This window comes from Diospyros lotus, chromosome 15, assembly GCF_014633365.1.
Source record: "Diospyros lotus cultivar Yz01 chromosome 15, ASM1463336v1, whole genome shotgun sequence".
NCBI lineage: Eukaryota > Viridiplantae > Streptophyta > Magnoliopsida > Ericales > Ebenaceae > Diospyros > Diospyros lotus.
The window spans coordinates 20306564-20450742 of record NC_068352.1 but is presented as its reverse complement, the minus strand read 5'-3'; the positions used below and the strand labels follow the sequence as shown (position 1 = coordinate 20450742).

The 144179-nt window shown below is 37.0% G+C and overlaps 3 protein-coding genes across 3 annotated transcripts; 1 reads left to right on the top strand and 2 right to left on the bottom strand.

Moving 5' to 3' along the window:
• Nucleotides 1-52410: 52410 nt before the first annotated feature.
• LOC127792647 (uncharacterized) lies at nucleotides 52411-75449 on the top strand. Its single transcript, XM_052323246.1, has 4 exons — nucleotides 52411-52702; nucleotides 72336-72470; nucleotides 73783-73869; nucleotides 75094-75449. The coding sequence occupies exons 1-4, from the start codon at nucleotides 52574-52576 to the stop codon at nucleotides 75253-75255; spliced, it is 513 nt and encodes a 170-aa protein (XP_052179206.1). The 5' UTR covers nucleotides 52411-52573; the 3' UTR covers nucleotides 75256-75449.
• A 1076-nt stretch (nucleotides 75450-76525) lies between these two features.
• On the bottom strand, nucleotides 76526-78733 carry LOC127792689 (ras-related protein RABA1f-like). Its single transcript, XM_052323311.1, has 2 exons — nucleotides 78310-78733; nucleotides 76526-77302 (listed from the first exon to the last, which is right to left on the bottom strand). The coding sequence occupies exons 1-2, from the start codon at nucleotides 78531-78533 to the stop codon at nucleotides 76870-76872; spliced, it is 657 nt and encodes a 218-aa protein (XP_052179271.1). The 5' UTR covers nucleotides 78534-78733; the 3' UTR covers nucleotides 76526-76869.
• A 3699-nt stretch (nucleotides 78734-82432) lies between these two features.
• LOC127791930 (uncharacterized) lies at nucleotides 82433-129549 on the bottom strand. Its single transcript, XM_052322119.1, has 19 exons — nucleotides 129152-129549; nucleotides 127975-128049; nucleotides 109341-109491; nucleotides 106565-106633; nucleotides 106277-106449; nucleotides 105210-105347; nucleotides 102919-103044; nucleotides 101972-102070; nucleotides 98460-98580; nucleotides 98290-98353; nucleotides 95052-95106; nucleotides 94845-94969; nucleotides 87499-87572; nucleotides 86881-86930; nucleotides 84556-84642; nucleotides 83640-83690; nucleotides 83476-83559; nucleotides 82957-83007; nucleotides 82433-82817 (listed from the first exon to the last, which is right to left on the bottom strand). The coding sequence occupies exons 1-19, from the start codon at nucleotides 129479-129481 to the stop codon at nucleotides 82734-82736; spliced, it is 2007 nt and encodes a 668-aa protein (XP_052178079.1). The 5' UTR covers nucleotides 129482-129549; the 3' UTR covers nucleotides 82433-82733.
• Between the last annotated feature and the right edge of the window lie 14630 nt (nucleotides 129550-144179).

The following is a 144179-nucleotide window of genomic DNA, read 5'->3' as shown; positions in this document are numbered from 1 at the left end:
GTTCAAATAGTTATTTTAAACTTTTTTAATCTTTTAACGGGCCACAACAAAAAGAAAATCTCATCAAAATTGAATTCCCTTTCTCAAGTTATAAGATGTAGGGGTGTGCAAGGGTTTGGTTAGGCCAGTTCAGTTTGGTTAATTAGAGCTCAGTTATCGGTTTGATTAATTAATTGCATATCGGTTTGGTTAGAGGTTCAATTAGCAAATAGCGATTTGGTTATTTAAAATAAGCTTGGTTTTGTTGTTCGGTTAATTACTAGTTATTCCAAACCGACCAATGCTCAAACAATGTAGTTTTGTACATCATAAAATAACGTCATTTTATGATATAAATCTCGGCTAATTAAACACCGTGTGTGATATCGAGGAGAAGGGCAAAAAGAAGGCTTTGTCGAGACTTCATTTTAAATTTCCAATCGATGAGAGAGAGGGGCCGAAATCGAAACCCTAACCCTCTACTGAAACCCTACCACCATCGTCGGTTGCTTTCGATCGTCCTTTGTCACCATCACCATCCGTTGCCTTTCCCTTTACCTCCAGACATCAAAATAGGTCAGTTCTATCATCGACCCATTACGTCTCTCTCTCTCTTTCTTAGTTACTCTATGCCTCTATCTCTCTTAATTTATTTTGTTCTTTTGGTTATGTAGATATTAGTGGCTTTCATCCACCGTCCACTCCTAAATGTTAAAGGTAACTGTTCATGTTTAAAATTTTCGTATAAATGCTTTTATTTTGTTTTTTGTTGTTCCCTTTTGTTTGTCCACTAATTTGAAATTGTTCTGATGAGTCAATAGAACACTCGATTCTTTTTTAAGTATCTTTTTGGTTGGATGTCATTGTTGTGTTGATGTCCTTTATGCTGACACATCACTTAAGGTTAAGAAACTCTTAAAAATAATTACCAAGACCAATCCATTGCTCTTATGTTGTGATCTTGAAATTTTTGCAGTTAAACAACAATGAAATCTTATAATGTCATGTCACATGCATTAATAATTTTAAAAAAATATAAAAATATGAATAAAGCAATAATCTAACAAATCTAATAATAATTTTGTTATTTCTTTCTCCTTTTACTTTTTCATAAATACCATAAGTTTTCAAACTATTTATCTCTTATTGTGTGCATTTATAAAAATGATATAGTTGGCTGATACTTTTTGCATCAACTATGCAGTTTTTATTAACTTTTTTGACAGTCTGTGTTTAATAAAATAATGTATGTATATAAGGGCACAATACAATAAGATATGATTATTTTCTCATGTTTCCTGATGTTTAATATGAAGGCTTTACCAAAAGATAGCATAATAAACACCAATAATAGAATGAAATAAACACATATATTGGAACAATCAAAGCTTTCCTAATTAAATAAAATGCCTTCATATCGGGCTCAAATTAAACCACATACCTTTTTTCATGTAGAAAAGTTTCCTCATTATAGTGGATATATATAAGCCTACACTTACTAAGCTCAAATAAAGTCATTCAATTGACCAAATGCCATACTAATTATGCAAACCCATCATAGCAAACAAGACAAAATGAAGAACAAAGAAAGTATCTTACCAAGCTTTGTTCCAACAAGAATTATTGAAACACTAGGTGCATAATGCCTCAATTTAGGAATCTACTGAAACAGAAATCAAAAGAAAAGGGGGAAAAAAAAACATAAGTAAAAAACAATCTGTTAACAGATTATAAATACAAATTACTCAGTTGTATATCTCTCATGTTTCTATATAAACATCTCCTTCTTAATATTAGTATATTTACTCAATAGATATAGATAGTTTACTTAAGAGGTTTCAATTATAGAAAAGACATACTTCATGATCTACCAATTGTTTTACTTATAAATGATGTGAGATCTTTTCATTCTCTAAGACACAAATCAAATGATAAGAACAACTAAAAGATATTTAAACTCACTATTTAAATATAATACATATTAATTACAAATTTACAATTGTATTAATTTTAGATGGCAAGGGAAGAAGACACTAGTCACACAACAAACATCTCTAGTATGGATGATAGCTCAAGGCTTGCACCAATAGTACCAAGCCAAGATAGTCAATCTCAAGTTGATGGAGGTGCAACATCACTAGGAAAAGAAAAAAGAAAAACTATAAAAGGTAGGTCAGATATGTGGGATCATTTTACCAAGTTTATAAATTCAGATGGTCAGATTAAAGGGAGATGAAACTATTGTTCTAGGGAATTCTATTGTGATCCCAAAAAAATGGGACTACGGCTCTAAGGAATCATATGAGAACATGTAAAAAACACCCTCATGCTTTGGAAACCCACCAAATGTAATTAAACTTACAACCAACTTCAACGGGGGCTAAGAGATAGGGGGAGAGTATGGGATTGGTGAATTGGATATTTGATCAAGTGCTTGCTATAAAGGCTTTAGCTTTCATGATGATGGTATATGACATGCCTTTCAAACTCGTTGAGCGTGAGGGGTTTAGACACTTCATTAATGTGATTTGTCCAAAATTTCGGATTCCATCACGTTGGACAATTTCTCATGATTGTTTTGAATTATTCATTGAAGAGAGGTTGGAATTGATGAATGAGGTAAAAAATTTCATGTCAAAGAGTTTGTTTAACCACTGACACATGGACCTCCATTCAAAGGATTAATTATATGTGCTTGACGACACACTATATTGACAATAATTGGACATTGAAGAAAAAAATTTTAAAGTTTTGTCTAATATCTAGTTACAAGGGTGATGCCATTGCTTTGGAAATTAAGAAGTGTCTAATGTGATGGAGAACTTGATAGAGTTTTGACTTTGACAATAGATAATGTTAGTTTAAATGATGTTGTTATGGTCAACTTCAGGAAAAAAAATGACAAAATGGGATGCTAGCATTATGAGTGGCCATTATTTGCATATGAGATGTGTGGCTCATATAATAAATTTGGTTGTGCAATATGGGTTGAAAGAGCTAGATGAATCAATAACAAGATTAGGGATGCAGTCAAATCTATTAGACAATCTCTAACAAGACTAAGAAAATTCAAAGAATGTGTGAAAGTAGAAAAAATCGAACCTAATGGCCTATTGTCATTGGATGTTGTAACTAGGTGGAACTTCACATACTTGATGTTAGAGACTGCTCAAAATTTTGAGAAGGCTTTTGAAGAGACATGTTTTATCTTGATCTTGGTACAAATAGTTGAAATAATGACATGCAACAGGTTATTACTATTGATAGGAGACCCAAGCCAGAGGATTGGACGAGGGTCAGAATGTTTGTTAAAGTGTTGCAACAATTTTATGAGCATATTTTGTGAGTTTTGGGTTCTTCATATGTCACATCCAACATTTTTTCCCATGAGATTAGTACCGTTCACTATCTTTTACATGAGTGGCAGGAGGGTGATGATCTTGAATTGAGTGAGATAGTCGGAAAAATGAAAGAAAAGTTTGATAAATATTGGGGGATCTGAAAAAAATAAATCACTTGCTTTACATTGCTATGGTGCTTGATCCTAGGCACAAGTTAGAGTTTATGGAGTATACACTTCAGGAGATATATCCAAGTGAGAAAGGGGTTGTTGCAGTTTTGTCCTTAAAAAATATTGTATATACTTTGTATGAAGAATATAAAAAAAAAATGGCACCTTAAGGTGAAGCAGGAAAGTCGTCTCAAGTGTCTACTCCACCTATTGTGGAGAATGTTAAGAAGGGAAAATCTGACAAATCAAACTTGTTTAATTCTCGTTTTAAAAAGTATAAGTATGCCAGTGGTAGTGGGTCTACAACTGTGCCTTCAAAATGGGATAAGTATTTAAGTGAAGTGTGTGAGGAGGAACTGATGACTTTGACATTTTGAATTAGTGGAAAGCTAATTGTCATCAGTTTCCTATTTTATCTTCTATGGCTCGGGATGTGTTGACAATTTCAATTTCTATTGTTGCGTCCGAGTCTGCCTTCAGCACAAGGGGTCAACTACTTGATCCATTTAGGAATTCTCTATCTCCTAAAGTGGTTGAAAGTCTAATTTGTACGCAGGATTGGCTTCAGTCATCTACCACCCCAATGAGTGTTGAAGAAGATTTGGATCATATTGAAAAACTTGAAGAAAGGTAAAATCAATTTTACTCTTTTTTTAAAAAAAAAAATAGTTCAATACTTGTTACTTTGAAATTAATTAATTAATTTTGAGTATTATTTTTAGAACTAGCAAAGGTTATCATAGAGAGCCCTGCACCTATGGAAAGTTAGGATTGTTTTCTCTTTACTTTTCAATTTTAAGTTTTGAGTTTTGAATTCATTTTTAGTTTTCTGTTTTGCTAGTTTGTTTATAAAAAATTGAAAACGCATTCTCTTTCTCATTTTGAAAAACTATTTCTCAAAACATAAAATTAGAAAATGAGTTCTCTTTGAAATTTTGAAATTATTTTTTAAGGATATTTTATTCAATAAATTTGATTATTCAGTAAATTAGAAATATTTAATGTTAATATATTATTAAAGAATATATATACATTTTAAAGTTAATGAATTTTGTAATATTTTTTCCTATTATAATAATAAAATATGAATAAATAAATAATAAATGTGTTTTGAGTTTAAAATTTGTTTTGAATGAAAACACTCAAAATAACTTTTTGTTATTTTGAGTTTTTTTTACAATTTTTTTTTAAAAAAATACATTTTTAAAAACAACAAACAGAACGCGTTTTCATTATTTTAGAAAATTGAAAATTAAAAATGACTTGAAAACAACAAAGAAAACGCAATCTAGAATTTTGAAGATTTCATGCATTTGTAAGTATATGTTTTTCTGCTATATTGTTGTTGTTTATTTTTTAAATTTTGTTATTGAGTTAATGGTTGTTGTATTGTTTTATTGCTTTTCAATCATTTTCGGGTGTCGATTCATTTCAAATTGATATGAAGGAGCAGTTGTGTAGACGGCTTCCAATACCGGAAAGGAAAAAAATATTCCCGAAACTGTTTTTAGAACTCGAAACTGTTGAAATTTTTTAATTGCTGAAATTATGAACTTCTTGCTTATTTTATCATTTTTATGTAACTATGAACTTTGTTGTAAGCTGATTGTAAGCTTGATTGTACTGTAGTTCTTTAATAGGTATGAGTTCTTGATATCTTACCTAAGCTTTTGACCTTGTTGTTTGTTATAAAATACTTACCTCTTGATTTTTATGTTTTCGTAGACATAGAAGCAAAAGATGCTATTATTTTTACTGTTTTATAGGTATGTTCTTGTAAACTATTGACTTCTTACTTATTTTTGTTTGTTCCTTAGGTAGTTTGTAAACTACTGACTTACTGTTTCTCTGAATTTTGTCTGTTCTTATTTGTGATTCAGGTCATCAGACTCATCAGTCATCACCGTGTGATCCAAAGCCATCTCCATTTAGCTATGCACAGCATGAGCATGTATGTGGGAGTGGGAACTTGGGAGGCATTTGGGGCCTCGATTTGACAAAAAGTCAGGTGATTTTTACATTTATTATTGTTATTTTAGGCCCAAGTCTATTATTTGTTGAAACTTTAATCTTGTTTGGATATTGTTAATATTATTTCGATTCCTTCCTTAGTTAGAAGGCCTCTGTGAAATGCCAAATACAATGTATATGTTATAATGAAAAACTAATACGTAAGCTAATGTTGGCCCTTTTGTTTCAGATAAAAGAGATTAGAAAGTTGATGGGTCCTATTGTCATCATGTTTCCAGTGCTTTGTTCAGAGGCATCAATGTTAAGATACCTTAGAGCAAGGAACTGGAACACAGAGAAGGCAAGCAAGATGCTAAAGGAGACCTTGAAATGGAGGCTGCGATACAAGCCAGAGGAAATTCGATGGGTATGCACTTTATCCTCATTAATTTTTTGCTTTACTGATTAATAGGAAAATTTTTGAGAGCCAAACAGGTTTACAGAATGGGGATTAAAGAACTAAAATACTTTCGCCCACATTGCATTGCACTTTTTCCAATGCAATATGGGTAAAGATATTTTAGTCTTTTATCCCTCATTCTATAAGCCTGTCTATCAATTTGTTTGGCTCTATAGAAGAACTTCTGATTAAGATGTTTTAATACGTTACCGATCAAGGAACAAAATTATTATGTCAACATGTTGTGTACCATTTTAAATCTAGCTGGGATATGGGTTTCATAACTGATTGTCCATTCTAACAATACTGTTAATGCCTGTGAAATGTGAAATATAGTAACTGATCTCTTCTTCAATTCACTGTTGTGTTGGTCCTTGGACATCACGTAGTTATTGCTAATTTTTGCTGGTGTGTTGTGTTTGTTGGTTGCTTAGAGAAGATACCGCCACCGGACAGGGGCACGCGCGGCACGGGGGAGGTGCCCATCTGAATATAAGGAAGAAAAACAACGGCGAGAGAACATTGGACCCATTGCTGGCTGCTTCTTCCTCCACTGCTGTTGACACTCTCGCCACTTCTTCCCCTTCATTCCCTTTCTTTCAACGTCCCCACCTGCTCCTTAGGTACATAACATTGACCCACTACTCTATGCTACACTGCACTGGACTACACAGCTGATTAACTAAATAAAAGCCAATACCTTTTCTTATGAGTTTCGAGGACTGACCTTTTTGATTTCAATAGAGTTCTTTATTGTTTTTTCTTAAATACTGTTTTGATGTTTGAATTTATGTACTATATATATTCTCAAGTTGTTAAGAGTTGTATTGCAAAAACAATACAGCTCACATGTAAGATTGGATGTGTTCGAAGTGTTAAGAGCCTATGGCATTGAATTCAAGGAAGGTCCTGATGGTTTTGATATTCATTTAGCCTTGATGGTTAATTTGTTTACTTTGATTCTGCAACAAGGTCTTTATGTTCTTTTGGATCTGAATATTTGCTTATTAGTTATAATATTTTTCATTTTTCTCCATCTTTGACATTGTAGATGTGTGATTAGCTTTAGGTAGAAGCATATACTAGGTGCAGTTTGGTTAAAAAATTCGGGTAGTGGATTAAATCAGCTTTTTTTTTTCTAAATTCGGTTTTGTTCGGTTCGGTTTTCAATTCAATTAGCATCAATGTCAAAATCCGTTACTTCGATTCGATTTTTGGGTAGGATTCCAGTTCAGTTTTCGGTTCAGTTAGCTCAAAGTCAAAATTGGTCAGATCAGTTTCAATTATTTCAGTTAGTGTAGCGAATCGGTTTGGTTCGGTTCGATTATATATTTAAAGGCGGTTCAATTTAATTAGTTAAAATCGGACGATTCAATTCGGTTATAACTGAATGCACAACCCTAACAAAATATAGAGCACATTCTTGTGAATAGCTAATTAATGTACCTAAGAGATTCTCGGAAACAAATCAAAAAACCTCATCATAGGGTGAATGATACTCCTTGAGCTTTTTTTTTACCTTTTTACCAATAAGAAAAGATAAATTACACAAACATCCAACAAAAGGAAAAAGGTCAAATTACAAAAATTCTTAAACTGTGCCCCATTTATTAATTATATAATGAATTTTAACTTTTATCAAAAATTTACTTTAACATTCATAACTATTAACAATTACATAACATTGCTATTACTAACTTCATCATCAGTTAAACCCTAATTAACCTAATTAAGAAAATAAAATAAATTAAATTCAAGAAAAGGACCACCCATGGTTTCAACAATAGTTGGCCCGGACCCATCTGGTTCGGGTACCAAAACCAGATGGGTTTCAACCCACCGTTGTTAGAATCCCTCGCTGCATGGGTTCCAGCAATGGATTGATTATTTTAAATTTTGAAAAAATAGGATGCCATGTTTTTCATTTAAAAATTATTCTAGTTCCTAGAATATAATTCAATAATAAAATAAACAAAAAGTAGTTTTGCTCAAAATAAAAGTACATGAGTTTTTATATAATACATAAATTATCAAATGTTTAAAATTTCTTATTAAAAATTTTAAAATTTTCCCATGTTCAAAAATATTTTACTTGATTTTTAAATAATTCTAATATCTAATAAAAAAATTCTATAAATAAGAATTTTATTGAAAAAAAAACTTCAGAACACCTATAACTCTATGTTAGGGCATACTCCAAGTGTTACACCCAAAACAGGAAAAATGGATCTAAACTATCGTTATATATTTACATTTCTTGTAACATAGAGAATATATATACAAATATGAGAGGAAATCTTCAATCAGCTTTACTTTCTGAAATCATTAATGCATTCTCTTCCCTAAGCATTAATTATTTTGGTTTTTTACACTGATGTTAACATTTATGATGCTAACCCTTTGTTATTTACCAAAATAATTACATAGAGTGCAAAAGCATATTCATAATTCAAATTGTTATTTTACGTAAAAATTAACATTTGTGATGTCAACTTCTAATTACTAAGTAATTTTTAGGCTAGGATCTTGATCTAACCCTAGACTTAAGTCTATACATACCTCGTTATGCCTTCACTAAGGTTAGTGAAAAATCGATTCAACACTACATGATTTCCTAAGCTTTCAATCTCAAACGAAGAACTAACATTCTTCGAGATTAGAGATCTGATTTAAGATTGAATTCAAGCTTGAGATATGTTGCTAATTTTTGTGTGAATCATCATTAGAGGGTGTGTGTTTGTGCAACTCGATTTGACAAGATTTGAGAATAGTTAATTTTATTATTTGCGTTCTTAATTATTTTAATTACATAATGAATATAACCATCGAAGATTCGATGAATAAGAATAGTTATTTTAAATTTTTATTTTTTCACTGCCTCATATGTATGTGATACACGACTATTCTCAAACACCATTCCTCTAGCTCCACAATTAAGTTATGAGAAGAGAGCTGAAAGTGGGAGTGGATTGGGGATGCTTTCTTCAAGCAGCCTTTATGGCAATGGATTTTTATCGATGCACTACAACAAATTTTGGTTTTCTCTACGAAATTTTTCGTGGTTAAAAATTCAATTTTCGTAGCAAAAATCAATGAACTATGAAATTTTATTCGTAACGTGAATTGTAGCCAAAGCTTCGTAGCTAATAGTATTTAGCTACGATTTAAGGTTTCGTAGAGAATAATACACTTTTCACTATAGTCAGGTAAACGTAGAGAAGGCATTGGTTTTATACTACGACATATATCGTAGCTAATTATACTGATTTTCGTAGGTGATGATGTTGATTTTCATAAGAGTGGTCAGATCACTTATTAGGCTTTTTATCAAACATATGGTGTGCTTGTACAGTTAAAACATAACCAATGAATCCAAGCAATAAGGGCAAAATCAATTAAGGGAAAGAAACAGATTAACGTCTCTACAATGAGATTTTGGATTTGGCGGGGATAAAGGGTTGGTTCTTTGTTGAATAGATTAACGTACCAGAGGTCTTTGAACTACCAAATTGTCTTGTCATGGGTTTGTCTTCAAGAAGAAACAGATTCACTAGGATTGAAGGCTTTGGATTTGGCGGGGATGAAGGTTGTTCTTCGCTGGGATTGAAGCTCTAGGGATTCGGATTTGATGGGAAACTGGGTTGCTTTGCCTTACCTTTTGGGTTGCTTTTCCTTCTAGAGTCGGTTTTGCACGAAAGGGAACCCAGTTTTGCAAGATGGAGGGTTTGCACAAGAAAAAGGGTTGCCACCGAATGTTGAGTGAAAATTAAACTTTTTAGATTTCAGTGAAAACAAAATCAAACCTTCCCTCTCTCGTTTAAATTTCAGTAAACTTATGTTTTTTCAATGAAAATTAAACTTATGTTTTTATATTTTTTTCAGTAAAAACAAAATTTTAGTGAAAAGTTTTTCCCACCAAATGTTCCCTTATTTTCTTTTTATTTTTAATTTTCTTTTTTTTTTTGTAAATAAGAGATATATAGATCAAAACACACCATGAACAAAGGCTACAAACAGAAGTCAGGGCACACCCCAGACCACCAAAAAACCAAGGGGAACAACACATCACCGATCACCCTCTGGGGAAAAAAAAAAAAACTAAATATAAAAAAGGTAAAAATAAATAATTATAAAAAGAGAGGAAAAGGAAGAAAACTAAAGTATGTACAAAAGAAATAAGAGATCCCATGAAGATATGACAAGGCAACATGAAAGATCTCAAGAATACCAAAGCCTGGACCTCGAACAACCCAAGTAATCTGGGAATCAACAAAGCATAAGTGTCGGAGAAGCTGACACCAAAGATGAAACTCCATGGCCATGAAGATAGCCGCCAAAGCAAAGATATCTCAATACGGGAAAGAGGTCTGGTCTCTCGGAAGCCGCCAGACATGACAAAGAGCATAACTCTGAAGGGACGAATAGTCGCTAGCAGGGCCCACACTGCACACTGAATCAAGTGAGCTAGCTAGGATGCTAATCGCTCTTGATCACGAAAACACCTATTATTGCGCTCCCTCCAAATGAAATACACTAGGGCTTGAAGAACCAATATGTTCGCCACCTGTCAGGGACTCTTGCCGCTCCATCTAGCTGCTGCCCAAGAGACACCAATATCCCATCTGTGCCAGGGCCAACTGAATTCTTTTGATCTACGAAAGAAGGACATCACCTCTCTAGAATAGCTACACTAGAAGAATAGGTGATCATGTCTCTCAACATCCGCCCTGCAAAGAAAATATCTATTTAGAAAAGACAAGAACAAGTTAATACGGTCAAGGGTAAACAAATGTTCTCGAAGTGCTAACCACAGAATAAATGAGTAGGCGGGAATACTAGCAGACGACCATACTAAACGGTACCATAAAACTTGGGGGCACTCGGCTTGAATCGCCTGGAAGATGACCCTTATTGAGAAAAACCCATTCGAAGCTGGAAGCCAACAAGGCTCATCATAACGAACAAGACGAGGCAGGCTGGGTAGATGGTTCCAAGAAAGATCTAGGGATAGCAAAGGAAAAGTCTCCATCCGAGTCCAAGAACTCTCTTCAATCAAATCAGAAACCTTAGCCAAAATCGGAATGCCTGATTGTCGAGGTAACTGGCGAGAGAAACATTCAATACGAACACCTAACGGATGCCACTGATCATACCAAAAGAACATACTTCACCTGTCCCCAATCCTCCATCCAAAAAAAGGTTTCAGAATTCCCCGCAATAAGAGCAACTTCCTCCAATACCACAGGTAAGCATACGGAGTCTTGAGGAGCCAAAAGCATTCCCCTTTAATTCTATAGGTGTGCACCCACTGCACCCATAGAGATTCCTTATCCCCAACCAGTAAACGCCACATAAGCTTAGCTGCCAAGGCTTGATTCCAAACATAAAACGGCTTAAGGCCCAGGCCATCCTGCTTATTCAGGCAATAAATGTCACTCCAGGCAACTTTCGCTTTATGGGCGTCCGTCTCGTTGCCACTCCAAAAGAAGTTACGAATAAGATGCTCAATCTCATGAATCACCTTCTTCGGAAGAATGAAGATCGAGGACCAGTAAACATAAATAATGGAAAGAATTGACTGAGCTAATTGTAACTGGCCCCCAAAAGAGAGGGGCCTGTTGCGCCAAGTACAAATTCTATTCCTAACTCAATCAATAATGGTCTGACAATCCCCATAAGAGAGCTTAGAAGAGAGCAACAAAACTCCCAAATACCGTATAGGCAAGGTCTTTCTTCTAAACCCCGAGACATTGTAGATAGCCTCACAAAGAGAAGCATCCTTACATGAGACAAAGCAATCACTCTTTAAAGTGTTGGCCGTTAGGCTAAACAACAAAGAAAAGAGCTCCAAGCAAGACTTCAAGATGCTAACCGAATTAGGGTCGCCATGAGAGAACAAGAGTAAGTCATCAACGAACATGAGCATCAGTAACCGAGGCTGCTCGCATTTTCAATGGAATTGAAAGTCCAAGGGCTACGTGTGATGCCTAACAATGCCTTGAAGGATTTGCATCATGAGAACAAAGAGGCATGGGGATAAAGGATCGACCTGTCTCAATCCCCTACCCCTAGGAAAAAAAACCATTTAACTGGCCATTGACCTTAACCGAATAGCGAGGAGTCGTGATACACTCTTGGATCCAACCGCAAAATTGGGGAGGGAAGTTCATCAATTGAAGAACCATCATGAGAAAATCCCACTCCACCATATCATAAGCCTTAGCTATATCAACTTTCATAGCACAGCGAAGAGGTCCCTTATGAAGAAGGTATTGGAAAACCAACTCCTAGGCAAGTAGAACATTATCCTCAATCGAACGCTCAGGCACAAACAACGCTTAAGACACATCCACCAATCCTAAGCGCACCGGCATAATCCTGTTGGCCAATATCTTGGTAATGACTTTATACAAGACATTACAGCAAAAGATTAGCCTGAATTGGGACGGAGTTTCAGGATGAGGCACTTTAGGAATAAGGCTAATAATGGTAGCATTAACTTGGCCTAAAAGGCGACTGGAAGAGAAAAACCTTTGGACCGCCTTCAGCACATCTGGGCCCACGATCTCCCAGGATTTTTTGAAAAACTTAGTCATGAACCCATCAGGCCCAAGGGCTTTATCATCGCCCATACTGAAAAGGGTTAACTTAACCTCTTCAGCCGAAACCTCAGCAACAAGACCTGTCCATTGGTCCTGCTCCAGGCACTTATCAATAAAGGGGGCCACATCGAGAGGGTTAAGAGGCGCATGATGAGAACGTTGACCATAAAGGTTTTAGAAGTAAGCGACCATGACTTCTGTCACCTCCTCTTTAGACTTTGTAAAGGTGCCATCCTTCCTTAAGAGGTTCATAATGCAGTGGTTATTACGCCTAGCGAGCATAGATTGAAAAAAGAATTAGGAGCACCGGTCCCACTCAACCAACCACTTGATCCAAGCATAGAGGCGATAGTGGTATGACTCTTGCTCAAGAGCCACTAAGTAATCCCTATTCAACTTGTGCTCTTTTTGGTAAAGAATAGGCTCATGGGGGTTATCTTGTCTCATATCTTGGATGCAACTTAAATTATTTCTAAGGGACACAACCAGGTCAGAATCATGGCCTTTAAACCTATTAAGGATCTTCATAGCATCCTTAACTACTCTAAGCTTCTGGATAACCCAAAACATAGGAACGCTAGGAATCCACCTATCCCAACTAGTTGCCACCCTATCTAAGAAAAGGGGGTGATCAACAAGATAGTTAAGGAATTTGAAAAGGCTCCCATTATGCTGAAACTCTACAGATAGAGACACCACAACAGGGCTATGGTTAGAAATCCCGGGCTAAAGAAAGAAAGCCCTGCTATCCGGATAATGGCCAAGCCAACCATCATTTACCAAGGCTCTATCCAGCTTTTGAAAAATACAATCTTCACCAAATCTTTTATTGCTCCAAGTTAAATTGGGGCCACTATACGCTAAATCATGAAGCGAAGCAGAGGAAAGGAAATCATTGAACCTGCGCATGCCTAGGGAGAAAAAGGTGTTTCCACCCCTCATCTTAGAGCAGTTGCAACACACATTAAAATCCCCTAAGAGGAGCTAAGGATCAGACGCTGCTGACCTCACAACTCTGTTAAGGGAATCCCATAATCTGGCTTGACCCACCTCATCATTCCTAGCATAAATGCATGACAACGTTAAAGGATTTGGGATCTCAGGTCTCGTCACTTTGATATGGATAAATTGGTTTGACTTGGCCAACCTCTACACATTGAGGGCGGTCGGATCAAAACCAATCCAGATGCGACCCCCATTACACATATCATAATTGAACTCCCAATTCCAAGAAGGCATTATGTTGAGAGAAATGTCCATAGAATGCCTTTCCTTGACCCTAGTCTCTAGGAGAGCAACAAGCGACAACTTCTGTTGAAAAATAAAGGACTGAACCTCCCATTGCTTAGTGGCTTGGTTCAAACCCCTGACATTCCAACCGGCAATCTGCATCATATTCACTCTTGGTGGGGTGGATCCGTGCTCATAGGGTTCTACCTCTACTCACCATTATCACGCATCTTTTTCCTATCTCTTTTGGCCTGAGTTCTGGTCCTAGACTGATGCCCGTCAGAGCTGATGTTCTCTACCCGCTCAAACTCTAAGCCCTCATCTTTGTTTTCTTGTTGACCACTCAAGTCTTCTTGAGGATTCCTTTCAACTGCCTCTTCTTCTGACACCATTAGAGAAACATCGTCCCTGTCCTCTTCCGCAAGAGCGCATAATCTATTTTTAATTTGAGCATCAACCTCCTTAGGTTCATAAGGAACTGTAACAGTATGTAATTCAAGACAATCCACTATGGTCATCGAGGCATAATCAGGCTCAACGAGTATGGATGATAGCCCTGCTTCCTTACCCCTAACCTTCATTTTGTCATTTCCTTTTTTATTTTGCACTTGCACAAAGCCCTCTTCATCACATCTTTTCTCATTATTCTCTTGGTGGTCATGCTTCAACTTTTTTGGGCACCACGAGATCGAGAGATCAAATACCCTACAGTGGGAGCAAATAGATGGGATCCACTAATACTCAATAGGAAGCCTAGAGATACGACGTTCCAAACTAATACTCAATAGGAAGCCTAGAGATACGACGTTCCCCACAGGCTTCATCGACACCTTGATCAATATCAATGTGCTTTGGGAACTTAGACAAAACATTGACCTCAACACAAACCCTTGCATAACCTAATCTTGATCTATCCTCTGTCATTGGGTCTGCATACAGAGGTTTTCCAATTTAACTGGACATAATTGAAATCCCTTTCAGGGACCATCCTTCTAATGGGGGGTTCTGAATTTTAACCCATAGTGGGATGGATGAATGGGACTCCTTCTCCAAATTCATTCCTGGTTCCCAACACTTAATAATAAATGGCCTATCCGCAAAATGATACGGACCTGCATCGACAACCTTCATCATACTATCTTGAAAGAACCTCAAGAAGGCCATGGCGTTGCCACAATCGCTTTGCAATATTTTGAATAACCAGGAAAGGCAGATGTTTTTCAATAAAATATCCAACTAGAGTATTCATCCAATAATTAGTGCATTCATCAATAACATCACTTGGTAAATGAACTAATGGAATTTCAGACTGTGTACCTGAAGGCGAAAAATACTCAAGGCGGGCAGGAATTCTTTGGGGCAGGTCATCAGCAATTTCAACCCAGGATTTATTGGGCTGGCTTAGAGAAATTTTCTAATTGGGCTTAACAAAGGCTTGCTGCCCCAATGAAGGAGGCCCAAAATCCATACTTTGCCCTCCACGAGCAAGCCCATTCAGAGCTTAGCCTGCCCCATTCGAAGAAGGCATACGTTGATGGGCTGGAGGCATCCTTTTAATGAAGACTCTTGGGTCGCGTGGGCCATCTGAGCCATAACCTCGGCCCCCACCATTTTGAAATTTCCTGCCATCAACCTCATTCCCTAACGTCCTACCTGCAGCGGCATGGGAGTTCCTAAAAAAGCGTCACATGTGATCTGACCGAGTAACATCTTGAGGGTTGGGGCTTTGTTGGAAATGGGTGGAAGCTCAGTTGGAAACTTCGTCAGAGGCCTGAGCTTTGCAATCTCGAGCTTTTACAGCATCACCAGCAGATCGCAACCGAGGATGGTGGTCGTTTGCCACCACCAGGGTCACCGTCTTCCCCATCTTCAAGCTGGATATGGCATTTGCGACGGCACTTGAAGCTGCATTAAAATGCCCTCTACGCTTGTCATCCCTCTTGTTTGTGTCATTGCTTTTCTCCCCAACAATCATGGATGAGCGCACCTTCTTCAAAGCTTCCATTGCTGCTACACGCTGTGGGGAAGCTAGAAAGCGGCCTTCCTGTAACGGAGGAAATGACGAGGGATCACCCAAGTCAAGCCTTCCAGCCTCTTCGTCAAGCCTTCCAGTCTCTTCGTTGCCTTGCCCCAAATCTCCTCGGACTCCCCCTTGCCAAGAGAGGTCCACATATAGCATGGAAGCCTCCTCGACCATTGTCGCCTGACCACTCTCATTTTTTAATCGTTCCTCATTGTTAAGAGTACCACTGTTAGTCCTAATTTGCTCATTACCTTCCTCTTGTTCGGACATCATTCCAGCTGTTTCGTAGCCATTTAGCTCCTCTATCGAACTTGCTTCCGATCTGGCGGATTCACTTCCACCATTCCCAGCCATTGAAACATCTTCCCCACTTATCCCAATCACACCTGCTATAGCTGGGTTTCTCAATCATGACCTGTGAATTTGTTGGAGATACCTGTTGGTTCCTAATGATGGCTAATATATCCCAAGAGGGGGTGTGAATTGGGATTTGTATATTTTTTTGATAATTTAAAACTTTAATTGATGGCAGAAAACTAGGTTTCGAAATATAGGCTATATGTTTCAAAATGCACTTTTCTATTTTGCTTAATTCGAAATCTTTTGGCTTGTATTTCAAACTAATGGTCTTTGGTAAAGATGATATATATAAATAAGAGTATACCAAAGGTGTTTGTATATCAAAGATATGTTTGTATGTGTGTATACAATTAAGCTCAAGAAAACTTGTTTTAGACTTTGATAACAAAACTTAGGAAAGCATGTGCAATAGGCAATAATGATAAATGAAAGCTAAAGAACACCTGCACACAAGATATATAGTGGTTTGGCACCCCGCCTAGTCCACTACCTTCAAGCTTTCCCACTTAAAGGATTTTCAATTCCAATCACTTTTTACTAGTGATCACCACAATAGGGGTTTTATCACGGTTCATCCTAAAACCTTACAAAGTGAGTTTTTACGGGTTCAACTCAAACCTAGCACCAAGTGAGTTTTTACGGGCTTAACTTAAACCTTACACCAAGCGAGTTTTAAGGCTAAACTCGAACCTTTGACAGAATGAGTTTTAGGCTCAACTCAAACCTTTACACCACAATGAGTTTTAGGCTAAACTCAAACCTTATAACATTAACAAGATAAATAACTTATCTTTACAACCCAACAAATTTATAGCGACTAAATGTCTTACCACATGGCTGTACAAACCTCTTGGTTTGAGAGAGGATAGCCTGAAGGATGCTACTTTGAATTTTAGCTTGCTTCTCCTTTTTACACTACAATGCACATCTAGGAATGGATGAATGGATCTTCTTTGAAAGCTTTGTCAAGAAGGATTTAGATCACTTGTGCTTGTGTGTGTGTCTCTAGTGTGTGCTCTCTTGTTCTTGCTTGTTGTCTCTCAATCAATCTCTCCTTGTCTTCAAATACCTGCTATTTATACTAAAAGATAGAAATCTGGTTGTTTATAACAGTTAGAGACAAGATAGAAAAGTAGGTTTCGAAACATACACAACAGGTTTCGAAACATCATAATTTTACACTTAGGTTTTGAAACATACTCCACATGTTTTGAAACATATAGCATTTCCAGCTGTACTTGCACTTAGAGACAGCATTGAGTGGGAGACAAAATCTATTCCCCCACTAACATACAATAATGATCTCCACTTCAAATTTGAATTTGAATTTTGCAAATCATGGAGAATGCATTAAAAAATGTTTTGAGAAACTTTTAGATAAATATTAAAATGCAAAGCAAAAAGCATCTCGGATCTCTGCTGACAGAGACATAGGTTTCGAAACATACTAAGATAGGTTTCGAAACATACTGCTTAAACTGAAAAAGTTTCGAAATATGATATACATGTTTCGAAACATACATCTCTAGAAATGAGGTTTCGAAACATGACATATAGGTTTCGAAAGATAGTCCAAAACCTGGAAAAAAATGCTAATACATAGATGTTTTGAAATAGCATACACGCTTTAGAAAACATGAAAACCTTTTCAAAAGAGTTTCAAAACATGCATAGAAACATAACAGATTTTCAGAAGGATATACTTGAAAGCACAATCCACAGCATGTATACATCACAACATATTTATATTTTAAATGTCTTGATTTTATTTTATTTATATTTTACCTTCCATTTATTTTAACACATAAATGTAAATAACAAAGAACCCCTTATTTGGATTCAATAAAAATATCCAAAAAATCAAAATCTATAGCTATAAGAAAGTAGAATTTGGATTTTAGTACAAACTTAGGATTTTGTGATTTTATCACCTCCAAAATATATACTTTCTATTTAATGAAAAATTTATTAAAAATCGTTTTAGCACTAATGAATGTTAGATATCAAAATATCGAGAGATAGTTTTCTAAAAATAAAATATTTTCTTATATGTCTCCTTATAAGGTGCTAACCTTCCAGACTTAGTCAAAACAGGGTTTTGAAATCTTGATACATTTGGTTTTCATTATATGTCTCTTTATAATTCATTTGGTTTCATTATCACAAAGTAATATTGAAATTGATATATGTTGAAAACTATAACCTTAACTTATGACTTAGGGATTAAACTTAATATATGTTTTTTATCATCAAAACTAATATACAAAAAGGTGCAACATCAATACCCCCTTTGATTCGGCCTAAGGGAGGCCTACTCCTCGGACGTGATCTCGCCAGCGTAGACCGACAAGAACGCGCCATATGCGCAGTTTGCTTAGGGAGAGCCACAGAGACCTCAAAACCTCTCAAGCTAGAGAGAGAAAAACTTTCTATATTTTTTAATTTTCATTATTTTTAATTTAAAAAATTAAACTTATCATTTAACTACAATTTAAAATTTTTGTAGAAAAATCTTATTTTTTAGCTACGTAATTTAAGATTGTAGATAAAACTTTGGTATTGAAAAATTATATTTGGTGATAAAAAAATTAGTTCATTTAAATTGTCTATAATTTAATAATTACGTAGCAAAATATTAACTTTTAGCTACGAAATTTATAGTATAGTTAAAATTTTCATAACTAAAAGCTATGTTTGGTGAGAAAAAATTTTAACTCCTACAATTTAATAGTTTCGTAGCAAAATTTGCTACAAAATTCTTTTTTACGTAAAAAAAAAAAATTGTAGCGAAAAGATTGTTTTATTGTAGTGATGGGAGACTTTGATTATGGATCTTTGTCTTCATGCTCAATACTCATCAAAGCTGTATGGAGGATTGTCTGCTCCAACTCTTGAGATGGTCATTCCTACTCACATCCGCAAGATATCTGGAGCAGTTGTTGAGATCTGTGATTCAAAATCTTTTAGGAGTGATCATGTAGCTATAATATCTGGCACATCTGAACAGAAGCATACTGTTGAAAACTTGATCCAGGTATTCATAATAAATACTTTAATAGTAGAACAAAAAATGTTCAAAATAAAAATAAATAAGAAAAACTCAAAAAATTAAAACATGCAGTTGTTGTTGTTGTGCACAATAATTTCTTTATTTTTTGAGGAAAGTAGTCTTCAAATACTTTGAAAAAAAAAATGATTACAGAGGACATGACATTCATTGTACAAACACTCTAATATCTAAGTTAGATTCTACTAAAATTGTAAGGCTTAGCTCTAAAAATGAGTGTCTAACTATTTATATCTGAATCGAGGGGTTAGTTATGGGTGTTTCCTAATTTTGTGAGATTGACATTAATCTTCTATTATACTATCATCAAAGAGAATTGTAAAGATATGTTTGTACATCTCTTTCATTGAAGGTGTCCCACGAGAGGATCTCCGGGAGAACCTAAGGACTTCTTCAAAGGCTCGAGACCTCCTCTGCAGAGGTGTCTTACCTTTCTCGCTGAAGCCTTTCAAGAGAGTCCCGAAAACTTGAAGATGATCTTCCAGAGCCCAATAAGTGAGGCCTTCTTTCCTTTTGAGCTTCCTGCTCTCTTGTTGGCGAGCCAACTCTTTGGGCTTTAGCATTGCTAATGGACTTGGTGTTTAGTACTCCTCAACAATCATCTTATTCTTAAATTATTTTTTTTATTTTGAACATGGAAATTAGTATTCAAATATCTAATAAATAATTAATTAATAAAATTAAAAACAATTAATTTTTGTTTGAGTTTTAAATTCAATATTGTAGAAGGAAATGTTATTTTGTTCTAGCCAAAAAAAAAAGCTTTTCATTGAATTTTAAATTTTCACGTTCAATGATATAAGATTTAACTACAAAAATCAGTCTTTGAATAATTTTTTTGGTTTTGTAAAGATGCCAATTTGACATTTTGGCCAGCAAACATATAAATAAATAAAGATAATAATGATATTGGTTTAAGAGATTTATTTTCTAAATAAAGATAAATTAACATGTAGAGAAATTTAATTTGTTGGATTTTTTAAATTAAGATAATCTTTTTCATTTAAATAAGGATAAATCCTACAACAAATTAAAATATAGATATGATAGTGTAACGGCCCGCCACCCAGAGCCCCCTCTAGCATACAGAATCCGTAAAGGGGTCATTAGTAGAATGATATAAAAGCAACTTAGACCAAACCAGCATGACATGTCACATAAATAACATGTGTAACACTATAAAAGAATCGCCAGCATACACATACAACTGGAACAAAAGATACATTTGCTACTACGATACATCAAGCCATGACCATAAAAAAAAAACACATATATACATCCTCGACTCAAAAGCCTAGCTAACTTTAGCAGTACATCACAAAACACCCCAGGACCCCTTCTTGAGGTGAGCTTTATACACATCTACATGGTACAAGGTCAGCCCCCGCTAGACTCGCCCTTGGCCCTATCCTTGTCATTACCTAGAATGATGCAAAACAAAAGAATGAGCTACAAAGCTCAGTAAGTATATAACAAACCAATGCACGCAATAAGAATTAAAGGCAGGAATAATAAGAATAGAGTAGGATAAACTTCCCAATGAAAAATTCATATCCCTCTGACCCTAGCCCTCCAAGTCATGCCTCACTACCACATACCAAAATGAAAACATGCAACATGCTCACTGATCATAATGTTCACACTATCTAACAACAATGTTATGTTATGAAAATGCTCAAGCATAATGAAACATTGTTCTCATCCATCACATCCATGGGTAAAATAATAATAACATCACTCAACCCTGTCAACCATCATAAGGATTAGTGCCATACATGCACCGAAGTCATACCAGGCAAGCATCATGAGCCGTAGCTCCATATGCACCGGTTACACTAGGCAAGATCATCCACATGCACTAAACCACGCTAGGAAAACATCATCCACATGTACTAGACCACGCTAGGAAAGCATCATCCACATGCACTGGATATCCCCAAGCAAGCATTCAGGTCTCACATGTACTAGTTGTCACCAGGAAAGTATTCAGGTGCATAGTTGTACCCTCTTATACCTTTGTAGATCACCTATAACATAAATTCTTGTAAAGGCACACGCAATAAGAATGTAATAGGTGCCCAACCGTAGCGAGCATCAACTCTCCATTGAGAACATACACATGTGGTGAGGAGTGCTCGGGTCATAAGCACTTGTAATATGCTAGGGTTAAGCCACGAATAATCCTACATAAAGAATGGAATGCACGTCTCTTTAGTTCTGCCATGAACATAATCAAATCAAGGGATCAAAGTCCCACACACTGTCCAAGCCAATTCATGACTAGGTCCCATAACGTACCTCGCAAGCCCACGTCTGGCACCACTTATCGATGTAGTGCACACGGGAAAAGGAAATGCCCATAAGCCCACACTATGCACATTAACCACATATGTATAAGTATATCATGCTCTCATAGCTTCATCTAACCCCCTCCCCCCCCCCCCTCAAATGCACACAAAGAGATTCAATGTCATGCCAACGAATGCATAACCATCCCCAAGAACATTTAGATTTGTTTTGAGACCAACATTAAAATACCCAAAACTTATCCAAATGACTTGAATTCTATTCCGAATCAAATCTTATCAAGTTTAGTTTACAAGACTTCAAACGGTTCATAAATCTGATATTTCTACAAAAAATTATGCTCAAAACAGCAGAACATGCGCAAGCTGTAAGCGTGAAAAACAGTCGACTGACAATGGTTTTAACACCCAAACTGTCGACCGATTAAGGCAACGGTTGACCAGAAGAACCATCTACACCCCACTATTGACCGATTATGGAAAAATGGTCTACCGACAGTAAGGAAAAACCCTCGAACATACCCAAATGCAACAAAAATAGGGGAAAAGCACACACACGTCATCCATTAACCCAAAAGTATCATTCCTTTTAGGATTGTAGGGTGAAACTAACCCTACTTTGAGGCCCAAAGAAGACCAGCAAAATTAAAACAACCACAAGAGAGATTTACAAAGGTTTCTACATAACCCTTCAACTCAACCATACTTTAGGAATACATAGAATTTTCATGCTTAAATCCCCAAACATCAAAGCTAAAGCTTACAAGAGAGATAAGGAGAACTAGAACTTGCCTTGAAAAGCCCTTTTTTATGATATTTCTTGAGCCAACAAGCTTCCAAAACCTTTTTACTTTACACTTCCAACAAGAAAACTAGTAAGAAAGGAAAAAGAAGAGGAAGATAAAGATACTTGAATTCCCACGACCCTCTTGAATCATCTACAAGCAAGAAAGAGAGAGAATAGAAGGAAACCCTACCTCTTTGCTCTCTCTCCCAAACGACCTCTCCTATTCCTCCTCTTCCCTCCTTTGCTTTTCTCGTTCCTTCCTCTCATGCAAATTGGCCACTTCACTTATATATATACACACACATATCCATAATTACTTAAATGCCCCATATAGCTTAATCTCTTAAATGAAAATCTTTCTAATATTAGATTGGGCACCAATTAGGCACCAAATAATATTTCAATATCTACCTTGATTTATTTTGGTTCCTATCTCCAACGAAGTCAAACCTTTGACTTTTCCATCGTGTTGCCTTCTTCACCACTTCAGCTAAAAATATCACACATAATCTTTTAAAAATTATGGCTCACATGAAACAAATATTTTATCGATCCCCTTACATATCCCCTAACGGGTAGTTATAGATAGCTTCTTTTAATTTCATTGCTTTTACATATCCCCTAAGTTAAGTTTTATTTTTAGAATAAAAATAAAAATAGGTATGATATATATTTTTTTATCAAAAAATATATTTTTATGTTAAGTTATATTTTCAGAATAAAAAAATATAAAAGTATTAGGTGGCTAAAGAAATTTTTAGAAATGACAGAAATTTAATATATTGTATATAGATTTATGACTCTTCCAAGGCCCTCTATTATATGTCTAGTGATGATTAATTGCAATGAGCTCTAAATTTAACTTTAACAAACCATAGTGAGCCAATAAGGAAAGGAGTACTCAAATTACAATTAAACCTATACACTATATCATAAAATAATCGACTAGTGATGGATTTAGTGATTGAATGTTATTTAGTAATATGGATTGTAACGACCTATTAAATGGATGTAGGGTATGTGATAATTCAAGTTGTATTTCTATTTAAATCTTGGACATGATAAAATTCCAATAGCATAAATTTTAAGAGTGAGAATGAGTTCATGGGCTTATATTATGAATGGGCCTAGATGCAATTGAGATTTATTGGGTCAATGTGTTGGGCCATGGAATGGACCACGGAATGGGCTGAGCCCAATTGAGGAATGAGATTTGAATTTTAAAGAAAATCATAATAAATTAAAATGGCCAGCAAATGTCAATACTACCCTTGGTCTTCTTTTGACTGTCGTTAGAGGAAAGGGGCAGTCAAGTCATTTCGAGCAATTTGTAGGTGCAGACCTACATCCTTGTTGCCTTTCCCCCTCTGTGCTCCATTTACAATGATGACCTTTGTTTCTCTCTTCTAGTTCTGTAATGACACGAATTTAGTTATTCAATGTTATGTCATTTCTTGAGGATTGAGTTAGTCAGCCTTGATGTTTAATATGTTATTTTGATGATTATTTTCTAAGTGTGGGATAAGGGTTAAGTGTATAAGCTAAGTGATTAAGCTAGATTTTTGGTGTTGTGTGAATAAGTATGTATGTTAGTGTTTTATGGGACTTGGGAAAATAATTATTGAAGTTTAAGAGTGACGGTGGAAGAGCATCTGAATGGTTGAAAATGGGATTCGGATGAGGGAGGAAGCATCCGGATAACAGCAACACCATCTGGATGGCTAGAGGCCATTTATATGAAGCCTTGGGAGTGCAATCCGGATGCTACAATGAAGCATCCGAATAGGGGAGAGCAATTTAGATAGGAGGGAGGGCAATTCAGATTGCCCATTTTTCTATGAGCGATTTTTGCATTAAATCCATATTTTGACCAAGTTTCAATCTGAATATCTCAAAACTCAAAACATGAAAGTTGTATATATTTCTTTTCTTCATAACATTTTGAATCACATCAATCGGAGTTTAGACGAGAGAGTTATGACCAAAATTCGAAGATATGTCAAAACTGCCAGAATCCGTTTTTCAGCAAATTAAATTATCCCATCCGAATAGCCACCTTCTGAATGAGCCAAGTGAAAATCAAGTGAGCCATTCGAAATAGCTCACTGTTTCACATAAATAGCTCTCACAATGCTTGAGCCTTTCATCCGAATGACCTATGTTATATCTGAATGGTTCATTGTTGCATCTGAATATCTCTCACATGCCACGAATGCATGTATATATATATCATCCGAATGGCCATTGACTCGGGAAACGCTTGGAAAATTCTAGATTTGAGGAATTAAATAAATGGATAAGCATAACTTATGAGAAAAATATAAAAAGAGGAAAATTATGCGAAAATATCACTTGAATAGAGCATCTTTTCCTCTCTCTCATAAGATTCTGCAACTCTTCAAACCCTCTTTCTCTTCGTCAACACCAAGCTAAAATCTACTGCTCAAGGGATCTCTAGCCTCTGCCAAGCATCACAGAAGGATGAAGCAAAAAGTTCTTTCCCTTCCTTTCATTTTCCTGAAGTTATTTCTCTACAAGCTTGGTTGAGGCTTATAGGGATTTGGCATAAACGCCTTCAGTTAATTTTGGGGGGTGACTAGGTATAACGCCCCGCTTTTTCGAGCGTTAAATAACTTAGGAATTTCAGAAATATTTTTTTTTTTCGATATAAATAATTTTTCGACAATCCCGTTTTACCTTCCCAGCATACTAAACAAGAATAAATAAGCTAAGACATGTAATCATCATAAATGCAAAAGCTTAAAATCAAAACCTGATATGGTACATAACTAAATTCACTTAATCATTACATAAGAATCTGTACCATTATATCATCAAATACTTAAATACATGGAGACTTATCTGCACAATTTGACGATTCCTCTGAAATACATAATTATACATGATCTTCAATATAGTATAATCTTCTAACCATGGCTAAAGACGTATCCTGAATCCTCTTGAAGGAGCATATACCCAAACAAATCCGCCAAACCCATCTCCCACGCCATCAATCATCTCCTTGCCATAGTTGCAAATCCTAATTGGAACGTTTGAATGTTCCAGGGGCATAACCTAATTAGAAGATGAATCTTCTAGTGAGGGTTTAGAAACATGATACATGAATACATGATGCAATAACATAAACAATCATATGCCCTAGTGTAACTTCCTTGGCCTACCAGCCCGACACGAAACCCTAGGTAGAATCTCGACCTGCTTTTAGGATAATCCTAACGTTGTTCCATTATTTTTTCTTGGGGAATTATGGCTACACTATCGGGGCGACATCCCAATCCCATGCACGAGTATCAATATGTCAATTATATCGTGTCACGCAAAAATCATGACTTTCCATGCAATATGACAAAATGATCATAACTTCAATAAATATAATGCATAATGAGGCAAACATGTCATATATAGATTCTCGGGACAAAACCACTCACAAAACCATATTTAGGATAAAATTACTCACATTTAGCACGAAGTTCAAACTATCTCAAAAAATGTGCATTGCCTCGATATGTGTGTCCGGCCTCGATTTCCATGCTAACTCTCAAAAGTTGCACCAATCACTTTTCTTTGAACACATAAATCATAAAAAGCATATTTAATCACTAAATAACTCAATATTCCATTTTCCCCTATTTTTCTTTATTTTCTCTCATTTTTTCCTTCTAAGAATCCGAATAAATACCCTCGAGACTATTTTCTTAAATCTCTTTCCACAACAATTCATAATATCCAATGAACTTCAAATTAAAATTACTGAACTTACCCGAATATTGCGTTTTCATGCAAAACGAGGTTGTTTAGTGTGAAAACTGAGATATCGGGATGACAAACACCAAAACTTTTTGTACAAACCCTCGTAAAATATTTTTCTAGAATTTTTGAGATTTTTTCCACATTTTTCCAAGAACACACGCGGCCTCACACGCTGGCATGTGGGCTGTGCCTGTTGACCAGCGTGTGTGGCCCACACACCGGCCATTTTCTCTAGCACCGGCCATCATCGGCGATGAAACCGACCACATAGCCTTAAAGCCCTCTTAAAATTGATCCATATGGCATGCTTGAATGCTCGAAATGAGACCCGGAGGTGCTCCGACCAGCCGTTTACAGGCTCGGCCTTGCCCCCCGCCTCGATTTTCCAATGAAGCCACGAAGACCCTCAAACCTCTACAAAAATGCCCCAAATTCTCCAGATGTTATCTCCAAGCCATGGGCAACAAAAGCCCTCTATTTTGGTTTCTCAATTTGTTCGAAATCAGCCTCGATTTGAAGCCTACATTTCTTCCAAATTCGGCCACCATGAATGCCTATTTATAGGCCATTTTAAACCCCTAAACGACAGATCTCGAGCAACACAAGGCCCCTGATGTCTCCCATTGCCCTTAATGAGTCCAAAACCCACTGAAAAAGCCCTCAAATGCACGATTCAAGTGGCCAAACTTTCGGCCACTTTCAGCCGAAAGTTGGCCAATTTCAATCAATTTTTGGTCAATTGATGGCCAAGTTGCTTGCATTGGCCTTGCTCCGAGGCCCCCTAGCCACTTCCTCGGGCCTCCCATGGCCAATTTTGTAGGGACCCATTAGAGGGTCTAGAATTTATTTAGAAATTATTTAATTTCTTATTTAAATTTTGTTTTAGAGATTTGGCTAGTTAATTATTTAATATGGCCATTTAGAGATTTTAATTGAGAAAATAACATTTAAATAGCATTTAGTTATATTTATTTATTATGAAAATTAAATGCAAGGACATGAGGGTCATTTAAGGATTTGTTATTAGAATTTAATTATTAAGTAAAGTTATTGTGGTTAAGAGATTGATGAATCCGTCTGTGAGGGGATTGAGATTGAAGTCTCCTAGTTATGGTAGGAGAAGGGTTCCAAATTATAAAGGAGTTTGATCTAGGGTTTCATGTGTATATATTTAATCCATTAGCCTTAAGTTTTCTTCATGCCATGTGAAGAACAACAGAAGGAAAAAGAAGCTTCAACAGTGAGATTGCTTAAGAGATTTTTGTTGCAATCATTCGATCCGATCAGAGCTAATATAAGGCAAGTATCCTATCTGTAATTCTTTTCATTACAAATTCATGATAGTTCGTTCTCAGTTTATTCAGGAATGCTTCATTGAGTTTCAGATTATACAGATACGTATATATATATATCTGTATCCGTTTACAATAAGTTCCATGGTAGTTCAAGCACGATATAATAGCGATTCAGTCAAATATCATTGAATCATCCTTAATGTTGTTTCATATCAATTGGGATTTGATTTCCCATGATTGCTTTTGGAATGGTGTAGTTTTAATAAGATTTGTTCAAGAACAAGGTCTTTGTATTCATTTATGTTCGTCAAAAATAGTTGTAGACATCCGGATGCATCCCTTCATATCCGAATGGATTTTTCAGACCATGTGAGTAATATCTGGATGAGCTAGAGGCTATCCGAATGAGTTAAAAGAATTTATGTGAGTGACATCCGAATCGCTATTATTCACATCCAGATGGTCTTAAAGATATCCGGATGCTTTGTTTTCGTATTTGGATATGCCAGTATTAATTTGTGAGTGATATCTGGATACATTGTGTCGTATTCGGATGTGTCTATTATAAGTAATATCCGGATACATTGAGTCGTATCCGGATGTGTTTAGTGCGATATCCAGACGCCTTCCTCATACATCCAGATGAGTCAAAAGATATCAGGATGCCTCGTTTCACATTTGGATTAGTCTTATAAAGCTTGTGAGTAATATCTGGATACCTCAAGTCGTATCCAGATGCGTGCAGTGCTTGTTGAGAGTAATATCTGAATGTATTAATTCATATCTGAATGAGTTCAAGTTCCTTGCGTATGATATCCGGATGGTTCTTGGCACATCCAGATAGCTCATATCTGGATGCCCTTTCTTTTATCCGGATAGGTCTAGTATATCCGGATGCTTCCTTTCGTATCCGGATGCCTCTCTCCAAAGTTGAATGTTTCATTCGAATAGTCTTCAATTATATCTGAATGCATCAGTAAGATATCCAGATGACCATAATCATATCCGAATGTCCTAGTTTCTATCCGAATATAATCCAGCATATCCGAACAGCTTCTTATTTGAACATCAATGTATCCAGATAAGACTTCTTCATATCCGGATGTCTTTCATCATATCTAGATATCCTTTCTGATATCTGGATGGCTTTTCCAAAAATATAATTGAAGTTCCAGAATAGTTTAATTCAAGTTTTAATTAAGTTGGATTATTTAATATCTTCCAGTAATGAGTTTATTGCCAGAATATAACAAGTTAATTAGGCCCATACCATAATTCATAGAATCTTTGTATTCCAATGTATCGAAGATGAGATTACATGTTTAGTGTTTATTATGGCAAGTTCAGCATTATTTCGTGAGATTATGTGCATACATCTTGGTATGAGTATTAAGCATGACTTTATATGGAGTATTACATATCGTGTGCTAGCATGTATATGAGCATAGCATTGCATTATGCGCGCCAGGCAGCTTGTCCGCGGGGATTCCACCAGTTTCAGTTTCAGCTTAGTTTATGAGTTGCCCATCTGGTGGCCACTAGGGGGCTAGGGGCTTATTGCCCACAATATGTGCTTACAGTTTTTATGTTTGTAGAATTCAGATCAGTCAGGTATGTATTACAGTTATGTGGGCCTATGAGCCAAAGTTGCATACCTGCATTTAGTTTACAGTTTATATGCATTATATTTTTATGAATGCAATCAGACAGTGATCATACTCAATACAAGTTTAGTAAGTAATTTATCAGTATCGATTTTCCTCGATTCTGCTTCAGTATTCTTTACAGATTATTACTTGTTGAGCTTTGTAGCTCACCTTGTACTCTTCACCATTCCAGGTCCTAGCAGGGGAGTACCAGATTTTGGGCCAAGCAATAATGTTCAGTAGTGTGTGTACGTGGAGCCACTCAAGATTAAAGATGTCTGGGAGTTTGTTAGTTATTAGTGTTTGTCAGTTCAGTATTAGTTTATATTTCAGTTAAGGGTTTTTCCTTAGACAAAGTTTATGGTTCCAGTTTATGTTGACTTAGAGTTCTTATTTTAGTTGATTGAGATGTTCCTTTATGGCATCAGATTTTAGTTTATTAGCTAGTTTTATTTTATTTTCCCCATAGCATCTCTTCTCGAGCAGTTCTAGGAGATGAGGTGTTACAGTATTGGTATCAGAGCGGTGTTTTGAGGAGTCTCTCGTACACACATAGGATGTTGGGTAGAGTTAAGACTTGTGTCCATCAGTTAGACATGTTGGCCCAATTAGTAGTATTCTAACCTTAAGTGGTGATGCAAAAAGATGAGTAATAGAGGTGGACGACCCCGTACTCACAGTCAAGCTACTTCTATGCAAGACGAGGTTCTAGTGTCCACACCAGGCTCACCAGGAGAGTCTAGTCGCGATCTATGGCAGGGAATGGTTGAGATGCGAGGTATGTTAGCAGGATTGATGAGGGTGATAGATACCCTAGTTACTAATCAGGTAAGGGAATCACAGGTTCCCCAAGAAGTAGGAGGTAATAGAGGCGATAAGCCAGTCGCTCCAACAGCTCCAGTTGTGGAGGCAGATACAGGGAGTCAGTTATTAAAGGATTTCATGGCCTTCCAACCATCAGCATATCATGGAGGCACAAATGCAGCAGTGGTTGAGAATTGGATGCTATCGATTGTACAGACGATCGCCGAGTGCGACTTAGCACATTTTTATTCAGAGGTGATGCCGAGAAATAGTGACAGACTGCCTGCCAAAGGTTTGGTAATCAAGAACCCACATGGGTCGAATTTCAGCAAGTATTCAACGACGCTTATTACCCAGCATGGGTAAAGGACCAGAAAGTTTTTGAGTTCGTTGAGTTAGTGTAATGCCCCGTTTTCTCAGAACGAGCATTACCTCAAGATTTCAGAATTTATTTATTTATTTATTTATTTTTTCAATATCATACAACATAAGCCTCTCGACATACATACCCTCATCATAGTCATTTCCCGACAATCCCGATCGTACCTTCTCAGCATATCAAAATTTAATAGACTAAGACAGGTATTATCAATCACATCAGCGGAAGCAAGATCGAAACCTCAATGATATATATAACTGACAATTTCTTTTACAATAACCAAATCGATGTTTCACATGAAAATATCAAAATATTACATCATCTCTGAACATCGTAATCATAGACAAAACCTACGAAAATTGAACATAACAGTTACATCTCGATGACATCCTTTCTCTTAGCGCCACTGCTTTCACCTGGAACGTTTGAATATTCCAGGGACATAGTCCAAATTAGATGCTGAATCATCTAAGTGAGAGTTCAAAAACATTTTCATGCAGATATGCAAAATCATATGCATAAAACCAATAAATCCTGACATACCCCAGCTTAAGAGAATCCCACACAGCATTTAGCCCTAACTGGGGAAAATGCAATCTCTCTAAAGGCGACACGACCACACCGACCCATTGGCAAACTAGTCCTGCTTAAGAGGGACAATCTCGACATATGAACCCGGGAATCACCCCATTGTCATTGTTAGGCTTTACGCTCCTACTCAAAAGCATTCCAAAACCCAAAACAACCCTAGCCCCAAGAGTGTCACATCAGCACTATCCCCGGAATCAACGACACCTCGGCCTTAATGCTATTGCTCAAAGCAACCTGGGGTGGTGTCCACTCTCAACCCTGCCACTTGAGCCAACAACCGGGGTGGTGTCCACTCGCAGCCCCGCCACTTGAGTACCGTAGGGTGAAGTCCGTCTCAGCCCCGTCCCAAGTGGGTCACATAGCATTAACCCTTGGCACGCATTCCGAGTGCTGACACTCGAGAGCTACGTCACAGGTTAACAACCCACGTCCCACATGGACAACGCAACATGTCAATGCCAAAAAATCATAACATGCATAACTTAAAATCAACAGTTCGATGTATGCAATCGTACGAAATTCAATGCATGTGTAAATAACCGTTTGGACAGACCATCACAATAAACCAAGCCATAGAGATGAACACTCACAGTAAGCCATTCACATGCTACTATAAGTCTTTTCAGGTAGAACCACTCACATTGGTCTAAATTCAAGATTCCTCGAAATGCGTGCCCGATCGACCTCGATTCTCGTTCCAAGCACTCTATAGTTCAAATTCGAGCCTCAACAATACCCTAGACATCATGTGCATTCAAAGGGAAATCAATATCTATTTCCCAATTTTCTCATTATTTTTCTCTAATTTCTTCCTATTTTTCTCTTGATAATTTCAAGTAAATATCTTTTCAAGCATTTTTTTTCTAAATTTTCTCCATAAAAATTCATAAAACAATATTTATAAGCCTATAGAATTTTCTGAAAATTTTCGGATTTTTCTCCTATTTTCTCAAATTTTCATAATTACTTTTACTTGAGAAAATTTATTTCTCATTGATTTCCTTCGAATCTACTTCAAGAAAAATCACGAAAAATCATAAAATAAATTCCTTATCCTTTGGAATTTTCTCATAATTTTATAAAAATCCCTCATATTTATTTTCCATTTACCTTTCCCTTTAAAAATCTAAAATAATTATCTCCTCAAGAAATTTCCAGGATAAAAATTCATCAAAATAAACTATTCATTTTCCTTGAATTTTTGGATATTTTTACAGAATTTTATTTCCTTTATTTCTATTTTTTCTCGAATTTCCTATATTTTCAGTATTCAAAAAATGTAAAAAATACCTCCGGTCATCTTCTCCAGCGATGGCAACTGGCGACCTGCTCCGATGGCTGATCCGACGACACCACCTTGAGGCCCTCCTCAAGTCGATCACAACGGCACCCTCACATGGCCGAAAAACTCACCGAAAATAGCCCGATTTGATGATTTACAGTCCGGCTCCGACGAAGCTTTGCGTTTTCCAGCGAGCTAAATTGACCTTCGAATCGAACTCCGATTGACACGAAACTTTCCAAATTAGTTACCCATGACCTCGCGACCACAATCCCCTTATTAGATCCTTCGATTGATCACTCTACAACCCGATTTAACCACTCCCGCAATATGTATATATATATAGGCGACCGAATATATATATGCAAAAACACCCTCTATACTACTCCAAAAATTCTCAAAATCTCCAGAATTTCTCCTCACAACATGGGGAACAAAATCCCCTTATCCTCGATCTCTAATTCGCTCCCAAAAGTGAGAAATCCGAAGTAAAATTTTTGATACAAACCCTCACCAAAACTCGGCTATTTATAGCCAAATTTATCCGTTTTTCCGACCAATCATAGGCCATAGCTTCGCCCTTATGCGACCTTGGCCATGCCCTGTCAAAGAACACTGCAAATCCCCAGATTTTTTGGCCCAAAATCACGGCCAAATCTGCCATTTTTTAGCAAATTTTTGAAAATTGCACTTTAGCCCCTTAGAAACTTTCTTTTGCATTTTGGCCCTTATCCTCAAGCCCCTTAATTATTCAACTATACCACTAAGACCTACAAGATTATTACTTCTCATTTCTCTCTTGAAACTTTCAAAAAATTACCATTTTGACCTCCCTCGGGCAAATTCAGAAAATTGCACTTAGGCCCAATTGATCGTTTTGACCTCAAATCCACTCAATTTAACCTGAAACCACTTAAGGGTTGCTCTATACACACTCTGTTGATTTTTTGGACATTGTCTATAACAATTCGGTAATACAACCTAATTGGCAGCTGTATTTTTGCTGTACCGAAAATTGTTCCCGATCTCATTTTTTTTATCACTAAAAATCATATTTTAAATCACTCGTCGATACTATACCATTTTCCTTGGCTATCTAGGGTCCGGGGTACTCCCTCTGACTAATTCGGTCGTCCAAAGCTGTGTTAGTGTACCCTATAGTCTTATTTTTTCCAAAATTTCATTTATTCCCTTTATCAAATATCATTTTTATCCTTAAATTATTCTCAGGTATTACAGTTAGTGTAAGGTACCAAGACAGTAGCTCAATATGAGGTAGAGTTTACAACCTTGACCAGATAGGCCTTAGAGATTGTGTCCACTAAAGCTGAGAAGGCTATTAATTTCATAAAAGATTGCGTGCTGATATTTTTCACGCTTTTGGAGGAGCTCAGAGTGTGGATTATGCCATGATAGTTCAAGCAAGCATATGCTATTGAGAGAGACAGTAATGATTGGAAGACGGCACAAGCAGCCAAGAAGGGAACAAGTACACGATAAGAAGTTATTTGGGAGACTTAGAAATTCTTGATGTTAGGGATTTTGATTTGATCCTTAGCATGGATTGATTGTCATAGTATTATGCAAGAGTTGATCGTCAACAAAAGATTATTGACTTTGATCTACCTCGACAGTCGGTTCAGATATATAACGGAGTCAAGCCTATGGCTACGATTCCTATGATCTCAGTGATGAAAGTAAAGAAGTTGATGCATGATGGATGTGAAGCTTACCTACCTTTTGTTACCTCAGATGAGGGAAGCAAGAGGAAGTTGTTTGAGGTGCCAGTAATACGAGATTTCTCAGATGTTTCCTTGATGAATTACTAGGATTAGCTCCTGGGAGAGGAGCAGAGTTTACTATTGAGTTATTGCTTGGTACACAGCCTATCTCTAAGGCTCCATATCGAATGGCACCCAATGAGTTAAAGGAGTTGAAGGCCCAGTTAGAAGAATTAATAGAGAATGGTTTCATCTGACCCAGTTCATCCCCGTGGGGTGCACTAGTATTATTTGTGAGGAAGAAAGATGGAGCTTTAAGGTTGTGCATAGATTATTGCCAGTTGAATAAGGTGACAGTAAAGAACAAGCATCCTTCACCTCTAGTGATGACTTATATATTAGACCGATTATGAAAAACTAAGGTGTTCTCAAAGATAGACTTAAGATCTGGTGCGAGTCAAAGATGATGATATCTAGAAAACCGCTTCCAAGACTCACTATGGACACTACGAGTTTGTGGTGATGCCATTTGGGTTGACGAATGCCCCAGTTGTTTTCATGGATTTGATGAATCAAGTTTTGTGTGAGTACTTAGATCGCTTCATTATTGTCTCCATCGACGATATTCTAATTTACTCACCCAAGGTAGAGGAGCATTAGAGCATCTTACTTTGGTACTACAGAGGCTCAGAGAAGAGCAACTATACGCCAAGTTCAGCAAATGTGAGTTTTAGCTCACTCATATTGGATTTCAAGGCCATGTGGTGTCTGGAGACGGCATTTCAGTAGATCTAGACAAGACTAAAGTAGTTATGGATTGGCCAAGGCCGATGATAGTGATAGAAATATGTAGTTTTCTAAGTCTTGCAGGCTATTATAGGCAATTCATTGAGGGATTTGTTCGTTTATCTTCCCCTATGACTAAGCTAACAAGTAAAGGAGAGAAGTTTGAATGGAATGACGCGTGTGAACATGCTTTCCAAGAATTAAAGTGAAAGTTAACCATCGCATCAGTCTTAGTTATACCAAGAAGTGGAGAGAAATGTTCCATCTACAATAATGCTTCCCATTTAGGTTTGGGTTGCTTATTGATGCAATAAGGTTGAGTTAATGCTTATACTTCCAGAGAATTAAAGAAACACGAGGTGAATTACCCCACTCATGATTTGGAGTTGGCAGCGATAGTATTTGCATTGAAGATATGGTGACCCTATTTATATGGTGAGGCAAAGACGTTGGGTCGAGTTATTTAAAGACTTTAATTGTGAGATTTTATACCATCTAGGAAAGGCTAATGTGATAGCCGATGCTTTGAGTTAGCGAGGAGCTTCTATGGCTACAATGATGGTTCAAGAAGGGAAGTTATTGGAGCAATTGAGAGCTTTATCTATTTCAGCCCCAGAAGATAGTACAGTGATGAGTTGCGCTTATCTGAGGGTGCAACCCGAGTTGTTAGATTTAATCAAGGACCAGCAATCAAAAGATGAGAAGTTAGCATAGATTTTAGCAGATATCAAGAAGTTTTCTCATTTGGATATACTATATGGAGTGATGGAATACTCTTATTTTGGGGACATATTTGTATTCACGATGATGGAAATCTTAGGCAAGAGATTTTGGCACACAAAAGTTGTAATACTATTCATCCAGGTGTTGTGAAAATGTACCACGACCTAAATCGATAGTATTGGTGGAGTGGTATGAAGAAAGATGTAGCTAGATATGTTTCACAGTGTTCAGTATGCCAACAAGTTAAAGTAGAATATCAGAAACTCGCAGGTTTATTACTTCTATTACCTATTCTAGAGTGGAAATGGGATAATGTTGCTATGAATTTTGTGATGGGTTTACCTAGGACGACTAGAGGCTATGATGTTATATGGGTGATTGTTGACTATTTGACTAAATCAGCCCATTTTCTGCCTATTAAGAAGACTTATCCATTAAATAGATTTGCCATAATTTATATTGACGAGAACGTGAAATTACACGATGTTCCATCCAACACTATATCGGATCGAGATCCTCGTTTCACTTCTCATTTTTTGGGGAGCTTTGCATGAGGCATTAGGATCTCAGATGAAGTATAGTATGGCGTTTCATCCGCAGACAGATGGTCAGTCAAAAAGGACTATCAAGACTCTCGAGGACATGTTGAGAGCTTATGTTCTAGATTGCCAAGGTAGTTGGGATGAGCATCTACCTTTAGTGGAATTTGCCTACAATAATAGTTTTCATTCAAGTATTAGAATGTCCATAAGGGGCTTTGTATGGGCGACCGTGTCGATCACCGACATGTTGGGAAGAGATTGGTGATAGGGCTTTATTAGGTCCTGAAATTGTTGAGGTGGCATCAGAAAAGATCCGAGTGATCAAAGCTAGAATGAAAACAGCCCAAGACAGACAGAAGAGTTATGCAGACAAGCGATGACGAGACCTCGAGTTTGAGGTAGGTGACCATGTTTGGTTGAGAGTCATGCCTATTAAAGGTGTGCGAAGATTTGGCATAACAGAGAAGCTTAGTCCCCGTTATATTGGTCCATTTGAGATTTTGAGACGGATAGGGGCTTTGGCATATGAGTTAGCTTTGTCGCCTCAGTTGTCCCATGTCCATAACATGTTTCACATTTCGATGTTGAGAAAGTATATGCCAGATCCTCAGCATGTGATTGATTTTCAGAATCTTGAAGTTAGAAAAGACGTGTTTTATGAAGAAATGCCTACCAGTATTTTGGAGCGGAAGGAAAAGACTTTGAGGAATCAATCAATTCCTCTTGTGAAAGTGCAATGGCAACGACACTTGTCAGAAGAGGCGACGTGGGAACTAGAAGAAGAAATGAGACGTCTTTACCCCTCATTATTTGAGTAACCAGGTACGAATTTGGAGGACCAAATTCTTTTAAGGAGGGGAGAAATTGTAACGACCCATTAAAGGGTCTAGAATTTATTTAGAAATTATTTAATTTCTTATTTAAGTTTCGTTTTAGAGATTTGGCTAATTAATTATTTAATATGGCCATTTAGAGATTTTAATTGAGAAAATAGCATTTAAATAGCATTTAATTATATTTATTTATTATGAAAATTAAATGCAAGGACATGAGGGTCATTTAAGGATTTGTTATTAGAATTTAATTATTAAGTAAAGTTATTGTGGTTAAGAGATTGATGAATCCGTCCATGAGGGGATTGAGATTAAAGTCTCCTAGTTATGGTAGGAGAAGGGTTCCAAGTTATAAAGGAGTCTGATCTAGGGTTTCATGTGTATATATTTAATCCATTAGCCTTAAGTTTTCTTCACGCCGTGTGAAGAACAGCAGAATGAAGAATAAGCCTCAACAATGAGATCGATTAAGAGATTTTCGTTGCAATCGTTCGATCTGATCAGAGCTAGTATAAGGCAAGTATCATATCTGTAATTCCTTTCATTACAGATTCATGTTAGTTCGTTCTCAGTTTATTCAGAAATGCTTCATTGAGTTTTAGATTATACAAATATGTATATATATATATCTATATGCGTTTACAGTAAGTTCCATGGTAGTTCAAGTACGATATAATAGTTATTCAGTCAAATATATCATTGAATCATCCTTAACGTTGTTTCATATCAATTGGGATTTGATTTCCCATGATTCCTTTTGGAATGGTGTAGTTTTAATAATATTTGTTCAAGAACAAGGTCTCTGTATTCGTTCATGTTCGTTAAAAATAGTTACAGACATCCGGATGCATCCCTTCATATCCGGATAGATTTTTCAGACCATGTGAGTAATATCCGTGTAATACCCCATGTTCGTATAAAGTTGTCACGTAATTTCGATAAGTTTAGAATACCGAAAATTGGCTTAATAGCAGTTATAAGTACCGAATCGACTGCAGGGAATGCCTCGGAGTGAAATTATCTAAGGAAAATAATATGGTTTCGATGAGCTCTCCGAGATAGGACTTATGGTATCGAAAGAAATCAGATCGATTTTCGGGTACAGCTAAAATGCAGCTACCATTTAGGCTGCAAAATCGAATTGTTGTAGGAGACTCCCGAAAAATCAATGGAACCCTAGGGGGGCTTCGGTTTTGCGTAATGAGCAACCCTTCAGTGGTTTCGAGATGAAACAAAGGTCCCGAGAGAACGCAAAGGCGAAATCGTCTATATCAAGTAAAATTTAAGTTATTAATTGTGGATTTTTGGTATTGTAATGCAAATTAATTTAAGGTTTAAGGGCATAATTGTAATTAGAGAATTGTTCAAGTGTAATAGAGATGAAATTTGAGATGTAAATGTATAATTTCTCTATTATAGTGTAGTATATAATTATATATATAGTCATATGTGTGTGCACGTGTGGGCGTGAATGGCCAATGGGTAGCTTCTGTGAAGCTTTAATGGTCGAGATTTTGGCTGCAAATTGGAAGATAATGGCAACAGGATTTGAGGAAGATAATTGCAGCTGGATTTAAGGAAGATTGGCAACAAGATTTAAGGGATTATGTAATTAATGATGTATAATATATATACATATATATACACGCAATGGCTGCCTATAAATTGGCAGTGATCGAGGGCCGAGAGATGTAAGGGGGAGAGAGCTTGGGCTGGGCAATCCGAGAGAAGCATAGGAGAGAGAGGGAGAGAGTGAGAGATAGATAGAGAGAGAGAGAGAGAGAGAGAGAGAGTTGGAAAGGAGATGGAGGCGTGGCCATGGCAGCCATGAAGCTTCTGTTGCAACAGCCATGGCAGTCCGCAACGAGCGAATGGCGGCGCGACGATGCTGGACGGCGCGAGCAGGAGGCATGGGCGAGGAGCTGGTTGCAGGCGCGAGAGGAAGAAGGAGGGGAAGAAAAAGAAGAAGAGAAGGAGGAAGAAGAAGAAAGAAAAGATGAAGTTGCAGGCGCGGGAGCAGGGGAGCTGGAGGAAGAAGACGAAGTGGAGAAAGAAAAGAAAAAGAAAAAGAAAAGAAAAGAAAGAAAAAGAAGAAAAATAGGAAAAATTCTCAAAAAAATCCCAAAAAATAGGATTTAGATATTTACTAATAGTCCGGAGATTTTGGGTGAGAAAATAGTTTGGGCATGCGTTTCGAGGATATGGCACGCATACCGAGGAAGCTTGAGGGGCTAAATCAAGGTGAGTAAAATTCCTAGAAAATTTCAAAAATTCATAAACAAATTATTTCACACAGAAAATTTGACACATTACTGATTTCACACAAAAATAATTTCACGCGTAAAATATCACAAGTTACAAAACTCGTGTCTGGCAACTACAACGGTGTAGGCAAATAAACAATGGCTCTGATACCACTGTAATGCTTTTAAATAAATAAAAGCGGTATGTAAAATACCTGGATCGCAGCGAAATAATCGAAACTAATTTGCCTAACAACCTCCGTGGAAGAAAACTATAAAAGTTTTCTTATACGTCCACCCCTTGTTTGTCCAAGGCTCGAATGGTGATGCCGAAGACAGTATATGAGCGATTAGAAACTGATTTTAATTCTTGTTCTTTTTTTCATTAGGCTCTATGTCTATTTATAGGTATCACAAAGATACAGATAGACATAACTTTATAGGAATTTGAATCTCATTCAAATTCTAATTACTTATCCCATTATTGTTAAAACTCAAATGTTAATGAATTTGAAACAAATTCAAATCCATAACATCTATCTTATCATTAGGAAACTTATCCCAATATAACCGTAATTCTAACAATGAATTATCATAGTAATATATTCGGGAAAATATTTGATAAATATTTAGTTTGGATTTATTTAGGAAAAATAGGAAGAAATAGAGACAAAAAATAAAGAAAATGCAAGAAATTATGGAAAATAGGTTTTAATGCTTATTTAAATAAATATGGTGATTAGGATGTTTTGAGGCATAAAGTTGAAGTGATCGGTGCGAATTTTGAGGTTAGCACGCAAATCGGGGCGATGCACGTATTTTGAGGTAAGGCACGAATATCAAGGTAGTCTGATAAGCTTGAGAAGGTAAGTGGTACTCCCAAACTGGAATTTAGTTTTATGAAAAATGCTTGATTTATAGGTGATTCAAACCCTGATCCTCAGGAATGTTTTCATCAAATTGATATGCTCTAATATGTATCCATCACGTAGACTGCATACATGACATGCTATGAAATGCATACGTACACGTTGATATCATTGATCACAAGCATCGTGGCCGTAGAGAGTACAAACTAACACCGCTACTTTACAAAGGGTGCCCCCATACACCCCGGCTTCGAAAGAGGTAGGCGTAAAAATGGTATGTAGAATGAGGGGTGCAGTTGACACCTACGATGAGTTAGACATTGCATTCATGCACGAAATATATTTTTTGTACCCTTACTTAGATGATTCATCATCTAACTTGGGTTTACCCCTGGAATATTCAAACATTTCAAATGGAGATTGTAGCAGATACGAGGATAAATGAGGCATGAAATGGCACTTAGCAGAATGCATGATAAATGAAATGTATGTTATGTAGTCCATGTATTTAAATTCTGCTACTTTGAATTCTGAACATTTTGAGGAATGTTGATGTATATCCTTATGGTTAATGAAAATGTAAGAATTGATTTATGATCAATGTTAAGATGTCAGGTTTGATTCTAGTTTCCACAATTTGATGTGTTTAATAATTCTCTTTCGAGATTAATGTATGGGAATTCTGGGATGGATGCGAGGAATGATGTGATTTAGGATTAGTTTGAAAGGAAAAAAAAATTATTTTCCCAGAATTGTCCCAAGTTATAATGCGCCCGAGAAAATGGGGCGTTACAATTCAGATGAGCTAGAGGCTATCCGGATGAGTAAAAAAGTTTTATGTGAGTGACATCCGAATAGCCATTATTCATATCCGGATGGTCTTAGAGATATCCGGATGCTTTGTTTTTGTATCCGGATATGCCAGTATTAATTTGTGAATGATATCTGGATACATCGTGCAGTATTCGGATGTGTCTATTATAAGTAATATCCGGATACATTGAGTCGTATTCAGATGTGTTTAGTGCAATATCCGAACGCCTTCCTCATACATCCGGATGAGTCAAAAGATATCCGGATGAATCGTTTCACATCATATCTAGCATTTGGATATCTTTTGATCTCTAACATCATATCTCATGAGTGAGCACGAGCATGGACTATTATTTTTGTCACACGTGCAATTTGTATGTGGCCACTCTGTGTTGCAAGTGCATTGAAAAGACATGGACAGAGATGATGCACATTGCGATTGTGTACCGTCGAGATATATCCCCCAAAACTAGTAGACACTAGCCTGACCGGGGTTATGCTCCTACGATGAGGATTGAGGGGTGCACCCAAAGGTGACGAGCCTGGGCGAGATTATATATATATATGTATGGCTACAGCCAAGTGTATGAGATAGGACTTACAATCCACAGATTATCACAGTGTCTCTAGTTACAGGTATTAGCTTCAGGTCAGTATGTATTATGGTGCATTTTATATTGTTATGTGAGGCCACTGGCCAGTTATGTGTTTACCGGCTTTTATGTGTGCTAGGCATGGAATTGTCCTCATGGGTGGGTGGGTGGTTCATGTGCTGTAATCTGTCATCCACATCTATATGCTTATCAGACACCACTCACTTGACCTCGGTCACATTACTATCTGCCATGATTTTCCTTTTTATTTCTTATATTTACTGGGCTTTGTAGCTCACCTTGTACTCTTCACCATTCTAGGTAAAAGTAAAGGAATAGCTGGCAAGGAGGAGAGCAAGAATGATAGGTAGTAAGATGTGTGCCAGGTTTACTCTAAAATCAAAGGTCTTGGGGAAATAGGTGGCTAAAGATTGCATAGGTTTTATCTTGTAACATATAACCTAACTTAGAATTGGGTTTGTAAACCTTACAGTTTTCTATTTTCATTTTGGATCTAGTGGCTTATGCATAGTGTATAGATATATTATTTGTTTGTCGGTGGTTATCGGATCTTGTCTTAATTCACAATGCTCTCTCTTTTAGGTTGCCAGGGGATTAGGGTAGCTTGGGAGAAAGGGTGTTACACGTTCACCCTCTTTTACGTATTTATCTCCGCCTTCTTCAACTTCTTCTCCTATATTTCTCCTTCATTTCGACTTCTCGTATTTGTATTTCATCTTGGCCGATAAGAGCTTCAGGAAGAAAGGTGATTCTTCTGCATCATGAAGTCATCAAGCAAGTTCCCTTGCACTATCTTTTATCTTCGTGTAAGCTATCCTATATTTTTTTTTCTACTAATACGAGTCTGTTGTTGTTCTTGTCATTTTGGCTTACTGTATTTACCCCCTAATGGTGTGGTCTGTGACCTCCATTAGTTGAGTCGTTCTGTGAAATGTTATGTATCTCTTTGTGGGTCTCATTGTGGTTTCAAATAGAGTTTTTTTTCACCCTAAGCTTCCTTCAATGCATGGCATTTTATTAACCTAGTTGTAGATACGAAGCCTTATCCACTTATGTATCTGCTTGAGCTTAGTTGTGTATCCATGGCTAAATGTTCAGCATAAACATTCAAATACACTCAAACCATATCCGGATGTAAGACACAAAACACACCAAGGTTCATCCAAATAGATGTTTTAGCATCCGAATATAAGACTCAAAGCTAATAGCCCACATCCGAATATGCCATGAGCCATCTGGATGCATCTCTCACAAACCTATATGTCACATCCGAATGTGCCATGAGCCATCTGAATGCATCTCTCACAAACCTATATGTCACATCCGAATGTGCCATGAGCCATCTGAATGCATCTCTCACAAACTTATATGTCACATCTGAATGTGCTATGAGCCATCCGAATGGATCTCTCAAAAACATATATGCCATATCCGAATGCCACTCACAAAAACATATATGCCATATCCAAATGCCACTGAGCCCATTCAAATGCCACCCACAAGAATCCATATGCCATATCCACATGTCATTAATTAAGCCATTCAAATGTAACACCCTCAAATATACATATATATATATATTATATCCAAATGTCATATTCAAGTACCTTGTGCTACATTTCCGGTCATTTGTGATCAAATCAAAATAATTCTGTTAATGGGCTAACATGAGTAAAATAAGCATTAAAGTAAATGGAGACTCAATTATAAAGATTGTGCTTGCTAGTAATGGTTTGTTATCAACATGTGGATCTATATATATGTGTAGTGTGTGCATGGTATTAGTTTTGGAAACCTTGCATTTTGTGCATAAGTCACATGACTATGTTTTGATGCATCATATTATTATAAATCTAACGCACCTAATATTTTGCGCAAGGAGAGAGGGTACCCTAGGAGCACCTGGCGCGGCTCAAGGTGGCCATACCCGACAGGTAGTGCTCACTATTATATTTGTTGAATTGTTAATATGATGCATTTTGCATTACATGGTGGCTTACAAGCCTATGGGATTTGTGAGATCTTCACTTACAATGTATGCACACGAGATAGATATGCACACTTGCATAATTTTATATGGTGGCATGAATGACAATTTTGATTGAAAAATCATGAGATGTGATCCCTTAATATATATATATATATCTGTATTAATATTTGATTTGTTGTCACTCTATTTCATTGTCACCATGATTTCACAAATTCTGTAAATTATTCCTAGTACTTGAACTTGTCAAGCCTTGTGATTCACTTGATCTTTTTATGCCATTTTAGGTAGGGGCAAAGCAATTATTAGAGGCGAGTCCAATGAGACTATAGCCCAAAGGTAGTGATGTACAAAGGCGCCCTTGACTTGATGATCCTAGATAGTGTTTTGGTGAGGTTTGATTCGAGAAGATTTTTTTTTGTTCATTTACATTAGAACCTCATAATTATTTTGCATGGCCATAGAGCCAAGATTCGTCAAACCTTATTTTGTAAAAGAAGTTATGGAAATTTGGCTGCGAGAAATGGGATTAGAATGTGAGTATTTGTGTGATGTCTTCTTCTATATCATCCTTGTGAGGACCTTCTTCCGAATGTTCTGTGCTAGCGAATACCTTCAAGAGCGGGCCACTACATGGATTCTGTGACGAAAATTAAGTTGTCAAAACAATGTTGGTCGCTAAATTTGGCAACAGTTTTCTCTATTCAATCACAAATTTTACAATAATATGTTTTGCTACAAAATTTGTCACTAATTTTTGTGAAGATATATTTTATTGTAATAGAAATGGCAAAACTTACATTTCAATGGAAAAATATGTTGTAAATTAGTGATGGATCATGTTTGTCACTAGGGATGAGCATTTAGTTGGTTCAATTACCAAACTGACCAAAATGTTGAAACCGAAATAACCAAACATAAGTAAAAAAATTAACTAAACCGACCAAAAAAATACCAAAAAAAAAAAAAAGTTGACAGAAAAAAACAAAAATAAGTGTTACTCGAAATTGAAAAATCGAACAAATACGAAAAAAATTGAACCCATCAAAAAAAATGAAAAAAAATTGAAAATACATGTTATTCAAGTAAGAATAAGTGTTATTTGAGAAAAATAAGTGTTACTTGAGTAAAAAGATATTACTCTATTAATAACAACATTTACTCGATTAACCTTTGTAAGTAGATTTCAGTTCAGAAATATTAGTCAATTAAAAAGATTTGTTACACGTTTAAAAATAAATGTTACTCGAGTGAAAAGAATAGCACTCGATTAAGAATAATTTTTACTCAATTAGTTTTTGTGAACAGATTTTAGTTTAAAAATATTACTCAATTAAAAAGATTTTTTACTTGAGTAAATATACATGTTACTCAATTAAAAATATTTGTTATTCGAATAAAAATGATATTACTTTATCAAAAAATTTCTCTTACTCGAGTAAAAATAATATTCATCAAGTAAAAATGATATTACTCGATTAATAGTTTTTCTTACTTGAGTAAAAATGGTATTTTACTCTGTTTGATTATTTTAATATTTTTCAATATGAAAATTGAAGCAAAATGAAATAACTCAAATTGTTAAACTTAAAAACCAAATTGAACTAACCCTTGAGCCGAATCGAACTAACAATTTTAATTGATTCGACATAATTATTTCGATTAAACCAAAATTTTGCACACCCTATATGTCACAAAATTTCTCCCTAATTTGCTATTTTCTTTTAGGGTACGTTTGATTTCAACCATAAAACTTGCATGGAAAGAAAATAAGTTCTAGGTAATTGAATTGTCTAAAAATTTTTTGCATGGAAATTGTCAATTGAATGTGTTTGATTGACTTAATATTTTACTTAGAAATTGTTGTACTTTTCTAGCTTTTGGTATTTGATTGGTATTATTTTCCATGAAAATAGTTATTTTTTCTAACTTTTTGTGTTTGATTGTCATTATTTTCCATGAAAATTGTCTATTTTTCCATGGAAAGTATACCTTTTTGCTCTTGAAATTTGTCCTTTTTTAATTTATTACATTTTATATTAATACAATATATATTAATAAATTATACACAATTATTTTATCATTGCATCTTGATAAATTATTTATCAAAATTTTATATTAATACAATATATATATATTGATGTTCAATTGATAAAATTTTAGAATGTGATTTGTAAATTTAAGAAAAAGAAAAAATGGCGTTGTTGTAGGCTGCTTTCCAATTCCCTAAAAGTTTAATCTACCCCCATGAGAAAAAAAGTGGGAAAGCAAAAGTGGGAAAGAGTCATGCTACTTGTAGAGAAAGTTTTAGAGAATAGTTTATCGAAAATAATAATTTATTTTGAATTATTTTTTTTCTCATTTTCTCTTTCCAAAGCCTGCCCAACTTCATTTTCACTCTCTCCCTCTTCCACTATCTCTCCCCCTCTCACTCACTCACCCACCCATAGCCGCCAAAACTTCACCCATTCTTTCTCTCTCTCTCTCTCTTTCTCCCCCCCCCCCCAGCCTTGAGGGAGGAACGTGACACCGTCGTCACCGTCACCCCCGTTACTGCTGCTCGCACACCGTCGTCCCCTACACTCAGCAGGCCTTAGCCTTGAGAGAGAATGGAGCCACTGTCGTCGCCCGTCGTCTCCCTCGCAACGTAGCGAGCACTGCCTATCGTCACCCCCCCCCCCCCAACTAGCCACAAAAATGTGCCACTGTCGATCTATGTTGCATGGAGACGAAAACGAGAAAAATTTCTGATAGAAAACGGAAATGTGGAAACGGACATTTTTCTAAAAAAATAAGCATAAATAGGGTCCGAAACGGAAATGGGAAACGGCTCATATGAGGTGTTTCCGTGCAACATAGCCACCGGTCACAGAATCCCACCATCGCCAAAAGTTCAAGTTTAGATTTATGGAGATTCAGCCATTGAATTTTGTTGGTTTTTGGTATGTGGGTCGATAAGGATAAGGGTGTCGGGTTGCCTCTGATAGCCGAAAACCACCGACCATAGTGGCCAATGGCAATTGCCAGTGTGTAGATACATATATTTATATATATATATATTTACTTTAGTTTTTCTATTTTCTAGTGTGTTGATTTGGTTGTGAAAATAGAAAATAAAGAACATGATTTATTTTTTGAGTTATAAAATGATATAATTTATTCTTTTATTTGATTGTGTGTGTGCACTGAGGAGTTTGGGGTTCGGGCTTATGGAGAATTAGGCTTATATGATGTGGCCAGTGAAGAAAATTTACTTGTTAGTGAAAGTAGTGAAAAAAAGGTTGAAGACGGTGTCGAGGGAGATGAAATGCCTAAATATTATTTTATTTGTAATTATTTTAGTTTTTTAATTCTAATTAAAATTTGCTATTTGAGTGTAAATTTAGTACTTACAAAATTAAAACTTATGTAATTAATTTTATATTGTGAAATGTATGTAATATAATTAATTTTATATTATTTAATATACTTAAAAAACTAGCACTCATGAGATTTTATGTAATATAATTAATTTTATATTGTATAATATATTTAAAAGTTACAATTCATAAGAAATGTAAACATGATGCATTTTATATGTCATGTTGTGTCAAGACCAATTCTCGGATTTACCCGCTAGTATAGGAAATTCGAGAGAAAGTCCATTCAAAATAGATACAGATGTAAAAATGACTAAAAAATTTTAAAAATTTCTTTTCATTTCCATATTTGCTCATTATCAATAGGAGCCAAAATAAATATTACAACATTCATTACATACTCATCTTAGATTTACCACCCATACATTTTCAAAATAAAAGAGTACTAAGATTTTAAATGCAAAATGAAACACTCTACTCACGCCTCAAAACTATAGCCATGGTCCTTAAGGTTGGGACATCTCCATACACAATTAACCGAGACTTGCTCCCAAATAACTATCTTTCCCTTTCTTCGAATGACAAAAGAAGCAAGGGTGTGCCACAAGCTTCAACAAGTATATAGTAAAGGGAAGCATCAATAGAACGATTGGATTCATGTTTTCTACATCTGTATAACTCAAAGTCAAAGGAAAATCACTACTCGACATCTAGACAACCATTGGATTCATGTTTTCTACACTTGACAACAACATCCTCAAAGAAATATAATTTCTTACATTTCATTAAAACACATTTTTCAAAGTGAGCCATAATGCTCGATAAGTGTATGGAAACAACGAAAAATGGATATGACCAGGCTTTCTCTGAACATCATGCATATCATGCTATATATGGAAACACACACCAGTCTTATATACATAAATGACACACAAATCCATGCCATGTGATTATATAACACGATACCCAGCAATAAGATAAATGCATAGATGCACACACATAAGATGCAGACACTTGTACCCAAGAACCGGTATACAAACCTGCCAACAGCTAAAAGCGGGCTACCAAGGACTCCCGTGGTATACACCAGATCATTCCCCACCAGGCCCAAACAATTTCAATATCCAAAGACTCTCGAGGTTTACACTAGATCATTCCCCAAAATCTCAAGGAATACCCATGGAGTATACACCAAATCATTCCCCACCAAGCCTAAACAATTTCAATATCCAAGGACTCACCACCATGCAATATTGCACATAAGGAATGCAATGGCTCTTGCAGCATTAATATGATGGTAAGGCCCCCATAAACCAAGCATCAGACCATGTTATGCCAATGTAGGAATTCACACACTTGAATACTCCAATGCATATGCTCTCCTAACATACATAAGTCAACACTCACAGACCAACCGTGTCATGATAATGCTCACGCTCCCAACACATACAAAGCATAACCCCCCAATGAATACAACCCATGACCCAACATTATAATGTGAAACAATATAATAACACAATGCCATGCAAAACAACCATAAACAATGTTATAACAAGTGAGATTCACACACCCTTAATTTTTTTCCCATTAAGGTTCTTGGCTATTTCACACAATTCAACATTTAAATAAGTTTCACCATATCAATTAAATGCAAATATTTGATAATATTGAAAAATTGACTTCTGGAAAGTCAACTCTTAGAATTGGAAAGTCAACTTTTACAATTAAAAAGTCAACTGCTACATCAACTTAGTCAACCCAACTGAGAGCTTAACCTACAGAGTCGACTTTTACACAAAACAATCGACTCTTACCCTTATGAAGTCAACTTTGAAAAACCCAGAAATGAGAAATACGAGCAACAACACACAAAAGCCCCCATGGATAATTTCCTAACCCCTAAGTTGGCATTCCTTGAGGAAAATATGAGATGAACAAGCCCAATGAGACCAACAATAAGACCCAACAAGAACTTTAGACAAGCTACAAGATTTGAGGAAAAATGAAGATAATCACTCAACTAATACAAAAATAGTTTTTAACAACATGAATGTGAAGAGCAAAAACATATTTTGACATTCCAACCGAAAGAAGAGGAAACTTGCAAAATATGAAGAAAAAAAAAAAGCGTGTAAGAGGAACTTGCCTTTGATGATTCTTGGAAGAAGAAGAAGCTTGCCCTTCCCAAAATCCAGAAATCCTTCCCATTGAAGTTTCAATTTAAGAAGATGAAGAAAAGAATAGAATAAAGAGAAGAAGAAGAAATAGAGAGCAACCAGAGAGAGAGAGAGAGCTTGGGAATGAAAGAAGGAAGCAAAAAGGCATGGAGAAGTGAGGGGGAAAGAGTGGGCTGCCAACCACCCCCCTTGCTTTTACCCTTTTTCCCCTACTTTATGCGCGCGCACACACACACAAATATCCAAGTCTCTTTTAGTTTTTCGCCATTTTTCTTATTTCTTTCCTCTTTTCTTTATATTCTCATTTATGGATTTCCACAATTACCCTTAACTTTTTCTCTCCTCCAATACGTTCATGAAACTCACAATGATCATTTTAAAATTCATTTCATTTCATTTTAATTTAAAACACAATTTTTACAAATAGGCTCAACCCAACCCATCACTCCAACTCATTTTAATTAACCCAACTCACTTAAGGCCCCAAAGAGTACTTGACCCTACACAACACACTAATACATGCTTAGGCCCAAATGGGCAACCCAATTCATCTTAGCTTGTTTTTGCCAAAGACTTATTCATCCCCTTGGCCCAATACATTTGAGCCCTTTAACATTACTTTAATTAATTAATTTCCCCCCTTTACAACACAAAATATTTTTCACACTTTAATTCATATAAATACTAAAATTCTCACACAACATAATCATAATTTAAATAATTATTTTAGACCCACTAATGAGTCGTTACATGTCGCTTCTCAAATTTTAGTGTAATAGTCAGATTTGTAAAATTTATTCTTGATTCTCCATGCAAATATTAACTAAAATATTATATAGTGTTTCCTTCAAATAGAAAAAAACATGTTTTTGAAATTATTGTATGAATGCTTGAAGCATCAAATACAAAATTAAAAAATAAAATAAGCCTAAGGGAATAATCATAGCTATTGAATATATTGTAAAATATTTTGATCTTTTGTGACCTAAATATGAATTTCAATAAATATTATTTTTATAAAATAATTACATAAATATATGCATATATATACATGTATGTAATACATATATAATATATGTGTATCCATGCATTTTAGGTATATGTTCGTGCACATACATACACTTATACAAACATACTACAAACAAATATATGTACATATACCGTCGTGCACATAAATATATATACACTTGCATAAGTATGTATAGACATATATATGTATATGTACATATATTTTACATATGTACGTTTATAAATTTTGATATAGATTGAATTTATCTTGATCTGATTTATTAACAAATGTCGGTGGCATAACATTTATAATGTCAATTGACTAATAAAAATTATATTGATAATACAAATTTATACAGATAACAATGTGACAAAATTTTATATTGGATACATTTTTTGACACAATCCTCTGGTGTAGGAGTGATGAAATCAAATTTTAACAACATATTGATAAGACAGTTTCTTGAGATAGTAATGAGTAAAGGTAATTGATATTTTGAAATCATTCAGTAAAACATATGAAATTAAACATACAAAACACGACTTAAAACAAATATGTACATTAATATTGAAGAGAAATCATGTGAATTTAACAATAGATATATTTATATATATGGGTACAGGAGATCTTGCATGTGTGGGATGATGAAGCCTGTGTGAAGATATTGAAGAAAAGTAAGGAAGCAATTCCCAGTAAGGAAAAGGGCCGGAAGGTGATCGTCATAGACATAATAGTGCTGGACAACAAGAGAGGAGATGATGAGTTGCTCCAAGGACAACTCTTCCTTGACATGATGCCAGGTAAAGAAAGGACCAGGAAATTAAGATTGGGCAAAACTGTTCTCTCAAGCCGGTTTCAGTCACCACAGAATTACTCCAGCTTTGGGCTTCAGATCTCTCATTGAGGCTTACTTATCCTTGACTTAATTAATTGGGGAGTACTGGAATTGCATGCTGCTGGACAACTTTTCCCGCTTCTTTTCTCATGATAATCTACTATTTCTAGCTCCATATATACATATGTTAATTTTTCTGGAGTAATGACTCTGAGTTTACTGTTGTATATATGTTGCAGTTGGTTTTTGTTATGCGTCAATATGAGTGATTATTTTTACTTGGTTGCTGGCTGGCAACATACATGCATGGTTTCTAAGTTTTCCAAATTGTTGTATCTAATTAATGGGATAAGGATCGAACACAGTAAACCCAGACCCTTTCGAAGATTTATCAAAATGGTTGTTATTGCATTATTATTTTGTATAAGCTTTTATAAAAGAAAATGTATAAATATCATTAATCTCACTAACTACATAACAAACATTGATCAATCACATTCACTAGATCTTAAGTGCCTTGCCATAGGCAAGTCTTCTCTCAATTTTTTTTTCCAAGTAACAATGTACCATTTTGGACTCAATAAAAAAATAATTGAGATTGATGAGACTTAAACTTAAAACTTTTTACTTATTCCTACTATCACTTACTACAAAGTTAAATTCTATAAATATTATTGGTATATATATATATTACAAGGCTTCCAATAAAAATAAAAATAAAAATGCTTTGAAAAAATAACAACCACCACTAACTATTCCATCTAAGCTTCAAGGAGAAGTCGATTCGGGGTGAAGGGAATGTAAAACTGTGTTTGGTTGTAGCTTTGGAAAAGGAATACGGAACGATAATTCTATCATAAGGTAAATTATTATGCTCTGAACCCCTTTGTGGTTGGATTAAATGAGATTGATTTCTCGAGGGGCCATCATATGTATTAAGTCATTAAAGAATTCTAGTGATCATGTCTCCAAATTCCCAACTTAAAATGTAAATATAATTTTAATTTTATTATTTAAAAATGAATTTCTCATATTTATTAATTGAAGGTATTATTTCATTATAATATCTTAAATTTATTCAGTAATAATAATAAATTATAATATGGATATAAATTTATCATAATTATTGACTAATTATGGCCATAAAAGTTTTAGAAACTTTTAGGATTTTGTTTAATGTTTACCATGGCCGGGCTAACCAATATTGAGTATAACGGTTCTAGAGTTAATAATTAGCTTGATGAATGTAGTAAGAGAAAGATGGCTACTCATTCCAACAAATTAAGAATTAAAGTGTTTGCTGCTAAAGTATTGTTTTTATGACATATTATGTATAACATTAATTTTGGTAACTGACATTGATGTCACGTTCAATGTGTTCAGATAAAGTTTATTCTCAAAAATAAAAGAAAATGAGAAGAAGAGGAAGATGCCCAAAATCTTTTGTTTTTATTGTAAATAAATCTTTCTTTCACATGTAACTTTTATAAATAAAGTTATAAAAGAGATATTTTATATTTTACCTTTATATCTTATATTAAATTCATTATATATTACGTTGGTGATCTATTGTATACATAAAAAAAAATGTCAAAATGTATGATTTTAACATGCATAAATTATTTAACATTTTAATATGACGTGACATTTTCTTTAAAAAAAGAGTAATGGTCTGATAGTATTTGATAAAAACTAAATCTTAGAATAGAAAATAAAAAAAAAATGTCTTTTATCGTTTATTTTAAAATTCATTATAAACCTAAGTTTGAGAATTATCCCTCTCTTTTTATACATAATATGAAATTACAGTTTTACCCTCTCTTCTAATTGTTCTTGCCCTGTTGAGTTTCGCCGCTTGGAGAAGCGCAGACTCAAAATCAACGTCCAGATTAGTCGAGCCTTCCGCATTCTCGGAATCGAAAGGTCGAACAGATGGTGTGCGTGCTCTTCCTTCACACGCATGACAACGATAGTTTCAGATAGTTATTGAGTTACAGAGTTAAGAACAGAGGAAGGGAAATGATATTACCCGTTGTCAAGCTCGGAACACTAGCTCTGAAAACGGCGTGCAAGCCCATCGCTAATCGGCTCAAGAAAGAGGCTGGCTTGCACCCCAAGTTCCGTCGGTTCATCGTCAACGTTGCCCAGGTCATTCGATCTTTAATTCGCCTTTCTTTTCAAAATTTTTTTCTCTATATGTGTGTATCTAAGTACATATATGTATGTAGAAATCGGGGTGGTGATTTACTTTCGTGGCTTATTATTCTGCTTTTCTTCAATTATGCTGAATTCAGTTCTGATCACAGGCCAAATGGCAGTGTATTTCCTCAGTGCTTTTTAGTTTACCGCTACTTGTTAGTTAGAAACTCATTGCGTTCTGTTTCGGAGAATTTGTGAATGAATGTGAATGTCTGAAATGACTTGAAACTGTGGCGCGAATGAAGAATAAGATGTCTGAGACACGATTAAGATGATTTGGACATGAGTCAACCTTTCCTCGTGGGATTATGGCTTATTTGTTGTTATTGTTGTTGGACATGTGTGAGAAGAAGATTACTGGACACGCCTATGAAGAGATAAATCTTTAGTGAGAGAGGTAAAGAGGGTGTCCCTAGTGTGCAAGGCTCTTGCTTTGTGGGCTAGTTTTAGCATATAGCCTTACCCTTGTTTTACAAAGAGGTTGTTTCCACAATTCGAGCTCATAACATTCAGTTATGAAAGATCAACCGTACCCTCACTTGCAAGACAGGTAGAGAAAGGCCAAGAAAGCTTGGTCAGAAACTCTTACACGTGATATGGAATATAATGTCCAAGAAAATGACCATAGATAGGATCATTGGGGATTTAGAATCCATGTAATTGACCCCACCTACTGTTAATCCTTGTAATAGTACTGTTCTGGGGTGCAACAGGTTACAGAAAATTTGCCTCCAGGATACCCCAGATAATAAATCTGAAGATCAACTGCCCTTTTGCACAATATAAGTCCATCCAAAACACCTTTGGATTCAACTTTTCTGACAATAAAATTGAGTCCTGTTTCTGTAGAATAACAGAATTGGTTTGAAGAAGAACAATATCAAGAATGGAAATTGTAGATGTAAATAAACTGAGAGAAAACTTGTATCAATTCTTTTAAAGGAAAATTTGATTGTCCCTTTTTATGAAGTACTTTTGCGGGCTAAGTGACTATTATTCAGCCACTAACTGCCATTATCTTCCAATTACTTTTAGCTGTCTGAATTCTGATCATCTGGTTGCATTACTTCCATACAGTGAATTGATTTTGGCCCTTAAGTCATTTTCTCAACAATGGTCTTGATCTAATTGTTTGATCTTACACCATTAGCCCTCAAGTGGATCTACTCAGAAGTGTCTTGCGGTTTAAATTCAACCACACCTGAGCCTCATAATGGTCCAAAAACCAATGGTCCTGATCTGATGGCTATTTGCTCCAATACTTAGTGCAAATGTCTAGTGCTGCCATCAAAGTGCCATATTGCACCATACTTGCATACACTTGGGTCTTTGAGGCTTTACTAGTGGACGAACCTCGGCCACACTCAATATTGCTACTAAAGCAAAATGTAGGTACAAATTGGAATTTGTTAATACCTTCTATTGGTCTTTTCCTTCCAACACAGGATCCTCTATTCAGTGCCATTTACTTATAAAAATACAACATTTCCAACACAACATGTCTATATAATTACAATTTTCTAAAATTTTCTTAAATGTTCCACCATTTTCAAAATTAATGTACATATTTTCAGAATAGAAGATTTATGCCTAAACATAAAAATATTGTAGTTGTGGCTTGAACCTTCAGTTCTCTATGAAGGCAAAGTTGATGAGCCTGGTATGGTGAATGTGCTTTGAACCAAGGGTTATTTGACAAGTAGAACATATCTCGTACATAATCGTCATTTAGTTCCTGAATCTAACACATGGATTTCATGGTTGCTCTAAAGACCTAGCCCAGGCACATGTGAGGGACCACATCCAACAGTCATATAGATAGGCTACCAGTTTAACTAATACACTTCAACAAAGACATGTCATAAGCCTATTAAGTGCATATTGCACAACCTCCTTAAATGCATTACTGTTATCAAGCACTCTTAAGCTTGAATAGTAATTTAGGTTTCAAATCAAATATAATTATAGTACAACTCCACAGATGATGTACTTTTTCTCATTGACCTTAAGGTCTTGGATTTTCAAAAATCAGTTGAGTTTCCACCATTGGTGATCGTTTCCATAGGCTTTAACCACGCCATTTTTTATGTTTTCCATTTCAAGTCCCTTTAAGTCCTCTAGTTGTAAGAATATGGACAAAAATGCTTTTAGTATATTCATATTGCTGCACATTACACCAATATATACAGTCTAGATCCTAGGATTATACTCTAGGATATTCTACTTTCCATATTTACATAGTTTTGGTTTCTACAACACTCCCCCTTAAGTTGGAGCATAGATGTTATTCATACCCAGCTTGTTACATAGCTAGTCAATTCTCGAACCATTCTATGCCTTTGTGAATATATCACCTAGTTGTTCGCCTGTTTTGACATGACCAATTGATATAATGTTTTGTTGGATTTTTTCTCGGATGAAATGACAATCATCTTCAATGTGTTTGGTTCTCTCGTGAAAAATCAGATTTGATGCAATTTGAAGAGCAGCTTGATTATCATACCATAGCTTCATAGGTAGAGAATTGCCCAATCCAATTTCACTTATCAGTTGATGGATCCACATAAGTTCACACATTGATTGTGCCATTGCTCAATATTTTGACTCTGCACTAGATCGAGATATTACATTATGCTTCTTACTTTTTCATGAAACCAAATTTCCACCAACGAAGACACAAGATCCCGTTGTCAATCTCCTGTCAACCTTAGAAGATGCCCAATCTACATCTATGAAGCATTCAACATTAGAGTGCCCACAATTTTTATATAAGATACCAAGTCCTAGGGCTCCTTTTATTTGACACAAAATTTGCTCCAATGAGCTATTATGGGAGAGGACATAAATTGACTTACAATGCTGACAGGATAAGCAATATCTGGACAAGTCACGGACTCACGGTTAGATAGTTCAATTTACCAACCAACCTTTTATACATTTTAAGATTTTCAAACAACTCTCCCTCATCGGCTATAATTTGTAGGTTTGTAATCTAGGTTGCACGGAAACGGGAAATGTTTTTGATAGGAAACAGAAACGCAAAAACAATTTTTTTCTAAAAATGTCGGAAACGGAAACGCGGGGTAAACTATAAATTTAAAAAATATAAGGGCTTTTTTGCAAATATAATTTTATACATAAAAAATAGTTCAAGCGTAATACAAACAAATAGAATTTTGTTTTTAAATCAATATAAAATCAAATATAGGGTTTATAATATAAGATCAAATTCCACCAAATCAAACTCCAATGGAAAGTTTCATTTCCACATAGTTCAAAAATTGATTGTTCATCTCACCTTGCAGAAATAAATAAAATGATTGTTTAATTTTGATTCCTGTTCCATTCTTCAATCATTGGCTTTACAAGGTTAATCAATACTGTGAAGCTTAGGAAATAAACCTAGCTTTTAATATGTATAAAACCACTTAATAAAATCCAGACTATACACCTATATATATATACAAATACAATGGGCCATGGGCCATAGGCTCTATATTAGGATTAACCCTAGACTATAACCATATAACTCAACACTCCCCCTCAAGCTGGAGCATATATATCATATGCGCCAAGCTTGCTACAAATATACTCAATTCGAGGACCCCTAAGAGACTTAGTGAAGACATCTGCTAACTGGTCATTAGAATTGACAAAATTTGTGGTAATACAGCCAGATAAAATCTTCTCTCAAATGAAGTGACAATCTATCTCGATATGTTTGGTCCTCTCATGAAAGACTGGATTGGAAGCAATAAGTAATGCAGCTTGATTGTCGCAAATTAATCTCATCTGTGATATCTCCCCAAACTTGAGCTCCTGAAGCAATTGTTTTAACCAGATAAATTCACACGTTGCCAAGGACATAGCACGATATTCTGCTTTGGCACTCGACCTAGCAACAACCTCCTGTTTCTTACTTTTCCAAGATATTAGGTTTCCCCCAACTAGAACACAATATCCTAAAGTAGACCGTCTGTCAGAAGGAGAACCTGCCCAATCAGCATCAGAACATCCGACTACTCGAGTATGACCTCTGTCCTCATACAATAGTCCTCTACCTGGAGCTCCCTTAATGTACCTGAGAATCCGGACTACCGCATCCCAGTGGCTATCACAAGGAGACTGTAAAAACTGACTGACAACACTGACTGAGAAAGAAATATCTGGCCGAGTGATAGTGAGATAATTAAGTTTTCCGATTAGCCTGCGGTATCTTCCAGGATTAGTAAGAGGCTCCCCCTGTCCTGGTAAGAGCTTTACATTAGGGTTCATAGGAGAATCTATAGGTTTACAATCAAGCATCCCAGTTTCTTCCAGAATATCTAACACATACTTCCGTTGAGAGATAACGATACCAGAACTGGACTGAGCAACTTCTATGCCAAGAAAGTATTTAAGTAACCCCAAGTCCTTAGTCTGAAAATGATGGAAAAGATGTTTCTTCAACTGAATAATACCATCTTGATCATCACCTGTAATAACAATATCATCCGCATAGACAACCAAATATATACACCTCCCCTGTGATGTGTGTTTATAAAAAATCGAATGATCAGACTCACTACGAGTCATACTAAAGTCTTGAATGATAGCACTGAAACGACCAAACCAGGCTTGAGGAGACTGCTTCAACCCATATAGTGAGCGACGGAGTTTACAAACCTGCCCAGACTCCCCCTGAGCAACAAACCCAGGAGGTTGCTCCATATAAATCTCCTCTTGAAGCTCACCATGTAAGAAGGCATTCTTAATGTCCAGTTGATACAACGGCCAGTGGCACATAGCTGCTATAGAGAGAAACAAACGCACAGATGACATCTTAGCAACAAGGGAAAAAGTGTCACCATAGTCAAGACCATAAACCTGAGTATACCCTTTGACAACCAAACGAGCCTTGAGGCGATCAACCTGCCCATCAGGACCCACCTTGACAGTATAGATCCATCGACAACCAACAAGAGATTTCCCTGGGGGTAAAGGAACTAAATCCCAAGTACCATTGGAATGCAAATCAGTCATCTCATCCACCATTGCTTGTCGCCACCCCGGATCAGAAAGTGCCTCACTAACAGTCTTAGGTACTGAAACAGAGGATAAGGAAGACACAAAAGCACAAAAAGGAGACGAGAGACGGTGATAGCTAAGAAAATTATAAATGGGGTGAGGATTGCGAGAAGGACGGGTACCTTTCCGAAGGGCAATAGGAAGCAAATCCTCAGAAGGCAAGACCGTGGCAGGTGGAGAGACTGAAGCAAGATGTGAGGCAGCAGGAGCCGCTGAAGTAGTAGGAGAGTGAGGAATATATAATGGTTGATCAGGAAAAAAGAGAGAGTGAGGAATCTGGTGTTGAAGAACCGATGAGGGCATCCTGTTAATGAGATAGCAAGTAGCAAGGACAGCTTCAGCCTAAAAGCGAAAGGGGACATGATGATGTAGAATAAGAGTGCGAGCAGTTTCAATCAAATGTTTGTTTTTACGCTCAACAACTCCATTCTGCTGTGGTGTATATGCACAAGATGATTGATGCAAGATCCCCTGAGAAGACATAAAGGTAGTAAAGGGAATAAAAAATACTCAGGGGCATTGTCACTGCGCAATACTTGGACAGAGGTATGAAATTGTGTTTTGAATTCAGCACAAAAGGATTCAAAAATTGAGAATAACTCAGAACGATTTTTCATTAAATATAACCATGTGCAACGAGAATAATCGTCGATAAACGTTACAAAATATTGAAAACCCAAAACAGACACGACACGACTAGGACCCCAAACATCAGAATGAAGTAAAGCAAACGGGGACACAACCCGATTATTGACACGCTTTGGAAAAGAAGTGCGAGACTGCTTTCCAAGTTGACAAGACTCACAATGAAAAGACGACAAACTAGATAAACTGGGGATCATCTTCTGAAACTTAGCCAAACTAGGATGTCCCAAACGATTGTGGAGAAGAGCAGGTGACTCAGTCACCGAGCAAGCAATAGGCGATGCAGGAAGGTTGAGATGATAGAGACCATGCGACTCACATCCGACGCCAATCATCTGTCCCGTACCGCGATCCTGGATAGTAACAGAATGATCATCAAAGGTGATAGAACAATTTAAGGCACGCGTAAGTTTACTAACAGAGACAAGATTAAAGGGACAATGAGGAAGATAAATGACAAAATCTAAAGGCAGAGAAGGTAAGGGTTTGGCAGTGCCAATAGCTTTAGCAACCGCTTTGGACCCATTGGCTAATGTTACAGAAGGTAAAGAAATGGAATTAGTAAAATGAGAGAACAAATGGAGATTACCAGAGATATGGTTAGAAGCACCTGAGTCTAAGACTCATGGTCCCAAAGAGGATGACTGAGCGAGACAGGCAGTGGAATCACCAGAATGGGCGACAGAAGCAACTGTGGATGAGGTTTGCTGGGACGTCTTATACTTGAGATACTCATCATAGTCAGCCCCAGTGAGAAAGACAGATTGCGGTGGATGACCATCAAAGGACTCAGATCGAGAACCATCAACATGAGCAACATTAACACGAGGAGGGCGGCCATGCAACTTATAACACTATTCCTTAGTATGCCCCCACTTGTGACAATAGTTACATTTGGGGCGTTTGCCCCGATTACCACGATCTCCGCCCTATTCGCCACTACTCTGAACCTGAGAAGCCATGACTGAATGATCACCTGCAGAAGAGGGAGACATCGTAGGAACAGATGAAACCCGAAGAAGACGAGAATACACTTCATCCATAGTAGGTACAGTAGGACTAACAAGAATCTGATCACGAACAGGAGCAAGCTCAGGACCAATGGCAGCAAGAGTACACACCATGAAGAACATATCCCGCTGAGCTAGATCCTCTGCAACAGTCTTACCAGCAGGTAACAAGGAGTTAAATTCAGCTTTAATAGAGACCATCCGACCAAGAAAATCAGGAAGAGTCAAACTCTATTGTCGTAAACTGAGCAGATTAGACACCACTAAATACAGGCGTTGAATGTCATTAGTGTATAACACCTTGGCCTGAGCCCACAATTCACAGTACGTGGTATAGTTAGTATAGATCGGATGAAGAGAGGGATCAATTGACTACCACAGGAGACTGTACAACAGAGCATCAGCTCTTTGCCACTCGGGTTTGTTTGTGGTCACATTCTCGGCCTTGATAGTTAGATGATCCTGTAAGCCTTGACCCATACACCATAATTCAACCGCCTTGGACCAAGAGATATAATTGGAACTACCCATCAACTTCTCAGTAGCAATAGCTGGAGAGGGAGACAAAATACCAGAAAAGGAGCCAGATTTACTAGTACCAGCCATGTTGGATAAAAGGGAGCCTTACAATATCAACAGATTTGAAACCAAAGGGTCAAATAAACCAAAAAATACAAGTTGGATGATCCAGCACAGAGAACAAGTACTCTGGAGCAACGGCAGATGGTGGATGCCGGTGATCAGCGGCCGCGGATGGAAGCGGATGGCGACGAAACCACCTGGGCTTGGATGGACTGAAGGAGGCGAGTCCAATGGTGAAGACGGCGTTGCGATCGAAGCACTGGTGAGAGAGATCGGAGCAAAAACATCTCCGTGAACAGTGCCAGAGAGGCGGCACGTGGCGGCGGCAACGGCGACGATCCTCCGGGGGTCAACAGATCGGAGGTCGGCGAACGCAATGGCGGTGGTGGTGTGCGTGATCGGTGGTTGGACGGTGAAGACCCGCAGCTGATTAGTAGCGCGCGCGGTAGAAACGCAATGGGCGGCGATGGCGATGGCACGGCAGGCTGCGGCAGTTGGTGGCGACGTGACCGACGGTGTTCGTCGGTGATGTGGGTGGCAGTGGCGGCAACTGCGACGGCGGCGATGGGTAGGGTTTGTATGGTGGCTGCTAGGGTTTGTATTAAAAGTTAGGGTTTGTGTTTTGGCTCTGATACCATGTGAAGCTTGAAATAAACCTAGTTTTTAATATGTATAAAACCACTTAATAAAATCCATAGACTATACACCTATATATATATACAAATACAATGGGCCATGGGCTCTATATTAGGATTAACCTTAGACTATAACCATATAACTCAACAAATACTAAACTATCTTTCTCGTTTCATGTAAAAGAAATCTGGAGCAAACAATAATTGTTAAAAGACAACAATTACATTGGAAAATACCAAGAAAATGAAATTGCATAGTGCAAAGTTTGGAGTACACTGCATTATTGGGGGGGGGGGGGGGGGGGGTTACTTAGAGCAACAAGCAGGGAGAAAGAGAACGAAATAGAAGCGAGAAGGAAAACGAACTAAGACTGGCAACGAGAGGGGCGAGAAGGAATGACCGCGACCGGTGGTGAAGGAATTGGAAATCAAAGTGATGGGCCTCATCTTCGGTGAACTGTGGCAAGGAAGTAGCAAGAGGGGATGTGGGATTTGGAAAGTAATCGCTGGAAGAAAAAGAAGAAGACTCAAAAGAAAATAGGAAAGAGGGACAAAAGAGACTGAAGAAGAATACTGAAAAGAAAAGAGGGAAAGTATTTGTTGGGATTCTTGCCCGATCTGTTCGGCACTCGCTGGAAATGTGTTTCCAACAAATTTATATAAATTTTGAAATGGCCCAAAACTTTTTATAAATTACAGAAACGGCCTAAAAAAGTTTCGGGCCGTTTTTCCCGTTTTCGAAACGCAAAACGGTTCGAAAATGCCAAAACGGCAAATACGGGCCGTTTCCTTGCTTCCTAGTTTTTAATCACTGACGCACTACATGGTTTGAGCCCCAGCTTCCCTATTTCAATCAAAAGATCAAGAACATATTTATGTTAAGAGAGAAAGATACCTTTTTTTATCTCATTACTTCAATTCCCAAGAAATATTTCAACTCTCCCAAGTCCTTGGCCTAAAATCTCAACTAGATGAAGGACTTAAGAGCTGCAATGCCCGCATTGTCAATCCCTGTGATAACAATATCATCAACGTATACAACTAATAATACTATATCAGCCTTCAATTGTTGATAGAACATAGAATGATCATAGGAACTTTTTTTTAAGTCCAAACTCTTGAACAACCTCACTAAATTGTCCAAACCAAGCGCGAGGACTTTGTTTTAGACTATATAGGGATTTTCAAAGTTTATAAACCTTGCCTGACTGGCAACAAACCTAGGTGATTGCTCAATATAGACTTCCTCTTGTGGGTCATCATGAAGAAAAGCATTCTTGACATCGAGTTGATAGAGGGGCCAATCATTAGTAGCAGCTAGATAGATAAACAAGCGAACATAAGCAAATTTAGCCACTAGAGAAAACGTATCAGAAAAATCAACACCATAGGTCTAAGCATACCCTTTTGGAACTAAACGGGCTTTAAGCCAAGCCACAGAACCTTTAGGATTAACCTTTGTGATGTTTTGAGAGAAAAATGTTGTGTTTTTTTATTCACAATGTGGTATATCTATATATACCAATAAGGTACAACTAGAAGGCACTAGGTACAACCCTATCTCCATTATATATATATTACACATATATATATGTACAACATTGTATATAATATACTAATTCTAACACTCCCCCTCAAGCAAGTACATAGATATCATATGTGCCTAGCTTGGTACAAATATAGGCAAGTCGTGGACCTCATAACGACTTGGTAAGAAGATCAGCCAGTTGGTCATTAGAGCCAACAAATGATGTATTAATCTCTCTAGAAATCAATTTTTATCTCACAAAGTGACAATCTATCTCTATGTGTTTGGTCTGCTCATGAAAAACTAGATTAGAGGCAATATAAAGAGCTGCCTAATTATCACAAATAAGTTGCATAGGTCCCGAATCTCTAAACTTCAACTCCATAAGAGTTTCTTGAGACAAATCAACTTACATGTGGCTAAAGTCATAGCCCGATATTCCACTTATGCACTAGATCTAGCCACCACATTCTGTTTCTTACTCTTCCAAGACTCCAAATTTCCTCCAATCAGAATACATAACCCGAGGTAGAGTGCCTATTTGTGGGACAACCAGCCGAATCTGCATCAGCATATCCAACAACCTATTTGTGTCATTTGTTCTCAAACAACAAGCCTTTACTAGGAGCACTTTTAATGTATCTCAAGATACCCTGACTATCACATGGAGAGTCCAAGAATTGACTTATCACATTAACAACAAAAGAAATGTCTGGCAGTGTGATGGTGAGATAATTAAGCTTCCCAACCAGTCTCCTATATTGCCAAGAATCCTCCAATGGCTCCCCCTGTCCTCGTACAAGCATAACATTAGGATCCATAAGAGTATCTATAGGCCAGGAATCAAGCATATCAGTCTTTTCCAAAATATCTAAGGCATACTTCCTTTGAGAGATGCACACACCATGGGCAGATTAAGCTACCTCAATGCCAAGAAAATACTTTAACCTTCCCAAATCTTTGGTCTGAAAATAAGAATGCAAGTGGGTCTTCAATTTCCTAATACCAACATCATCATCTCCTGTGATAATAATGTCATCTACGTACACGACCAATAATATGACTCCACCAAGAGAATGGCAATAGAAAACAGAATAATCAGCTTCACTTCTACTCATACTAAAAGATTGGATGACCAAACTGAAGCGACCAAACTAGCACTGAGGAGATTGCTTCAGACCATATAAGGACTTCTTTAGGCGACATACCAGTCGGGACTCCCCCTGAGCAACAAAACTAGGAGGTTGCTCCATATGCACTTCCTCTTGAAGGTCGCCATAAAGAAAAACATTTTTAACATCCAGCTGATAAAGAGGCCATTGTTGAATAGAAGCAAGAAAAATAGGAACAGAAGCAATCTTAGCCACGGGAGAGAATGCATCACCATAATCCAGGCAAAAAATTTGAGTATAGCCCTTAGCAACCAATTGAGCCTTTAGACGATCAATAAAACCATCCAGACACTGAACGGGAACTTGGACACAGTCAAAGGGAGACAGAATAATGGCACCATCTGGAGGAAGACATGAGTCTGGAGAAATACCATCATCTACAATAGGAGGAGCAAGAGTTAAAGACACTGATGGAGGCTTAGAATGATGCTGATAAGTTTGGAGAGGAACAGAAACAGGTACTGGGACCAGATAAGGAAAAGAAAGGATGGGTAGGATCTCATGAAGGGAGGAAGAAGATCCATTAGATGAAGAAGAGAAAAAAGGTGTAGACTCGAAGAATGTGACTTCAAAAGAGAGAAAGTATCTACCAAGTTCAAGGGAGTAGCACTTATATCCCTTCTGATGACGAGAGTAGCCTAGGAACACACACTTGATCGAGCGAGGAGATAATTTATCACGACCAAGGGAAAGAAGATGGACAAAATAAGTTGATCCGAAGAGACGAAGGGGGATAGGATAGATGGGATCACGAGGAAAAAGTAAAGTAAGTGGAATGGCATCTGGTTGATTAGATAACTAGAAGTGAGAAGAGCGGTATCCCAAAAGATAGGAGGAACATGCATGTGAAGGAGAAGTGTCTGAGCAGTCTCAATGAGATAGCAGTTTTTACGTTCAGCCACTCCATTTTGTTGTGGAGTATAAAGACAAGAGAACTGATGAACAATACCCCGAGATGAGAGAAAAGTTTGAAATGCATGAGAACAATATTCCTTGGCATTATCATTGTGAAGAATCTAAATGGAACGACCAAATTGAGTAGAAATTTCATTACAAAAAGAAGTGAATAAAGATTGCAATTCAATACAATCTTTCATTAAGTAAAGCCAAGTACAACGATAATGATCATCAATGAATGTAACAAAATAGGAGAAACCTTGTTTAGACTTAACTCTACTAGGACCCCAAATATCTGAATGGACAAGATCAAAGGGAGCATCCGCTCGTTTGTTAAGACAACTAGGATACGAAGAACGAACATATTTTCCTTGTTGACAAGACTCACATTCTAGAATAGTCAACGAAGACGATGAAGGAATTATCTGTCAAAGAGTAGATAAGTGAGGATGACCAAGTTGTGAATGAATTTGAAGAGGAGATACCCTTATAGTAGCACAAGTAGATGTCGTAGAGGACGGCAGGGCAAGATGGTAAAGTCCCTCAAACTCACGTCCAGTGCCAATCGTTCGTCCCATACCCCGATCCTGCACAAAAACAGAATCAGAATCAAAGATAACACGACAGTTCAAAAAACAAGTGAGACGACTAATAGAAATGAGACTATATGGACAACTAGGGACATGTAAAACAGAATTAAGAGAAATAGATGGAAATGAATCAGCCCTATCGATACTAGTGGGAAAGGTTTTAGACCCATTAGCCACAATGATAGGAGGAAGGGACGTAGAGAAATCAAAATGAAAGAATAAGGACTTATTATCAGAAATATGCTCTGAAGCCGCTAAATCAAGAATCTAAGGACTAAGCTGAGAATGAGTAACGCAAATATGAGGAGTACCATTAGATGACTGTGCAGAAGAAGTAGATCCCTAGGCAATAGAAGCTACGAGAGATGAGGCCTGTCGAGTTGCCCGAAGCTGACGATACTCAGCTAACTCCTCAGCAGAGATTGTATATGCAAAGGTTGGTCACTCAGTGTGAGAGATATCAGGTACCACAGACTATGTCTATACTCTTAGGAATTGCAACATAAGCCTTAGGAGGGTGACCATGGAGTGCATAACATGTATCCTTATAATGACCAGGGTGATGACAATAATTACAACAAAGGTGCCTACCACTACGACCACGCCTAGCACCTCGACCACGACCACCTCTAGGTCCAATCACAGAGGAAGATCTAGGAGTCTGAGAGGCAAGTATAGATCGCTCTCCAACTGAAGCCTCAGAAAATGCTTGTGTACTACGAAGGATCTAAGCAAACACCTCTTCCATGGTAGGAATGGTGAGACTACTTAGGATTTGAGTGGGAACGCCCTCCATATTGGGCCAAAGGCCTGCCAGAGTAATTACCATAAACAACTTGTCCCTCTGCTTCATGTATTCATTAAGATCAGCTGTAACTGAGAGCATAGCGTTAAAATCTGTCACAACAGACTGGATACAACCCAAGTAAGTAGGCACATCTGAGTCCTTTTTAATACTGAATAAATTATTAATGATAGTGTATAAATGCACGATATCATTACTATATAGCTACTAAGTGTCAAATCTCGGATCTGGCAATAGCTTCCACTACAATTCAGACGGAATTGCGATCGAAAGAGAAACCCGAAGGTAGTGAAATTTGAGAGAGAGAGATAGAGATAGAGAAAGAGAGAAAATCGAGAGAGAGATAGGTGAGGGAAATGTGATTCAATAGTATTTTCTGATACCTGCTTAAGCGGAAAGAGCTGGCTTATATATCCTCCTCAAGGAGGCGCCAAACATTTGAATTACAGCAACTAACTACCAACTTCTACACACTTCTATGCTTCAACCGCCTACTCCCTTTATTACTACATTACCCCTTCAACTAATAGGCAAGGGGTAATGTAGTAATGAGACCAAATATCGAAACAGTTCTCGTAGACACGAAATAAGGGGATTAAATCAACATTTAACAATGTAACCAATTGTGCATCGATGCGATCCCATAGAGTCCTATCTGCTTCAGCAATGTCAGAAAGCCTCTTAGTCAAATGGTCACTAACACCCTGCCCACAAAACCACATTCGAATAGATGCTGACCAAGACATATAGTTCTTACCATTCAATTTGTCAATAGTAATGGTTGTAATACCGGATAAAGACGATACAAGGACATGAATAGACACAAGTGAAGAAGAACTCACAACATTAGGAGAAGGGGTGCTCTCAACTTAAGGATTTGAAGAGGCTAAAGTGAAAACCAAGCCCAACCAAACTAGATTTGAGATTGCAAAGAAAAATCAGATCTGAAACTGTGAAACGAGACTACAAATCAAATCTGAAACAGATCTAAAATTGTGGAGCCCAGATCTGAAATCAGAGAAAGTTGCTGCAAATCAAATCTGAAACTGTAAAACCCAGATCTAAGGCCAATGGTCTGATAGATTGCCACGAAAGTGAAGAAGAAGGCTGGCTAGAAGTAGATATGGGGTCACTGTCATAGGAGGAAGCAAATCACGGCCAAATAGGACGTTTGACAACCAGATCTGACCGGATCTGATGGATTGGTGGTTGGATCTAAGAAATAATGGCCAAATCTGAAGACTGGTAGCCGGATTTGAACGGGAGCGGCTGGACCTAAGAAACCAGCCATGAGATCTGATAAGTGGCTGTAAGATCTGAGACGGGAGTGGCTGGATCTTGACGGGAATGGTCGGATTTGAGAAACCAGCCATGAGATTTGAGACGGGAGTGGTTGGATCTGGACGGGAACAGCCGGATCTGTGAAACCAGCCACGAGATCTGATAAATGACGGCTGGATCTGGTGTGGAGAAGAGGTCATCGACCAATGACGATGGAAAGAACTGACTGATGGTGGAGATTTGACCGTCGGTGATGTCCAGTGGTCGGGTGACTGGGTCTAGAGAGTTTGTGCCTTTGATACTATGTCATGTTTTGAGAGAAAAATGTTGTGTTTTTTTATTCACAATGTGGTATATCTATATATACCAATAAGGTACAACTAGCTAAAGCACTAGGTACAACCCTATCTCTATTATATATATATTACACATATATATATGTACAATACTGTATATAATATACTAATTCTAACAACCTTAACAACGAAAACCCATTTGCATCTGATAGCCATCTTCCTAGAAGGTAAAGGAACTAGATCCTAAGTACCATTCTCATCTAAGGCCTGAATCTCATCAACCATAGCCACATGCCAACCATGGTGTGAAAGAGCTTCAGATAAACATTTAGGAATCGAGACCAAATCTAAAGATGAAATAAAGCACTGAAGGGAGGGAGACAAATGTGTGTAAGAAGCTAAAGAAGATATAGGATGAGTACATTGAAGTTACCTTTGCAAAGAGTGATGGGAAGGTCAAGTGACGCAGCGTGTAGCGCGAGTGTGAAGAAAACACACCAAAATAAACACTTGAAAGAGCAAACTTCAATGGCCGGAGCTTGGCTTTCAAGAAGACGCAAAAACAAGACTGTTTTGCTAAGAAAACCCAAATAGGTTGCTGAAATTTGATTAAGAAAAACTTGATTACAAACTCTAGATTCTAGGCATATTTATAGTATTTGGCTAACCCAAATCCATCTAATATTTGGAAAACAAAATCCAATTAGAATTCTAATAGAAATAAATCCTAAATAAAAGTTAACTAGAATCCTAATAAAAATAAAACTCTAATCAAACATGAAGTAGAATCCTAAATCAAGTAGAAACATGAAATAGAATCCTAAATCAAGTAGAAATATAAAGTAGAATCCTAAATCAAGTAGAATTCTAAAACTTAAGAAGTATTAAAATAACATTATGGCACTACTATTTTGGTGATATTATTCCAGTTTAGTTGGGTCGGCCTTGGGCCGAGTCTTGATTGGTGACCGCATCATTCACCTTCACTTGAGAAAAATTCGACCTCGAATTTTGATCCTGTTTGGACAAATCCACATCCAATAAGTACGAAGAGATATTAGCCACTTTGAATGTTTAGAAATACCCATATGATTAGGCAAATCCACAACATAAGCATTGTCATTGGTCTTCTTTGGAATCTTGTAAGGACCATACTTCTTTGGCTTGAACTTGTTATGCTTTCCTGCTGGAATTCGTTCCTTCTTCAAAAAGATCATAACTTCATCTCCAATCTCAAATACCTTGTGCTTCCTATGCTTGTCAGCTGTCACCTTATATTTCTTATTTGTGCAACTTTTGCTTGACATCTTCCTAAACCGCTTGAACTTTTCTGCTAAGGGAACATGAGCAAAGACATTCCTCCCCTTCTTAGCCATATCAGCATTGGCATGGGTCCAATCATCGCCATGTTTGTTGCCTTCTGCCTCCATTGCATTATTACTGTTAGATTGAGGACGTTGAACCTTCCATCTTGAGCGCTTCTCTAATCTGGTAGATCTTATTGCCTTCGATTCAACCATGCCAGAGCTTGAATAAACTGTAGAAGGATTTGCTACCATGACCTCCATCTCCTTTACAGTCGCAAGTCGATCAGAAGAAACACCACCATCCTTGGGTTGCGAAGCAATGCTTGAGCCATCGGGACTGGAAAATACCCCAGTATGAGTCAATAACCTTGGAGTTTCTGTCATGTTAGCAGCATAAATCAGACCTGAGTTTGCAAATGTTGAGGTTGCTGACACAACATAATCTTTGAAATCAAGCTCCACTTTATAAGCTTTGGTTTGATTCTTTTCCACTATGGGTAACAAAGTATAACGCACACCTTCTTTCTCAAGCTGATATGTGTTCTTCCTACTCGAGTGCGTAGCATCCACATCAAATTGCCAAGGCCTCCCAAATAAAATATGGCAAGCATCCATATCAACAATATCACAATAGATTTCGTCGGAGTACTTACCAATAGAGAAAGGCACCCTGCAACGTTCATCCACATGTATGCCACAAACTTCTTTGATCCATCCAATCATGTAAGGGCTTGGATGTTTTTCAGGAGTTAACTGTATCTTTGCCACCACGTCTCTTCCTATGATGTTCTCCTGACTTCCACTATCAATAATCAACTCAAAGATTTTTCCTTTCACCATACACCTCGTGCGAAAAAGCTTATGCCGTTGAGTAATATCTTCATTCTTTTGAGATAGCATTAACTTCCTCACTACACAGGTATATTGCTCATGTCCATAATCTTCCTCTTCATCGCTATCTTCAATCACTGGTCTTCTAGGATTAACAAGGACATGATTAATGGGTGGTCTTCCCGCTTTGGCTTGATTCACCCCATTATTCAAGTTCCTGTCATCGTTAACTCGTAGTAAGGTGCCCAATTAGTTGCTATGTTGCTCCAATCGCTGCTGGATAGTACGAGTTACTTCCCGCTGTTCTTCGATTGCTCTCCAAACTGCGGACAACCCCTGATCACCGTCACGAGGCTGGTTGCTACCGTTACCTTCAAGATTGGCCATCTGATTGGTTGATTAACCGCTCTGATACCACCTGACGCAGCGTGTAGCGCGAGTGTGAAGAAAACACACCAAAATAAACACTTGAAAGAGCAAACTTCAATGGCCGAAGCTTGGCTTTCAAGAAGACGCAAAAACAAGACTGTTTTGCTAAGAAAACCCAAATAGGTTGCTGAAATTTGATTAAGAAAAACTTGATTACAAACTCTAGATTCTAGGCATATTTATAGTATTTGGCTAACCCAAATCCATCTAATATTTGGAAAACAAAATCCAATTAGAATTCTAATAGAAATAAATCCTAAATAAAAGTTAACTAGAATCCTAATAAAAATAAAACTCTAATCAAACATGAAGTAGAATCCTAAATCAAGTAGAAACATGAAATAGAATCCTAAATCAAGTAGAAATATAAAGTAGAATCCTAAATCAAGTAGAATTCTAAAACTTAAGAAGTATTAAAATAACATTATGGCACTACTATTTTGGTGATATTATTCCAGTTTAGTTGGGTCGGCCTTGGGCCGAGTCTTGATTGGTGACCGCATCATCAAGGCTCACTTCCAGAGATGGAAGAATCGAGGTCATCGTCGTGGTAGAAGGATCTGCAGACGAATATGAATGAAAATGCTTTCAGTATATTCATGTTGCTGCATATTACTCCAATATATACAGTCTAGATCCTAGGACTATACTCTAGGATATTCTACTTACCATATTTACATAGATCTAGTTTCTATAACACTAGTCATTGGATTGGCCAAGTCCACTCAAGTATTTAGGCAATGAGAGTGATTAGACTTCTGATTAAGTAGAATTCCTTGGCAAACAACCTTTCTGACCTTGGCACTGGCTGCATCTGCCTGGAGGTGAGTATCATTGGTAGAACTCAGTTCATGAGGCTCAAAAGGCCTTAATTTAAACACTGCTTTGCCACTCCAGCTTCTGAGATAGAGCAACCAAGGACAACAGATCATTCTTATTGAATGCTTTGCAATTAGCCCTCCAGTAAGTATGTATCAGCACTGCATTCTTCAGCTTGCAAACTCTTCAATGACATCCATCTTCTTTACGGTTTCAGACTCTGTGCAACACAATTCTCACCTGATTTTAGTGCTGGATAGGGACAAAATAAACCCTCGGTGTAATACTGTTTTTATTTGAGACTCAAATGTTCCTTGGTTCCTTATTATTATCTTCCTTGTTACCACATAATGGGGAATGACAATATTTTATGACTAAATTTGATTATACCACTCTCCGTCTTTACGTTTTACCCCTTGGCTCTTTCAACAATTTCTACGTTTTTTTTCCTGTTTTTTCATGATAAACAAATACCATACAGAGTCCTCCTATGTCACTTTGAACCTGTTGATGATTTCTTTTCCTTCTAGTTACCTTTAGTGTGTGGTCTTTGGCATGAATTTGTACAAATTGTTAGATGGTCTTAAAAGTCCAATTTCTTGCCTACACAACAAATTAAATGCCATAACTCATAAAAATGGCATGCTTAGTAATATTTGATGTAGGTCAAAGTTTGATTTAGACATGTTTCACCATTGCTTTGTGCAACTTTTGCTAGTTTCTTGACAGTATTGTTGGGCAATTGTTTTTATTTTCAATAATCATTGTTTTTAGAGGTTTTCTGACTTCAGCTATCCTTTAGGAACATAAATCAAATTATCAAACATTAACCTTAAATTTCCTTATCTTTAATGATAGTCTAAAATTAAGATATATATATATATATAATATTATCTGAGGTGCAAGCTCCATACAATATTATCAGAAATGGGTTTACTTGTAACTGATTCTTATGTGGCATTGTTCGGAAAACCAGATTGGATCAGACCAGGAACTGGTTGCCAGAATGGGCTAGGTAGCCTAAAAAGAAGCAGACAGTTTGACCAGAAATTGGATGAATTAGCATAAGTTAAATCAAGGAAAATTCTTTTCCTAGTAAACCACAATCTAGATTCACCAATCTCAGATCTTCAGGGATCTTTAAATATCAAAACAAAATCTGCACGCGCACGTGAGGGGGAGAGAGAGAGAGAGAGGAACATATTTGGGAGGGGAGTAGCCAACAGCTGTTTGATAGATAGAAGAGGGGGTGTGGAAAACAAAAAAATCTGGGTACCTGAAGTTGGTTTTGGTGAGGGTAGTTTTTCATACAAACAAAATTGTAAAATAATAAATATTGCCATAATAAATTAGTAATTATGCTAAAAAAATTATTACAATTATGTATATAACTTGTGATATATATTTTGTTAATTTGTTCAAGTCAACAATATATATTTTAAGTCTATTACTTGACTGCTTTGACCATTTTCCATTTCAGGTTTGATACCCTGGTTCAATTTTCATAATTTTGTTGTGTAGTTATGTGGTCTTTCTTGAGAACTTTGTACTCAAAATTACGTATCTTAAGATGTTATTGTACCATATTAGAAGCCAATCGTGTTTATTCCTGTAATTTATGTTTTTTTCTTTATACAGGACACAGATCTGATGTCATCTACAATTTGATTTTTCTGTTACTAAATCAGGCAAATCATCGATTCACAACCAACATGCAAAGACGCATATATGGTCATGCCACTGATGTTGCAATTCACCCTCTGAATGAGGAGAAAGCTGTCCAAGCTGTTGCAGATCTTCTTGGAGAACTCTTTGTGTTTACGGTAGTATTGATTATGTGATCTTCTACTAACAATCAGAATTATTCCAAGATCAACTTTTTTACATATCCCTGCATTGTTTGAATATTGGTCTATCATTGTAGTAGATTTTTGACATGCTTGTGCATTCATGAGTAATGCTTGAATTGGTTGTTTCGCTGTGCTTCACTAACTTGCTGGTGTTTGGTGAGTGCTCTGTTTGGTGATTGATGAGTATGCTTTCTGCTTCATGGCACATGTAATAAGTTCTTGTACATGTGTACTCATATTTGTGACATGTATGCCCATTATTTTCCTGAAGCTTCATTAAATCAAGTACTGCTGGAAAATATGGAGTTCGTTGCATGCACAGGCTTTTATGCTAAGATGTGATAGTATTTGTTCTCATGTAAATGGAAGACTGCACTGTTTTCTTATTGATTTATATGTCTGTATGATGCAATTCAGGTGGCCCAACTGGGTTGCTGAAGTGGAGGAAAGTTCTGCCACAGAAGAGTGAAGCTAACTTGAGCACTATTTTCCTCCTCCTATTCAGAACTTTTCCTCTATTTCCTGCTCAATAGTATTTCTGCCGTTAGGGGTCAACTCCTGCTCAATTGCCTCCACTTCCTTGGATGCCATAGACTCATGAGTCAACTGTCACCACCGTGCCTGTATACTGAGGACGGGTTAAGCCACATATCATATAGTGACTGATGGTTGGAGGTTGAGGAAAGAACTTTATCTGTGCCTCACCTTTACCATGGTGATCAAGTGTTAATACAGTGATGGCAGCTTAAAATTTATGTAATTAGAATGGAAAAAATACACTTCATTATTGCAGTTTCATCCGAACAGTCTCTACTTGAAAGCACTTTCTGAAAGAAAAAAATTAGAACTCAAAATGCCTTTATATGGGGGCTTGAATTATTTTCTTACGTGAGATGTTGGTTGTGTTTCTTATTAAAGCCTTATAGCCATTGCGAATCCATTCATTCAAACAAACTACCTTAGGAAGAACAACTTGGCGGCATTACAGACTGGTAATAAGCTGACCGTGCTCAACTTATATAACAGGTGTCCTTTTTTGGTTCTTTTGATGGGTATTCTTCCAGTACTATTTTGGAAATTTTGATGATTTCTTTTTAATTTTTTATAATCTTAGTATCCCATTTACCTATATTTTGATTTTGAGTTCTCTTGGGCAGTTGAGAAATATCTATTGGCCGTATTATCTGTCAGCCTTTATGGACCTGATGCACTCATCTCTGAACTTTCTATGCTGCTAGGGACTATTTAATTTTTATACTAAACTTACTTGCGGTTGTCTAATTAGGTTGCTGGAGTTGCTGTCATCTTTGAGGTGCAAAGAAGCTCTAGATCGGAGGCCAGGAAGGAGGAACTGCGCAGACAAGAATTACAGGTTAACTGAAAGAATCTATCCTTCAAATTATTTTTTTTTTCATTTTTTTTAATTAACTGTAACCACAAGGCATTGGGTTATATTTTCTACTTTTGCGGAATGGATTGGGGGGGATTTGATTAATGCCAATTGCTTCTCCAAGCATACATCCTTTGTGCCAGGCTACGTAATTTTGGAAAAGCTTGTCCCATTGTTTGGTTAGTAGATCAATAATCATCACAAAATTGAATCAACTACTCTGCTCCAAAAGTGCATAATTGTAGCTTTAAAATTGTTTTCATGAACTAGAGGTGATTTTTTCTATCAAGTGCATAATATCTTTAAGATAGGCAGAAATTCATGGACTATACAGGAAATTGTTGATAAATTTTTCCACATAACGGTAGATAACTACCGTATGATACATACTGGCCAGTACCAGGCGGTATGTACTGTACTAGTCACAAGACGATACTAAATATGCTTGGTAATGTTTCAGTCGAGATACTGATCAATACTGACCGGTTTTGACTGAAACATACCGGCATACCACCCGATACCGGTCACAAAGCAATTTTTTTTCTCTCTAGGTAATTTAATTTTTTATTTTATTTTTCATAATTGACCTTTTATTCTCATTTAGCGTAGGCAAAAGTGAAAACTCTAAACCCTTCATCTGTCTCAATTCTGTAAATGAAAATATTATTTATCTTGTGTATGTAAAATTGTTATTTTGTTTAGATTATATATGTTTATGTTAGGATATGGTATTTTTATTAAAAAATTTATTATGTCTATATATTTTATAATCTATATTATTATTTTATTATAAATCCAAAACGGTATCTTGGTACCACTCGGTACTGGTATCATACCATACCAATAGCAAATTCAGTACCTTGTCCAGTACAGTATTGACGACACCTATGGGTAGATTGAAAACCAGAACCAGGTTCCCTGAAAATGGTTCATTTCATTCATTTCAGTGGGGATGTCATGACCAAAAACTCATATTGTTTTTGCTGCTGTCACTTTGTCCTTCACTTGGGAGGCAATGATAATCCAGTACCATGTTCATGTAATTTTACAGGCAGCCTGACTATTAAGTAATAATCAGTTGCATTACTTTTAATCCGTGTGATTTAGAGTTTGATGAATATCTAGTTGGATTGTTTGCTTCTCAAAGAGGCTGCATTCTCTTGTTAAAAAGTTTAACAGTGATTTTTTTCGCACAACATTCTGCAGGCTATGAAGCAGCGAGATGAAGATCTAGCAAGAGAAGTGGAGCTTCTAAAGCACAAAATTTCAGAGCTGGAGCAACTTGCCAAGGGACGAGGACTTGGCAGTATATTCAACTTCAAGCACACTGCTCACAGTACCGATAATGGACAAGCTAAACCCGCTTAATCACTCTGCATTATGTTGCAACTAAATTGGGGGAATTAAACCCAGAGTCTCGGGTAGTTTGTTTCCTTCTTTTTTGATCAATGAACGAGCATTTACTTGCATTTGATCATTGAGGTTGTGCTTATAAATGTATAAGTTTGTGACTAACTGAACCTGTTATAATAAGAAGCTAACTCTATTATTGATTTCCCTCATTTTATTATCGTTTCTTTTACTTGCACTAGTCATTCTTCGATGTCCACAAGGGTTTTTAACTTTCTAGGTGGTAGGTTCAGTGTAGAAGTAAATTGAAATTGACATGCTTAAACAAGAGTATGTAAAAATCTAACTCTTTTTGGGATGATTGTCCTTGCACGGCCCCTTGTCGCTCTTGTCCTCAATTTTAGAAAAATAAGTAAATTGTATGTATGAAACTTTACATCAGTACATAGAGCGATAATTGAATTCACGATCCATCAATGCAAACTCAACATATCACTTGTCCAACTGTTTGACTTATATTTTGGGGGCAACTCTTTTTTTTATGGTAGGACAGAGAGGTTGTCAAATTGTATTTGGAATTTGTTGAAAAAGGATTCACTTGGAGGTGTCCACGGGGACATATTAAGAGTATCTGACTCGAGTGTCAGCAGTAGCATGCATGGACATGGAGAATAACATATCATCATGTGGCCCTAAAGCTATAAATTTTAAACCCTACACATTCCTTTCAACGGCCACCTGCCTGGTAGCACCACAAAGTATCTAAGATAACAGAAATGCACCTTGCATGGAAACTGAGAGAAACACTTTTTATGGAAACAGAAATACACCTTATTTATAGTGACTTACACGAAAAGAGAGACAAAACTGTTCTATCCATCTGTTTGAATTAGCCCTCAAGTCAGCAATGAAAAGATAAAAGTCGCAATTAACAGAGATTCACCTATAGCTTGAAATTAGAATGATTCAACATTGTCAAACTAAAAATGGCGTCACACAAGGTTCCTACTTTGCAAGGTCAGGAATGGTTTACTTTGTACCCAGTTTTACTCTACTTTGCAGAAAAAGTTATTTCCACAATTTATAGAGCCTGTAGCCTTCCAATTGCAAAGAAATAACCTTACCTTTACTACCAAGGCTTGCTCTCTTATAGGAATACTGCCAAACTCAGGGAATGAAAAAAAAAATAATAGTTCACTAAAAGATGAATTTCCCTGCTATCTAGTGTATGTAATAACGGAAGACAAATTCAACATCCCAAGAAGAAAGAAAATGCACGCAACGCAAGTTAATCAAATACAAAACTCAAATTACCTCAACACATTGATACAAGCATGAGCAATCCAGTATGAACTAACCTACGGCTAGCTAAGAACTATAACAGTACATTACAGACAGAAAAAAGATCGAAACAAGAAGAAACTGGAGAAAAAAGGATAATGACTTGGATCCTGATCCTTTGGAGCTTTTGCGGAGCTAGGGAAAGTTCAGAGTGCCACAATTAGGATATGTCATCCAATTAAAGTTTTGCTTATAGAATCAACATATTCAAACATGTTGCAAAGGCAATTAGGATTTGCAGCTCCTTTGGTGAAAATCAGAAAATGTGGCAGGAATTTCTTTTCTTCTATGCTACACTGAACAGCACCCGACTTTTTTCAAAGCTGATACATCATCCTTGCCACCAACATTAATAGTTTGTCCCTTGGGCAAAGCTCCTGGACCCTCCCCGGAATCCAGGGCCTTCCTGCTGGTAACGTGATATATTTGAGTAAGAACTTCCGTGAAGGCATTTTCCACATTCATGGACTCTAGAGCGGAGGTCTCCATGAAATACGTGTTCTCTCTTTCAGCAAATGCCTTGGCATCCTCAGTGGAGACAGCACGCAAATGACGCAAATCTGCCTTGTTTCCAACAAGCATGATAACAATGTCAGAATCTGTGTGATGTCGAAGTTCCTTTAACCATCTCTCTACATTCTCAAACGTGACATGCCTAGTGACATCATAAACAAGCAATGCACCTACAGCTCCTCGGTAGTAGGCACTTGTAATTGCACGATATCTTCAAGAAAGAACATGAAATAAGGACCCATCAATCTCAAAGGACAGTTCAATCAAAATTTATTCACAATAATTGATTAAGCAACACAATAGAAAACATGCTGGAGGCTACAAGCAAAGATTCTGACTTAATATGATATGCATCAGAAAATAAACTTGCATGCCACAGGAGACAAGATCTAGAAACAGGGATTACAACATGTCATCAGAACCGTATTGAAATTGGTCACAAATCTGAAGAAATTATGCTCCAATTGAACCATCACCGTAAAACAACCTATATCAAGGACAGAATCCCTGAGGTATACCCATGGAATCTTTAACTCTGGTTTAGCTCTGAAGTAGCAACATAAAGTTTAAATACAAATACGAATAAAATTGCAGCATGCTAAATTCCGGTACCACACTTGCATCCTGAGCCTTCCCTTCTGCACTCTCCTCCCCATGAAAAAACAAAGCTCCAAAGTAGTATGTGTTCATCGACAGTGGAAGCATTTAACTTGTCATTGTTGTAAATTAGCCATTAATTATCCATACTTTGTTTGAAACCTAAGCATACTTGTTTGGAAGTGATTAGGGTTGGATAAACATGTAACATCGAAAAGCAAGAACAATAGCTACTCAATTGAAGAAAACAACCAAAGCAAAGGTTTCCTTCCAATTGCAAAATTCTTAGAAAGCACCCTAGCCACCTAAATCATTATGCTGAGAACCCAGTTAGCAACTCGGAAACGAAAGAAGCATCGCATCCACTCACTCACACAACTAAACCCGGTGCCAAATCTTCATTCAGTCAAAAGAAAAGTAAACAAAACTCTTCACTCATTATTTATTACACTTTGTCCATTTTTCCAGCAAGCAAAACCTAGATCCAATGAACTAAAAAGAAACGCAGCGGCAGCAAGTACAGTGTACAAAATCTGGAAATCAAGACGAAACCATAACAGAAATGGGGCTAGAATAAAGTGAACAGAGACAAATCAAAGTTGGATGGCTTAGGGAAACTACCTTTCTTGTCCGGCAGTGTCCCAAATCTGGGCCTTGACGACCTTGCTGTCGTCGACTCGAATGGTGCGAGTGGCGAACTCGACGCCGATGGTGGACTTGGACTCGAGATTGAACTCGTTCTTGGTGAACCTGGAGAGCAAGTTCGATTTGCCCACCCCTGAATCCCCTATCAGCACCACTTTGAACAAGTAATCGTAATCGTCATCAGCTCTGTAAACCTCCATATATATATATATATATAGTACAACAGAGAGAGAGAGAGAGAGAGAGAGAGAGAGAGAGAGAGAGAGAGAGAGAAAAAAGGGATTTGCAAATGGAGGTTTGATTTCGGATCTACCAGTAGAGAGAGAGGGGAGGGGGCAGAGTTTATATAGACAGTGGAATGAGGAAGAGGCATTCAAAGCAACGTGGAGGCGCTCTCTCTCTCTGTCTGAAGCTATGCTTTTTTTCGTGTATAATTTAATATGAATGGATGGATGGATGGATGGTGTGCAGTGTGTTGTAGAGTTGGTGTACGCTGTAACAACAACTATAATTTTTAGAGTTTCTGAGTTTAATTTAAAAAAAATAGAATAGATTATTAAGGTATTCTGAATTTATTTATCTTTTAATTCTTTTAAAGTGAGATTATTTATGATCAAATATTCGAATGAGAAAAATGGTGTGCAAAGACTATTAGATTAGTAAAAATGAGAATATCTTAAGAATTAATTATGAGTCATTTGTTTACATTACACCCTTTTGGTTTTTAAGTGTCGTACAGTGCAGTGCATAATAATAATAGAAACTAGAAAGATGATGGGAATAATAATGATGGCACTGGCGACAAGGAAATGGAAACTGGAAAGTTACTTTTATTAGTTCATATTTGTAATTTACATACATTTTATTATTATTATTATTCACATTTGCCAATCAATCCACTTGTTTTATTCCTTTTTGAATTTTAAAACTTGGAGGCAAACTTCACTTCTTCCTTTTCTTCTCGGCCAAAGGCATACCCAACTCTCTCACATTTCACCATTTAATTATTTTACCCTCTTAACTTAAATAAGGACCTATTAGCCCCGTCAACTCTCAATTTTAAACATATTATGTACCTCAACTACTAATTTTGTAATAGTTACATACCTTAGTGCAGCAAGTATTGTTGCGTGAGTTGCACATGTTGTCTGATGTGGGCCCCACGTTAACCAAGCTAATGGAAGTGTGCCACTTGTCTTGATCTGTAAGAGAAGAAAAGAGCCGACCGGCGGCAGCGACTGATAGTCGCCTGAAACAACAGAGAGATAGCGAGAGCGATACAAAGAAAGCGAGAGATACAGAGAGAGAGAAAAAAGATACAGAAAAAGAGAAAGAGATACATAGAGAGAGAGAGCGAGAGATACAGACAAAGAGAGAGCGAGAGATACAGACAGAGAAATAGCGAGAGCGAGATATGCGAGAGCGAGAGAGATCGACAGAGAGAAAGCAAGAGAGAGAAAGAAGACGACCGCAGAAGAGGAAGACACCATCGTCGCCCCTTGACCCCAATCGACGCCCAATGCCCAAATTTGCCTAGGACCCACCTCCCACGCCACCATCCAACTCCAATCGACACCATCGCCCAGATTTGCCCGCCCACGCCTGGTCGCTGCTATCGATAGCCCCCCAACCTTGGTCAACGTCTTCGACGTTGCTGGCTACCATCGACAGAAAGAGCGAGAGCGAGACAGAGACAGAGAGCGGGAGGAGAGAAGTAGCGAGCGGGAGGTCGTCGGAGACAAGGAAGTCTGGGAAAGAGGAAGAAGGAAGAAAGAGGTGATGTCCTGCACGCACCTCAATCGCATGTGTAATACACGCGTTGACCCAAGTGTTTAAAAGATTCAAAATTGGAACTTGAGGGGGCTAACAAGTCCTTATTTAAGTTAAAGGAGTAAAATGGTTAAATGGTAAAAGGTGAGGGGATTGGGTATGCCTTTATCCTTTCTTCTTCTTCTCCGCTTCCATACCATACCATACCATTACCATTACCATGGGATTATCTCCTTAATTTTATTTCTTAAAAGACAAAAAGCCACAGAATTTGGGCATTACCCAAAAACTTTGGAGCTCAATCTTTGCAGAGCTTGTGTTGTTGTGTTGCTTTGTTTTACTCATAGATTGGGTTTTCAGCAAAATCAAATGCCAAGGAGAGCACCTTAAAATCAAGAAATAATTATTTTTAAACTATACAAATATCTTTATATCTTTATATATATAAAAGTAGGATAGTCATTACAAATAATTGATTTTTATAATTTTTTTTGCCTAAATTATGTTAATTTTTTTTTTCCAAACTATTACTATGCCTACATTCAATTTATTGAATACAACATATTTCAATGTATCAAAAAATAAATTATTCAATGATGATTTATTCAATTTATTGAATACAGCAAATTCCAATGCACTAAAAAATAAATTATTTAATTTATTGAATACAACATATAAATATTTAGAAATTAAAAAATAAAAAATATATAGCTTAAACACATTAAATAATAGATAAATATGATTAATGATGATTTCAACGTTAATTCTTCAAACAAATAAATATTACCGAATGTACAACTATCAATTAAAACTAGGAAGGCGAAATCTTAATAAATTGACTGTGTTAATTTTTCTTTTCAAGTTATTACTCTACCTACATTCAATTTATTGAATACAGCAGGTTTCAATATACCAAAAAATGAATTATTCAATAATGATTTATTCAATTTATTGAATACAGCAGATTCCAATGCTCCAAAAAATGAATTATTTAATTTATTGAATACAGTAGTTTCAATGCATCAAAAAATAAATTATTAAATTTATTGAATACAACAGATAAATATTTAGGAATTAAAAAATAAAAAAATATATCTTAAAAATAGCAGGTAAATATAGTTAATGATGGTTTCAATGTTAATTCTTCAAGCAGATAAATATCACCGAATGTGTACGATAAGTTCCAATGCACCAAAAAATGAATTATTCAATTTATTGAATACAACAGTTTCAATGCATCAAAAAAAATATTCAATTTATTGAATACAACAAATAAATATTTAGGAATTAAAAAATAAAAAATATATCTTAGACACATTAAACAAGAGATAAATATGGTTAATGATAGTTTCAACGCTAATTCTTCAAGCAGATAAATATTACTGAATATACAACTATCAATTAAAACTAGGATAGCGAAGACTTAATAAGTTGACTATGTTAATTTATTTTTTTTTCCCAAGCTATTACTCTACCTACATTCAATTTATTGAATACAACAGGTTCTACTATACCAAAAATCGAATTATTCAATTTATTGAATACAGGAGATTCTAGTGTACCGAAAACTGAATTATTCAATTTATTGAATACAAAAGTTTCAATGCATCAAAAAAAAGGATTGAAGATGCTAATATGTGATAAAAGAGAATGAACAAATAACTTCAACCACAAATGTTGTATACAAATAAGTTTTTCAAAATTTACTTTAATCACAATGAAATAAAATTGTTATTTCTTCATTAATTCATGTAGTATATTAAATTTGTTATGATGTGCATTTCATATTTTAAATTATTATTTTATACATATTTTTATTGTATCCCGTGCATCACAAGGGTCGAGAACTAGTTTGATATAAAAATTTTGAAAAATTATTTACAATACGAACTTATTTGTTGAAATGAAAGCTTGATCTTTTTGATTTAATTATCGACCTAGTCTAGAGAGAACTGATGTATAACACAAGAAAAGAAAAAACAAATCCAAATTATCTTCAAAAACGTCCAGACAGGACCTCGACTCTTCATAAACACAAATATATAGGTTTATGAACGTGTTCTTTATAGTTTGACGTTGCGCCTCCCGTCCCATGCAAAGGTCAACAAGACTCAAGAGAGACCAATGCTGATTGCTGCTGTTGGGTCATAAGTTGCCTTTGTGGAAACAGCTTTGAAATCGAAAGCATATTCCAAAAATAAAAGAGAGTTCGCATTATACGATGATTTCCACTTCTGGAATTTAGAAAAAGGAAAAAAAGGGAAAATAAACTCAATTCTTTCTTCTTGTACATAAAATTTTACATTTGTTATGCAAACAAACACTATTTTCATATTACTACTGCGACCAGTCATTTTTTCAGGTCAACATAAATAAATTTCTTATTCCCCAGAATTTCATATAAATTGGATACAACATTGATCGCCTGTAAATGCCTTGAAAGAATAACAACATATAAACTTATACCTTGGGAGTTATATAAATCCTAAATTGAGGTGTGGCCTAATCAAATTAAGTGGGATCCATATTATCAAAAAAGAAAATTTATACATAAAACCAAGTATAACAGCCACGTACGTATAGACTCAATGGTCAAAAATTAATCCTCCCCCTCCCTCCCAGTAACAGCTTCAGTCCTTGGGCTTATGCCTCATCGCTTTGCGCTTGTTTACGTCCAGGTATTTCTTCCTCAACCGTATTGCTTTCGGTGTGACCTGCATATGATGATGATGATCAAAACAACATTGTCAATTAGCAGCCAACGCATTTTAGCACAATGTTACTCTGACAACGTTTCACAACTTGAACCGTGAATCTAGTCATCACAAAAAACCAAATCATTTGGAAGCCTACCTCGATGAGTTCATCTGAAGCAACATAGCCTATTGCCTCTTCAAGGGTCATCTATAGACAAAGCAGTAGTAATGTGTTAGCAGCCATACATCAACCGTGAAACTGAACTAAGCTTCTATGTTCATTCCATCACTTTCCAGGGACTCTACATATAACTGAATTTCAAGCCAAAAGTACTTGAAAGCAGTTTAAAAAAGAACTGAAACATATATGTTGAAAGAATTAATCAATATTAACTGCATTAAATCAGAGAGTGAAAATTCATTGCAGGAAAGAAACCATGACTTGTTGAATTCTATGTCTCTTAAAACTTTCTTCCATAGACTCTCTAATATGCGTCCTGCAAATCTACAATTTGGTGTCTCTAATGGCAGTACATGAGAAATCACAGTTGTAGATTAGATGAAATGGACGGCCTACATATACACTGGCTATGTATTGCAAGAGATTGAATATCCTAGGCTCCTAGCACCTGTAAAAGTAGCATCAGGAAGTATCTAAGGGTTGAAAGATACATACAAGGCGAGGGGGAGATAGCCTCACATTCTCATCCTTGGAAGCAGCCCGTACATTGGTAAGTTCCTTAGTTCTAACAGGGTTTACCTGTGACAAAAGAATTGAATGTAAGAACAGCCAACTTTAAAACTCCACATAACATTCCAGTGTGAAAAGAAAAAGCTTACATCAAGATCTGTATCTCGTGAATGTTCACCTATAATCATGCCATCATATGCCTGACACCAAGAAGAAACGAGTTAGCTTGACCATAGGAAATTAAACAAAAGAGAAACACAAGATATAACCAATATAGGAAACTTATGGGATCACAGCCCTGGAAAATGAGAAACATATTGATGACAGTTGAATAAAAGCTGCATCGTTAATCATCAGTTAAATGGCGACTGCTTGCAACAAGGAAAAGTAACAGCATTTCATATAGTAGAACCTAAAACTGGAGATATGCCTGTCAACAGATCCTAATCAAGTCAGAACTAATAAATCCATATCTGGATCATTTATTAAATTTGTAATCAGAACTGGTTCCAAGCAATTGGATATATATTTAGTACCAAACCCGCAACAGATCAGAACCGGATCCAGTCCAGATCTAAACCAGACCTGTTGACAGATTCATCATTGCAATAGCCAATGGAGAGAAACAGAGAGTTCATCATCATGGAGAGAGATCGAGAGAGGTGAGATAGATTGAGACAGAGATAGGCAGCAGTGCATTAGGGTTTGAAATTTGAACGAAATGCATTTGAGATGGGAGAAAATGACAATCACTATCCTTACGAGTTTTGAGTCCTTCAGATGTGGTTGGTCACAAAGGGCCGGTCGATCTCTTTTAATTTTAAACTGGTCCAGATCCTAATTGGATTGAAGTATAAATCCAGATCCAGACCGTTTATTATATCTGTAATTGAATCTAAAACTGGGTCTGGATAATCTAATATATGTTTACTACCAGACCCTAAATAAATGGACTGAAACTGGATCGGTTCTGGGTTAGACCCATCCATTGACATGCCTAACTGTAGCTTCAACGTGTAATAGCCAACAACGAGAAGCAAAGAACTGATCATATGCAGTACAAACCTCCAACCCAGGGTTCACAAAGAGAGTTCCACGAGCTTCCAGACTCATTAGTGCATGAGAAGTGATTGTTCCATAGCCCATGGACACCTGCACAATCAATTGCAAGCAATGAAGGTCCTCAACTGAATACGTAATGCATCTAAAATCAAGCTGCCTTTCTATCAAATATAGGAGAAGTATCATAAGTATGTTATACAAAATACTCTTTTAAGACAAGAAGTTTCCATAATACAAAGTAATAAATAGACCCAATAATGAGTGGAATGAATGAAAAAACAATAGACAACTCAGCTAACAACAGAAGCCAGAATGAGGTAATCACTAAAAAAAACAAATGCCAAATCAATCCTATACAGATTTCACACCTATTTTTGAAGTGACTCATCATGTATCAGGCACAGGAGAGGGATAAGTAAATTGGACATGTAAATGTGCAGGTGAATTGTATGATTATAAAGGAAATACTGCTCAACGCTGTTAAGACTTGAATACCATATTGCTTGCTTACCAATGAAAGTAAGAGAGGTTTCTAGGAAGTAGTGGATCAAGAAAAATGGTAGAGCGCTCACTAAATTGGACAGCCACATTGCCAGTAGATTAGCAAGAAAGAGACCAACATACTTCAAATCCCTTAGCAAAGTTAGATAACTTCTTTAATTGGCCCAAATTCTGACTAGAAGTTTTAGCTCCAATTAATATTATTGGCAATTTTTTGGGTACAACCCAAAAAATAAGTTGATAATTTAGCTTGTAATGAATTGACAGGGACTGTATGATCACTAAGAGCAAGTTAGACAATCAAATATGTAGCTAAGATTACTTGGCTTCCTTTTGCAAGTGCACAAAATTATCAAAACGAATAAACCTGAAGTTCACCTGCAATATAAATTGTTTCAGATATCAAGAACATTTGCCAAAAAAATTTGGTAGTTACATAGTTGTCCGCCGAATATACTTACTTTTATCTTTTTATTATTTTGAGCAATAGATGCCTAAAAAATCTCAAACAACCAATTCAGAATATTGTAAGCTAGTTATCCATATGCTGTAAGTAGTGCTCAACATCATACTAAGAAAATCATTTGTGAAAAAATGCTTAATTTAAGTGTCTAATAATAAAAATCTGCACATACAAAAATGAATCACATGTCAGACATCAATATTGGATAGCATACATAACCATGGGCCTGAACAATGCATATATTTCTGTTGTCTACATATAAACTCTTCTAGAATGACATACCAAAAAAAAAATCTTGTAGAATGCACGATTTGATGTCATACAGCTTGCCTCAAACAAGTCTGCAAAAGTTTTTTCTTCCAACCAAGGATGTACGAAGGCATAGAAGTTAGCAACTATATTTGCCTAGGATGCATGTTGGGGAAAATTAAAATGTGTTCTTGAATGAGTTTAATATTTTCAAGTTTAATAATATTTCAGACACTTGGGACCTGGGCATCCTTCACTGGAATGCAAATAAGCCAACACTAAAGCATGAATACACACTCGTTGACCACGTGTGGAAGGCATTTTCCAGAAGAGGCCATGCCTGACATGATTCATGCAGGGGCTTGTGTGGCCCTGCATACCACGTGTGGTTGACGTGCTGCTCAGCCCACTACAGTGTGGTGGGATTTATGCAGTGCCCCTTGTGGCTATTGGAGGGCTCCGCTTGCCACGTGGCGGAGCTTTTCCTAGCTCATGTGGACAAGACAGTTTGCATGGGCTCATGGAATTAGTTGGGTTGAAGAAGAAGAAGAAGCATGAATAGACAACTTGAAATCTAATAATTAACATCAAAAGGATGTTTACTTCTATCTATCAAGTCCTTATTCCTTTAGGCTTCATAATTCAAAACGTTAGAGCCTCAAATGCTCAAACTTAGGTTTATTTGACAGAAAGGGATATCAAGAACAAACTTGAAACTTTTTGTTTACAATTCCTTTTCAATTTAAACAATGTGGAAAATATTTTTGTTATACAGTTCTGTCATGATGAAAATATAGATGTCTTTGAAATATAAACATTTATACTTATTTGTTGTTCAATCCTACTTTCTCTTAAGGTTTTTGTGTCATGTCAAGACAGTATCATACTATCATATATGTCCCACCCATGCATCTTCTATGAGAAAGTGTGTTGACATTGAAATAAGGTATATTTGGAAATTTTTATAGAAAATGATAATGAAAAAACTATATTAATCCTTAAAAAATAATTTGCTCTATGATCATCATATGTAACTGAATGTGAAAATGAAGTAGAACAAAAAAATTAAATCTCATTTACCAACTGGAATCTTAAAGGTTAAGTGAAAGAGATACCAGTACTCCTTTTCTGACATTTCCAAGAGGCCCTCGATATTTTTCATATGCTGTGAAAAAACAGAGAACATAATCATTAGAGATCGCAATGTTTCCAAAAGCGCATTGATTTAAAAAATTGCAGATGAAAACACACACCCCAGGAAGTGGAGGAAGAGGGGGTTGTGAGGTTGAAAATAAGAAAGAAGAATCTGAGCTTAGGGGCATGATCATGACCATGACTATGACTGCTTGTAAAAACCACCCAATAACCAATGATATATGATGACATAATACACTCAGATGCTCAATAGGACAATTCTAAAATAGATGAAAAGTACTTTCAAAATTAGATTAATTACTTGGTACAAATCATTCAAGCTAAATCTTGTAGTCTAAATAATATTTGTTAAACTGGTCAAAATCATTCAAGCTATATTTGTAGACTAAGTATTATTCTTCAATCAGCTGCACATATAGCTCAGACAAGTTGGTAACTGAACTCAAGAAAGCCCTATAATTCAGTATAAACCAAATTATCAAGTTGAACAACCGGAATCTGTAATCAATGAAAGAAAGGGATCTATATAATCATGAAAATAAATAAATGGCCAAGAATTTATTGAAGCATAAGCATACTCAGGAAAGCGCGGTGCATAAACCCAGTGCCACGTGTATCACTGCTGAATACACTCCTGTAACCAACCAGCCCCCTGAGATTACAGAGCAAACAGACAAAATCCACATTACACCAAAAAGAACAGACCAAACAGAATATATTTCAGAGTAGCAACAAACATAAAGAAGGTTAAAAAAGTATATAGGGCACTTGATGATGGGGTCAGTTACATAAATTCTTGCTTTCAAATCATTTCTATCTATAACCGTATCTTCTGTAAAGCTATTGTATTCCATAATGCCGAGCATAATTTTCCCACTATGTTTTTCTTCATCTTTTGCTACCTCTTTTGCTACAAACTTCTTGTATTCAAAATCCACTCTCCTCATCATATAGGGGCATCTATTGGTCTTCTTCTCACAAGACCAAACCATCTTCATCGCATTTAGGGAGGATACTACAGCCTTTTGGATAGAAAATTAAACTGATAAGCTCAATCAAAACATTTGCATTGGCTTGTCATGTGCCTAACATGTTCTTACTAAATAAAGAGAGGCAGGAAGGTAGTAGTAGTCGTGGCACATGGTAGTTAGTGGTTGTATAGAATTTTGGCGAGAACTATTCAAATTGTCCACTTGATTGTCTCCTTGGCTTGTGAGATCAGTATAAATACAAACTGATCTCACTCAAAAAAGATATGAATGAATTGAATCTTGAATTTCCCCTCTAAATTCTTTGTCTCTCCCTCTCTTCTTCTTCTCTCTCTCTCTCTCTGATCAAGTCTCTCCTACACAATTCTCCAAAATTCCTTGCTCCTTGTAGAATTCTTGAGATATACTTGTCAGATCCATTGGACCTGACAATTTGATATCAGAGCGATCCAAGCCAAGCAACACTGTAGGAAAGATCCGGTGATGGTAGACAGCACAAGGATGAAGAATATGGAGGCCCAACTACACCAATTCGGTTCACGGTATTGGACTTGCAGGCGAGGATGGATCAGCTAGAATTGGGATCAAATCGTAATCACAAGGTGATCATCTCCACTGATCGCAAATTAGATGGTGTAGTCAATCAAATCCGAGAAGAAGCAAGAGCGCAGATTCGTGAGCAGCTACAAGGCTTCATGGTCATGTTTGCGCGACAACAACCGGTAAGCCTCTCCCCAGATTTTCCTCCTAGGGAAAGAGCAGATCCGATCCTTCTTGGCCATGGGATGAGTCAGAGGAGACCGGGAAACTTTGAGATTGGGGAGGAGCTGGGGGAAATGGGGGAGAATGTGGTTGGTTGAAGGCAAGGGGTGAATGGAGGCCTTGGCCACTCGGGGATACCAATGCCAAAATTGGATATCCCCATGTTTGATGGAAGTACACCTCGGTGGTGAATTAGAAGATGTGAGAGGGCCTTTGAGTGGTTTGGAGTCCCTGAGCACTAGAAGGTGACCATGGCTGCGGCCTACCTTAACGACATTGGGGATGATTGGTACCAAGGATGGAAATGTCCATGGGCGGAATTTGTAGCAGGATTTTGCGAGAGGTTTGGGGAGAGAGGAATGACGGATGTGGTGGAGGAGTTTAACAAGATCAAACAGAATGGATCGGTGGCAAAGTACTAGAGGAGGTTTGAGGAGCTGAAGGCATTGATGTTCAATCATAACCCCTACCTTATGAAGGCTTATTTCAAATCCAGTTTTATTAGTGGATTAAATGAGGAGTTAAGGCCCAAGGTGAAGGTGTTGCAACCACATTCCCTTAAGCATGGCACTGATAGTGCTCGGTTGCATGAGCTGACAGTGGTAGCGCTCATGAAGAAGCAACTATCTATGAACAGGGGAGGAACACACAATGTGTTAACTCCCATTGGAAAGATTCAAGGAAGGGAGAATTGGAAAGGAGTGCAAGGGATGAGGAGCTTACCACTTCCAGGCCCTAAAACAAAAGGGGATAGGTTAGTAGAGTAGAGGAGGCAGGCTAATCTTTGTTTTAAATGTGGGGATAGGTATTTCCCCAAGCACCAATGTAAGAAGCAATTGCTAGGTATTTCCCCAGGCACCAATGTAAGAAGCAATTGCTTTTACTGGAAGGAGAAGAGGAAAATGTAGAAGAGGAAGACATGTTGGATATGCCTGAAGAAGGAGAAGAAGACTATGGGGAGATTTCTCTGCATGCCTTGAGAGGACTAGCCAACAACAAAATTATCAAGGTGGAAGGGAAGGTAAGAGAAAGTAATTTGATCCTCATTGATAGTGGGAGTACCCACAGTTTTTTGGACGAATGACAGTTTTTTGGATGAAGGTACTGCCAAGCGATTGAAGTGCTCACTAATTAGCACACAACCACTTTCACTAACAGTGGCTAATGGAAGTAAGGTGATGAGCAAGTCAGCTTGCACTAACTTCCGTTGGGAGATGCAGGGTGAAGAGTTCGAGGCAGATCTGAGGTTATTAAAACTAGGGGGATATGATGTGGTCTTGGGGGTAGACAGGATGAAGCAAGTGAGCCCCATCTGCTTCGATTTTAATAAAATGGAGGAAACCTTTGAGAAAGAAGGGAAGGGAAAGACATTGGTGGGCAACAAGGAAGTCAGAGTGTGCAAGATGATCACGGGGAAGCATTTACACAAGATGCTCAGGCAAAAACTAACTTAGGTGACCCAACTTTTCTCTATACATGCAGTGGAAGAAAGGGAGGAGGAGGATCAAAGGAGAGATAGTGAACTCTTGCTGGTGGTTAGCTGCCCCTCTCAAGCAGAGTGGGAGGCAAATCAATTCGACCTACTTCATATGCTTTTGTTTGAATATGAGGATCTCTTTAGGGAGCCAACAACTCTACCTCCTCCTAGAACCCATGACCATTCCATCAATTTGAAACTCAATTCTGAACCCTTTAATGCACGAGCCTATTGACACCCCCCAGCCTAGAAAACACAAATAGAGCAAATGGTTAAAGAAATGTTACCACAGTCCCTAATTCAACCTAGCCACAGTCCTTACGCACCCCCGATATTGCTAGTAAAGAAGAATGATGGATAATGGCATTTCTGTGTAGATTACCGCCAGCTAAACGCCATGACCATCAAAGACAAATACCCAATTCCACTCATTGAAGACCTCCTAGATGAATTAAGGGATGCAACCATTTTTTCTAAGCTTGATCTAAGAGTTGGCTATCACCAGATTCAAATGAGCCCTAAAGACATACCCAAAACTGCTTTTCAAACCCACCAGGGACTTTCCAATCCCTGATGAATCACATTTTTGAACCCCACCTGAGAAACTTCATCCTGGTATTTTTTGACAATATATTGGTGTATGGTACCTTTGACCAACATTTGACACACCTTAAGGCTACCTTTGAGATCCTTAGAGTCAACCGATTGCATATCAAGAGGTCAAAGTGCGCTTTTGCTCAAAGGTAGGTGGAGTACCTTGGGTACATTATCTTGGGCCAAGCAGTCAGCACAGAACCGAAGAAGGTAGCAACCATGCAGTTTTGGCTGAGGCCTAACACTCTTAAAGCCTTGAGGGCGTTTCTAGGCCTAACAAGGTACTACAGGAGGTTCATGAAGAACTATGGGATCATTAGTAGGCCTTTAACTTGATTACTGAAGAAGAAATGTTTCAAGTGGGATGCTCAGGCTGAAGCAGCCTTTGAACAACTCGAGAAGGCTGTGAGTGAGGCCCCGATGTTGGGCCTACCTGACTTAACAAAACCTTCGTGCTGGAAACAGACGCCTGTGAGACTAGAATTGGGGCGGTATTAATGCAGGAGGGAAGGCCCCTAGCATTTCTCAGCCAAGCCTTAGCCCCTAGACATGTGGGGCTAAGCATTTACGAAAAGGAGTTTGTAGCTGTGTTGATGGTAGTGGACAAGTGGAGGCACTAGTTAGAAGAGGCTCAATTCGTAATCAAGACTGACCATCAAAGTTTAAAGATTTTGCTTCAATAGAAGCTACACACTCAATTACAAAAGAACGGTACGGCAAAGCTAATGGGTCTTGACTACACTATACAATACAAGAAGGGAAGGATAATTTAGTGGTCGACACCTTGTCCAGATGTTAGGAGGAGAGAGAAGCAATAGCCATAACTGCCTTGGTACTAGATTGGTATCAAGAGGTGGCCACCAATTATGATTTCAATGAGCAGATCAAAGGGTTACTAGAGTAACTGATCTTGAGTCCCACCAACAAACCAGGATACACGCTTAAGAATAGGGTGATCCAATACAAAGGAAGAATAGTGATTGGGGACAGACAGGACATCAAGCAAAGGATACTCCAAACTCTCCATGAGTCCCCACTGGGAGGACATTCGAGGATTCAAAACACATACCATAAGGTAAAGCAGCTCTTCTTCTGGCCTAAATTGAAGGAAGTTATAGTTAAGTTTGTGATGGCATGCGATACTTGCAAGAGATGTAAGCATGAGAATGTAACTACCCCCGGATTGTTACAACCCTTAGTTGTTCTAGGCCAAGCATGGGAGAGCTTGTCAATGGATTTTGTGGAAGGGCTACCTAAATCGAAAGGGAAAGATTGCATACTAGTGGTGGTGGACAGGTTCACGAAGTTTGCTCACTTCTTGAGCCTTTCTCACCCATACACCACGCAAGAAGTTGCTAGAGTATTCCTTGATCAGGTTGTTAAGATACACAGGACTCCAAAGACCATCATCTCTGACCGTGATAAAGTATTCACTAGTCTATTGTGGTAGGCTCTACTAAAATCCCTTAGGTCTAAGCTAAGCATGTCATCAGCCTATCACCCCCAAACTGATGGACAAACGGAGAGAGTCAATCAATGTTTGGAGAACTACCCGAGGTGCTTATGTTTCCACCACCCCAAGAGTTGGCACAAGTGGCCATCACTAGCCTAGTAGTGGTACAACTCCAGCCACCACGCTTCTATCGGGATGTCATCATTTGAAGCTCTGTTTGGGTATAAGCCCCCCCTACTTCCTGTTATTCAGGAGACTACCAATGTGGCAGCTGTAGAAGATGATCTCCAACAAAGGCAAGAAATCTTGGGACAACAAAAGAGAGATTTAACTATGGCTCAAAATAGAATGAAACAACAAGCTAATAAGGGAAGAAGCGAGAGGGAGTTTGCAGTAGGAGATGAGGTCTATCTAAGACCAAGGCCAACCCATGTCTAGGCATTGACTACAAAACCAGTGTCCAAGTTAAGCGCCAAGTACTATGGCCCATTTCCCATTGAGGTTAAATTGGGTAAGGTGGCAAATCAGCTGCGGCTATTGGAGAATTCCCATATTCATCCGATGTTCCATGTGTCACTATTGAAGGAAGGCGTTGGAGGGCAACAGGTGAGTGCAAGTATGCCTCAAGGTACAAGCGGCAGTGTGCATCAGGCAAAACACGCAGCCCGTAACCCAGGTGCTAGTGAAATGGTCTCATCTTTATAACGACCACAACACATGGGAATATCTCCCTGATTTGCTCACACAGTTCCCTAGGGTAGCTAGTATACTTTGTATTTCCTGAGGACGAGAAATGTTTCATGGGGTGAGTAAACTGTCATGTGCCCAACATGTTCTTACTAAATAAAGAGAGGCAGGAAGGTAGTAGTAGCACATGGTAGTTAACGGTTGTATAGAATTTTGGCATGAACTATTTAAATTGTCCACTTGGTTGGTGAGATCAGTATAAATACAAACTGATCTCACTCGAAGAAGATATAAATGAATTGAATCTTGAATTTTTCTTCTAAATTCTCTCTCTCTTCTTCTTCTTCCCTCTCTCAGATCAAGTCTCTCCTACACCTTGCAGAATTCTTGAGATATACTTGTCAGATCCGTTGGACCTGACATGGCTTCATTGTGCGCTAACAATGAAAAAAGGAGAAACTCGAGCAAACATAGGATAAATGACCTTATAGAGAATATAGCAACAGAGAGATGATTGTAGACCTAGAATTCATGTAGCTAGATTCATCAAACGGGAATAAGGATTGTGATTCTTGTTGTATATACTGCATAGCGCATAAAAAATTCTAGACAAACACAATCTCTTTTGTTTCTCAAATTCCTCTTGTCTAAGACTTGCATATGCGACAGCTAAGCTCCTAATAAATGGACACCATTTTTTATAATCTTTTTTTCAATAATTGCAATTGTAGTACTCATGCTCTTTTTTCTAGTTTAGGTAGAACATTGGTAGTTTTTCTCAATTGCCTGCAATTCCAAGTAATAAAACAATATATTGCATAGACACATGATTGGCACGTGACACTCAGATGCAAGGAGTGCATGGCTCTTCCGCTACATCCAGTGGTCTCGGGATTAGACATCCATAGCACGTGACACTCAAATGCAGGGAGTGCATGGCTCTTCCGCTACATCCAGTGGTCTTGGGATTAGGCATGCATAGCAATATATTGTTTTATTGATTGGAAGTGCAAGCAATTGAGAAAAACTACCAATGTTCTATCTAAACTAGAAAAAAAAAAAAAAAAGAAGAAGCATGAGTACTACAATTGCAATTATTGGAGAAAAGACTATCAAAAATAGTGTCCATTTATTAGGAGCTTAGCTATCGAATATGCAAGTCTTAGACGAGGAATTTGAGAAGCAAAAGAGATTGTGTTTGTCAAGAATTTTTATGTGCTATGCAGTATATACAACCAACTCCATAACATAATTTTTAACATAACATAGTTTTCATCATAACATATTTTTTAATTCAACCAACTCCAATGAACCAGTATCTGAAACAGTTCAGAAAATGCTAAACAAATATACATTTTTTTAAAGAAGATTGATGAAGGAAAAGGTCATGAGAAAGGGCTGCCAAACTAGAAAAAGATATGTGAAGCAGTATGTTATTTGTTATATAAGATACACCATCAATTTAATCTAACAGTGGAATTTCAAATTTTATAGAAAGAATATAGGAAGCCCGTGGCAACAAAAATATTGAAATTAAAAAAAGAAAACACTAAGTAGAAGATGGCTTAATTACTAAAAGAAATTCTTTCAGAAAGCCAATTTCCATTTGTTATATCCTCTCTTCTCAAAGTATATAGATATTTCTTTCAAATCATTCCAAAGCCTAAAATGAAAACCTATAAGAGGCATCGCAATTCCCAGTAACAGTGCTTATGATATCAGACAAAAATTACCCATGTCAAATAAGTCCTAGTGAACTAAGGAAGGACAAATAAGATAACACAAAAAATGAAGTAAAAATTGTCTAAGAAAAGCAAATCTCAAATAACAAGGAACCAAACAGCTAGGAAGAATAAGCAATTAGCAGGAAAATAAATATCAAGAGTGAATAAAAAATCAGGAGTAAGAATGATGAAAGCAACTGTATAATGATGAAAGCAAGTGTATGAAGCAACTGTAAACCTGGATGGACAAGTCAAAGACATTCTAGTTCTGCCAACATTTCCTGGTACAGGACCCATGTCAGTCACTTCAGCCCGCCTGTGAGATAAGGCTTCCATGATTAATCCCACATGCTCTTCATTTACCTGGTGGAACAACATCCTGACTGAAGATTCTGAACCCATAGCCAAGAGAACTAGCATGTATTATAAACAAAGAAGTTCTTACCTCAATAGTCACTTCTTCAATTGGCTCCAGCTTTTCACCCTTCTCAGTTTTATACCTGTTCCAGTACAAGGAAATTTTCTCATGCAGTGAAAGGGCACAAAATTCCCACATAAGTAATAATAATTTAGATTAAAATATCCTAATAGTTCAAAAAATTAAATGTAGAGTTCCCACAATAAAGTCCAGTAAGTAAGAAAGAAAGTACCTATAAAATACGGTAATATACAATTGACGCACCTTACAACTTGTTTAACATGGCATAGAATCACTTCACATTAGAAAAAAAGAGAGAAGCAGGCAAAGGGCAGATGAATGAAAAAAATTAACATTACTGAAAGGTATAACTGCGAGCGTCTGCATCATAACTTCAAAAATAGAATCGCTAGCCAGAAAACTCAAACAGCATATAAAATATTGCTGGGAAAAAAAAAAAACTATTAAAGAGGAAAAAACATGCATTTGACATTATACATCCTATAATTGTTAAGGACTTGTTTAGGTAAATACCAAGGTTTTCAAGAATGAAGGTCGAAAGTGCACAAGGACACAGCGAGGAACAAGTGTCTTTAAGGAAATTAGAACTGTCAAAAATAGTAGGAATTATTTCACAGGAATCAGAGTGTCTCTCTTAAGCTGTAGGCCATACTCAACAAGGTCTTAGCAATGAGTAGGGATGAGTAACTAATAAGGTAGTATGAGGACAAATTTCCAGCACAGTTGGAAAATCCCTCAACAAGGTAAATCAGCCAAGGAATTCATAATCCCACCATTGCGATTATAGAATGAAAGTTAGGGTACCAACGATCTGTCACTAAAAGGTTGAGGTGCGGTCAGTTCACCAGCTTCCAAGAAGATAAGAGAACAACTTCAAAGAAGAGGGTCGATTCTCTTATGGGTTATGTGTTAGGGTTAGGCAGATCACAGATGTTGGAGTCTTGCACCCTTTTCCATGTGCACGGTTAGCATGCAAAGACTTGTGTGCCTAAATAAGAGAATTATGATGGCTGGGTCAGTTTCTCAGTGTCTTTCATTAGCCCAACTTCAGTGAATGGGGGAGAAAGAAAGGGATGGCCTCAAACCACCCCGTATGAATTTTTCTCAGTTGAGGCTGGATTTCTGTCCCATTAAAGTAGACAATAAGTAAATAAGTCCTCTCACTTCCCTGGAGGGGGTAAGCAGCAGGAAAACAAGAAGTCATCAGCACAGGCCAGTGACAAGAGAGACTGCATGGTTTCTAAGGGCAGAGGGGTTTTCATGATTCACTGAAATAAGGGTTCATGAAACATGCAGTCCAGAAAAGACCCCTGTTACAATTGGGAGCACTGTCGGTCCAAGAAACCACCCAATAAACCAACAAATATAATCACTCTTTAGCACTCTCTCACTGATTCAACAAAACAACAAAAACAGAAAATTAAAGATTTGACAAATGATAAAGATAGAGCAATCAAACCACACGACTACACTGAGATTTATCCTGGTTTGAACTGGTTTAAACCAGTTCTACATCCAGCCTTCCGAGAGAGAGCATTCCACTATAATCTTGATGAAAACAGTACAGATGAATCACCCGCACACCTCACAATATCACTGAAACAATCAAGAACCCTCACTACAAGATTACAAAGATATCTCTCTATCTTTTCTTTAGCAATACAGCTCTCTATAATCAATGAGAATGATCTCAATTATCAGGGCTTCAACAGACTACCCCATGCCTCCTATTTATAGACGTAAGAAGTGTGAGTTACAATGAGGAATACCGGAATACCCTATCTACCCCTCACTTAAAATTACATGCAATTAGCCTTTTATTTCCTACTTTTCCACTGCCTAATATGTCCGAGTTCTTCTAGAATATCCAGCCCCACTCAATGCAAAACTTGAATAACAACCCCCACTGGAGTTAGCTGGTCATAGTTTGTGTTGATGATTTGGCAAGGGATGGCCGTATTTGTAATTGAAGTGGCTTCCTAGGCAGCCAATAGGCATCAACTCAAACCTGATGCCAAAAAAGGATGCGAGTTTGGACATGCACAGGCATGGTTTAGGTGACAATCTCTGTTGATGCTCGGTCTATGATGCGTGTTAAACAAAATCCAGATTTTGAATCCAGGGAGAGGAAGATAGCCACTAGAGCTTATCTTATAGTATCCATGCCACTGATGGGAGTATTCACATTGGGCATATTTCCTAAAATCAGGACTAGAGCTTGCAAGTTCCAATGATTAATTTTAGGAAATGACTCATTTAGTCTGCTTCTCAGTTCAGCCATCCCAACGGCCCATTTCACCAGCACTCAAGTTGGGCCCAGAAGGAATAGATTGAACTTCATAGTTCAATGAACTGGAATTGCATTATGAGAGCCAAGAAATGGGTCTAAAACCAAAAGTGAGAAATGCCCAATGTGAATACGCCCCTAAAAGTGCAAGCCTTTTTCATAAGCAGCCTACTGTGTTGCAAACGGGGCGTCCTTGGGGTTGCAGATCCCCAAGAACCAGCTTGAGCTCCTTGTCTATAAGGACCGTGTCAGGTCATGGCTAATATAGAAAGGAGGAGCTAGTAAATGAAGAGTGAAGCATTGAAGTCCCAGTCAAGACAATGAGGTATTCCATGTTGATCAAAATGGTCTGCCATGAACTACAATGAATTTAAAAGCCAATGCTCCCAGAGTCAAAACAAAAAAAAAATGCATATGCAATTACTGAAATAACTCCAATACTATAAAATATCATCTATGAAATTTGACCAAGGAGCATATCTAGGTATTTCCCATTTCACTCATAACTATCAAATCTCAAGTGGCATACCCAATTAATTTCCTTATAATGTTAACAAAAAGAATAGAGTGAACAAACTAGAATTACCATTGATATTGCTTCAGGTCACAGTAGAGTGCATACTAACATGTGATAAATGCTATTATCATCATCAATTACACCTTATCCTAACCATGTTAGGGTCGGTGGTACAGCATTCATAATGTCAATTGACTTCTAAAACTCATATTGACAACACAAATCCATGCAAAAGAACAATGTGGAAAAATTTCACTCCAGGGCCCTTCTTGATGCAACCCTCTATAAGTTTACAACACCATCTTCATATAAAAAAGTTTCATGTGAAGGGAGGGAATGAACTAAGTGGTTAATGCTATATAAGATTTTAAAAAAAAAAAAAAATGAATGAAAAATGAGACCAAAACTGGGGCTATAAACCTGTGCAAAATGTAACGTACATGACTTTAGGGGGTGAAACAGATAGCTCAAATCCTTCACGCCTCATATTCTCTATCAAGATTCCTGATCAAGCTCACCAAGGAAAAGCACACTTAGCATATCTCCTGAGTTTGATGCAGAGTGAAATTGCAAGACACTGAGAAAAAATAACAAAAAATAAGAAACTAACCCAATTGAAGCTCTCCACGACCCTGAACTTCATATGAATCTGACAAAGCTGGAATCACATTTATGGCAAGATTTGTTTCTGCTTCAGCCATTAATCGATCACCAATTTTTCCACCAGTCAACTATCAAATTAGAAACCAGGTTATATCATCGATATAGCCAATATTGTTGAAAACAGTGAAGAAAAAGCAGAAGAATGACCACATTCAAATGGAAAAAGCTAGGCCCATTTCACAAAGCTTACAGTTTTCTGTTTCAGTTTTCAATTATAGTTTTCATTTGTTTTAATTTACATTTTCAGTTAAAGAAATTAAAAAGTGTTTTAACAAAAAATGTTTATTTGGTGACTATAAATAAGTTACAATTAAATAGATTTGCAGATCAGATGGAGGGATAAAAAGAAATTCAATTATTAGACGGGGACAGAGGAGCAACTATTTCTTTTCTATTTTAATAAATACAGAGGAGGAATCATCTGTTACCTCCTAATGCATTGGAAACGCGATACTTGCTGCTAACTTGAAAGTTATTGATCAGTCAAGTGAATCTAATGCCAGAATCCAATATCCAAACGACAAACCAGAACTGCTGGTGCAATATGCATATGTCAAAAAGTAGACATGATCCGGGACACAAATTATGCTTAGGTAATGTTGGACACAAATCATGTAAATTGGAAAAAATAGGAAAAAAAATAAAATAGTGCATCTCTCAATACCCGTCAAGGATAGAACATCTTCCTTATAGGATGATGTTCAAATATTAATTTACAATTTTAGCCAAATAAAGTCATGGTATACATCTTGATAAAGGGTATGTCATACTGATGGTCTTCTTTTTTATACAATTACTGAGTAAAAGATTACTTTTGGCTAACAAGATGTGATACTTCAATCAAAAAGGATGTCTGACAAGTAGGTGAATCAAGTTAATGAGTCAAGTCACACTATAAAACTTGGGAAGATGGTAATTGTGAAAAATTATAGACTTGGAACAAACCTATGACAGTCCCCAGATGCTCTTCTTGATGCAACCCTCTCATGAAAGAAAGATAGATAAAAGTTCCAAAACCATTTTCACATAGAATTTCATAAGATGGCGGTGAATAAAGATAATTGATATGGTCGTGTTCCATCACATTTTGCACAATCATAAAATTCCTTTAAAGCTTAATAAAAAGTTTTATCTAACAACTATGAGACCATTTTTGTTTTATAACTCAAAATGTTGGACAATTAAAAATAAAAGCCGAACTAAAATAAGGATGCTTCAATAGATCTACAACAATAATTTAGTTGGAGTGATGCCTATGAAAAATAGGGTAAATTATCAACAAAAAAAACTTTCACCTTGTTTTCAATTTTAGACTCGACTTCTAATTTTATAAATTCAGGTATCCAACTTTTGATTTAGTTTTGATTCTAGACTACCATCTACTACCATTACATTTTACTATTTATTGCCAACGTAACAATCCATGTCAGAAAACTTGGTTGACGAGGTGGCAAGAACTTACCAACTAAGCACATGCTGAGGTGGCAAGAACTTACCACCTAAGCACATGATGAGGTGGCATACACATTTTTAATTGACAGGTAAAGTTCTTACCACCGATCTAGCTTCTATGTAGGCTCTTAGCCCCTCAGGATGTAAGTTCTTGCCATTTCATCATCCAAGTTATCTAACATAGTTTGTCTTGTCAATAATTAACGATAAAATGTAACAATAGTAAACAGCAATCTAGATTTGAAATTAAATAAAAAGTTGGATAACCCATTGATAAAATTAAAAGTAGTCTCAAATTAAAAACAAGGTGAAAGTTGGGTGTTTTTATGGTAATTTACCCTTAAAAGTAGGATGTTAGAACCAATTACATTGATGCGGATACATGATAAGAAGACGAATAGATGCACCTATGAGAGAAGTGGACGAAATTGAAGATATACGTAGCAAAAGACATTCAAAAAGACAAAGAAACTTGGTGGGAAATCCTTAAATATAATATAGAAGATAATAGTCTTACAAATAATAAACCATGGATAAAGAATGTCGAAGGTCTAGGATTCATGTAGTTGACCCCACCAAGTGGGATTGAGGTTGTGCTATTCTACACACTCTCTTCTGGTTTGGTCATCAATATCGAATACTTCAAGCCTCAATTAATGCCTCAAAATTAATTTATCCATGGTCAAAAGAAGAAAAGCTAAAATGTAGAGCCGGTAAATTCAAGACATATAAAAAAGGTTTCTTGTTCCATGTTTGACCACATCATAGAGCATCAACTGTGGGAAGCCACACTGGATCCCCTGTAAGCACAACCTACCCTTGACTAGGGGGCATATGTTTGGGAGGGATAACCCCACATGGGGTGCAAGCCAAGGGAAAGTTGTGGCTTATAAGCATCTAGGAAAAGTGGCAATATTTCATGTGAGATGCATCAAACGTTGACTGCAACATATCATGTCTACTTCGCAATGTAGAATTGAACATTCAAAATTGGTCAAGATTCTCGGTTTCCTTTCCCTATCAAACACAAGATCAGACATGTATCTGTATTTCTGATCCTTTGAAACAGATAACTGTAACTGCAATCTTCTAGATCCACTGGTTAATGGTTTCCAAACTATGATATGTAAACTTAGATAAGCATATAGAATATGAGCGTGTAGGCACATTGTGGACAGTTTATAATATGATAAAAGTACTATATAATACTGTGAAGTGAGATAATTTTACATTTAAATATAACTGAAATTAACGAGAACATAGGAGAAAATTGACATTTCAATCTCTTATCCACGTTAATGTTTTGAAATTTTTGGTACCAAATGTAAGGTTTGACTTTTTCTTCAAATATTTCGAAAAATTAGAAGATTTGTGTCCTATTTCCACACAAGCATTGGACGCCTTAATCTACCTTCTTATTGTTGCAATATCCAGTGAACACAAGTGAGGGAATAGAAAAGTTGATACAACACTGTTTTCAAAGGCTCAAAGCTCAGGAGAAATAAGCTGAAATTCACTTATACAGGATGGTAAGTGCAATGATGCCATCACTATCTAGAAAATGGGATTAAAGAGCATTGCAGGACCAACATGGTATGCCAAACATTTCTTGAGCCCTAAACCCAAAATCTAACCAGAAAAGCATTACTTTTAAGCAGTAACATTATCAGACATGTTATAAGCCAAAAAGCGTGGGCACACAAGACATAGAATAATTTCTTCACTGTTGTAGAAAAATGGTGGATTTACTTGGTTAAATTAAATAAAAGCCTTAAATAGGAAGAATACTGTGCACCATGCCCACATCCACTCATAAAGCACATAGATTCACCCCCCCCCCCCACCCCCCCCACCCCCACCCCCAAAAAATAAATAAATAAACCATTAGTTATTCGTTGGTTTTGCATCAAATGCACAACTAAGAAAATGCAAGATCAAAAACATTGAAGAAAAATCAAAGGGAACATTCAAGGCAAAGAAGAATAAAAAGATAAGAATCTCACTCACATGGGAACCATCACGACCAGCTAAAGGAGAATCATTGACACCAAAAGTCATTGAAATGGTAGGAGGATCCAGTTCAATAGTGGGCAGTGCAGTCATTACCTGGAAGATATAGTCAGCTAAAGATTAAAAAAAGAGAAACTCACGACCTTAATTATAAAATGCTTGGGTGGTGGACAAAATATTGTGGCAACATCAAAAAGAACACATCATAATGTAGTTCGGGAGTGCAACAAGAAAAACTAGCCAGTGAGTAACACATCATAATGCAGATTCAACACCCAAGACTGTTTGTGTGCAGTGCAACTCAAAATACCTGCAAAAACACATGATGAATGATGAATCCTGCCTTTTGGATAATAATACGATAACATAACCACAGCAGTTCCAAAGTACAATGAACTTCTACAAGTCATAAAAGCAAGACCTTTCAAAAAGTCATTAAAAGGAGTGGTGGCTCGATAGCAATGTAACTAGTAACAATAGACACAACATGACACTCAACTAGGTATCAAAACCCAAGTAAATTTAGATCCCAACTCTATGTATTGATTGCAGTATTCATTGCAAATTAGAAGTTTAAGAATACGTGCATGACTACAATAAATATAAGGGTCAAGATGTGAACAAAGCACATTAGGCAGAAGCCACAAGCTGTGAACTCAAGCAGATTACAGCAGAACGCTACCTCAAGATTGAGGAACCCAAAAGTGAAATGAACTTCAACCTCAGATCACATAATTGCACTTGTTTTTCCTTCTAAAGTAAGGAGGTCATCTATTATGTCTACAGAGATTGGATGTAAATATCATTATCTTGCTTAAAAAATAGTCTTACGATGTTGAAAATCTCAGTTCTATCATTCAGAAAAGCAGCATTGCAAGGAAGATGATGGTGATGACAGTTGATGCCTTATAATGGACATGCTATAAAAAAGAAAAATCAATCACCTCTGCATTAGCAACAGTGTGTCCTATCGACGGACTAGCCAAGCCAGCCATTGATATGATGTCTCCAGCTCCAGCACTATCAATTAGGACAATGTTTGTACCCTTCTTTTTCATCAATTTTGTAACCTACATGACAAGATTATTTGATTAACCCAAAAAGTGTTGTACTAACAGTAAAAATCCAATCTTGACTCATTCATACAGTACCAAATTAAAAACTAAAACTTAAATTTTTAGAGTTTTACATGAATTTGATCCATATCTAGATAGAGACAATTCTGGTTTTGTCATTCACAAAAGTGCATAATTAAATGTACAAAACAGTTTACACACTGGCTCTTGGCTCAATAGTTAAATTTTCTTGTGAAATTCAAATCCTATTATTTTTGCAAACACAATGTATGTTGTAAAATGCTAGGCCCGGTTAATGTGCCAAACCTTGTCAGATCAAAAACTTCAGCAAACTAAGAATCATTCAGAATAATGTTACCCTTGGTCCGTTAAACAATGGATTTCAGAACAACAGGTTTTGGGTTCCTAGATGCTTGCTAACAAAAGAGCCCGAAGTCTGCAGAAACTGACTGTAACAAAAAGATTGTCAAGCCCACCCATAGAATGGTAGACACAAATTGGATAAAGCTCATAGTCAGTGGGCCAATTCAGAGTCCTAATTACCAACCATATCAAAGAGAGAGATAATCAAGCCAAACCAGCTCACTTGGGATGGAAAATGTCCAATAAGACCCAACAAAGTGTTTTGCAATCAGAAGCCAAGTAATGAACTTCAGCAAATATTAAAGATAATATGGATCAGTTCATTATGCTATCACCAATTTTCTACATCATATCCTTCCATCAAAAATTTGGAAAATGCATTAAATTGTTAAAAATAGAAAACTATTTTCTTATCTTGAAAGCTTAAAAAATATTGAAAATAATACAAAACAAGTGTTCGTTGGTTATATAACGCAATATCTCGTTATTAATAATGCTATCGTAATATTAAAATTATTCAAATATTAATAATTATATTGTTATACTAATATTATATTAAATTATGAAACAATAAAATTATGATTAACTAGACTGATAATATTATAAGATTAATACTGCTAATATTAAAATATTAAAAACAATCATTGATGAAATTGATTATAAATTTTAGTTATATTCTACAACTTTGGAAATTTTATAATACTAATATAATATTATTTTTATTTATATTTCTACTATTTATTATAATTCAATTTTATTATTTACTAATAGTTTTATTATTTATAGCAGTAACATTGCTAATATTAATTTTTTTTAATATTGTTAATATTAATAACACTAATATTATTTATGACAGTAATATAATATTGTTAGTATTTTTTGTAAATTATTTTCCCAGAAAATAGATTTTATTTTCCACAACCAAACAGACCCTATATTTTATTCTAGGAGGCACAGTTCTCAGTGGGGATCCTTTGGTACAAGATGTAGATGGCCTTGCCTTTAACAAGCTTATCAAAAATTGGCATTCCCAGATAGTAGGTTACCTCCCTCTCATACATGTAGTGACATTTGAAAACAACAAATCTCTCTTTGCAAAAACCAATCTAGAACTCTGTTACAAGAAAATGCCTAATACCCCAGTGAAAAGTTCTTAAATGTGCTATACTTAAGTGCAAAATGAAGAGTCCAGCAACCGAAATGATCCAATTCCCTCCTTCCCCCTTAAAAGGAGTTCTTTAAGAAGATCGAATATAATGAACTAAAATCCAGGAAGACTAGAGTTTTTCCATTTTGGTAAACAAATAATAAACTATTTGGCAAAGCTTCAGGAAATTGATCACAATTTTTATTTTACTATATTTCTAAAATTGTAAAAAAAAAATAATAAAAACCTATAACCTATAAGAAAGACCTCCAATTCTAAACAGCATAATAATCTAAAGACTTCCCCTATTACTCAAAATTTGAGAATGTACACTATACCAGATTCTCATTCCCACTCCAGATACAAAATATTACCATGCTAGGTAACATGCTTCAAAACAATTAAAAAACAAAAAAGGATGGACACTGAGGGTGTGGATATGTGTGTACATTTACTACAAGCACATGCCTGTGTCCTGACAAATGACTTAAAAGCTAATGCCTCTTCTTTGGGGTTGATAAGAAAGTGATTAAAACTAAAAATTGGTCAATAAAAGATGTCTATACTGGATATTTGTGTTGTTATTGGTAAAGTGTATAAAATCAGCAGAAAACATTCAATTTGAATCATGCAATAAGGAACCACCAACCTTTCCTTCTTCAATTTTCTGAATCCCTGAATCTGTCATTTTAAGTCCATGTACTCGGTCACCAACATGAATAACTCCAGAAGAAATGCGGCCAGTCAAGATTCGTCCAAGATAAAAGTCTTTTTCCATCATAGAAACCTGAAATAAATTGTCAAGCATCTTTTTCAATGTTCACAGGTAAAATATAAAAGCAATGAGCAGGGGAAGGGGATGAAGTAAGATCCGGAGCAATGCTCCCCAACATCTGTAATGCAGACCTGCCACATATCTACCACATCACTTCAACTCATTAGAACAGGTCCCAAATCTTAATGATACAATTACAGAGGACACACTCAGATGCTTTGCAGTCACCCTGCATGCATGGTCATCCTCAATCCTTGTGATAAGAGCACACAGTTATCCTTTTTATTTCCCCTTTTGATAGGGAAACCTATTGTGAGTAAAACTGGAGTCCTCTACCAGAGGTGAAAAAATGATATACAGAATTGCAAGAAAACGAAGAGAGGAGAAGAGAAATTTGAGGGAAAATAACCAATCAAATTTAATAAGCTAGGGTTACAAATATTTATACCAAACACTGTAACTGCTTTGTAAAAGCTACTTATGCTAGGTACAAGATACAACTACTCTATATAGCACACCTAATACAAGCTAATATGAATTCCCAACAAGGGGAATGCAGTCCAAGCTGATGGCATCCCCATTAAGGGATAATAAGAAGAGAGAGTTTCCATTGCAACAGCAATCTTATGAAACAAAGTAATTCAGTATCTTATTCAGAGGACTCTACTAAGTCAGGAACTCATTGAGTTTCAACTACATTTCACCAGTATAAACTGGAGGTACCATGGTCATCTCAATAATGTAAGAAATGCATGCATGTAAAATTCTTCAGCAGGCTCTTTCATAAAGAAAAGAAATAAGAAAAAGCCTTCATGAGAGCATATGGGATTGTGTACATGCAATTCCATGCCTCTATGAGAATAAGCACATGAAAGGGTATATGATTGTACTGTAGCATGAAATTGTGGTCTGATGTTAAGTTAATCCAAGGTTGTACCAACCATCATCTGGAAGGGAGTATCAAGACTTGCAGCTGGTGGTGGAACATGTCTTATAATTGCATCAAGCAACTCGGACATATTCTTTGCATCATCAGGAGGACTTTTGGTGAAGATGGATGAAGCCCATCCTTCTTTAGCAGAAGCATAGAGAACAGGAAAGTCTAACTGCTCCTCTGAAACAAATTCACAAGAAAATAATGAATAGACAAAGGCTTACTCGTAGTTAAAGTCTTAACAAAAAGAAACCAATAATTTCTGAAAAAAAACAAAAAAAAAAAACTCCTGAACCTGTAGCACCAAGATTTGCAAAAAGATCAAACACCAGACTCTCAACTTCATCGCACCTTTCCTCAGAAACTGCATGAATAGAATTTAAAAAAGAGTTATTTTGAGTACATAAAAATAGGACATTTGTATACTCAAGTATGTGATTAATGTTTCCAATACTAACAATTAGCATCAATGTCTGAACTGAGGATATAATTTATTCAGGTGCTTGCCTAACAAGTTAAACAATCCTTCTAAATCAGAAATTCATCTAAGACAACTCAGTAAGGTTTTCATCATCTACGATCCCTAACAGTTGGACTGACCTATAACTAACACAGATGCACATCCAAACAAATGTCATTGAAACTTTGATCAGATTGTATGTGGAAATGAAACAAGAATGTAAACATGTTCAAAGATTTTGTATGATGGAGGCAATCTATTTTTTACTTCAAATTAATACTGCAAAACAAATATCTTGGAGCATAATACCCATTTTTTAAATATGCTTCCTCCAAAACTCCATTCTCCCATATTTCATTTGTCATTTCTTTTTCCCTAAGCAGCACATATATGAAGAGATATACAGGCATGACAAGACATAAAACTAGCCGACATGGGAATTCAAGGAACATTAAAGACAGGGCATGGCAAGGACACGTAAAAGTGAGTATTATGCTCCAAGATAAAAGTTATGATTATTTATACCTAAAAGTTATGATTATTTTTCTCATGCGTACATAAATAGTGCATCTATAAATAATAATATCAAAGTACTAACAGGTAAAGCTGCAATCTCAACAGAGCATGCAGAGCTAGTTTCGGCAATGCATCATAGTTGCCAAAGGCTCGAGGCACACCAAGGTGCAAGTGTGCTTGGAGCCTAGGCACAACGTGCAGGCGTGAGCCTTTTGAATGTGAGGTGCACATATATTAAAAATATGTATAAAAATACTTATACATCATTCTTTTGAATATATACCGATGACAAGGTAGATGCGAACTTCAAAATCATAAAAAATAAATAACCAACACCATATTACTATAATTACAACTAATAGTATTTCAATCACTATAATAAGTTAATAACAACAAATATTATTTCAAAAAAGTACTAGAAGTTTAAAATACCAGCATAAAGCATTGTTTCAAATTCAAGCTTCAGCACAAGAGACAAGTTCATAAAATGACAAGCAACTAAAATAGCATACCATGTGCAAACATAACAAATAGCAAGTAATATTTAAAACATCCTAACATAATAAAACATCTACATGAAGCATTGTTTTAAATCTTTAGAAGTTAAAATAACATTCATTTCTCAATCTTCATCAAAATTTAAAATTAGAGAGAGAGAGAGAGAGAGACATCTATGGATTGTCCTTTCATTTGAAAGTACTAGAAGTGTAATAAGCCGCTCTTTTTTTTAATAGAACTCTAATCATTAACAAGTAGAAAAGATAGAATTAAAAATAAAATTTTCCGTAATAAGATCAGAGTATTGCTCTATTGAAGAGAAGACGCCCAAGAAGCATTTAAAATGATTTGGACTCTTAAGCAAAAGACTAATATATATACTTGTGAGCAGAATGGATGAAATAGAAAATTTTCTAACAACAAACATTAGAGGTGAGCATTATTTGGTCAAAACCAAATTTCAAAACTGAATCGAACCAATTATTTTGGTTAATTGGTTCAGCTTTTTACTAAATTCAACTTGGTTTGATTTTGCTATAAAAAAAATCAGTTTTAGATTTTTCGTTCAGTTTTAACACTACTATTTTAGTTTTAGGTAATTCACAAAAAAAATGTGATTTTGAGTTGGTTTTTGCATGTCAATAGTTTGGTTGCCCTAAGTTAAGGAATGCACAACTTCTTTGATTTTTCTCTTAAAGTCAAGTTATTGAACATAATTTATTGGAAAAGTTTATAATTTCAACTCAAGGTGAGCCTTGGCGCAATAGTAAGGTTGCTCCATTGTGATTCGAAGGACATAGATTCAAGTTAGGAAACAACCTTTTTGCTAAGCAAGGGTAAGGCTACATACAGTTGACCTTCCCCAAAGCCTATAATATGGAAGCCTTGTGCCTTGGGTTACCCTTTTTATTAGTTCATAATTTTGGTTATTTCAGCTAAAACTGTTAGATCAGTTTTTTCAAATTTTGGTTCAGTTTGGTTATATTACAGCTAAATTTGACCAATTTAGAACCAAAAAAACAAACACTCACCCCTAATAGAGATAGAGGAAAAACAAAGAAAACTGGGTAAAAGAACTCTTGGGCAATAGATAGGATATAATGGTCTTACAAAAGGTACAATCATGGCAAAGATGATTAACAAGCTTAAATCCAGGTCATCAACCATGCTTTACAAATATATATATATATATATGCAAATAGAGAGATATCGAGTTGAATCCTGGCAAAGTTTTCCTTTTTTTTTTAATGTTTTGGTTTCTATGTTCTCCATGGAGGCTTGGCATGAGTCACATGACTAGTCTTCACTGTTGCCTTGCTTTGCAAAGGGGCAGGACCACATTTCAATCTTCTTAGATTGAACTTTCTTTACTTCTCAGAAGATTTATATGAATGATAAGAGACAAAAGGGTAAGAACCAATGGGAAATAAATGAAACCAAAGCAACAGGTGGAAAGAAATAACAAAATGGATAATGGTTTGCCTTCATAGATACAAGCGTGGTCCACCATCACTTTGGCCATTGAAATAAGACACAAAATGTAATGAATTTTCAATATATATTATATAGGGGGGAAAACATCCATTATAAGTTATACCTGCTGGTCTGTCTACTTTGTTCAGGAGGAGTATGGGACGTAACCCATTTTTCAAGGCTTTGGCAAGAACAAACTTTGTTTGTGCAAGTGGTCCTTCACCAGCATCTACAACCAGAATTGCTCCCTCAACCATGCCAACTACACGCTCAACCTATGAACCCAACCATGAAAAGGTGAGATATAAATAGATAGTATAAATATTGATAACAGCAATTGGCCAATGTAGCTGTCCAATACTTCAAATCATGTGTGCTAAACCATTCTGAATATACCCATAATGTGCTAGATTATGATTTGTGTTTGGCTGCAAAAATAGTCTGGCAGGGTAATTTCTTATAGAATCACCTTATCAAACTTGGGTTTATATCAAAATGTGTTTTATACTTGATACCTATATAATTAGCAATTGACTCGCTTCAAATTCCACTTTCTTCAAGTCAGTCAACGCATAATGATGATAAAAGGTGTAGAAACTAAACAGAATGCAATCAAATATCTATAAATCTAGGAGCATGAAGGTTCAGACTTGAAACCCCTAATCTATGGACAAATTCAAAGAATGAAAGGGGAAAAGCTCTAAGGAAAAATAATGCACTCCACAGTTAGAAACATGACTGCTGCTAATGCCATGGACCTCAGCAATATCTTGCTAGAAACATGCTTGATGTGAATGGTTGGAACTTAAGCACTAACATGCTAACTAGGATGCCCATATTATATCACTTCTGGCCCACTAACACTACATTTTTTCTCAAAGTCACATTTGTTTCATTAATAACTGTGGACAGATTGGATGTTCCTATTCCAAGATGTCCCACCCTAGTTCCATTGCACTCAAATATACATATTGTTGCAGATTTAGAGGCAGACAACAAGCTAGGCATGGGAAGGCACCTTGTGCCCAATGCCAAATTCTCAACGCATGAAGGTGTCAACTGTCAATAACCTTGTGCAATTGGGGGTGTCAATTTGGAAGGCAGAACTCATGCATCTAGTGCTGTGTTGTGTGATTGAACCAAGTGAGATAGCATTCCTAAGCCACTGTTTTGTAATCCCAGGTGACTAACAAAAGTCAGGAAGATTATCTTTCCCATAATTGTATTTGCCTCTATGTAGCTATATACATTATGCCTACTGAGTACAAAATTAGCTGAAACTAAACTGGGAACTCAGTGGCATGCAGGCAAAGAATAAAGGTTAATATTTCATCTCGTTACATGCCGTACTAGGTTGGATGGGAAGTAATTGGATAGCATAACCACCACACAAAACGAGGATATATTTATTTTTATGGTACCATGCTTTAAGTTCTCTAAATGGAAGATAAATTGCAAATAAAACATTGCCCAATAGATATAAAGTAGGCTTCAGTAACCAAAATGGAAGCTTTTTCTACTTCATAAATACCTATTAAAAATACTAGTGCCCTTCAAGCTCTAATGTGTATAAAAAGTTCCTTTTACTTTTCTATAAAGCATAGCACTGCCTTGTTCACAAGATTGCTGATGAAGATGGTTAATTGTTAGAAAGGGAGAAAAACAAAAAGAGGAGGCGATTAGCATTCTTTTCACCACATATGCCTATGTGCACATGTCAAAAACATGACCAACCAATAGCCAACTCAGAACTAACCCCTTGCAATTATTAACTTTGCATTCTAGGAGAAGGCATGCAGTAAAAGCAAGCAATGGAATCTCCCAATAAGTTTGTTCTCCGGGATTAGGAAGCCCATAGAAGTAAAATTGGGATCATTACAGTCAAAACCAATGATGAAAACAACCGACTCCATAACAAAAAGATGGAGGACATACTCCTCAATCTACACTGAAACCAATTAAAAGTTTTCCCAGACCATTGTATGATGCTAAACAGGGAGAGAGGGTTGCCCCTTTGTTGGCTCTTCAAGACAATGATACTATTTTGCATGTTCTTTCTACTCTTTTTTGGTTTCAAGAGCCTGCCTCTCCCTATCCCTCACACATAGGAATGTAAATGGGTCCCCAAATAACCCCATTTAAAATCCCTCCAATTAAAACAAGTATGAAAATTCACAACTGGGGGGATATAGGCACAAGGCTTATTTGAACATTTGTTAAAACATGTAAATAGGGTTAGTTGGCATTACATCCCTACTCCCACATCCTAGATCATCTTTCTACATTAATTTTTAAAAGTTATCCAACAATTTCTCTCAAAAAAAGAAAATAAATAAAAAGTGTTGCAGAAGCATAAAGAAAAAGATAGGAAAATTAGAATAGAGGAAGAAAATTTCGTCATCTCAATTTCACATGCTTGCGGGAGAAGGGAGGTGATGAGTAACCAAGATTTTCTTTTCAACTCCTTGTACTTCACCGACTCCATTCACACTCATACTTTTTTTTCCTCTTCTTGGAGGAGGCCTTTAGGCAATGTTTCACCCTACCAAATGTAGCAAGAAACATAAGAGCAACCATGCCTATCTTGATGAAGTGAAAGAAGCTGAGACTATTCCTGCATACTCTCCCCATGGCACATCTGATAATAGTAACAGCTCCAGCTTTGGGCTATCTGTCACAAGTAGGGCCATGGTTATGGTATTTTTTAAATTTTTTACTACCTTAATTTTTGTTATAGTTAGTTTGTAGCCATGTGCAAGAGGTTAAGAGTGTAGTGGCAGGTTGTTACAACCGTGGAAGAGTGTAGAATCCACCTCAGCAGGGGACTCTTCCGACGCCTTGTATAAATCCCCAATGACCTTCATGGATTAGAGCATCCAAAATATTGAAGAGAATTCTACTCTCTCCCTCTCAACATTCTCTCATATTTTCTCTATCTCTCTCTCTTTCCTTCTCTCTTTCACTCTAAATTCTGCTCTTCGTTCTTCTTTCTACTTGGTATCTTCCTAATTCATACCAGGTTAGGAAGAAGACCATTGTCAGGCTTAGGCTGTGACAATATTTGGTATCAAAGCACGATTCTCGGCCGGAGCTCTATAGGGATCAATGGCAAAGGGAACCCGCATGAAAAATATCGAGTAGCAGCTGCAACATCTCAACTCGACTATGACAAAATTTTAGAACAGAGCTGATCAATTGGAGATTGGATCTACATGGAATCACGAAGCGAGCATGGCGATGGATCCCAAGATGGAGAGCTCAATTGAGGGGTTGGAACGAAGATTAGACGAAGCTCTCTCACAAATGCAAGAGGAGATGGGAGCACAAATAATTCATGGTATGTTCACTTGCTAGAATTCAGTAAGGATTTCTCCCAATTTTCCTCCTAGGGAGAGAACTGAGCCTATTTTACAAGGTAATAGGATGAATCGTATGAATGGAACCTCTGAAATTGAGGAGGATTCGGAGGAAGAAGTAGAAGCAATGATGGATAGGGGAAGGGATGGTCATGCCAACCCTCATATCCAGGGTTTCCTATGTCCTGGATGGAGATCCCAGTGTTTGAAGGGACCAATCCCAGATGGTGGTTAAGAAAATGTGAGAGGATGTTCAATTGGTATAACATACCAGAGGGCCAGAGAGTATCCTTAGCCACAACATACTTCAATGATGTAGTGGATGCCTGGTTTCAAGGGTGTGCTAGAGTAAGAGGGAACTATACTTGGGAGAAATTCTTTGAAAAATTGTGAAAACGTTTCGATTAAAGGAGCATGATGGATGCCATAGAGGAATTCAACAAGCTGAGACATACTGGGGATGTGGGGGCCTATCAACGAAGGTTTGAGGAATTGAGATCTCTTATGATCAACCACAATCCTCATCTTTCGGAGGCCTATTTTGTGTCAAGTTTCATGAGTGGTCTTAGCAATGAGCTTAGGCCAATGGTCAATGTTAGAATTATTAGTATAATTGTATATATTATAATTATTATATGTGTGTATTTTATTTGTAATTAAATTAAGCCCATAAGTTAAGCCCGTAGGTGTTTAAGATCCATTATGCCTATAAATAACAAACTAAGAGAGACTAATCTCTTAGGTTTTTCTCTTACAATTATTTTCTCATATGGTATCAGAGCCACCGATGAAAAAAACCCTAGCTATCGTTGCGTATCTTTTTCCAATGAACTTCAAACCCTAGCCGTCACCGTCACTGCCCATGATAGAACACCACTGTCCATCCACAACTTGCTAACACCGCCACCACCCTACGGTTCGCCGCCATCAGATCGACCAACTGCCGAAGACCCACCACCCACACGCTGCCTCCGCCCCCATGCACCTGCGCATTACAACACATCCGCCGGTCACTTCTCTCCAACTTCTCCAAATCTAATCTCTAACAACCCCCCAAGTTGTTTCCGGTGTCAAAGTCCTAGCCATGTCTGATCTTAGTGATGCAGTTTCAACCGATGCTACTCACACTCCAACATCTGTTGCCCCAACTGCCTCTCAATCATTTATTGTCTCCAATCTTACGACGGTCAATATTACTACTGTCAAGTTGATAGAGTATGCCAATTATCTCTCATGGGCAACCTCTGTCAAAATGTGGTTCAAAGGGCAAGACCAAGCGGATCATCTTACCACAAAGATTGAAAGTGTGCCAGAATCTAATCAGGCTAGATGGGAACAAGTTGATGCCCAATTATATAGCCTCCAATTACAGTCTATTGATCTGTCCATCATGCAGCTCTTTCGCCCCTTTGAAACTTGTGTTGATGCATCGAAGTGAAACTAATCATTCAGTTTTCTATCGTCATTCTTCTTCCTTGTGTATCTACCTTGTTGTTTTTGTAGATGACATTGTTATCACAGGGAGTGATCAAGTTGGAATATAGAAGCTAAAGGAACATCTACATCAGCTTTCAAACCAAAGACCTAGGCCGACTTCAGTATTTCATGGGTATTGAAGTTGCTCAATTAGGAGATGATATCTCAATTTCTCAAAGGAAATATGCCCTTGACATCTTAGAAGAAATTGGTATGGTGAACTGCAAATCAGTTGACACCTCAATGGATCCGAATGTCCAACTCTTGTTGGGACAAAGGGAGCTTTATTCAGATCCTGGAAGGTATAGGAGACTGGTAGGCAAGTTTAACTATCTTACAGTCACTCGTCCCAACATTGATTTTGTTGTGAGTATAGTTAGTCAATTCATCAGTTCTCCATGTGATTCTCACTGGGATGTTGTTATCCGGATTTTGGGACACACAGATATTTGTTGTTATGCAAATGCAGATTGGATAGGATCTCCTTCTAATCATCAGTCAACCTCTGGGTATTGTGTTCTTGTGAGAGGAAATCTGGTTTCTTGAAAAAGTAAGAAACATAATGTAGTAGCTAGATCTAGTATAGAGGTAAAGTATCGAGCTATGGCTAATACAACTTGTGAGCTCATCTGACTTAAACAACTCCTGCAGAAACTCAAACTTTGTGAAGTGTCCCCTATGAAGCTTGTTTGTGATAATTAGGTTGTCTTACATATTGCTTCCAATCCAGTGTTCCATGAGCGGACTAAGCATATTGAAATCGACTGTCGCTTTATTAAAGAAAAGCTAGTTGAAAGTGTTATTGTTACAGAGTTTGTTAACTCCAATGATCAACTTGCAAATGTCTTCACCGAGTCTCTAAAGGGTTCTCAAGTAGAATATATTTGTAACAAGCTTGGTGCATATAATATCTATGCTCTAGTTTGAGGGGGAGTGTTAGAATTATTAGTATAATCGTATATATTGTAATTATTGTATGTGTGTGTTTTATTTGTAATTAGATTAAGCTCACAGGTTAAGCCCGTGGGTGTTTAAGGCCCATTATGCCTATTATAAATAACAAGCTAGAGAGGCTAATCTCTTAAGTTTTTCTCTCATAATTATTTTCTCACAGTTGAAATGATAAGGCACCAAACAGTAGAACAGGCAACTGAGAGTGCCAGGTTGCAGGAAATGGTGGTGGAGGCTTTAATGAGGAAGCAAAGGCAACAACAGAAGGGGGTGATTCTAGGGACATACAATTAAGGAGGGAGAGGCTATAATCGGGAGTTGGTGAAGGGAAATAGTGGGGCGAAGAGTTTGGGTGGACCAAGCTCAGGCTACAACACAACACCCCATGGAGGGAAATTAATTGAGTAGAGGAGACTTGCTAGCCTGTGCTTCTGGTGTGGGGATAAATATTATCCCGGACACCCATGCAAGAGGCAAATATTATTGTTAGAAGGAGAGGATGGAGAATTACTAGAGGATGAAGAGGTGGGTGAATGTGAAGAGTTAGGGGAAGGACGACAATGGAGAAATTTCCATACATGCCTTGAAGGGGGAAGCCGATAACAAAATTATCAAGGTAGAAGGTAAGGTGAGGGACTGCAGCCTTATGATCTTAATAGACAGTGGGAGATGAAGGCACAACTAGGAGGTTGAAGTGGCAACTCACGAGAACTCAACCCTTGAGTGTGACAGTGGCTAATGGAAACCGAGTGATAAGTAAGTCAGCATGCAATGGATTCTGTTGGGAAATGCACGGGAAGGAATTTGAAGCTGATCTAAGGCTCCTACGATTAGGAGGTTGTGATGTAGTACTTAGAGTGGATTGGATGAAGGGGGTGACCCCATAAGTTTTGATTTCAATAGGATGGAGGTCTCTTTTTAAAAAGAAGGAAGGAAGATGACCCTAACTAGAGGAAGAGAAGCTAGAACTTGTAAAATGATCACTAGAAGAAGGTTGCAAAAGGTATTCAAGAGCAAATGGAACTAGTTGACACAATCATTCTCTATTGTGGCAATGGAGGAGAGCCATGTTAGCAAAGCAGAGCAAGGGGAGTTCTATCTAACAGTCAGCACACCCTGTCAGCTTTCGAGGAGCTGACTATGAATTTCCGATAGAATGATACGAATGGTTTAGGGAAGAGAGAATCAGTAGGGAAAAGAGAGAGAATAGAAACTTCTAAGAATATTCATTCATGCCTATTCACGAGTTGGACAGCTGCTTATAAAGCCAGCCACCAGCGCCCATGTGCATAACAGAATGCCGTTGCTGGGAATGTACTACTCCCAAAGCGGCAACAAACTAATTACAACCTTTTAATGCAAACTCCTAATATACTATCTTCTACTCATAGTATATCTTTATTACATAAGCACCCCTCTTACCCGAGACACATGACAATCTCCCCTCCCTTTAAATTCTTCTTGTCCTCAAGAAATGGTGAGAAGTCCCGCTGCCTTGGGAAATTGTTTGAGAATATCTGGAAGGTATTCCCAAGTGTTGTTGTCGGAATGTAGATTAGACCACTGCACTAGCACCTGGATGATGGGAGCTCCTTGGTTGTATATCACTCTCCTGTCTGTCAAGTATCGCTATAGGTTCCTTTGGGCTGTCATTTGAATCTGGAAGGCGAGGTAGCTCTGGATTAACCGCTTGCTGCCCAATTGCCTTTTTTAGCAAGGACACATGAAAAACCGGATGTATATTGGAATTTTCCGGCAACTGTAAACGATAAGCCACATTCCCAACTCGAGCTAACACCAGGAAAGGGCCATAATACCTCGGATTGAGCTTTGAACTGGGCTTCCCAAGTAGAGCTTTCAGATGGCCTGGCTGAAGCTTAAGATACACCCACTCTCCCACTTGAAATTCCCGTTCACTTCTCCTTCTATCAGCAAATTGTTTCATACGATTCCTAGCGCTGGCCAATTCCGTTTTGATTGACTGGAAGGCTTGTTGTCTCTGTTGAAGGTAAGTATCCAAGGCTGCCACTGTCGAAGAACTTCCCAGGTCTGGCAATAAGGTCGGTTTATAACCATATAGGGCTTCAAACGGGGACCTTTTTATGGAGTTGTGGTAGTTAGAATTATACCACCATTGTGCCAATGCGAGCCACTTATGCCAAGTCCTCGGCTGTAAGAAGCAAGCACATCTTAAGTAGGTCTCTAAACATTGGTTTACTCGCTCGGTCTGACCATCGGATTCGGGATGATAGGCCGTCGACATGCTGAGTTGAATTCCCAATATTCCAGTCAATTCCTTCCACAAGAGGCTCGTAAAAATTCTATCCCTATCCGACACTATAGTCTTAGGGGTTCCATGTAACTTCACCACTTGGTCTAGGAACACTTTTGCTACCTCTTGAGCTGTGTAGGGATGTGCCAATCCGATGAAATGGGCATACTTGGTGAATCTGTCCACTATCACCATTATGCAATCTCGCCCCTCCGATTTGGGTAGACCCTCAATGAAGTCCATTGAGATACTTTCCCAAGGCCCTCCTGGAATACTTAGTGGCTGCAATAACCCGGGGTGGGCCACCGATTCTGATTTACACCGTTTACAAACATCACAACTCAACACCCAGTCCATCACATATTTTTTTAGCCCGGGCCAATGAAAGTGTTACTTAACTTTGTGATAGGTAGCAACTATTCCGGAGTGGCCCCCTATTGGAGAACTGTGCAGCGTCTCCACAATTTTTTTCCTCAAATTCTCATCATCTCCTATTACCAGCCTCCCTCTGTTTCTGATAAGTCCATTAGTCAAGGTGTAACCTGGTTTAGCACTAGGATCCACCACCAGTTGTTGTAGCAACTCTCGCATACTCTCATCATTTTCATAACTCGAGGCCACTTCCCTGTGCCAGTCTGGAACCATCACCGTAAGAGCAGCAGAATGCCCTTCCTCATGACACCTTGACAAGGCATCTGCAGCTAAGTTTTCTTTTCCCTTCTGGTATTGGATAACATAATCCAATCCCATCAACTTAGTCATCCCCTTTCGTTGCAATTGTGTATGTAATTTCTGTTGAAGTAGGAATTTTAGACTTTCATGATCGGTTTTGATCACAAATTTACTGTCTTCTAAGTAATGCCTCCACTTTTCTACCGCCATCAGCACCGCTAACAGCTCCTTCTCGTAAATGCTCAACCCGAGATGCCGAGGAGCCAATGCCTTACTAAGAAAGGCCAAGGGTCTATCTCCTTGTACCAGGACAACTCCAATTCCAACAGCGCTGGCGTCTGTCTCCAATACAAATGGCTTGTCAAAATCCGGCAAGCCCAATATTGGTACTTCGCTCATAGCTCCCTTTAGTTTAACAAAAGCCTCCTTAGCCCGGTCATTCCATTGGAAGCCATCCTTTTTCAGCAATTCCATTAGTGGCCTACTGACAACTCCATAATCCTTAACAAACCGGCGATAATAGCCAATTAAGCCCAAAAATCCCCGTAAGCCTTTGACATTTTGAGGCCTCAGCCACTCCACCATGGCTGCTACCTTGCTAGGATCGGTGTTGACTCCTGCATGAGATATTATATGGCCCAAATACTCCACATGACTTTGTGCAAAGGAGCACTTAGACTTCTTAACATACAGTTTATTGAGTCGAAGGACCTCGAGGGTAGTTCTCAAGTGGGCTAGGTGTTCAATGAAAGTGGAACTATAGATCAGAATTGTCATCGAAAAAGACTAGAATGAATACACGCAAGTAGGGCTCAAATATTTGGTTCATTAATGCTTGAAAAGTGGCTGGAGCATTAATGAGTCCAAAGGGCATTACCTTGAATTCGTAGTGCCCTTGATGAGTTTTAAAAACGGTTTTAGGGATATCCCGAGGCTCCATTCGAATTTGGTGGTACCCTGCTCTAAGATCCAGCTTAGTGAAAACTGAAGCGTGCTTCAATTCATCAAGCAAGTCTTCTACAATGGGTATGGGAAACTTGTCTTTGATGGTTATGGCATTGAGTTGCCTATAGTCCACACAAAATCTCCATGAACCATCTTTCTTTTTGACAAGGAGTACGGGAGATGCGAAAGGGCTATGGCTGTGTTGGATAATCGACTTTTGTAACATGTCTTGGATGAGTTTCTCTATCTCAGTTTTCTGTTTGGGAGGATAATGATAGGACCTAACGTTCACTGGTTCTGAATTGGGTTTGAGGTGGATGGTATGGTCACAGGGCCTTTTTGGAGGCAATGAGCTAGGTTCGGAAAAGAGCTCTTCGAACTCAAATAATAGCATGTTAAGAGCGTTAGTTTCGCGCACCTTTAACTGGTCATGTGGGTGGCTACTCACTGTAATTGCCAATTCTCCTCCCTGTTCTGGTTCTTTCTCGAACACTTCCAAAGCCTGGATAGAAAACAGCTGCACTACTTGGGAGAACTTGCTTTTGAGCAACCGTTGAAGTCTCTTTCCCGTTATCATTTTGCACATACCTGCTTCCTGGCTGCCCTTGAGCACCCTTTTTTTTCCATCCTTCTCAAAGGTCACCTCCATCTTGTTGAAATCGAAGCTGATGGGACTCACACCCCTCATCCAATCAACCCCAAGTACCACATCACAATCCCCCAATTTCAACAGCCTCAAATCTGCCACAAATGCTTCCCCATTCATCTCCCAGCAGAATCCCAAACACGAGGATTGACTCAGTACCTTGTTTCCGTTTGCGACTGTTACCGAGAGAGGGTGGGCATCTGAGACTTCACATCCCAACTTCTTCGCCATGCCTTCATCCAGGAAGCTGTGGGTGCTTCCGCTATCAATGAGTACCATTAGCGAACATTGGTGAGCTCGCCCTTCCACCTTGATGATCTTACTATGTGCCACCCCTTTTAGGGCGTGTAGGGAGATTTGTCCTTGATCACCTTCTTCCATTCCTGGAGTTTCCTCCATGAGTCCTTCCTCGTCCTCCCCTTTCAGCAACAAGATTTGTCGTTTGCATCTGTGTCCCGGAAAGTATTTATCCCCGCACCTATAACATAGGTTAGCTTGGCGTCTCTGCTCCATTAACCCTCCTCCAGTCGTCGGATTAGGGGCTGCAGGAGGTAATGCCAGGACCCCCTTACCACTGTGCACCGCATCTCGTCCTTGAGTCCTGCTACCAGTCTGCCAACCCCCAGTGATCACTCCCTTCACTTGATTGCGCTGCTTTTTTAACAATGCTTCAATCATCATTTCCTGCAACTTTGCACTCTCGACGGCCAACCTTACTGTTGTTGGCTGCATCATTTTCACCATGGGTCTTACTTCATCTCCCAAGCCACTAATAAAACTCGATACAAAATACTCTTCTGATAGATGGGGATTGTGTATCATCATTAAGGACCTCAGCTCCTCAAACTTGAGCTGGTAATTCTATACCGTTCCAAGTTGCTTGAGCTTGTTTAACTCTTCAACTATATCCCGCATACTCTGATCTCCTAATCTTTCACACAAGTCATCCGCGAACTCGTTCCATGGGCTGCCTTCTTTCTCCGCCAACCACCCCTGGTACCATGCATCAGCCATGTCGTTCAGGTAGGCAGAGGCCAGGGTGACCTTCTGTTGTTCCTGCACCTGATACAAGGCGAACATCCGTTCGCACCTCCTTACCCACCATCTAGGATTTTCTCCATCGAAGAGCGGAATCTCCAGTTTGGGTACCGGAAAGTTTGGTTGATAACGATCTCCTTGAGCTCTCGCTCTTCTCTCCCTTATGTTATCGCCAGTCCCTTCCGGCTCGAATTCCATCTCCGACATTCCCACTGGTCGGCGCTCCATTCCTACCCCTTGAAGAATGGGTTCCGACCGCTCCCTTTACGGAAAATCAGCGGAAAGTCTCACTGGTTGTTGAGTTGAGAACATTCGCATAATCTGCTGCATCTGTTCCATTACTTGCTCATGGAACCGAGCATTCTGTTCTCGATTCTCACCCCGCCACCTCTCCATGGCCTGATCAATCTGAGCATCTACCCCTGCTCCAATTGAAGATTCGAGAGTTCCCATTCTCGTCTGCACCTCCGCCACTGTTGTAGCCACTTGCTGTAGTTGAGACTCCATCTGCTTCATCCTCGTCCCTTCAGCCATATGGATATTCTTCTCTGCCTCTGCTTGCCCCCAAGAAGACCGCTTTGATACCAAATGTCAGCTTCCGAGGAGCTGACTATGAATTTCCGATAGAATGATACGAATGGTTTAGGGAAGAGAGAATCAGTAGGGAGAAGAGAGAAAGGAAGAGAGAGAATAGAAACTTCTAAGAATATTCATTCATGCCTATTCACGAGTTGGACAGCTGCTTATAAAGCCAGCCACCAGCGCCCATGTGCGTAACAGAATGCCGTTGCTGGGAATGTACTACTCCCAAAGCGGCAACAAACTAATTACAACCTTTTAATGCAAACTCCTAATATACTATCTTCTACTCATAGTATATCTTTATTACATAAGCACCCCTCTTACCCGAGACACATGACACACCCCTGGGAATGCATGACCAGGTACACCATTTAGACCTTTTTGATAAATTGCTAGTAGAGTTTCAGGATCTTTTTATTGAACCTACAACCCTTCCTCCTACCCAAATGTTTGACCATGCTATTAACCTCAAACCTAAGGCTGAACCTATCAACATTAGATCCTATCGTTATCCCCCAATCCAAAAGATAGAGATTGAGAAAATGGTTAGAGAAATGCTACAACAATCTATCATTAGACCTAGTCAAAGTCCTTCTGCTTCCCCAGTCTTATTAGTTAAGAAAAAAGATGGATCATAGCATTTTTGTGTGGATTATAACCAACTTAATGCGGTGACCATCAAGGACAAATTTTTTATACCCCTAGTGGAAGATCTTTTGGATGAATTACGCCGTGTCAAATTTTTTTCTAAGCTTGACCTACGCTCGAGCTACCACCAAATCAGAATGAAACCCGAGGATATACCCAAGACCGCCTTTAGAACACACCATGAGCACTTTGAATTTTTAGTGATGCCATTTGGACTCATCAATGCACCAGCCACTTTTCAATCCCTAATTAACAGAATTTTTTAGCCCTATTTTCGAAAATTTATATTTGTATTCTTTGATGATATACTTGTCTACAACCCCATCTTTGACCAACACTTGACTCACCTAAGAACTACATTTGAGATCCTCAAATCTAACCAGCTCTTTATCAAGAGGACTAAGTGTGCTTTTGGTCAAGGTCAGGTGGCGTATTTGGGGCACTTAATTGTCACGACCCTTGGGGTATTATAGGGGTAAAGCTATAATTAGTTATCATTGTTGGTTAAGAAATGTTGTTAGTTCTATTGTAGTGCACATGGGTGTTGTTCCTAGACTCTACTTCCAGTTGAACAGCCTATAAATAGGCCCTAGTGTGTAGAGAAATGTAGATTGGAATGATATAGTGAATTCATATTTCCCTCCTTACTTTCTCTCTCTCGTTCTCCCTTATTTTCCCTCCTTTCTCTTGATTTCTGCTCTGTCTCTCCCTCCAATTCTTTTTTGTTTCTCTCCCAAATTCTTCCCATTTCCTTCCTAGACCCTAGCTAAACCCTAAGGTCGTGACATACTTAATTTTAGGAGATGGGGTAAGCACAGACCCAAGAAAGGTGGAAGCCATAGTGGCTTGGCCCAAGCCTACTACAGTAAAGGCTTTGAGGGAGTTTCTTGGGCTAACTGGATACTACTGCCGATTTGTGGAGGATTATGGGACTATCAATAAACCCCTGATAGAACTCTTAAAGAAGGGACGTTTCAACAGGAGGCAAGAGACAGAGGAAGCTTTTGAAAGATTAAAAGGGGTATGAGTCAGGTGCCTATCCTAGGGTTGCTTGATTTCAGCATACCCTTTGTGTTAGAAATAGATGCCTGTGGAACAAGTATTGGAGTCGTATTGATGCAGGAAGAAAGGCCATTGGCATTCCTAAGTCAGGCATTGAGCCCTACGCACATGGGGCTCAGCATATATGAGAAGGAGTTTCTAGCAGTGTTAATGGCTATTGAGAAATGGAGACATTATTATTTAGTGTGAGCAAATTTATAATCAAGACAGATCACAAGAGTCTGAAATTTTTATTACAACAGAAATTACATGCTCAACTACAGAAAAAGGAAATGGCTAAGGTAGTGTTCTCTTCGTGTTTTAGTTTTGAATTTTGAATTCATTTTCAATTTTGTGTTTTAAGTGTCTATTTCGAGATTTTTGAAAACGTGTTCTTTTTGTCATTCTAAAAAATTGTTTTTCAAAATAGAAAACTGAAAAACGCGTTTACTTTGAAATTTTGAGAAAATTTATTTTATAATATTTATTAAATAAATTTGATTTAAAATAAATTGTAAACATTTATTAATAAATTATAAATTTGATTCAAAGACTTTAAACTATAATTCAAGAGATAACAGATAATCTAATCTTAGAAACGAAATAAAGTAATTATAAATTACAAAATAACATAACATTATCACAGGTATAATCCAAAATCTTAAAAATATCTTTAAAAAAAATTAATACAAAAAAAATATTACATATTTAATTTAATATTTAAAAAATAAAATAAAACAAAACAACAAAAAAAATCAAATTGCAGAAGGGGAGGGGAGCCGCAGCAATCAGGAAGAAACCATAGTGAATGGGAGGCGATGCTCGGTCGTTCGGCGGTGGGCTATGGTGGGCGCGATGCTGGGGTTGTCGATCAAGTGGGTGGTGGCGATGACGGGCCAGAAAAGAAGAGAGGAGAAGGGAGACAGGGGGCGGTCGACGACAGGGGGCAGTGATGTCAGACGTGATGCAAGGGTTTGCGATGAGGGGCGATTGATGGCGGTGGTGGCGGAAGCGAGCGACAGTGGTGATGGCAATAGCAGTGGCAAGCCAGAAGAGAAGAGAGGAGAAAGGAGACGGGGGCGGTCGACGACAGACGCGATGCAAGGGTTTGCGATGGGGGGCAGTCGACGGCAGTGGTTGCGGGTGGCGATAGCGGAAGCGGTCGACGACGGTGATGGCAATGGCGGTGGAGGTCGATGGCCAAAAGAGAAGAAAGGAAAAAGTGGAGAAGAGAGGAGAGATGTGAGTCTGTGCAATGGGGAGGGGGAGTGGAGGCTGCGTGCGTTTTCCGTGTTTTGGTATTTTGAGTATGTTTTCACTGAAAACATCCAAAACAACATTGGGTTCCCTTTACAAAAAAATTTCTTGTTTTCGAAAACGGGTTTTTGAAAATAGAAAAGAGAACGCGTTTTCAATGTTTTGAAAAATTGAAAACTCAAAACGGGATAAAAACAGCAAAGAGAACAGGCCCTAAGCTGGTGGGATTGGGCTATGCTATACAACACAAAAAGGGCAAGGAGAATGGGGCAACAGATGCACTCTCTAGGTGCCATGAGGAAGGAAGCTTACTAGCTATAACCACTGTAGTTCCTGAGTGGTGCCAAGAAGTAGTAAACAACTATGAGGGAGATGAGAAAGTAAGGGAATTGTTGGAAAGGTTGGGTGTGGGATCTAGGGAGACAGATGGATACACCTTGGTGGAGGGTATGTTAAGATATCAAGGCAGGTTGGTGATTGGGAACAATGTTGGTCTCAAGAGGGAAATAATGAAGGCCCTACATGAGTCTCCCTTGGGAGGGCATTCAGGAATTCAAGATACCTATCTACAGGTGAGGCAATTGTTTTATTAGCCCAAGCTGAAAATGGAAGTAAAGGAGTTTATGTTATCTTGTGACACTTGCAAGAGGTGTAAATATGAAATAGTGGCTTAGCCAGGGCTCTTACAACCTTTACCTATCCCTAACCAAGCATAGACTAGTGTGTTCTGTTAAAGTGTTATCTTGAGTACAGGATAAGAAGATCAGTCAAAGCAGTGCATTTGAGGGCTAATGAAGAATTAAATAGGTGTTTATATCCCAATCTGTAATTAGTGATAGTTTGGAGGAGGGGGGGTTAAACTGTAAATATGTTTATGTCATCATTGGAATATCATCTACTCTCTAAATAGAGGACATGGGGTGTGTGTGCGACACAATTCATTCTCATTCTCTATGATCAAGTGCAGTGTGTGAGAGGAAATACCTCTGTCCAAGAAAGTTCGTTGTAATCTCTAAGAAGATTGTACTCAGGTGGGATAGAGAAGGAAGAGAGTGATCAATCATCTTCTCATTTCTATTGTTATTGAGTGCAATTTCATTCTGAGAGAAAGGCTAGAAAAAAGCTTTGTAATCTTGCGGAATGAGGGATTGTTGTACTCAGGTATAGAAAGAGAAAGGTTGCCATTGTACTGATCGGTTTAATCAATAAAGAAAGACTGCTCTGTGGGAGTTTGGACGCTGGATGTAGGGTTGCAATTGGTATTGGTGCAATCCAAACTAGGATATATCGCTTGTCTCTTCTAGTGGTTTGATTGTTTTATTTCTGTTTTCATTCATTTAAATTTTGTGCTTCTTATTCAATTTATTATTTCTATTGTTGTTTCTGGTTTTGACTAAGAGTGAGAGAGATTGGCATTGAATTGAGAGGATCCTAGTGCTCCTAATCTTAACATGTCCATGGATTTCATTGAAGGTTTACCAAAATCAGAGGGAAAGGACAATATATTGGTGGTTGTTGATTGGCTAACAAAATTTGCCCATTTTATAAGGCTAACTCATCCCTACACAACTCAGAAGATGGCTAGGGTTTTCATGGATCAAGTGGTGAAATTACATGAGACTCCTAAGTCTATAATTTCATATCGATAGGATCTTTACTAGTATGATGTGGCAGGAGCTTATGAAGGCTTTGGGGACCAAGTTGAATATGTCCACAACCTATCACCCCCATTCTGATGGATAGATTGAAAGGGTGAACCAAAGCCTGGAAACCTACTAAAAGTACATTTGTTTCTTATAGTCAAAAGGGTGGTATAGGTGGTTGTCTTTGGCTCAATGGTGGTATAACTCCAACCACCATACCTCCTGTTGTGTCATTTGTATTAGATTAGATTAAATGTAAATCATGTATCTTTGTATTGCTGCATATCATTTTCTTGTTTTATAGTTAGATTTAATTGCTCTTCTAGAAGGTTTGTTTCTAGAAGGAGGCAGCTGTCTTTTTGGATTAGTTATTTAGTTAGGTGGTTGTTAGTTAGTTGTTTTATCTTTCTATCTTGTGCTCCGCATCCCTATATCCTATAAATAGGGGTCGTGGATAGGAATATAGATAGAGGAGTCTTAGTGCGCCTGTATTCGAGAAGTATTGCTTCCGATTTACTGTCTTGATTTGGGGATTGAGTGCGAGAGGTAGGGAGTGGCTGGTTTGTAGCTTGTATTCCCTAGTTTCCCTATAGATTTCAGTGTATATGGGCGGAAGGGGTTAAGTTCTCATTGTAATCATCCCTTGGGTGTTCCAAGATAGTGGATTTCAGTGGTGCCTAGCAATCTGGATGTAGGTCTTGGATTTCAAGACTGAACCAGGATAAATCTTGTTGTTTCGTGTGTATGTTTCTTTGTATGTGGTGTTTCCTTTATACTCTTATGTTATCAGTGTGTTCTTGAGTTAGATAGAGAGCTGGTTGAGTTGAGAAAAACTAGTGGAGAGCTGCAAGATACACCTCCCTCAAAATGTCCCCATTTGAGACCATATTTGGGTACAAACCTCCCATTTTGCCTGTTATAGGGGAATGCACTACTATGGCAATGGTTGAAGACTATTTACGGCAATGGTTGAAGACTATTTACAGCAAAGGAAGAGAGTATTACAGCAATTGAAGAAGGAGTTAGCCTCAACTCAGAATAGGATGAAACAATTTGTTAGCTGGAGGAGAAGTGAAAGAGAATTTGCAGTTGGGGAGGAGGTGTATTTAAAGTTGAGGTATCCTCATCTAAAGTCCATTACTCAAGGGCAGGCGTCCAAACTCAACCCCAAGTATTATGGACCATTTCCCATAATAGCCAAGGTTGGGAGGGTGGCCTATCACTTACAGCTTCCAGAGGGATCACAAATCCACCCTGTGTTCCACGTTTCTCTCTTAAAGAAATAGGTCGGCACACAACTAGTGAGTCCTACATTACCTCTACTTCCTAAGGAGATCAACAAGAAGACGAAGCCTGAGGCCATAATAGATAGGAGGGTGGTATACAAGCAACGAGCCCCACTTATACAAGTTCTAGTAAAATGGCAGAACAGCTCGGAAGATAGTAGTACCTGGGAGTACCTGCCTGCTTTGCTCAAGCAATTCCCAAGATCTACCAACCTCCTCAGCATTTCTTGAGGACAAGAAATTTGTTAAGGAGGGAGGAATTATCACGAGTAGGGCCATGGTTATGGTATTTTTTAAATTTTTTACCGTTTTAATTTCTGTAATAGTTAATTTGTAGCCATGTGCAAGAGGTTAGAGTGTAGTGGTAGGTTGTCACAACCGTGGAAGAGTGTAGAATCCACCTCAACAAGGGAATCTACTCTTCCAATGCCTTGTATAAATCCTGAACAACCTTCGTGGATTGGGGCATCCGAAATATTGAAGAGAAATCTACTCTCTCCCTCTCAACATTCTCTCTATCTCTCTCCCTTTCTTTCTCTCTTTCACTCTATGTTCTTCTTCTTTCTACTTGGTATCTTCCTAATTCGTACCAGGTTAGGAAGAAGACCATTGTTAGGCTTAAGGCCATGACACTATCTTAATTAGTGACCATGCCAAACGTTTTGACCATCAATCAATGAACCTTAGTGGCTTATTAGGAAAGCATATTTCACTCCTTCAACACCCAAGAAATTTTCACTTAGTGTCATTTTATTTCTACAAAAGATCCTGAAAATGGATCAGGGAATAGATTTTGGATTTTGGCATAACCTTGATGAGTATATCTGAAAGGAGTTGATAAAGTTACCTCATTATCATGAATAATGCATCCAATAATTTCAATAACCTAGAGTTTCAATGTACCACAAGAGATATGGAACATAATAAGTCATTACATAGACGTACTTCACCACCAAAATCAGCATGTCCAGGTGTATCAACCATGTTTAGCTCATTTTGCTTCCATGAAACAGATGTAACCTGCCAGTAATTAATAGGAAATCAGCAATAATCAAGATAGTCATGGGTGAAAGACACCCATAAGGTGCTATGATATTACATTTCCTGACAAGCTAGGCACCTAAACAGGGCTCACCTGAGTGAAACAACACACTCAAATGACAAAAATGTATATAAGACTTTGAAAAATACTCCCAAATATGAATTCTTTTAATAATGTTCAAACAAAGATTTTGGAGGTCTTGCAAAAAGTGGATAGTGTTCAAACAAACATCTTTTAATTTTTTTGGTAATGATAAATAATGTCTCGCAAAGTGCCTGGTCATTTCGAGATTGCAGTGGTTACTATGACAGGGTATCAGTACCTGTGTTTGCAGACAAGGGCAAACTTTGGCACCAGGTTTAACTTTTAAGTCAGTCAATAGTCAGTGCTTGAGGATTGCTCTTGGATGGAAGATATTGGATTAGGAGGAGAATGCGGATATTCAGTGGCTAGCTTTCAGTAGTAGTGGATTTTTAGTATTGATCAACTTGGGCAGAGGAGTGGAAATAGAGAGGAAGATAATTGTCCGAACACAGCAAGTAAATTAACAAATTGCATAATGAAAGACAGATATGAAAGGTAAAGAAGAAAAGTCACCATTCCAGCATCCTGGGAGTGCTATTCAAAGGAAAAAAATACAAGCACAAGTTTAAAGGGAGGCATGTATTGAATTTGTGGGTGCACCCTTGCCAAGTGCAGGGAAAGAAAAAAGTGTTTCTGAAGTTTTCCAAATGGCTAATTTTCTGAACAGCTGTACGTTTTGTAGATTTTTCAGTTAATTTCTTCAACCAAATCCCTACTTATTCTAAATTATAATAAGCCAATTCATGAAGACCCCTTCACTTTTTTGATATGGCGAACAGTAACCCATGCAACTATGCAAGTTTTTCCGCAAAGTGAAATACTGCAAAAGAACTGATGTCCCATAAAATTTCCTAACACATGATGTACTTTGTCCTATTTTAAATAGAAGTACAGGAGAACGCATAAAGCCCAAATCTTATGTCATTAATTCATCATTCCATTCTCTCAGCAACGAAGGAGAGGGATAAGACGCCAAGCAACAAAAAAATTCCAAACCTTGGAAGCGATAGTGATGCCGCGCTCGCGCTCGAGGCTGATAGAGTCGAGTGCCCGCTCGTGGGGAATGTCGGAGCCGCACTGGCGGAGGAGGCGGTCCATGAGCGTGGTCTTGCCGTGGTCGACGTGTGCTATCACCGCCACGTTCCGCAGCCGGCTTGGATCCACCACGCCGCTCGGAGCCGCCACATCAGCGGTGGCTGGCGCCGCCGACAAGGAGAAAGCACGAGCAAGGCCAGTGGCGGGTGCGTGCGCGTAAGGCTGGACGGAGGGAAGGAAGAGCGACTTTCTGGTGTTGGACCAGAGAGAGCGAAGCAACGGACCGGCCATCTCCGGCGGAGTAATGGCAGATTCGTGCTGTTTTGGGGTTTAGGGTTTATACTTATGAAGGGCTTTGATGATGCCCTATTGAACTCAATTTGCATAAATAAATATCTTTAAAAATATAGATTTACATAATTTTGAGAAACCTTTTTGATAAGAGAATACAATAATCTAAAAAATTGTACATGCGAATATTAGGTATAATTGTACATAAGAAGTAAGACATTACTTCTTATGTAGATTAGGCATAATTTTTACTCTGAATTATTGCCAAATCCCACATTAATCTCCAATTTCCACATGATAAGCCATAACAAAATGTAACATTTGTGATCACTTCTTGGAATTGGAAGGTTTATCGGATTCTAAAATAAACCCTTCACTCTTGGGATATGAATGTGGGCAAAAGTTTTTCCCTCAGTTATATGCTAATCAAAGTTAATTAACAATGTGTAATTGAAAAATAATTTCAACAAACAATCTACCTATTTCACTTAAGCAACATTTGTTATAACTAGTGTTAAACCCACGCAATGCACGAGAGGTGTAATTGCAATAGATAATTTCGATAGTCATTTATGAAAACAGGGACGGAGCTAGGATTTTAGTTTAGTGGGGGCGAAGTTAAATACAAAAAATATAATTTTAAAAATAAGGTAATAATGATAATATTAAAATGAATTTTTTTTTTACAATTATTTCTTACAGCTTTTTATGCTAGAAATTACAATTATTTAAGAAAAGTACATTGATTATTTGAATATTTAGATTCGTCATAACCACAAAATGCTAGTTTTTAACGTAGAAAAAGTCGAACATAATCAATTGATGCATTTAGATGAATTCAATAATCACACAATGTTTGTTCTGACTGTCTGAAAAAAACCATCTCAATATTTTACTCTTGATTCATTAAATCTATTTTTTTTTTTAAATTACTGAACCTTTCTTTTATGAAATAATCATTATCTCCTTATTCCACATTATTTATTTTAAAAAGATAACACTATAAGCAAAATGTGACATCTTTGCTTATATTATATTCCAACTAATTACCAAATTCATTAAACAAAGTTGGAATGAATCGTCTTGATTTCGAGGCTGACACAGACTTCTTTACAAGTAGACTCTTCTAATTTGATTTTAAAAATTAACATTGTAATCCATTATTATAATTCTTAGCCCGAGATCCATAAGAAGTTATGCAACATCAATTTGCTCAATACTTGCTTTGTTAATTTGTTCATTTTTTTCAATATAAATTTTCTCCATGCTTGTTTTCTTTGCTTCAAATTTTCTTTAATACTTAGTTTTATTTGCATATCATTGTAAAAAAATAAAATTATGAACAAATTATAAAAAAAATATTGTGATAGTTACTACTGGTCATCATATACTTGTTTTCTTCAATACTTATTTTTTTTAATTTCTAGTAGTAAAATATAATATATATATATATATATTATTTTAAATAATAAATCATTGTTAAAAAAAAAATCTAGCCCAGTGGGGGCAGTTGCCCCCACTGGGCCTCAGATGGCTCCGTCCCTGTATGAAAGTTAATTAATTATAATCAAATCAAATACTAAAGTATCATATAAATAATATTTTATTAGAATTTTTTATTGAAAATTTGAAAAACAACATATTTAATCCAAAATTTGGAAAACTTCTTTGAAGACCACATTTGTGGTTGAATTGGTTGGTTCTCCGTATTTATCACAAATTAATATCTTCAATCATTTTTTATTTGTAACTTTGGAGATTGCAACATAACGTTATCCATGATTAAAAATTGATTTTTTTAGATAAAATCTAACGTGCGAAAGAGATTTGACCTTGACTCTTATTAATAGACATAGCATATGATACAACAAAAAAGCATTGTCTTCACTGAAACTTGAAATGTAATATTGGATCTGATGGAGTTAAAGTCATTATTAGAATGAAAACTTTATGACTTGCATTACTTCTCGAAATAACCTTAGCTTCTAGGGCATGATTTCCAAACCTTATAATGACTAATCTAATTCTATCACACAACCTAGCAGAATGATCAATATTTCTTAATAACATAATAGAAATATCGACTTTCAATTTTAACTCATGATTAGGCACCCCAAAGCATTTGATACCATTTAAAAATTCTAGAGTATGAAGATCTTCTAATAAATCAATATTGAAATATGATCTGCAACCTGCATCAGAACTTAAATATGTCTTTCCTTTGGATTAAGGGAAACCATGTATTCATTTACTTTTTTAACAACTTCAAGAGTTGGAGCAAATGAGGCTCTTTCTTGCAAATATGAAATGTTGATTTGTGATTCAAAATAAATTGATAAATGTTCATTTGGATGTTATTTCATTTGCATGTGGGTTTCATGTGGCATTTGGCTTTATTATTATGTTAAAATGGTTGGTTAAACTATAAGCCATTGATCATCATTTTAAAACCTTTGATCCAAGGGTTGCCATCAAAAACCCCTTTGTATATAAGGCTCCTTGGCATTCTAATCTAAATATTGCACACGATCAGAAGCTCATTGCGCACGCGCATGCGCATGAGAGAGAGAGAGAAGATGTAGCAGACGAAATTGGAGATCCAACACAACAATCAAGTACTATTCTTGCATGATTTTTCATGGAATTGATTAGTGTAAGATGAGTAGATGATTGTATTTGAAAATGTTGTAATCGCTGGTTCTTTTAGCATTGTAATCTCTTGGTTTGTATCATCTTTTTAGTTTTGATTTCATTGTAATCGCTATAAATCTTTGTAAATCCATTATCTATTATTTTAGTGGATTAACTAGGGTAAACCCCTATCGTGATTAAGATCCGTTTTGGATCTAAACCAGTATATGATGTCTCACGTATTCTATGTGTGTGTTATGTTTTTGCGGTTCATTTCATTTATATTCTATTTCATTTTCTTGGATCTTGGTATTGTCTTGTATGTGTGTGTGGATTGATTATAGGTTTAACAAGTGGTATTAGAGCCACTCGAGGGACTTAAGATCCTGATTGCGTCTCTAAAGATCCAAAGGAGATCAAGATTAGAGAATCATGAAGGCAAAACAAAGGCGATTGGAAGAACAAAAGGTCGTGACACACAAGGGAAATTAGAGACTACAATCGACTTTCGACTTTGTAAGTGCATCGTATCCTTTTGTGCCCTAACCTCTCATTGTGTTCTTGAGTGCGATTATGTTCGTTTATTTTCAGCTCTTTAGTTTGTCTTTTGGTAATCTCTCTCGTTTTTTGTTACTACCACTATTGTTTCCATTTACTATCACATTTCTTTGTGGTTTATTGTAAGATTCATTGGGGATTGAAGTGAGATTACTCCCTATTATGACACCTATGAAAGTGGAGCTCAAAAAGTTTAACAGCTATAGGAACTTCCACATGTGGTTGAAAATATATGAAGGTCATGCTAGTCCAACACCGATATGCGAAGACCTTGACAAAATGGAAGGAAGAGAAGAAAGAAAAGGAGACACCGAAGGCAATGACTAATAAAGAGAGGCAAGACATGGATGAGCTAGCATTCAACCTCCTTATACTCAATCTCTCTGACAATGTCCTTAGACAGGTAAAAGAAGAAGAAATTTTAGCGAAGGTACGGTCTAAACTAGAATCCCTTTACATGACCAAGTCCCTTTCAAATAAAATATATCTTAAGGAATAGCTCTTTGGTTTTGAGATGGATCCTTCAAAAATCCTAGAAGAAAATTTAGATGATTTCAAAGTTATCACCATAGGGTTAGCAAATATAGATGAGAAATTTTTTTATGAAAACCAAGCAATCATCTTTTTAAATTCTCTACCAGATGAATATAAAGACATGAAAACTGCAATCAAATATAGTAGGAATTTCCTTACATTAGATGATGTTTTAGTGGCTTTAAGGTTTAGAGATTTAGAAGTCAAGAAAGATAATAAATTAAATTCTGGTATATGCTTTCATGTTAAAGGGAACCGTAATCCTCAATTTAGATGTAAGAGCATGTCAAAATCTCAACCTAGGAGTAGAGGAAATTTAATGACAGTGACTTGTTGGTTTTGTAAGAAAAAGACCATCTTAGAAAAAATTATCCTTCGAGGTAAAATGATTATAAGCAAGAAAATGTAAATTTTTCATATGGATATGAGAGTGAAGAAGGGCGAACCATTTTAGAAGATTTGGCATAAAAGATTACAGCACATAGGCTTAAAAGGGCTGCAAGAGTTAAGCATGCAAGGCATTTTGGATTTCAAAAGGGATTAGTAACCTACAGTTTTGTGAATCCTATGTTATGGGTAAATCCTATAGAGTGTAGTGTGCTTCCTTTGTTTTTGGGCTTCTCCCCAAGTTCCCTTCCCTCTTTCTAAGGCCCAATATTTTCTTTCTTTATTGATGATTATTCTAGAAAGATTTGGGTATACTTTCTCAGGTATAAAAATGAAGCTTTTGAGAAGTTTAAGAAATTAAAATCTTAGTTAAATATCAAATAGGAAAGAGAATTAAAGTTTTAAGATCTAATAATCAGCTTAGAAATTAATGTGCCTAATCTCATAAAATTAGTCAAATCTAAACAAACTAATAATTTTTAGTTTGACGTGGAAATGTGTAAATCTCAAGGCGGAACCTTAGGAGATACCATGTCTAATGATAACCCTAGTGTCAGCCCCGATGCCCTAATCATAGTAGGCTCGATAGAGTTAGATGATCATATTGCCTTTAGTGAGACCTATAATAGCTAAGTCTATCTTAGGTCAGAAGTTTGAGCAAGCATTATTTTTGCTCAATGTGCTCCCGTCATAACTGGGAGAGTTGTAAGGTCTTTAGTTAAATCCAATATCAATCCATTCTTGAATCAAGGTAGAATTTGTTGATTTGTGATTCAAAATAAATTGATAAATGTTCACTTGGATGTTATTTCATTTGCATGTGGGTTTCATGTTGCATTTGGCTTTATTATTACGTTAAAATGGCTGGTCAAATTGTGGGCCATTGATCATCATTTTAAAACCCTTGACCCAAGGGCTACCATCAAAAGCCCTTTTGTATATAAGGCTCATTGGCATTCCAATCGAAATAATGCACATGATTAGAAGCTCATCGCGCGCGCGCAAGAGAGAGAAGATACAGTGAACGAAATTGGAGATCCAACACAACAATCAGGTACTATTCTTGCACGATTTTTCATAGGTTTGATTAGTGTAAGATGAGTAGATGATTGTATTTGAGAGTGGTGTATTCGCTGGTTCTTTTAGCGTTGTAATCTCTCAATTTGTATCATCTTCTTGGTTTTGATTTCGTTGTAATCGCTGTAAATCTCTATAAATAGATTGTCATCATTTTAGTGGATTGACTAGGGTGAAGTCCTGCCGTGATTAGGATCCGTTTTGGATATGAACACGTATATGTTGTCTTGCGAATTTTATGTGTGTGTTGTGTTTTTACAGTTAATTTCATTTTTGTTCTATTTCATTTTCTTGGATCTTGGTACTATCGTGGATGCGTGTGTGGATTGATCACAGGTTTAACATGAAGGGTCATTAACATTATCTAAGAAAGTATGATATGTGTTATTTACAATTGATGCAACTAAATCCTCTAACTCCTTTATCAAAAGGTCATCAGGTATTTCACTGGTTGCATGACCATCATGTGAACCCCCAATTGTTTCATCTCTAATGCATGATATCCAATTTGAAAAAGCCTTTAATTCAATAGAATCAATGTTTGAGTTAAGACTTTGAAACCTCATTTTTTTTTGTCAATTTCAAATCTTTAAAATATCTCCATAAATATGAAAAGTTGATAATTGCAAGCATAATATATTGTATTCTTCCTTTTGGAATGATAGGCAAAATCTATCTGAAATCTCCTCCAAACACATTAGTTTTACCTCCAAAAGCTTGTTCCAAATACAATAGATAGCTAAATCCTAAAATATCTCTCATAATCCTATCCAAAGCTTCAAAACAATATATGTTCATTATAACTCCCTTATTTAATGTTGCAAATTGAGTATTCATTGGGAATTAGAGGAATAGCAAATCTAGAATGAGTTGTTCTACCTCCTGGTATGTAAAGCCCCATTAGTATGTTATGTCTACGTTATTATTATAAGGAATCTCATATCATGTGAGAAATGACTTGGTGACTTGTTTGATAGGTGCAAATGAAGTTTAAGGGACTAAGGGAAGTCAAGAAGTCAAAGTGGAAGTGTTGACAAGCCAAAAGAGCAAGCAAATGAGGTTGAATAGTCAAAGTTAAATGGAGAAGTAGGCCATAAGTCAACATAATGGACTAGGATGGAAAAGTTGAAAAGTAAGGTAAGGAGCCACTAATAAAAGGAAAATTATGTGATAAGTAAAGGTGATTAAGTGGCTTAAGTAGGCTGAAAAATAAGCAAATAAAATTAAATCAAAATGTTGGGAAAGTATAAATAGGGCCAAAGTGTGAAAAGAGAGCACGTTTGAGGCAGTGGAGATCGGGAAAAGCTTCTTCCAGCAGCTAGGGCTCTTCTCTTCCTCATTTCTCCTCTTCGTGGGGTAGCTAAGGATTTTAAGGAAGTGTTTCAAGGTGAGAAACTCATTTTCTAGCTCTTCTCTAGCTTAGAACCCTATTTTTCCTCTGTTTTGTGGCTAAAGAATGATGGAAATCTATGTATGGCAATCTACAAGTAGTGTTATGGGTAAAGAAAGGCTAGGGATTGTCAAAGGGGGAAGCTAAGACAATAATCAAGGGATTTTCTCAATTTTAAAGATGAATCAAGGTGATTACGGGCTAAATGTAGCATCCTAGGGTATCATTAACCTAAGAATTGAAGGATTTCCAGCCCAAAATGGCCTATAAATAGTAACTCGCGGCTCAGAATGTTTATGCAAAAATTGAGTTCAATTCGTGGGTTTAGAGAGAGAATTGAGTGATCTAAATAAGAGGCTTTTATTTCTCTAGAGGAGATGAGTAAATCTGAAGATTTTGGAGTGGTTTGGAGCAGTTTAGAGTGGGTTTTAAACATCGCCGGAAAATCGCAAATAGTTGTTGCCAACAGATTGAAATTGTCGATTTTAATGTATCTCTGGTCGATTTTTCAAGTATCGACCGATGCCATCATGGTCGGAAGGTCGTGGGCTTCATGCTGGTGTCATCAGATCGTTCATCAGAGTCGTTGGCCAGTCACCATCGCTTGAGAAGATGACCAGAGGTAAGGAAAAATAGGAAATGAAAGAAAAATAAGGGGAAAAATATAGAAAGAAATGGAAAAAAATTCTAAAAATTTTCAAAAAAGTCAGAAAATAGGAAAATTTATTATTTTAAATTTTTATTAGGAAAAATAATTGAATAAATATTTATTTTGAATTTTTAGAAAGAAAATTTTATGAAAACAAATAGGAGAAAAATTCAAAAAAATTCTAAATAAATTTCAGAAAGCCAATAGAATTATTTTATGAATTTTAGTGGGGAAAATCATGAGGAAATATTTATTTTTGAGAGAAAATGATTATTAAAAAATAGAAAAATTTGGGAAAATTATGAAAAATTCAGAAAAATTAGGAATAATGATTTTCTTGAATAATTAATGATCAGGAGAAAATTTGGCTTGAGGAATTGAGGATTTGCATGGCACATGATTTATATGTTATTGTCATAATTCGAATCATGTCATTGTTATGACCAGTGGGTCGGGATTTGGGGTCTCCTTGTGGACAAGGAGATGTTTGTTCTTACGAAAAACGTGGGAATGGTGGTTCTCACAGGCGGTGGCCAAATTACTTTCTAGATACTAAGTACGCCAAGGTGGCGTCCCAAGGTTAACATGTTGAGTTTGATTTATGCCATCCACATGATCGCTCATGCATTTCATGAAAATTACTTTTATGCCATTCATTTAGATGATTTAACATCTAACCTAAGTTATGCCCCTAGAACATTCAACGTTCCAGCCGAGACTTGTAGCAAAGAGAAAGACATGGCTAGTTAGTTGAAGAAGGGGACCAAGCATGTTAAATTACTTCCATTATTACATTTTGTACGATTGGCATGTAATTCTTATTTTGGTCTTATTTTAGTCACAAGACAATTATGTATGAACATGCTATGTTAAGGTAACGCAAGACAATCTATTAGAATTTTGATCCTATTATTTCTGTTGTACACTTGAAATGTCTTACTTAGCTTCAGTCTTTAATCCTTATTAGCTAAATGGATATGGTTAGGGGATTTTGGGATTTTGAGCATGCGAAGATTGTGGTTTTTAAGATTGGATGGAGGAAAAAGAAAATTAATAAATCTTGGGAATGTAAAAAAAAATCCTGAGATTTCCTGAGTAACAGCTTGATTGGAAGAATGAGTCGTTGAAAGTTGATTTCATCTTGCCGTGGTTCGAGTGAGGGAACCAGAGGAATCAGGTGATTTTGGCCTCTATTAGTTGACATATTGGGAGCAATATGTTGACATATTGCTTTCTAAAGGGTAATTTGTTGGCAAATTGGGGGAAATTTGTCAACAAATTGCCTTTTAAAGGGTGATCTATCGATAGATACCAAAGCATTTGTCGACCGATTTTTTCCCTGTTTTGGCTCAAAGCCTTTTACAAGCTTAAATTTCCCTTTTCTCCCTCTTGGCTTATGTTTTTCTATTCTCGAATGTATTCCATGCATGTTAACCTTGGTTATACGAGTATGTTTGGCCTTGTGCATGTAAATCATGAGAGGTCTTATGCATGGGTATTGTGCGGGTCATGATGTCTTTGTTATGAATGGCATGGTCAGGAATTACATGTGATACTTAATGCACGTTGCGGACGGGATCCGCTAGGATATCCCTACAATAACAAACCAAAAGCTTGAGTGGACTATAAGCCGAACTCGTGTCAAGCTCAAGTGGGCTATACGGTCAGACTCGTGTGGGACTTAGATTCCTTAATATGATTATGCTATGATGGCGTTATGGGAGCATACATCTTAAGCTCTATGCATGTACAACGTGGCTTAATGCTAGCATAGCATGGGTGCATGCGGTTGTATGTTCATGATGCTTGTGCCTTGATTCCACTCCTTTTTGTGTGCATAAGTGGGAATGTTATTATCATCAATGGTTGAACCCTGATACTCTTATTATCTTTCATTCTATATTACTTGTTGGGTTTTGTAGTTCACTTGTGTTTGCATCATTCCAGATAGGGGCAAGACTAAAGTTGATGGGGAGCATAACAATGTGGGGTCTAGTGTTTAGATGTGTACAAAGTTGTCCCAAATAAAAGATCTTCAGGGAAATTTTGGGCATGGTGCCTGGTCATGGTTGTAAAGCGGCCTTGTAATATCATCTTTTGTGATGTAATGGGTGTATGACCCGTTTTAAATGACAATACATGATGTTCATTTTTGTGTATATAGTTTTGCAATTGATTATAAAATGTTGTGTTGTGTTATGTTATGCCTTTAGCAAATATCGTTTCTTCTTGACACTTCTCCCTTGGTGCCTCGATCGAGGTTTATAAGGGTGGGGTCGTCATATGGTAGAAGAAGAGATGCTATACCACTTAATGCTATAGTTAATACAATTTCCCCATTTGATCACAATGCTGCTTATAAAGTTTTCCACACAAAATTTTTTCCTGTACCTCCATATCCATAAAGAAAGAATATACCGCCTTGATCACCTTCAACATCACCCATAATTGTTTCATAAATATTATTTTTCTTAGTTGTGAAATTAGATACAAAAATGTTGTGGTCTTAAGCCAAAGTAATTCTATCATAATGCAGCTCATCCAGTATAAGCATATTTTGGTGAATAGAAACATCAACAGTCTTAAGGAAATGTATTGTTGAAAAGTCACAAAGACTTTTTCCACTACTCTGCAAGATCTTTTCAATCTCCACAAGAGTATAATTTTTTATTTCTTTGTCAATCAATTTCAAATCTATAAAGTGAAACAAATAGACAACCACGATTAAAACCATAACATAGTAATCATTATTTTTGTGTAAATAAAAACATTAAAGAATATAATACCTTCATGGTGCAACATGGTGTGTTGCCTATAAAATATATCATCTGATAGATACTACCAACTTTCTTCCAAAACAAATTCAAGTCTCGACAAAGAATCTGACAATAACAAAGTTGCAAATAGATTTCTCAAATAGTATGTAGATCCCCAATGACTTGCTTCACCTATCCCCTTGACAATCGACGTATTCTTTATCATGTTCTAACAAATCAAGTGCATAACAAGCATCTATAAATGAATTATATTGAACGCCATTTATAGTCATTATTTCTTCATAAATATTTTTTCTTGAACTATGTTAAAAATAATTCTCAAATAATACCTTTCACCATATCCCAGGAGGACAAAAAACATTCGTCTAATTGAAAATCCACGCTTCCTTGGTTGTCACTCCCTTAGTGATTGCTTCCATAAAAATCTAGTAAGAAACCCTGCATAGGTTAGCTCTCTCGCTTCAATATATTTTTGGTTAGCCTCCCTCCATGCTAAAAACATTGACTTGTTCACAATAGGTCGACTCATGACTGCATCAATTGGATCAGTATATGAAAATATGATAATTTGCTCATTGGCAAGATGAAAATTCAATTGCTTAACTAGAGGGTCTCTATAATGAATATCAAAACAAAAAGGTCTCCAAGGTACCTCACCAAGGTACCTCACATGGTGAGATATACCTGCAATCATAATACATATTTATTTCATCCACAGAATTCTGCACACTATCATCATCAGTATTTTCATAAAAAGTTGTGGTGACATGATCATGTCCTTTATTGACATATTTAAAAAGATACTTAATTAACTTGGACTGGTTGCATCACTCAACATTTATATGAGCACCATACTTCAAAAGCAAGTAACAGTTGTGTGGAACTACATATCTATTATCCAAATCAATCCCATTCTTTTTAATTGTTCTTCCATCGTCTTTGTTTCTATAAATTGGATATCCACATCATCATCGACAGTAGTGTAATCTTTGTACCTCTAGGGAAAATGTTTTGTACATCTTCCATCCAACATACATGGAGAATTCTTTCTTGAATTGTTCAATGGACCGTGCATTATCAAATTTTTAACTGCAGGATAATAATTTGGATCACTTCATTAGGAATTTTAGCTAAAATGATCTTATCAATATCTTCACCTGTTGGATACTTGTCTTCTTGATGTGAAAAAGCAATATGTGGGCATGTGGCAACCCACGTTTTTGGAACTCAACAATGTATATTATTGAAACAACAAATTTTAAGATTATGTTAGTCAATATATTATTTAAAGATTGTGATTTATAAAAAAAAATTCGTTCAATATATAGAAATATTACCTGCTTTGACTTTTCCAAATATTATCCTAGTATTCTGAGAATAATATTAATTAATTTTTATTGTATTTAAAATATTTTTTTATATTCATTAGAGATTTTAGTTAAGAAAACTAATGGGTTTAGAGTTAGTGGGATAAGTTGAAAAATGAAATGTTAAGTAATTTGGCCTTAGAGTTAGTGGGATAAGTTGAAAAGGGAAAGGCTAAGTAATGGGCTTAAAATTAATGGACTAAGAAAATGGGTTTAAAATTAATAAATGAAAAAATAATATATTCAAAAAAAGATTTAATGGAAAATAATTAAGGTAACAAAACAATTAAAGTTAGTGGGTGAAATAATTGAGAAATATGGGAGACAAAGTGGAGTGTAGACAAATAATTAAAGATTATGGGTGAGATTTAATAGAAAATAATTAAAAATAATGGATGAAATAATGGAGAAATGTGGGAGATAAAGTAGGGTGTGGACAAATAATCAAAAATAATGGGTGAAATAATTGAGAAATGTGGAAGACAAACTAGGGTATTGGCAAATAATTAAAGATTATGAGTGAGATTTAGTGAAAAATAATTACGAAAGATGATAAAATAATTAAAGATGATGGGTGAAATAATTGAGAAATGTGAGAGACAAAGTAAGGTGTGGACAAATAATCAAAGATAATAGGTGAAATAATTGAGAAATGTGAGAGACAAAGTAAGGTATAGATAAATAATTAAACATTATGAGTGAGATTTAGTGAAAAATAATTAAGAAATATGATAAAATAATTAAAGATAGTGGGTCACTATAATTATGCTAAGCTTAACTCAACCTTCTATAAATAGAGAAAACTTGAAAGGTTTGAGCACTTAGATTAGAAAGAGAAAGGTTGTAAGAAAGAAAAATTTGAGAGTGAGAGTGAGATTTGAAAAAGAGAAATAAAAAAAAAATAGAGAGAGAAAAATATCAAAAAAATTCTTAGAAAAATCCTATAGGCTGGCTTTAGTAGTTTGTGTGAAAATTTGTAACAGAAGGCGTTGTTAGATATGCAAATTAAGATTTCATCGACGAATTGAAGAATATCAAATCGCTCCGTGGGAATATGAGTTATCTTCAAAATTTTCTTCAAAAATTTTAGAAATATGAGAATGATATTTTAGAATTTTTGATGATAAAATTGGAAAAGAAATGCAAGATTAATATTTATTATGGATTTTTTGAGGCAATGGATGCTTGAAAATCAAAGAGAAAATGAGAAATAAATAGAACATGGATTCTGAAAATTATGAGAAAATTTATAGGGCTTAAGAATATTGTTTTAGGAATTATTGTGAAGAGAAATTGAGAAAATTTTATGAGAAAATATTTATTTCATAATCTTGAGGAAATAATAGGAGAAAATGGGAGAAATTAGGAAAAGTAGAGAAAAATTAGAAAACTGATTTGCTTAAGTAATTATGATGCCAGGGTACGTCAAGATTGAAAATTGAGTACGATTGGAAGTTCGATGCGAATTTTGAGGCAAAATTATCTTTTTGTAAGGTAAGTAGTACTTCCCAACTAGATTTAGTTTTATAAAAATGCTTGGTTTGTAAGTGGTTCTACCCAAAACCTGATCTTAAGTAAATTATTTTATCATGTTGCCATGATTTGATGTGAATATGTCATGTAGATTACATTTATATGTTATGATGAAATGTGCATATGTGCACGATGATATTATTGATCATGCATCGCATAAGAGTTTGAGAGTACGGGTCAGGACTGCTTCTCTATCAAGGGTGCACCCATACACCTCGACCTGATAAGGAGGATGTGAAAATGGGGAATAGCAATAAGGTACGGTCCGTTCAAACCAAAAGAAAATGAAAAATGACATTTTGCATTTTGCATTTATGCACGAAATATATTTATTGTTCCCTTACTTAGATGATTCATCATCTAACTTGGGCTTTGCCCCTGGAATATTCAAACATTTCAGATGAAGATTGTAGTAGAAACGAGGATAAATGAGGCATGAAATGGCACTTAACAAAGTGCATCATAAGTTATACGATGAGTTGAATGTATGTTATATAGCCCATGTATTTAAGTTCTGCTACTTTGAATTTTGAACGTTTTAAGGAATGATGATGTATAGTCTCATTTATAGTTAATGATGATGTTTAACCTTTTTTTATGATTAATGAGAATGTAAGAATTTATTTATGATTAATGTTAATATGTTAGGTTCGATTCTAGCTTCCGCACTTAATGTTTATGATAATTCTCTTTTGAGATAAATGTATGAAAATTTTGGGATGGATAAGAGCAATGATATGGTCTAGCAATAGTTTTTTTTTAAGAAAAATTATTATCCCAAAATTGTCCTAGGTTATAGCGCACTCAGAATATGGGGCATTACAGTTGGTATCATAGCGAATTATAAGAAAATTTAGGAAAGATCATCTGGAATCCATGAAACCAAGGTTTAGAAAAACTTAGATTTAGAAATATCTATTTAGAGATTCGGGGATGGGTAATCGAAGTCTCAAAAGTTATTGGATTTAAGTGTGGTATAGTAAAAGTGCATGTCTAGGAAAATTCTGGCTAAGAAAAGACTTGGTATTTAAGTGTGTCCGTTTGTGACCCACCTCTTTTTCCTAGTAACTTACCTGGTGTACTATTCATGAATAAACACTATTCCAGTATATGGCTACTATTCTTAGTAAATAGTGGAAACCTGATGGAAGCTGGTACAAGTGAAATAATCTAGCTATTGAAATTAGGATCCGATGATATGATTCGAGTGTGGGATTGACTCGATAACCATGATTATGGATCCGAGAGATTAGAGACTATTGATTTGAGGTCATCAGTCAAAATCCTTACAAAGAAAGATAGGATAATTGTGGTATCGAGGATGATTGAATCATAGATAATTAGTCCGATGTGACAGGGCCTACCTGATGAGTTAAGGATCGAAGGATACGGATTTTTGAAGATAATTTAGTGTCTCGGAAAGAAGATATGTAGATCAGGGATCCAACGGATTGGATCAAACGAGAGGCCAAAGATGGCTAAGTGATGGCACGTGAGTTACGTCAATTGATGAGGTGACAATGGTGCAACCGATGTGACTCGCAGAGACGGGACAAGAAACCCTTGTAACGTGACAACACTACTAGTTTGGTGTTCGCAGTGAACAGATTTGGATCTAGGGACCCACTGCAAATGGCTGATGGATAGCTTGTGGTAAGGTACGGGAGACCCGTCGACCAAAGCATCATAACATATGGCATGGGAGATGATCAGATGCTGAAGATCTGGAACAAAACAATAGGATTTATACCTTGTAAGGGGGTCCAAATTCCAATGAACTGGAATGCGAGGTGTG

Coding starts and splice junctions, on each gene's coding strand:
- LOC127791930 (XM_052322119.1), bottom strand. CDS start 129,481: ATGGCCGGTCCGTTGCTTCGCTCTCTCTGGTCCAACACCAGAAAGTCG. Junction 86,931..87,498: donor TATGCACCGCGCTTTCCTGA/GTATGCTTATGC, acceptor GTTTTTTCACAG/CATATGAAAAATATCGAGGG. Junction 83,691..84,555: donor TTGTGAACCCTGGGTTGGAG/GTTTGTACTGCA, acceptor TCTTGGTGTCAG/GCATATGATGGCATGATTAT.
- LOC127792689 (XM_052323311.1), bottom strand. CDS start 78,533: ATGGAGGTTTACAGAGCTGATGACGATTACGATTACTTGTTCAAAGTG. Junction 77,303..78,309: donor GACACTGCCGGACAAGAAAG/GTAGTTTCCCTA, acceptor TCTTTCTTGAAG/ATATCGTGCAATTACAAGTG.
- LOC127792647 (XM_052323246.1), top strand. CDS start 52,574: ATGATATTACCCGTTGTCAAGCTCGGAACACTAGCTCTGAAAACGGCG. Junction 52,703..72,335: donor TCATCGTCAACGTTGCCCAG/GTCATTCGATCT, acceptor TTACTAAATCAG/GCAAATCATCGATTCACAAC. Junction 72,471..73,782: donor GAGAACTCTTTGTGTTTACG/GTAGTATTGATT, acceptor TTGTCTAATTAG/GTTGCTGGAGTTGCTGTCAT.